General features: G+C 40.4%; 1 protein-coding gene and 1 pseudogene across 1 annotated transcript; one reads left to right on the plus strand and one right to left on the minus strand.

Moving 5' to 3' along the window:
- Positions 1-11,213: 11,213 nt before the first annotated feature.
- On the plus strand, positions 11,214-84,379 carry LOC134216052 (Bardet-Biedl syndrome 2 protein homolog; annotated as a pseudogene).
- LOC134215829 (uncharacterized) lies at positions 58,793-67,056 on the minus strand. Its single transcript, XM_062694938.1, has 4 exons — positions 66,908-67,056; positions 65,620-66,512; positions 59,166-59,725; positions 58,793-59,104 (listed from the first exon to the last, which is right to left on the minus strand). The coding sequence occupies exons 1-4, from the start codon at positions 67,054-67,056 to the stop codon at positions 58,793-58,795; spliced, it is 1,914 nt and encodes a 637-aa protein (XP_062550922.1).
- Positions 84,380-125,280: the final 40,901 nt, after the last annotated feature.

Raw genomic sequence — 125,280 nt, forward strand, 5'->3', positions numbered from 1 at the left:
CAGCAGAACTCTCGCAATCTATCTTCAGAACTAACTCTCTTCCATGTGTTGTTTGTACAATACCAACCAAGTAGGATAAGTATTTAGTATTCGCGAAGTCGAAGCAAATTCTGCTCTTCCCTCCTATGGGAAACTCCATTGCTATCTGTCAGAGTTTGAGTGAAACATGGCCGCCATCTCCTCCTCTCTGTTGCTCTACTGTAAAAACCCATAAAGAACTGTCATTGTTTGTGTGAAGAATTTTGCTTCGACTTCGCGAATTGTCTGGCTTCTACACACTTGCTTCACCAGCAACTGCGCTCGATGAAGTATGGTAGGAATCTGACGACCAACTGGGACAACCTCACATAGCCCTCAATATCTGAATATGTTTCGCTAATGAATTATTGACAGGTTTCTGGGCCCCTTGAAACGATCCTTCCAAGGCTTTTAAAAGAAGCAGAATAAAAAAGAAAGTTTATACAAAAAAAATCTTAAAAGAATGCTTCCGAGCCTCTTGAAAGAAAATTTCCAATCCTCTTAAAATGAGGCTTCCGGTTCATTTGAAAGGAGGCTTCCGAACCTCTTGAAAGGAGTCCTCCGAGCTGCTTGGAAGAAGGCTTCCGAGAAGCATAGGAGAGTGATTGCAATTCTCTTGCAACGAAGCAACTGAGCTTTTCAGAGAAAAATCTTCATGTCTCTCAAATGGAAGCTTCCGAATCTATAGACTCTAGATTTTAGTTAAGAATCATATTCTTAACGTATTATTCAACATTCTGTTTTGATCAGGTAGATTGCATAGAAGATTTTTAAAATTTGTCCATTCAAAGTTTTCCCCTTTTGATCTTTTGTACCACAGCCCTTCATCAATAATTGTACTGGTTGTGTGGAGCAGGATTCAATAGGCCATGATTTACTGATCGCCAGGCATAATATGTACAAAGCAATTAATACAAGATTAAAATTGTAATTCATTCGCCATTACGCATTTTTGTCCCAGGCAGCTGGCAGCGGTTCTCAACCTTTTTGATGAGTGGTACTCCTTGAGGCTTTGTCATTGCTTGAGGTACCCCTAAAGATTTTTTTTCTGGCAAACTTTAGCCGGAATCGTGGATTCAAAATGGACGACGAGTTCAGTACAATTCCATTTAATTCCACCACCTCGTAATACTTTTACATATACATATTTCGATCTCAACTGTAAGGTCGTCTTCAGTGTCTCGTACTTGTCTCGACTTCTCGAATCCAAAAATATATTTGAACTGTTCGTTATTCAGAGACTCTATTAAATTTTCAAATTTATTCTCAGGCTTCCACTAAAACTTCAAGAGTATTTGTATTTCGAAATTGTTGAAATTTAGAAATGATTTGTCGTTTTTTGTGATTTTTACAAGAAAGATTAAAAAACAAAAACTATGAATAATAAATATAAAAAAATGGGATACGATTGATCTTTTGAAATCCTCAGAAATAATTTGGGATACAACTTAAAATTTCTAGAATTAATTGAGCATTGGTTTTCATCGCATTTGTTTTATTTCCGAACTTTGATATTATGGAGTGGAATTTTTTATATATATATTTTAATATATATATTTTATATATTTTATATATTTTATATATTTTAAATATTTTAAGCTCTTTTTAGAGGAATGTATTCAACCGTCTAAGACGAGTTAAGTTATTCCATTTAATTCCACCAATTATTTCGATATCTTTGCAGATACGTATTTCGACCACAACTGTGTGGTCGTCTTCAGTGTCTCGTACTTGACTCAACTTGACTCCTATTTTCTCACTTTTCAAATGACCTATTCGTCCAAATGTCTTATTCGGCTAAATGTCCTATTCGGCCAAATGACCCTTTCGGCCAAATGACCATTTCGGTCGAACGACCCTTTCGGCCAAATGACCCTTTCTGCCAAACGACCATTTCGGTCGAACGGCCCTTTCGGCCAAATGACCCTTTCGTCCAAACGACCCTTTCGGTCAAATGACCCTTTCGGCCAAATGACCTTTCGGTCTAATGACAATGAATATCTCGCTTAACTTTTCAAGGTTCTAAGTAATATTTTTTCATGAATTAATTTGAGTACTGCAATCAAAAGCTTTCATGTTGTTCTGTTGATTGCGCTATTCAAATTAATTCATGAAAAAAATGTTACTTAGGACCTTTTGAAAAGTTAAGCGAGAATTCTCGGCTGGAAGTGCACGTGTTAGACAACATGTGGCGATGCGTCGTTTTGGTATCGTAGAGTAGTATATAACGCGCCCCCATCGCAACATTTCAGTTGACTATATGTACCTCATTTCACAGGCCGCGCATAAACAAAAATTGCATATTTTACGATTATGTATTTATTAATCGTCAAATTTGTACAAAACATATGATAAATGCACATAATCTAAATATATATTTGGATAAGATTGACAAGAAATCTATCGAGAGTTTAAATATTAGGGACAAAATTGCTACCTGTGCAGTGCACAGGTTGCACATGCGGACGCGACGCCTCTGGATATTTAATAAGAAGAATAGCATAGCATGGCATGGAATAGAACCCGTGCAGGAATTGTATAAAGAGATTTTCAGCCCAAGACCGGTTCATCTCTCGCTTTGCTTTCTTGATTGTTGGTAGTCGATAGAAACATCATAGACCATAGATAGTAGTGCTTTTTTTGTGAACGATTATTAATACGATTATTGTAATAACTATAATAAATATTCCCATACATCCTACAAAAAATAATGCAAATTGCTTTATTTCGTTTGTTGGCTCAACTAAAGTGCTATTTGCTAAGTACCTACTTTTTCATGCCAAATTCATATGAATGCTGGAATATTATTTTCAGTTATTATTATTATTTATTCAGACTAAGGCCGAAGTGGCCTGTGCGGTATATAAGAGTCTTCCATTCGGCTCGGTCCATGGCTACACGTCGCCAACCACGCAGTCTACGGAGGGTCCGCAAGTCATCTTCCACCTGATCGATCCACCTTGCCCGCTGCGCACCTCGCCTTCTTGTGCCTGTCGGATCGTTGTCGAGAACCATTTTCACCGGGTTACTGTCCGACATTCTGGCTACGTGCCCGGCCCATCGCAGTCGTCCGATTTTCGCGGTGTGAGCGATGGATGGTTCTCCCAACAGCTGATGCAATTCGTGGTTCATTCGCCTCCTCCACGTACCGTCCGCCATCTGCACCCCACCATAGATGGTACGCAGCACTTTCCTTTCGAAAACTCCAAGTGCGCGTTGGTCCTCCACGAGCATCGTCCAGGTTTCGTGTCCGTAGAGGACTACCGGTCTAATTAGCGTTTTGTAGATTGTCAGTTTGGTACGGCGGCGAACTCTATTCGATCGGAGCGTCTTGCGGAGTCCAAAGTACGTACGATTTCCAGCCACTATGCGTCTCCGAATTTCTCTGCTGGTGTCATTTTCGGCAGTCACCAGTGAGCCCAAGTACACAAATTCTTCTACCACCTCGATTTCGTCACCACCAATGCAAACTCGCGGTGGGTGGCTCACATTGTCTTCTCTTGAACCTCTGCCTATCATGTACTTCGTCTTCGACGTGTTGATGACAAGTCCGATCCGCTTAGCTTCCCTATTCAGTCTGATGTAGGCTTCCTCCATCTTCTCAAAGTTACGTGCCATAATATCTATGTCGTCGGCGAAACCAAATAGCTGGACGGACTTATTGAAAATTGTACCACTCGTGTTAATCCCTGCTCTTCGTATTACCCCTTCCAAAGCGATGTTGAATAGCAAACACGAAAGACCATCACCTTGCCGTAACCCTCTGCGGGTTTCGAAGGGACTCGAGAATGCCCCTGAAACTCGAACTACGCACATCACCCGATCCATCGTCGCTTTGATCAACCGTGTCAGTTTATCCGGAAAACCGTGTTCGTGCATTAGCTGCCATAGCTGGTCCCGATCGATTGTATCATATGCGGCTTTGAAGTCGATGAATAGATGATGTGTGGGCACGTTGTATTCGCGGCATTTCTGCAGTACTTGGCGAATGGCGAACACCTGGTCCGTGGTACCCGCCTGGTACTGCCCCACGAACTCCCTTGCAGTTGGTGCTAGTCGACGGCATAAAATTTGGGAGAGTACCTTGTAGGCGGCGTTCAGCAATGTGATTGCGCGGTAGTTGCTACAATCCAGCTTATCGCCCTTTTTGTAGATGGGACACACGACACCTTCCATCCACTCCTGCGGCAAAACTTCCTCCTCCCAAATCTTGGTAATGACCCAGTGCAGCGCTCTAGCCAGTGCCTCACCACCGTGTTTAAATAGCTCTCCTGGTAGTTGGTCAACCCCAGGGGCTTTGTTGTTCTTCAGCCGGCCAATCTCCTCCTGGATTTCCTGGAGATCCGGAGCCGGTAGAATTATGTCCTGCGCGCGTTCTCCCAGGTCTATCACCATACCGCCATCTTCGTCTGCCACATCGCCATTCAGGTGCTCTTCGTAGTGCTGCCGCCACCTTTGGATCACCTCACGCTCGTTCGTAAGAAGGTTCCCGTTTATGTCCTTACACATATCAGGCTGTGGCACGTGGCCCTTACGTGAACGGTTTAACTTCTCATAGAACTTTCGTGTGTTATTAGCGCGGTACAGTTGCTCCGTTTCTTCACGGTCTCGATCTTCCTGCTGGCGCTTTTTCCTCCGGAAAGTCGAGTTTTGTCTGTTCCGCGCCTGTTTATATCGTGCCTCGTTCGCCCTCGTGCGGTGTTGCAGCAATCTCGCCCATGCTGCATTCTTCTCTTCCACTAACTGCTCACATTCGCCGTCATACCAGTCGTTTCTCTGATCCGGGGGCACCGTCCCTAGTGCAGCGATTGCGGTGCTTCCAATGGCGGATCGAATATCTCTCCAGCCATCTTCAAGAGACGCTGCGCCTAGCTGCTCTTCCGTTGGAAGTGCCACTTCCAGCTGCTGCGCGTATTCTTGGGCTAGTCTACCGTCTTGTAGCCGCCCAATGTTAAGCCGCGGCGTCCGACTTCGACGCGTGTTGTACACCGTCGAGAGTTTTGAGCGCAGGCATACTGCAACGAGGTAGTGGTCGGATTCAATATTCGCACTGCGGTAAGTGCGGACATTCGTGATGTCGGAGAAGAATTTACCGTCGATTAGAACGTGATCGATTTGGTTTTCCGTTTCTTGGTTAGGTGATCTCCATGTGTTTTCAGTTAGTATACCCTCTAATATTGCGTGTATTGTCATAATAATATCCTGAAATAAAACAGTTTGGTTTGAACTAACAATCATATAAAAATATTGATTGAATTTATAATGAGTAATGATAATAATAATACATGGAATGGAAATGAGTTTTGAAAATAAAATCGATATTGATATTATAATTTTGAAATTATTTTAGTTTGTTGATGTATGTTTGTATGTATGTAGATAGCCACCATCTTGGCCCTTTGTCTTGCATGCTGATCCACCCTTTTTTTCCTAAGCAATGGAGGGGGAATCTGCTCAACAGACATCCTGGGTTGTCCAGGAAGTGCGGGGTTAGGGACCACCTCCAACAGCAAACGAGAGAGGCAGGACTACATTCCCGACCCGCTAAACCGTTTCCATTGCCGCCAAGCCCATAGTCCCTTCGGTACAACCAGAAAGTAATGCTTCAAAGAGGGGCCAGTGCACAACGCACCCTCGAGGTTAGCTGCGTGTCCTTGCAGCACCGAACATCGTAACTCGCTTTTTTAGAAGAACACCGTGGTATCGCGCCAGCGCATTGCCGGCTTTCCACTTGCCGACGCGGTGCCTACGCCTGCCCCAGTCTTGACGAGGACCCCTTTCCATCCTCGGGCTTGGAATCCGCCCGGTTGACCAACGCCGCGAAAGCGACGATACCATGTTGTTCTTCACGCGGCCACTTGTTCGATAAAAGGATCGAGTTTGACCACAGGGCACCAGTATGACCTATGAAGCCGACTCTGAACCCTTAGACCACCTCTTATTTGCGCCTGAACTAGCTATCCTTGAGTCCACGCGCCACCTTATGTGTAGCTCCGAGACGATTTGGACGATAGTCGATAAACGGCGTTCCAGCCAAATTCATCTTTACACATCCTCCAAACTAGGTTGTCCGGGGTAGTTTAGACTAGCAACCCTATAACCAGAGACCGGCGGAGTGAAAAACTGTCGAAATGGCAACGTATGAAAATGCATGAAATCGAGAAAATGATACTGGCAGCACTTGAACTTTTGCTTGCTTCTTATGGATGCAAAAAGTAAACAAGTCGAAATGGAACCGCTTTTGACGGTTCGATTGGAAACAAGATGGCGTCTTCGCCGATCTCTTATTGTAGTATTTCTAGTTTAGACCACATGTGGCAAGCATTTCCGCCGTTTCCTCTAAACCTGCGCACACCGGACACTCGGGCGAGGCCGAGCAAGCCAGCTACGTTACCTGCACTGTGATTTTGCAGCACGCTTAAACGCCGGGCACATCGAACCCCCCATGGGGTGCTTGCTGTTCGCAGCTTTGCTGGAACAAATTAAACAATTGGGAGAGTTCGTGCAGCATTGTGCCTTATGTCCCTCCAATCCGCAGCGTCGGCAGAGCTTACTTCTGTCAGGGCCTTTGCAGTCCCATTGCTTGTGCCTCGGTCCCAGGCACTTGAAGCAAACTTCGGGTTGCTCTTATATGCTCACAGGGCACATCGACCATCTCACCTTGACGCTCCCTAACTTGACTACCTTGGAGGCGTCCGCTGCAGATAGCCGAACCAATGCTACCTGCGTCCCTGCCGGACCTTTCCGTAGCCGAACGGCTGCCGCGGGCCTCTCCACTTCACACTGTCGCCTCAGTGCCGTGACGAGCTCTTCGACTTCGGTGATCTCGTCCAGGTCTTTAACCCTTAGATTCACCTCCGTCGTGAGTGCCCTCTCCTTGACCGTCTCGCCTAGGACTTCCTCCGCCAAGTTCTTGTAGGCGGCGCCCTTTTGCGAGACGCCCCGCTTCAGCTCGAGAATCATCTCGCCCATCCGGGTACGTCTTATTCGACGTACGTCGGCGCCGAGTTCACCGAGCTTGACGTCACTCCTCATCGACATCAAGACGTCCGAGTACTTAGCCTAGTCCGTCGTGATGATTAGGGCATCGCCCCTGGAGCGATTGGTGCCTACCCTAGATTTTCTTGCTACCTCATCTGCCTGGGCCTTCTTTTCGGCCCTTGACGTCTTCGGTTTCCTCTTGTTCTTGAGCAGGGTCCAAGAGGCGACATCCCCCTCTATTTCCTTGGTCTGGTGCGACTCAGCCTGCCGTAACCCTTTACCACCGTCTTTCCTGGGTGGACCTTGAAAGATCCCAAGGTCCTTCCTCCCCCGAGTTTGGGGGTACCTGGCCGGGTTTCAGCTTCCCAGCCCCACTACCCTTGTTCGGGGTAGTAACCCTCCGCGTTTTGGAGCGGCCCCAGGGAGCTCATCCCTTGGAGACTGTCTCCCCCGTTTTTGAGTCTGCTCCGTTGGAGCAGTTACCCCCGACGTGCCCGCGAATACTTGAGCCTCAGTCTGGGTAGACTTTGGCACCACCGTCTTCGCTGGTATGCCCTCGATCGATTCGAGTCCGCGAATCCTTGGACCTCAGTCTGGGTAGACCTCGACTCCACGGATTTCACGGGTTTACACTTGGCCGTCCAGACCGCCCTTTCCAGCTTCGCGTCCAACATCGACTTTCGAAGTTTCAGCAAGCTCCTCTTGAGGTCCTTACTGATATTATGCTTCGATGACGCAAAGTCGATGATGGCGTCCAGCTGTTCCGTCGCCACCTCGAAGGTCGAAAGCCCATCGCTATTGCGGGTCATCGCCCCCACAAGCCATCCCAAGTAACATTGAAAGTTTTATGACGCTCTTGAAGACCATTATTTACTCTACAAGAGTGTTATAAAACCAGCATAAAATTAAAATGTTACTAGGGATGGGCCATCCACAACCTCTACCGGCGTAGCAGGGGAGAAGGTTAAGTGTCCCACGCTGGCGCTGCGCACCGAGCTGCCGATTATTGCCTCTGGCCTCCTAGGCGGAGAGCTGAACAACCCACCTCTTGCGAATGGGTTATCGCCTACACTACTACCACTAATTGAAGAATTGACTTGGTTTTCCATTTTGGTCCCACGAGTTGCTCGGGAAAAGAGGTCCACCACGCCAGAACCCAGCATGACGCGGTAAGGGAAAATTACTGTGGAAGGTGCCCAGGTACCCCACAGGGTCCGTTAAAGGCCTAGCTCATTATTTCACCCCCCTGGCCATGCATCCCTCGGCACGGGTCGCTTAACGCCTTGGGATTGAGGGTTAGAGACGATGGTCCCTTTGGTCGCACCCCCTCACTCTAGCTGATGTCAGAAGGACAACAGTGCCCAGGCTGCACTACCAGCATAGTACAAAACCCTTAGCTGCCGGTCGATTGTCATCGGAAGACCCGTGGAAGCGTGAGATTGGAACTTGTGAGGACCAGAGCTGTGTAGGTCGCTCCTTCCCAGATGTCAACTCACCATTTCGCAGCCCATCCACCCATCTGTATGATCGATTTGTATTTAGCCTTGTAATTTAGCCTTCAATAATCAGGCAGTGATGAACTTTTTATATAAATAAATAATCACTTAAATAATGAAATAAAAAAAATCTATAAACAGCTATATAAAGGCTCGAAGGGTGATTGCGGTTTCGTAAGCAGACACATTTATGTAATTCTGCAGGGTAGAAAAATCGCTTTTCAGCGGAATATGCCTGTAGACTAACACAGATTCGCAATTTTTCTATGGTATTCCACGGCTTTTTTCTTTGAAGAATAGCGCGTCAATCCATTGTTTTGTATTCGCAAGCTATAGACGAATCCAAGTAAAAATAAGAAGACACACGACGGTGTTAACTCTGACAGATCCTACAGCACAGCATAGGAAGATCATTTCAAAACGCTTACAATAAATTCTAGACAAAATGTAATTAAAATATGATTGATGTATGGTACGGAAAAAGTTCCGCACTGTATGATAGATACATTTTTGGATAATATACTTAAAATTGAGATAAGCTTCTAAACATGTAATTCAGAACGTGTTCCGTATCGTACATTAATCAGATTTTAATCACATTTTGTCTAGAATTTATTATAAGCATTTTAAAATGATCTTCCTATGTGGATCTGTCAAAGTTAACACCGTCGTGTGTCTTCTTCTTATTTCTACTTGGATTCGTCTATAAATTAAAATGTTGGTTAAAATAAAATTGGTTCATCCGTGTATTACCATAATAATATTTCTTCTTCTTCTTTCTGGTAATATAAATAACTAATTAAAATGATAAACACGTTTGATTGTCACATTCAAGAATCTAAAGATAACATATGAGGGATAATCGAATGATAATAATTATAATAACAGTAAATATTATAAGCAATATAATAAGTAATACTAAATACCAGCTGAAATACCATTTAAAAAAATAATAGCAAGTGGCATGGAGAGTATAATTAGTGCCGTACAATAGGGTAAAACGACCTATTATGGAGGGGTTAAGCACCGTGTCAAAACAGAATTGATTACAAAAATTCTTCAAAAATTACCTGTTGGTCGATTTCCACATTGTAGTAGTTGAATAGGATGCTCGTTAATTATAGTTTCGTAAAAATTACGTTAATTCAAGCTCTATCTGGAATACGAATGTCGTAAGAGAGAATTCTCTTCGCCGGCTTTCCTCTTTTAAATTAAAGTGACAAGCAGATGATTTCGTTGCGGTTTTTCGCCTCAGAACGAAAGAAAACAATAAAAACTTGCATTCTGAGGTGATAAACCGCGATGAAATTCTCTGCTTGTCACTTTTATTTAAAAGAGGGGAAGTCGACGAAGAGAATCCTCTCTTGCGACATTCGCCCTTTTACCAGATAGAGCTTGAATTGTGCTTTACTTACGTTGTTTTGTTTTTATCACAATAAAAACAAACTACCGCAATAATAGGACGCAGTTGCCTATCGTTGCGATATTTTTTGAAGGTCAGTCCTATTGTTGCGGTATTGCGTGTAATTCTTATGGGGAGCGATACCGCAACAATAGGACCTTAGCACTATCGCAATAATAGGCTCGAAGGATTCAAATTTTTAACGAAAAATGTTGATTTTCCATCATTTTGAACGGAATTTTGTCAAACAAAAGCTGTTCTAGTCGTTAATCCGAAGAGTTTTAGCGCACCCACAATTGTTTTCAATGGTATTATATCCAGAATGGACTACTTTAACACTACCGCAACAATAGGGCATACCACAACGATAGGACGTTTTACCCTTAATAATAAATCTGAAATACATATCTCGATAATACAATGGTTTGCTGTTTTTTGTGATTATTTGTATTTTCTTAAATAAATTACTTTAGTTTCAAAAATAACTTTGTTCTTTTTTATCTCCAGTGAGCGGTAAACATTTTTGACGCGATGAAAAAATTTGGACGCGATGAAAAATTTGTGACTTTTCTCGACCACGACTTACTTTGATCTGATGTAAAATGGCATGTACATGGTCATTAGAGTGGGGCGCAGTTGGATGGAAAAACGCAAACTTCGTCCAATCAAGTGGGATCAAGATTTTTCTGAATCGTTTTGGGACCCCAATCAACTGTGCAAAATATGGGCTCGATTGGTTGCAACCTCGCATGCCGCATCGCATTTTAAATTTACATGGAGATTAGTACGGGAAAATTTACTTCTTCACATTTTTGATATTAGCGGCTTCAATTTATCATCAATCACGTGACTCAATACGTTAGCATATAGTCTGGAAGATGCCGAAAGACTTTGCCGAAGAAAGTACGTAGCTGGTCTACAAAAATGTTATTACGTTTCGAAAATTGATAATGCCACACAAGATACATACATATATAGGCCAATATTTCAGGCGTTCAACATTTGGCAATTTGCCGTGCCACATGAAAAACGTGTTTTTAAAATTCACAAAATAAAGAATTAAAAATAACGAGAAAGCCACACGCATTCCCGCTCTTCGGTGTTCTAATCCTATCGCATGCCATTGTGCCGTAGTGAAACGATTCTAGTCTGAATCCAAAAGTGCGCCGCCAGTACGCATGGCCAAAATCAGTTTCCATGGCGCGGAATGCAATGAAAACATTCGAATGAATATGCAAACACATTTGCATCAATTCCATAAGTTCGATTCTATCCGCGGCGGTACGTACATTGCGATGCAGTTTGTTGTGATTAAATAGGAAAAAAATTGCTCCTTCTGACCAAAATGGACATTTCCATAAAGCCGGTTTTTTCGTTTTCGCTCAACTATAAGGTGTTCGAAAAGTTGGTGACTTGCGGCAAGTACGATGGCATACATTCGTGTCTGACCGTGGTGACAAACGCCGATAAGGTAAGAGGCAACATTCCTGATGATGGCTGCGGTCTGGATATGTCTACAAGGTAGTACTTTATATGCACCGTGGTGATGTAGAACATTGGTATGACCACATTGATTTGAACCGACAGAGGTGATCAATCGTTCAACTATCGATGCGTTTCAATTACCTTTAGGTACACGCTGTTTGCCATGATGGCAAATATTTCTCGCTTAACTTTTCAAAAGGTCCTAAGTAACATTTTTTCATGAATTGTTAATCTTTTCAGTGATTTGTAACATTTTTTCATGAATTAATTTGAGTACTGCAATCAAAAGCTTTCATGTTGTTCTGTTGATTGCGCTATTCAAATTAATTCATGAAAAAAATGTTACTTAGGACCTTTTGAAAAGTTAGGCGAGAATTAATTTGAATAGCGCAATCAACAGGAAAACATGAAAGCTTTTGATTACAGTACTCAAATTAAATCATGAAAAAAATGTTACTTAGGTCCTTTTGAAAAGTTAAGCGAGATTTGTCTAAAGGCAGTAAATAAGTATTATAACGCTAGTGGCGCTGTAGTAATTTATGATGTTTTTCCAAATTAGACTTTAATAAGCTGTGTTTGCCTGTTTATGATGCATCATGTTGTAGGGAATGTTTCGTTTGGCCAACAACATCGGTTTGACATGTATAGTACCAGTACTTTGGTTGCTAGGCCGATGCAAACTAGATATTGGTCACGCGAATAGGAGCGACACTAGCAATCTTATACTTTTGCATCAACTACCTAACCACAACAATTAGACTGAACCAAATTTATGTTCATGTCGAATCAGCTTGCTTTGCCTGGAAGCTTTTGCAAACCTACCTAAAAGAATGATCCCTTATCCTTCGATTTTGTGCATCAGTTTTCGTTCCAAAGTGCTTTCGAATGTAAATAAGAATAACGCTACTATATACCTATATATGTAGTATCGTTGAACTCCAACTGCACTCACTCCAGTAAGAGCTTAAAATTTTTGCTATTTACTGGTATGAGTGGGTACCACCTATTTTCTTCCATAAATGTGTATCTTGGAGGCCACATTCCCTTTTTCTAACTAAAAAAAAAAAAAAATCCATTTACTTGTAATTTTCATAATTATCAACATTGTTTTTTTTTCTTAAATAGACAATTCTAATTTTACAATCCATATCCAATATCCATGCTTAATTACCATATTTGAAATCATTCCAATTCAACATTGAAATAAAATATTTTAATCCCGCATTCGATACGATTTTCTAATCCGATGCGATACTTTTACTTAGTCTCTGAGTAGATTGAAACGTGCGTGTATACCACGTTGTCTGAAAAAGTGGTACTTAAACCTTATTCTTCTTCTTATTGGCATTACATCCCCACACTGGGACAGAGCCGCCTCGCAGCTTAGTGTTCATTAAGCATTTCTACAGTTATTAACTACGAGGTTTCTAAGCCATGTTACCATTTTTGCATTCGTATATCATGAGGCTAGCACGATGATACTTTTATGCCTAGGAAGTCAAGACAATTTCCTGTCCGAAAATTGTCTAGACTGGCACCTGGAATCGAACCCAGCCACCCTCAGCATGGTCTTGCTTTGTAGCTGCGCATCTTACCGCACGGCTAAGGAGGGCCCCAAAACCATTTTGGTCAATTCGTTAAATCTTGGCAAGGGGTTTCTGGAGATATGCAAATTTTAATTTCGAGTATTCCGTGGATAACAGACTGGCCCAATTGTGTATGGTGAGAAAAAAGTTTTCGAAAAGTCGAATTCTAAGTAGCACAACCGCCCTGAAATGTGCCTTTGGGAGAGAAAATCAATCTCAGGGTCGGCACGCACTTGCTACGGGCGAACATACAACTAAACAAGCAACTTGAAACGCAAGCGGACCAACACAAGACCTTCAGGACCCTCTTCCAGAGAATTAAATCGACAACCACAGCAGAATAAGCTTAAACATCTATTTATTCTAAACTAGCAGACCCGACGAACTTTGTTTCGTCTAAAATTGATTTACTCTCTGCTTAGATCCCAAGTTGTGAAGAAATTTCTGTTTCATTTGTATGGGAGCCCCCCTTTCAGGAGGAGGGAGGGGTCTCTAACCATCTTAATAACCTTCCCCGGCCCAAAAAACCCCAGCATTCAAATTTTTACGCCGATCGGCTCAGTAGTTTCGGAGTCAATAAGGTTCAGACAGACAGAAATTCATTTTCATGTACATATAGATTTACAACATTAGGAAAACATAGCGTGGTAATCGGGAGAGATATAGAGAGAGGTGGTTAGCTGATAGGCGGTTACCTTTGCTGGAAACAGCTTTCCGTGTTGGATGCCAGGAGATCGTCTGGTCCACTCTTGGCGACTTCGTCTTTGTAACCAGTCGTTTCTAGATGTGTTAGATTTTCGCGGAATAAAGTGTAATAAATATATGTTATACAAAAACCAAGAAGAAATTTGAATATGCGCTAATTTGACATTTGAAAAACATCGGATGTTTGGGACATTTATGTGCTGGCATTTTAGGGTTCTTTAGATTCTTTAGATTAGGTAAATACAGTAGTTCATTGAATCTGATCCCGTCGGTAGGATTTGTTTGTTGATGGATTATATTATGGTTCTAGTTGAAAATCGAATTTCGAAGTTGCGAAAACCGATTTTATTCGCGTTCAACTAATAGTGCACCATTGCGCAACTAGTGCACATTGTTCGCAACCAGATGCGCAGTAATGAAACTTGCGACTAATAAGAGAAAAAATGATTTTCGTGAGTTCAACAATTTGGTTTTGAGCTGCACATATAATAACAAGTGTGCGATGGGTGAAAGATGATTAACTTCGGAACAAGGAGATATGAACCGGTTTTAGTAAGGATTTTTAAATTAAAGTGTGATTATCAATACACACAAAATAAAATTATTGATAATTTAATCTAATCTAATCTCACAAACAAAAAGTATTCGTCATGTTTTAATAGAGCTACTATAAAAACATGACGAACACTCATGTCCATCAGTATATGTATGTATTTGTGTATATGTATGTGTGTATAATGTAAATGTGTGTATGTGCGTTTGTGTGAGTGCGTGCGTGTTAAATTTACGGATTATCAAAACCTTACCTCTCCTCAATAAGTCTGACGCTGAACATGTTTGAGCATTTACATAGGCTTGATCGCAATATTAGCAAGGGTATTGCCCTTGATAACAATCGATCAGCCCTTGCAAGCACAAACTTGGGCACATCTTCCGGATCTGCAGCACTTTGTTATACACTACACATTTGTTTCGACCGCGGTCACTGCACTAGTTCTATTGTTTTACTTTTAGGTGAATCACCGCACAAAAGTAGAGCGCAAAAACCAACCGCACTGGAAGACGGTCGAAACGAGACTCCACAAAATAAAATTATTGATAAAATTAAAAATTAAAAGTAAAAGTTTAGGAGTGATTTTCAGTGAGACGTATGAAAATTTGAAATTTGCTTTTGAGAAGGAGTTGTTCCACAAATAACTATTTGCAGGTTACATTTTCGAAACTATGTGTTATGTTCAATGTTGTTGTGTTCCGAATTTTCTTCCTGATTGCAATAGTTGAATTTACAGAAAGCATGCAAACGCGATGCTCCTTGTATCTGAGTGTAGTGAAATCGAATGATACTGTGACATAAAATATCTGCAACACTGCGTGGAGTATATGTATTGTACTTTGAAGGAAATATTTCGATTAGATGAGCTTTGTTGATGGCCTGTGTTTCTGAAATTTGAAAGGGGTACTTTTTGAATGTTGTTGATCTTTCTGACGAAATGTTTAGGGTTGCGATTTCAGCGAGGAGCTCAATAAAGAGAGTTTTATTGTTTTAGTTAAGGATAGATCATAGTTCTGCGTGAAAAGACACCCGCGTTCAAGTGTTTCTTGCTTTGCGTTGGTGGGACGCCCGCAAGAAGAGTAGTGATATTGTGGATCGGAATGATCACAATTCTGCGTGGTGGGACGCCCGCATTCAATAGATTCTTCCTCTGCGTTGGTGGGACGCCCGCAAGAAGAATGGTGTTATTGTAGATCGGAATGGTCATAATTCTGCGTCGTGGGACGCCCGCATTCAATGTATTCTCCCTCTGCGTTGGTGGGACGCCCGCAAGAAGAGTAGTGATGTTGTGGATTGGAATGATCACAATTCTGTTTGGTGGGACGCCCGCATTCTGTAGATTCTTCCTCTGCGTTAGTAGGACGCCCGCAAGAAGAACGGTGTTATTGTGGATCGGAATGATCACAATACTGCATGGTGAGACGCCCGCATCCAATGTGTACTTCCTCTGCGATGGTGGGACGAACGCAAGAAGAATAATGTTATTGTGGATCGGAATGATCACAATTCTGCGTGGTGGGACGCCCGCATACAGTAGATTCTTTTTTGCGTTGGTGGGACGCCCGCAAGAATTATGTTTTTATCGTGGATTCGTGGTGCTCGAGGAGATTGATTGCATTGAGAAGGGATATCCGCCCATGGTTAAGAACAGTTTGTCGATACTGTTCCAGTTCGGTTTCTAGTATTTGTTGCTGGCTGTTTGACATTTATAGCTACACATTGAAATGTACGTGTGCTCAGGGAGAGTAAAGGTAGTATTAGTACTGATGATTTGTACCAGAAGCAAAAGATGGTTATTAAAAATGGTGTTTCCATTGCGAGTTGCCACTGCACAGGAGTGTCTTGAGAATTATTTTCCATATTTAGGCTGGGCAGCCATAGTGATGGTGTGTCCAGAGTGTTTTTCGATTATGAAGTTGGACGCTCGCTGTACAGTAATGCGCCGGAAGTGATCGTTTGATTCAATATGCCTTTTTGTGAGAGAGTAACCTCATCATTACTAGTATGTCGATGGAGTTGTTTTTCCTTTAAACATAGATGCCAGCCGTTTTTTAAAAGAAGAGGGGAGATGTGTGGCGTTAGACAGGCCTAAAAACATGAACAAGTCTAATATACTGTTCCTCAGTCACAGTCACAGTTCATCAGAGACACATTCGCAGTCAGTCAATCCCTCCTTCATCACGAGATGGGTCGCGTGTACAAGCCATGTAAACATGATGGGTGATTCATATGTGCGATGTTGAATTGCACACATGTACATATTGTTTTGAATTAATATCATATCAAAATTCTACATTTTATGAAATAATTTCAAATGAATCCCAGAAGATTTACGTAATCCTGAAGAGTCCATTTTTTTCCTCAAGAGTTCAAGAGTTGGAAAAAGCTACTGTAGCCGGAGATATTGGCAGTTGAATAATGCATTGATTTTTTAAGAACTAAAAAGTGTCTGGTTCTGATGCCTACATCTTGGTAACCATATGGCTTAGAGTACTGATATTCTGGGGTTTAATGCTCGAAAACATTAGCATTTAGTAGGTCAACCTCAATTACGAATCGGAGAAAGTCGATATTTTTATTTTTGGTCACCTGATTCCCCATTAGTGCTCCGGTGTGGTGACTCATCGGATTTTGGGTTCTAGTCAGCGGGCAAGCCCGCCGGACCTTACTAGCCGCTCATTTCTTAGGCTTTGGTCACCACTTCCGGGTGTGTGGCGTGGCAATTACGTCAGGCAAAACGACCACCAGCACGATGCTTGCAGAAACTAGCTAGCTGACAACGTCAGTTATTCGAGCCGCTTCCAGGGTACTGGTACTCCCCCGCAAAACGTGGCCAACTTGCTGCGACGGAGACAGGAAGTCCAATAACTTTAAACCAGTGCCCTTGGGGTCCGGGGCGGTACTGAATACACCGGGGTGACACGTGGCCCTCAGCGTAGGCTGGAAGTAGCCGATTCTTGACACTTTTTCACGATTGACGACAGTTTCCGTCAACCACTCCTCGGCACACGTAATTAGATTTTTCGTTTTAGCGTCCACACCGGGAATGTAGCCAAAATTTGGCGTCTATCGTTACATCTTCGTGTCTTCCCTTTTTCTCCCTAGTTGCTTCTTAACCGCACCAGAATCCAAAACTGCCTCCTCTTCTCTCATTTCTCCTTTTCTCCCTTCCTCTCTTATCTCTTGGTCCTTCGTTTTTCTCGATGCACATAATATCAACTTTTAAGATCTCATCTTACTTTCTATACGAGAAGTCACAATCTTTATTTTAAGTTAACGGTTTTTTATAGCAGAATAATTTATCTCAATCAGTTATTACAATTATCCATATGTATGTTTTTTTTGTTGCTGTTGTATAACAACTGTGTTTATATTGAATAAGTAGAAGTACATATATTAAATTTTAGAGAAAGAGAAATCAAGGAACTTTAATAGCTTTTATTACTTTTCAAAGCTGGAATTCAAAAATCAAATAAACTTGAATTCTCTTGCTAGCCTTAACTTACTACCCTGAACGCCCAGTGCAGGTTTTACTATTGTTCCAAGCCCTTGGTAACAAACTGGTGCATTTGATTTGAAGTTTGAATGGTGGTATTAGCCAAAATGCATAGGAAAATACACCTCCGTCACTGTTTCGTTCAGGAAATTGGTTCAGTTTGCCTAATTGAGCTCAGAATTGCTACAAAGACAATTGATTTGTCAAAGATCAATTCCACAGAACATTATACGTTTATTAAATGAACTTTCGTGCTGATTTCGGCAGAATTATAAGGAGTTGGGTTGTGCACTTTGGAATTCATTAATCGTCATGAAAAACGTGCGCATTCGACAACCTTTTGTTTCCTGGGCCAGTCTAGAGGATAATCGAATTTTGGACATACTCAAACTTCGGACGCTTCCGTCGAAATGTTTCATCAACCTGAATCGAGAGGATTCAAGGTTTGGGGTCGTACACTAATTAAGTAAGCAATTTTACTGGGACCTTCGAAAACACCACCCCCCCTCACCCCATGTAAGATTTTTTTCATACAAATGATTTTTTATGGCGCGTAAGAAAACGACGTTTACCGCGGGACAAGGAATTTTCGCACACGCAATTGAGGAAAACCTAACCAGCTTTGTCAATTCGTACACTTTTATTAGGCTTCATTCCTTCCTCACTTCACTTTCCTCCCACTTACGAACTAGCTAACCTCAACTGATTGGACCCCTTCTTCTTCCCCAACCACCTCTCTCCACTTCACTGCGTCCTTCCTCGTCTGATGCGTCTTTAACCGCAAGCTTCAGCCATGTCTGGCTACGTTCCGTGCTTTGGTTTGAGCCAAGGGCTCGTCGGCGGATAGCTGATAATCCAGTTGCGCCTCCTAGGCAACCGATGTGTCGACGGATCGGTCTTCGCCCAATAACGGTGCCGGAATGTACCCGTCGAGGGGGCTCTAGGACGGCGCAGGGCTTCACGGGAAACTGGGCACAAGCACGGCGTTGAAATTCACGGGAAAACAACGATGGAATCAACGGTAGAACAACGGGGTCCTGATATCCTGGTCTTATGGCTTTCAATATTGGTTGGTTTTCGAAAACTAATCACTCTACTTATCTTGTCTCTGTAGATTTCTTAACTCGTTCACGATTGCCGGGTAAGTGAACGAGCTATTGGTCATGCCCAAAGTTCATGACCCCCATCTCCGGTCATCGAAGCATGGCCGCTCTCAACTCCATATCCTGCGGCTCCTGGTAGTGGGCTGAAGAAGCTTTGTGGGTGGTTGGAGGCAGTTAATGAAGTTGCTCCTAATGGCTATCTACTTGTAAGCCAAGTAGGCCTACTGGGGGATAAACATTCGCTCCTCATACAAAAACTACCTATTATACATTTTACGCATATTCACTCAGAAAAATCTCAGTAATACGCATGATTAACAAAGCCGAACACTTACAGATATTTGAATTGAACAGAAGCCGGAAATTTTCATAAACTGCAAACATTTTACGCAATAACTCGCACATATTAAACACGGAGTGCAAAAATGAATAAACGTTGTGACTTAAAATGCGTTTTAACAAACTGTTTATAAATCAGAACGAACTTAAGCGTCCGAATTTTGCATTTGCACGGTATATGATAATTTCCATTCCGTTGCCAGAAAAAGTGGTACATGTACAGTTCGACTGGTTTGACCCATTAAAATAAGCTTATTTGCGCGAGACGAAGAAGAACATTGAACATTTTGAATTAGCGAAACCGATTAATTCCTTTGAAAACTAAACTCCATAATAAAGACAACATTGAGATTTTCAATCACTGAACAACGATATAGAAGTCAATAAATTGTATCGTTTAAATGTTAAATTTAATTGGTACCTAGTGTTACGATATTGATCTCTAAAGAAACATTATAGATTGCAACAACATTAAACAACTGACATCTTATTCCGTCCATTTAATCCTACTATCAGAGGGGTCCTCCTTAGCATAGTGGTAAGACGTTACAAAGCAAGACCATGCTGAGGGTGGCTGGGTTCGATTCTCGGTGCCGGTCTAGGCAATTTTGGATTGAAAATTGTCTCGATTTTCCTGGGCATGAAAGTATCATCATGTTAGCCTCATGATATATGAGCATGAGCATGATTGACCGCCCACGGTTGCTACTCCGTTATTGCCAGGTCAGCTGAAATTACACAGAGAACCAATAGATGATGTTTGGGACTAACATCTTCCTCAATGTGTAAAATCTGGTGACCCAAAATCAAGCAATACCAGCGCCGGCCGTGTCCGAATGCAGGTCAATTGGGGAATAGGTAGGAAAATGATGACGTGATACTCGCTTTGATGGAAGCCGACGAGTCATCTGCACTTCCACGAGAAATCACTGGGATGTTGGATATATGGGGTAGGAAGTGTAGCAGGGTTCGTTTTGGTAAACGATTTGCCGTGTGTAACGTGTAGTTTGATGAACACAATCGAACGCGCACTAGTTAATTGATTTATCGACCGCACTTAGCAGAACAACATATTTCGATGATCGCGCGATCACTCTGCGTTCTATTAGAAACACGATAGAACACGCACTATTTTTTATTTGTTAAATAATTTTATAACCCGCACAACACAGAGCCAAATATATCAATGATCGCGCGATCGTTCTGCTTATTAGAGGAAACCCGATCGGACGCGCACTAATGTTTCATTTGCTAATTAATTTATTCACCCACACAAAACACAACAAAATTATTCGAAGATCTGATGATCGTTCTGTATTTGTTAATTAAATTACTCATTCGCACAACGTAGAACAAAACATTTAGGTGATTTTGGGATCAATCTGCGCACCAGAAATTCCTACTATTACATTGATAGTTCAATATGTTTAAATATAATCACTGAAAAGAAAGACTGGCCTGCAATATTTTCAACATATAATTCACGGTATGAAAACGTACACTCAATTTTTATGCATCATAGAAAAGCAGTAAAATGCCAGTATGTTCAGAACTATTATCCTACCGTTTATCTGTCATTTCATGTTCTACTCTGTTTTTGAAAAAACAATTTGATATATTGGTTTGAAAGTGAAAATTTTTAAAGAATATTAATAAAAAAACTAGCATTTCTATCTAGGGAACAACTGCTCTGATTTTTTCTTGAATATCAGTTAATGAATGGATTTATAGAATTGCCTATGGAATTTACTACCGGTTTGTATAAAACACAGGAATTTTTGTGTTCAGGCGCTGTGAAGAGTATTTTAATTAGTCATTAATTGAGCGTTTTAGCATTTCAAAGCGTTTCATCAGATATTATGATAAGTGATGCTTTCCTGTATCGTAAAAATATGTAGCATCAAAAAGACAGTAGTCAAATCTTTGTTGTAATTTCTGGCCACCTGCTTTTTGAATTGACCTCATTTGATTCCCGTTTGAAAAATGTTTGAAAATGTGTTTACAGAGCCCGACGATTGCTCCAGATACTTTTTTTCAGGAAATATATCTCTGGTAGGCAGCATAAATCGAAACTAACTCCGACAATACGCTGTATTTTTCTCCTATCGTTAGAAGAGTTATAACACTACTCCACCAAATTCTATTCTCCGATGACGTATCTCGACCTTAACACAAACATGCTGTTCTTAGTGCCTTATATCTGACTTGAATTTAAACGAATCAAGTACGGCACAATGAAGACGGTTCCACTGTTGAGGTCGGAACACGCATCCGCATAGTCACTATCAAGTATATGCACTCAATCTCATCAACTTCACACGAATTATGAACATGAACATGAAATCGATTGGAACACAAATCAAACAATTATAAAAGCGAGATAGTGTCAATAACATATAGTGATAGTGAAAAATGAGAGATATGTCATTTTGTGAAATGTTTTTTTTCACAATCACAGGCAAAAAAATATGTAACTTCTTCCCCGGAACTATACAAAAAAGGCTAGATAGAAATCAGTAATATGATTATAGATACATAGACGACAACAAAGAAATACATCGATAATATGAATATATATATAAAGTAAAGGAAATGAAATTATACTTAATGATCTCCAAGGACAAACAGCAAGGGCCCGGGAATTGGAACTTGTTACAGATGTTTTGGGAAAAGTCCGCACACCAATGTGATTTCGAAGGCTTTCCCGGGCACGGTCCGCACGATGTCCAGAAAGGGCTCGATCAAACTCTGTCGCCATACATCACTCTTGGTTTTAACAGCACTTTGAACTCACTTCATCAAAACCTCCGTATGGGCATGACTTTTTCCAGACCTGTCTCCGATCCATTCTTGAAAACTGAATTGTTAGGTTTTGAAAACTTGATAGAAATGGCCGAATGTAAATTAGGGAAAAAAGTTGACAACAGAACCAATAATACGTCTGCTGCATTTCATGGCCTGCTCCAATCTCCATGTTAGCCTCATGATATATGAATGCAAAAACTGTACCTTGGCTTGACGAGGTTTCCATCACAGTTAATTACTGTAGAAGTGCTAAATGAACAGCTACGAGGCGGCAATGTCCTAGTGGGGGACGTAATGCCAATAAGAAGAAGAAGAAGCATCCAACTATCAGCCTAGGGTATAGTTACACCATCAAGCTGACTTTCAACATATTGATGTTGAACAGTTTAGAAAATGACATTTATCTAAAATTTGGTAGAGCTATCATACTTGAATGAGATAACATACTTAAATTTTAGACTTTTGTTAACTAGTACTAGTACTATTGGCCAATAACTTTCAACTAATAGCTTTGTAAATGCTGAACGTTTTTAAAATTCGTGAATTGATATTGACGTGTATTTGCTTAGAATTTAGTTCTATGTCGCGCGTGTTTGGCGATGAATGGGTTTCGTGTCACGCGGAAATGGCGCGGATTTGATTTTAGTCGCCGCGGAAAATATTACAGGGATATATTATTATCATTATGAAACATATGTAGTTTGATATCGGTGGTTTCATTGTTAAAAAGTCTTGTACAGCATCATCTCAGGTATCCTTTAGCATTATCGGAGGTATCCCCACATTGAGAGCCACTGTCGTCACATGGTGCGCAAAACGAATGATCGTTCTTTCCCCCATAGATACTGATCCACACACCACACAAACGGTACGGCTTACAAAACTCGAAGCTTTCCATATCGGAAATCAAGAATGACATCGCCATGCTGAACATGAACTTCCCTATCCGGGCCATCATCGCCGGAAAGCTGAAAAGGGACGACGATCGGGATATTTTGGTGATTGGAAGCTCTTCTCATCTTCTTGGTATGCTTCGCTCAATTGAATTGGGAAATCTCCATGAAAAACCAGAAGAAGCAATCAAATCGTGATTTTTTTCAACGTCCAGTTTGTTCTACGAATTATTTATTTGAAAAAAATCTCGGTTTTATTGCTTTTGCCTTTCCTGGAGTTTTTTCATTGCTTTTCAACTTATTTTTCTATGGACCAAATACCAAATGTATTATTTTTTCCACAGCCTATCACGTTGACGAAAACTACAATCTATTCCAGCGTGATTTTCCTGAAGGTGTTCGATCACTCCTGATCGGGTCGCTCGGTGGGTATGCAGGAAACACGTTGATCGTAGGAGGAAATGGTGAGTACGCATAAATACCTTTCCTAAAGGGCACGCCGCATGCAATTTTGAGAAAATCAGGCAATTGCCTGATCTGGCCAATTCCTTAACAAAGCCAGGTTCCCATGAACGAAGGTTCATGTATAGTAAATGTGTACACAAATTATTGTATTTCCATCTGTATGGCTTGGACTTGGACTCATGAAGTTGTCACGACATTGGTTTAGATAGAAGCTAGTCGACATTGAATTCAGAAACCGTTTCCTTAAGGCCACTTTGTCTAGCGAAAGGTTCCTTTTTACCGCCAGACACCGCTCCACCGTCAACTTGTTTTTATTTGAAAGGATCATTTCTGTTGGGGCTGCTGTCTAATCTCGCTGGTCTAGTCGCTTTATTGATCCCATGGTTATCTATGCGTACCTTGCGGGATGCAGGAAGGTCATGCGAGGGTTTCAAAATGTCGTGTTTAGAGCCAGCCATTGGATCTACAGGGTCGAAAACCGATGCAATAACTAACTCACATTCATGAATTCATTTTAGCAGCAACTCAACATAAGGCCATTCACATAAACGTGGTTTACAGTCGCTCAAAAGCCACACTGTAGAAAATCCTTTATCTTAATCGCGAGAGAAGGGGTGAAACTCAATTTTAGATCAGAGTTATCGGTAGTGGTGAACTTTTCTTGACACCTTAAAATGCCTTCAAGCTAAACCGTTACGTGCACTCTATGGTATACTAGCTGTATGTACCCGGCCTTGTCCGAGATTGCCAGTTTGATTTTCCGCAGCGTTTGGAATTGCCAATTTGATTTCGCTAAAGCCAGTTGCTAATCGATAACCCCCGTGTTTTGTTGTTGATTCTTCCTCAATTGATGGGAAGATAAAAGATTGGTTGAAGAACATCCAATGATTAAAAGATGGTAGATATCACCTTTAAGAACATTAATTCCGACAAATAAATTCTTGTTATATTCTAGGAAATTATATTACTGAGAAAAAATGTTCACCGAAACTGTCATATTCGGAGAAGTGTAATTTTCGAGAAATTGTATTTTTTAGGGAAATGTCATATTCGGGGAATTTTCATATTCGGGGAAATGTTACAATTATTTTTAAAGAAATTGTCATTTTTGGGGAAACGAACGTTATATTCGGGGCCCTCCTTAGCCGTACGGTAAGACGCGCGGCTACAAAGCAAGACCATGCTGAGAGTGGCTGGGTTCGATTCCCGGTGCCGGTCTGGGCAATTTTCAGATTGGAAATTGTCTCGACTTCTCTGGGCATAAAAGTATCATCGTGCTAGCCTCATGATAATACAAATGCAAAAATGGTAACCTGGCTTAGAAACCTCACAGTTTATAACTGTGGAAGTGCTTAATGGACACTAAGCTGCGAGGCGGCTCTGTCCCAGTGTGGGGATGTAATGCCAATAAGAAGAAGAAGAAGAAGAACGTTATATTCGGGGAAATGTCACGTTCGAGAAAATGACATTTTCGGGGAAATATCATATTTGCGGATTTTTTTGAGGAATGGTATATCCGAGGAATTTTTATTTTCGGGCGAAACGTCATTTCCGAAGAAATGTTTTCAAGGATATGATAATAATGTTACAAAAGATCGTTAACTAACGTTACATCCCGTAAATCCTCCCCCTTTTTCCAATGACTCTCTCAACCCCTTTGTTATCTTCCCCTGGAGATAGAGAATGTGTGTTGCAAATCTGGTTGAAATCTGACCTGGGGGTTAACAGTTATCCTGATTTTTTCGTATTTTAAAGAGTTCCTCTCCTACACCCCTTCCCCCTTTTTACAATGACCTTTCCTCCCCCTTTGTTATCTATCTAACTGGGAAAAGAAAATGTGTGTTTCAAATTTGGTTGAAATCGGACCTGGGGGTTCAAAGTTACAATGAAATGTTCGTTTTCTGAAGAAGATCTCTCCACCTTACCCTCCCCCTCTTCCCAATGACCATCTCATTCTCTTTGTTATCTTCTCCTTAGGATACAGAATATGTGTACCAAATTCGGTTGCAATTGGTTCTGAGGTTCAGAAGTTACACTGAATTTCCCGTTTTTTTTATCAATACCCCTTTCTTTCAACCCGTCCCCTATTTTCCAAATTAGCCTGCAATATGATCGGCTCCTTATAGTGAATATGTGTACAAAATTTGGTTGAAATCGGTCCTGGGGGTTGGGAGTTACACTGAATTGCTCTTTTTCCAAAGACATCACAAAGACATTCTGACATTCCAAAGACATTCCGTCCTTTCCCAATGACCATCCCTCCCCTTTTGTTATCTACTCCTTAGGATAAAGGATGTGTGTACAGAATTTGGTTGGAATCGGTCCAGGGGTTCAGTAGTTTCATCAAATTGCCCGTTTTATGAATAATACCCCCCCCCCTTTTCCCAAATTACCATCCATATGATCGTCTCTTCATAGTGAATATGTGTACAAAATTTGGTTGAAATCGGTCTGTTGAGTTGAAAGTTACACAGAATTGATCGTTTTCAAACCAAAACCCCTCCCACCCCCTTTGTTAACTTCCCCTAAGGATAGAGAATGTGTGTACCAAATTTGGTTGAAATCGGCCAAGTGGGTCAGAGGTAGTTAGCGATCATACACTCAAAAATATTGTAACGTTAAATGTACGTGAATGTGCACTTAAATTGGAAAATTATTCGAAATCATGATTGTATATGCGGCAGATATAAATCACAGAACAGCATATGCCTTCTATGTAATATTTGAATGTAGTTTACTTAACTGTCATGTTCAAACTACGTGAATCAGCATGCATCACAGCACTCAAAAATACGTGATTTTCCTGAGCGAAAATTTAAAGTGAAAAGATAACATGGCTGAACTGATTCTTCAACAGTTCTCGTTATTTGTGGAAGATTTTAAAGCGTAGGAAAACAATCAACTTATTGTTGAACTTTAATTAATTTATTTGTTGTTTGTAATAGGAACGTTTGTCTTTCTAATTAAGAGACCATGCACAAGAAGCCGGAATCGCGGAAGGCGAGAGTGGATAGCAGCTGAAACCCCATCAGCAGAAGTCGAGAACACATTCCTATATGAGTGACCAGCGGCCATTACAGGAAGCAACAGAAGAAATGTTGTACTCAGCAGCGAGCTTCATGGCAAAGTCAGTTGCAAATCCGGCTCGATTTAGGGAGCTATCGGAGCTGATGCGGCAGCATCGATTCTGGCCACATCAGACTAGTTGTCCAATTAAACCGACAGCTTTATTCATATCCGCTAAATCCGCATAAAAACAGCCACGTCAAGCCTCTCCTCTCAGACTTGATCGATCCGCATCGATACAATCGGTAGAACTCAGTTTGTACCACTCAATGTATGAACAGGCAAATTAGCATCAACCATTCGCCCCTAGCTAATCCATTGTTAAACATTTTTTCAATAAATATGTTCTTATTTTCTTTTAAACAAAAACTTGTGAATTTTCTTTACTTCTGAATATTTTAAAGGGATACATAATATCGTATAATAAAACATAATACATTTCATAATAATATCTGCACAAAAATCCATTATCCTTTATTTGAAAATACAATCAATCAAAGGGGATTGTAAGCCCCTGGCTGCTCAATGGGAAAATTGTGGTTTGGGAACCTCGAGCACGGGGTCGCTTATTTTGAAATGCAACGTCACAAACCCTTGCAACACTCCTTCGCCACTCACCTGTCAGAAGTTGGATTCTGTACATCAGTTGTCACTTTCGAGTTCTGAGGCTGAGTTCCTGCAACCAAAGTGGACAAGATCAAGAACTTATTTTCTTACAGCGGACCAGATAGCTTAAGGTCTGGATCCCTCGTTTAAGGTAAAAATCGCAAGATATTCAAAACTGTATACCATACATGGAAGTGAGTCTTCGAATAAGGCCAACTACCAATTACATTGCTTACATCCTATTTATTGACCCTCGCAGAGGAATAATCAAAAGAGAGGTGGAATGACATTTTTAGGTGTACTTGCGGTTTGATTACAGCTGTTCACGTTGGCTAGCTTTCGATGACGTCGTTGGAGGGCCCTCGTTTGGTCGATGTTCTTCGGCGGTAGTTCCATCCGGCGTTTGGGACCGATGAGTCCAGCAGCTCCCAATGCATTGGCTCCCTTGAGCGGCTTTGGATGTCCGACGTCCGACTGGTATGGCGATGGACGGATGATCACCAGGCGATCGGTTGATCCGGAATGGCCACGGGTGGTTTGTGGCTGGATGATTTTGGCACGGGACGGCTTGACTCCCTTGAGCTGCGTCGAGCGTCCGGCGGCTGGTCGGAATGGTGGCCACGTGTGGGTTGGCTGGAGGTATTCGATGCGAGAAGGACGACTTGGCTCCCTTGAGCGGCTTCGTGCGTCCGGCGGCTGGCCGGAATGGTGGCCTCGTGAGGGTTGGCTGGCTGAATTCGGTACGACGATTTGGCTCCGGATTATCGTTCCGGCCGGAAATGTCTCCGAGTCCACTAAGGTGGCCGAAGATGCGATACAGTGATTGATGGTCGTCTCTAAGCCGAGTCACGTGTCTGTCCGAGCTGTCAATATTACCAAGATGGCGTAAAAATAACCGTTCCTTCACGATTGCTGCCTTCTGATCCTCTATGCCACCCAAAATGGCGGTCTGTAGAGTACTGCGTAGAACGGAACCACTCCGAGCGGTCGAAATAAAAAGAAAAGGCCCAATGGACCTTTTCTTGTAGTTTGCCGTCTTTTTTTTATAACCTCTTAGTGGATTTCTTTTTCTCAAGGCCTATTATTTACAAGCCGTACTAATAACTTTTAGGGAACAACTTTTTTAATCTGTACTGTATACGTTTTTGTTTTAATTTTAACTAACACGACGCGCACTTTCACCATCAGTAGCTGCGGACAGAAAGAAAGTTCGCTCCAAAAATCGTGGCTATTTATCTTCGATAGGTAAAAAAAAACCTCCAACACGAAATTTGACAACTATCTAACTCTTCGGCTCAAAGTTTGGCCACACTTCCAAAAAAGATTTAGGTCAACTTCTGAGTCTTCGAGTTACCTCTACCTTAACCCATACCGCTGCAAATGAGTGTGAGTGTGAGTGCTTGGCACGAATGCACTTCAAAGTAAACGGACAGCTCTGCGCATTTTTTCTGACAACTAAGGATGCGGCCACCAGTGAGGCTGTCAGTTTGAATTAATAGGGTGGACCATGGAATTAGGTTCTCACTGGCAGGGGTGACGTTTAAGAAGGAAAGTTGTGGAGGAGCCACAAAATTACAAATTTGGGACCAACGGTTACAATTACCCCATCCTCCCAGTTCAAGAAGAATGCAATTCATTCTTCTTGACTAAGCAAGAGGTGTACGCATAGTGAACATTCAAATCAACATCAAATTTGTTTTATTCCAAAAACAAGATGTGTTGTATTAATATGTTTGGCAACACTGTGCCTCAGGAGTAACTCTTTCACTCATTTGGAAAGACAGCATACATAAGTCACTCACCAACACAAAAACTCATAATGTGTCAACGCTTAATCAAAACAAACAAATTTAACAGCAAGAAGGGCAGCGAATTTGGAAAGAAGTTTTCTTCTCCGGTAAGTAGCATTTTAATTTAATATGAATCTAGTTTGAATGAATTATTTCATTGTGTGTTCCATAAAGAATTTGTGCGCACATTCTACAGGTGCTTTGGTATTTTATCAGTTGAGGTACCATTCGTATTAGTTGTCATTCACAGCCTGTCATGAGGAACAAACAATGAAACGAGTCATTCTTGGATTTGGATCTGGGTTGAGTTCGTTTTTCGAGCGTGTTATGGTTTTCGATTGCATGACTGATATTTTTGTTTTCTTTTTTATTTACAGATATAACTGTATTCCCTCAGCTTCGGCCGCAGCTGTTTTCAGGAGAGTTTTATTTGATACGTATCATTTAAATGTTAAGTTGAAACGATTTTTTCTTTGTTTATGTTTTATTTTCAGAGATTTCCGGGCTTCAGATCTGCCGCTGAGAAAATCCCTATAGATTTCCGTTTTCGTCGGCCAGCTCATAAGCAGAAGAACCAACACGGGCAAGGATAGTGCATGGCAAGTAGCAAGGACCTAATTTGGCGTTGTAGCTGTTAGGAGCGGAGGATTGACGGAAGTTCCGTTTGAAAACTCTTTGACCAACCGAGAAAGTCGGTGCAAATGACTTATGCCTGAGATTGTAAGCTTGTGAATGCCTGTCAAACTGTTTCTTCAGATTTTTGTGCACCAAATCAAAAATAGACTGATCCATCTGCAGTTTTCTTTCAATCCGTTCACCATCCGAAAGTTCGTCGATGTCCCTGTCTAAACGGTGCTCATCTCCTCGGCTCACGATTTCGTGACCGAAAAGTATACGGTAAGGGCTAAATCCGGTAGCTCCATGAGGAGTAGTATTAATGGCATATTCGATTTCAGGAACACGAGTGTCCCATTGCCTTTGATCAGACCTCGCATATGTCCTAATACAGGCATTAATGGTACGATTCAAGCGTTCCACTGGGTTAGCCTGACTGTGGTGTCTAGGGTTCGTCCAGTGTTGGATATGGAATTTGTGCAAAAGATCCTTGAATTGGGTGGACAGAAAAGTGGACGCATTGTCCGACATAAGGTATTCTGGTGCGGAATACCTCCGGAACCAACTGGTTTCCAGGATTTCGCACACTAGGGGTGCCGTGATTTTTCGCACAGGCGTGAGAAGACAAAATTTGGAGAATACGTCCATTACTACGAATAGGTGTGAGTTTCCTGTTTTGCTTCTGGGTAATGACTGTATAAAGTCTATGGCGATCATTTGAAACGGCTTCGTAGCGATCCTGGGGGAACCAACCGCAGGATGTTGCGACTGGTTAGAGGGTTTACTTTCGTGACACACAGTGCATTTACGGATATGGGTACGAACATCGTTTGCAAGGTTGGGCCAATAGTACTTCTTCTTAATCCTGGCAATCGTTTTGTCCGTTCCGAGATGTAGAGCATCGTCGTGCTCCTCTACAAGGACATTTTCACGCATTTCGTTAGGGACACAGACCTTCCACTCGAAGTGGTAGTCCAGTGTGTCACTTTGGGTGGATACAAACTTTTCTAGAATTCCATTTTCTAAGCGGAAATCTTTATACTTTTCGGGATCGTCCGTGACTTTTTGGAGCAACTTTGTGTACCAGTCTGTTCTCTGCCTATTTAGTGACAGAACTTCTACGGATCGTGAGAGCGTATCAGGCACGACGTTGTCTACTCCTCGCCGATGCTTGATAAGCATATCATGCCGTTGGAGTTCTATACTCCACCGACAAAGCCTAGAGGAGGTACGCCAGCTACTGCGGAGGATGTAGGTAAGGGCCGAGGCATCGGTTATCACCGTGAACCTCGATCCCTCGACATAGCACCGGAACTTTTCCACAGATTTTAGAACGGCTAATGCCTCCTTTTCTGTGGCAAAGTACCTTTGTTCAGGACCGGTTAATTTTTGGGAATAATAGGCTATTGGCTGTTCTGTTCCTTCCACGTCTTGGGTCAAAACCCCGGCGATTGCCGTATCACTGGCGTCGCAGTGTATGCAAAAGGGTTTACTAAAGTCGGGGTTAGCGAGTATTGGGGCGCTAATAAGCAGCTCCTTGATTCTGGTAAACGCTATTTCGGCGTCCTCATTCCACCTGATGGACTTGGGCTTGTCCTTCAATAAATCCGTTAATGGGCGCACAACTTCACTAAAACTGGCAATGAAGCGCCGGTAATAGTTACACATTCCCAAGAAGCGCCGTAAAGCCCGAATGCTATGCGGACGTTCGATATTGATAATCGCTTCTACTCGGTCTGGATTTGGTTTCAGACCTTGATTAGTGAGGATGTAACCGAGGTACGGGAGCTCGGAGAGACAAAATTTGGATTTTTGAATATTGATGGACAAATTTGCCCTGTTTAGTCGTGCTGCAACTTCGGCTAGCAATCGGATGTGGTGGTCGAAAGTCTCACTTACGACGATTATATCGTCCAAGTAGACAAAAACGTGGGGTTCGAGCTCACCCGCCCCCAATACCCTGTCCATTAGCCGCGAAAGTGTCGCTGGGCTATTGACAAGCCCAAAGGGCATGCGAGTAAACTGAAATAACCCACGACCAAGTACCGAGAAGGCGGTGTACTTTTTTGATTTTGGGTGGAGGGAGATTTGTAGAAAGGCTTTAGACAAATCAATAGTGGAAATGAATTTGCATGGACCTACTCGGCTAAGGATTCTGTCCGCATGGGGTAACGGATATGAATCCCTGACCGTACGCTCGTTCAATTTACGAGCGTCTAAGCATAGGCGGACTGTATTATCTGGCTTGTCCACCGGAACAAGCCTCAGTGCCCAATTGCTATACGAACGTTCGATAATGCCAGCCTCGAGCATACTATCAAGTTCGTTATTGATCTGCTCCTGTCGTTTCGGAGACGTTGGGAACGGGTTAATGCGGACAGGAACCAATTGCTTAGCTTCGTCTGTCAATTCAATTCGATGACAGATCAGGGGAGTTGTTTCCAACTGACCTTCAACCGCTACTTTAAATTGATCTTTGACCAATTCTAGCGCGTGACTTTGTTCGTCAGTCAATGGCCGGTCTTCTTGGACATTTTGTATTTCTTCGACCGCCACGGATTGAACACTGGGAACAATCCCAAATGCCTTCCAGAAGTCAGTTCCTAGCAGGAGGCGTCTCCTCAAATCTGGAACTACTAATGCCTCAATTAATTTCGTTTGGCCATTAAAGGACACGGGGAGATTGACGAAACCAGTAACCTCAAGCTTTTGCCCACTGGCCGTTACCAGATCAACATTGGCCGGAAATAATTTTAATTTACAAGATTTAATAAGTTTCAAAGAACCAATGCCCAGAATGCTACGATGAGCTCCACTATCGAGCAATCCGGTAATGGGAATGTCGAAAACGGTTATTTTAACAAAGGGACGGTCGTCGTCCTCCAGATGGATAAAAGTTCTTCTAGATGAGCTACATCGGTGGTGGTATAGTCGTTATTTTGGACTCGGTGATAGCCGGACTGAAGAAGTTTAGTAGGTAACGTTTGAATTGAGGGTTTTTGTACGGATATTGGACTGACCTGCCCTCTCAGACAGTCTATTGTGCGTTTTTTGCACAGTATGGACAGTCTTTAGTGTCGACCCTGTGTAGCCCGCACCTAAAGCAAAATTTGTACCTAGGCTGGTTACATTCTTTGTGCGTATGGCCATGCCTTCTGCAATTGAAGCAAGTGCCAGCCTTTGGGGGAACATGGTTATTAACCCAAGCCTGAAATTCTATGGATTCTTCGGTTCTAGTAGTGTCTTTCGAGTTTCTAGGAGTATCACGTGACGGTTTACTCGACTGTTCTTCCTCTTCTGAGCCATCTCGCGGCGACCGGTAATAACTTTTAGATTTGTACGTTCTTTTCGATTCATCTATCGGTGGCTTTGCCTTCTTTTTAGGCTCACGGGCGAGTTCGTTCACCTGCGACTTATTTCGCGACACGTTTTGCTCGGGATTATTCGTGGTGTATTTATACCAGTAGGTAGCATCGAGCTGCCTACCAAACCGCTTAAGATCGACGAGGTTATTTATATTCGACGCGACCGCGTGACCTTTATAATCTGATCGGAGGTTTCGATTTACTATTTCGAATTTCTTGGCCTCAGACATCGGTTTCATGAGTGAATTAAAATCCTTTGCATCTCCGAAAGATAATCCGAGAATTTTCTTTCGGGCCCTGTTTTCGCGATATTGCCTTGATCTCGTTCACGTGATCGTGATCAGGACTCAGGAACTCGCGTTTCAGTTCCGTGACAAGTTCATTCCAGCTACCGAAATCTTCATTTTCTACCCCGGACATGAACCAAGATTTCGCTTGATCCTTGAAGAGGTATATCGCGGAGCGGAAGAGTTCCCTTTTTGAAACGTTTTCTGATTTCGCGTAAAACTCGACTTCTTTAATGAATTTCATTAAATTTTGGCCACTGTCTTTCCCATCATACTTGATGTTCCAGTCCGATATTGGCCTGCGTTTATGATAATCGCGGCGGCGGTGATCTTTTTTCTTTCTACCCACGGAATGATCTGACGACGTAGAAGATTTTTCGGATTCTGAATCTGTAACTGATTCAGATGTCTCAACCTGTAGAATAGGTTTTGACTGCTTCTGCAAAGGAAATTTCCGTAACATCTGTTCCGACTGATTCGTGTTCAAACTTCCGTCTGGACACGGCCATCCGAAAGGATATGGCGGGAAACCGAATGGATAATACGCGGCAAGACCTCCTAAGTCTTTGTTAGAGGGTTGCTTGTACGACTTTAAAACGCGGTGACTCGAAGACTTTATAGGACCTACTGCACCCAATTCTTCTTCTTCATTTTCAGAATCCCCATTCTCCTGTGGATGCTTCTCCTTAGAGTGGTGTGGTGTTCCTGTGGAATTTGGTTTCGATTGGTTCGTCTTGGGAATTGCTCCCAGTTTTAAATTTGAGACTGATTTAACAATTTCTTGTAACATCTCATTTCTGACCGAGTGTATCGGTGAGAATATTGAAAAGTAAGTATTCATTAATCCCCGGATCGCACTGATGAGTTTGTCAAAATCAGTTAAATCCTCGTCGTTCTCAGCGTGCTCCTGCGCTCGACGAATTCGGGCAAAGTAATGTACCAACCTGGTTTTAAGGCTGTCTTTTAACCCTTCGAAGCGGACTTCGTTGGTTAAATAAGCTCTTATCTTCTCTACATTAGTATCTATAATTTTAATTTCTTCGTCTACCGATATATTGCATCTAAGGAAGCTTGTATCTTCTGCACTAGAATCCTTTTTTAGGTGATCCCTGAGTCTCCTCTGAATCGCAGAACGAGACTCGGTATGATCGAATTGAACTGCTCTTACGGTTAATTCATATTCTATTTCGTGTTTCTCTAAATGATGTACCATCAAACGCTTATACTGCAACTCTAGATCCAAATCCATTTTGTTCGAACTCGCTATTTGGTTTGAAGAACCGACTGTTTAAAACAAGGAGTGTTTTCTCCCCCTCCGTTAGGGAAAATTTGAATGTTGACGAATGCCACTAAATTTTTTGCTGGGCGCCAATTTGTAAGCCCCTGGCTGCTCTATTGGAACATTGTGATTTTAGAACCTCGATCAAGGAGTCGCTTATTTTCAGTGGCAACGTCACAAACTCTTGCAACACTCCTTCGCCACTCACCTGTCAGAAGTTGGATTCTGTAAATTAGTTGTCACTTTCGAGTTCTGAGGCTAAGTTCCTGCAACCAAAGTGGACAAGATCAAGAACTTATTTTCTTACAGCGGACCAGATAGCTTAAGGTCTGGATCCCTCGTTTAAGGTAAAAATCGCAAGATATTCAAAACTGTATACCATACATGGAAGTGAGTCTTCGAATAAGGCCAACTACCAATTACATTGCTTACATCCTATTTATTGACCCTCGCAGAGGAATAATCAAAAGAGAGGTGGAATGACATTTTAGGTGTACTTGCGGTTTGATTACAGCTGTTCACGTTGGCTAGCTTTCGATGACGTCGTTGGAGGGCCCTCGTTTGGTCGATGTTCTTCGGCGGTAGTTCCATCCGGCGTTTGGGACCGATGAGTCCAGCAGCTCCCAATGCATTGGCTCCCTTGAGCGGCTTTGGATGTCCGACGTCCGACTGGTATGGCGATGGACGGATGATCACCAGGCGATCGGTTGATCCGGAATGGCCACGGGTGGTTTGTGGCTGGATGATTTTGGCACGGGACGGCTTGACTCCCTTGAGCTGCGTCGAGCGTCCGGCGGCTGGTCGGAATGGTGGCCACGTGTGGGTTGGCTGGAGGTATTCGATGCGAGAAGGACGACTTGGCTCCCTTGAGCGGCTTCGTGCGTCCGGCGGCTGGCCGGAATGGTGGCCTCGTGAGGGTTGGCTGGCTGAATTCGGTACGACGATTTGGCTCCGGATTATCGTTCCGGCCGGAAATGTCTCCGAGTCCACTAAGGTGGCCGAAGATGCGATACAGTGATTGATGGTCGTCTCTAAGCCGAGTCACGTGTCTGTCCGAGCTGTCAATATTACCAAGATGGCGTAAAAATAACCGTTCCTTCACGATTGCTGCCTTCTGATCCTCTATGCCACCCAAAATGGCGGTCTGTAGAGTACTGCGTAGAACGGAACCACTCCGAGCGGTCGAAATAAAAGAAAAGGCCCAATGGACCTTTTCTTGTAGTTTGCCGTCTTTTTTATAACCTCTTAGTGGATTTCTTTTTCTCAAGGCCTATTATTTACAAGCCGTACTAATAACTTTTAGGGAACAACTTTTTTAATCTGTACTGTATACGTTTTTGTTTTAATTTTAACTAACACGACGCGCACTTTCACCATCAGTAGCTGCGGACAGAAAAAAAGTTCGCTCCAAAAATCGTGGCTATTTATCTTCGATAGGTAAAAAAAAACCTCCAACACGAAATTTGACAACTATCTAACTCTTCGGCTCAAAGTTTGGCCACACTTCCAAAAAAGATTTAGGTCAACTTCTGAGTCTTCGAGTTACCTCTACCTTAACCCATACCGCTGCAAATGAGTGTGAGTGTGAGTGCTTGGCACGAATGCACTTCAAAGTAAACGGACAGCTCTGCGCATTTTTTTCTGACAACTAAGGATGCGGCCACCAGTGAGGCTGTCAGTTTGAATTAATAGGGTGGACCATGGAATTAGGTTCTCACTGGCAGGGGTGACGTTTAAGAAGGAAAGTTGTGGAGGAGCCACAAAATTACAAATTTGGGACCAACGGTTACAGGATTTTCACGTAAAATTTACCTAGACATACCATGGAATGGCTTGACGTTTGTCATGATTTGCTTTATATTATCATTCCGTAGCATTTACGTGAAAAGTGCTGTGGAAAAAATCCATGTAAGTTTTCACGTAAACCTTACGATAATATTTTTCAGAGTGTACGTACAAACATAGATTGGTTTATATATATATATATATATATATATATATATATATATATATATATATATATATATATATATATATATATATATATATATATATATATATATATATCAGAGACGTCGCGTCCGCATGTGCAACCTGTGCACTGCACATGTGGCAATTTTATCCCCAACATTTAAACTCTCGATAGATTTCTTTGTCTTTCTAATCCAAACATAGGGTAGAATACGGCATTGGCAGGGTGCGACAGTTGTTGGCATCCTCAACAATATTTGCGTTTTCCAGCAAACATACACTATTTATGAACATAATTTTGATTCAATCACACAATTTCAAGTCTAAGCTTTCATTTGAATAAGTTGTTTGTGTAAAAGTAGCAAGATTTGATGAGTTAATCATCGAAACAAATTTGCACCTACGAAATCCTTGCCATTATTGCATCGCCAAAGAAAGCAGCGCACGAAAAGCAAACTGTTACTTACTTTTTTGGATAGCCTGTTTCTCCTCTTTATTGCGTATGACATGACAAATTTAGTACGTAAACTACTTTTTACACTTTATCACCACTTGATTATCGCCACAAAGAGCAAATTTATGCAATATTTGCTCTATATTTCACTAAATAAAATCGGGACTATTCGTTTTCTTTGGCAGCAGCACACTTCGGAATAGAGCGAGAGAATGTGTTTGTGAGCATATCAAACACACGCTATAAAGATACCACGCACAATTCTATGTGATTTGATGTTAGCAAAAATACGAACAAAATATCCGGCGATGGCATTTATTTAAAAAAAGTGTTAAAATACAAATGCTTCTATTCAGATTTTTACGCAGTGATAACAACACCGTAGTATTTTAACCCGTATGTGCCTGACAGGACCGTTTTCCTTTTGCAACTTCAATACTTTCCAAGGTCATCAAAAAAATCATAACCATTCCTGTTCCTACATAGCGCATTTCTACCATAAATAATTGCCTACTTTTAGGGTATTATCTATTATTCAACTGTGAAACGTAGTGTTATAATGGGGTGGCTCCAGCGGCTGGATAGGATAGTGCTGCCCATTATTCAACATATGAAGACTCACGAGGTAGAATATATTGTTAATATATGTACTATACTACCAGAACCGACGAGCTTCGTTTCACCTAAAATTGATTAATTATAAATTTATTACATTATTTAAATTAAAAATTAAATATTATTTATTATAAATTTGTATGGAACTTCTATCAAATGCACATAATTCAAATATAGGGAAATTAATTATTAAATATTCGAAAATTATTATCGGTAAATTATTATAAATCGGTTAAATATTCGAAAGTTGCAAATTTGGATTCCATTGTTTTAGATTAATTTTCGATTAAAGCAGAAATTTGTACTTCATTTGTATGGGAGTCCCCCTTCCAGAAGAGGAGGGTTCTAATACCATCATAAGAATCTTCATTGTTCCCAACAACCTCTACATACAAATGTTTATGCCGTTTCCTAGTCTATAAGGGCAGACAGACAAAAAATCATTCTTATGTGTATAAATTTGGTTTTACAGTTTCGTGTCTTGTACACAACCACCATGATTTTTTTTTTATGAAACAAACATATCATGTAAAGACCGCGAAGAGCAAGTTGTATATTTGAAACTGGTTGATAGACTTTTGCTTACGCGTATAGACTCTAAGGCATTACGAAAAACAAAAGATGTAAATCTTGGCAGCGGACATAAAGCATATAAGTTTCCTTCTCCAAAATGGCCAACATTATTCAAATAGGTTGAAAATGGTAAAAGTTATGAAAATTTCAATATATGGGTACACGGGTACTCACACGTCTGCCATCCCCGTCTGTTTTTGTTGCCCGCATAAGTGTCAAATTCGTTTTACAATGTGTTTAAATGCTATTGCCTATCTGTCTACATGACATAAAATTGATGCCAAGGCTAAAAATTCATATTTTGTTTTAAGCCAGTTTTGATAAACAATAAAGTTTGTTCCTAAATTGAGTGAAGCGAGATGAGCGTGCAGCCGATTAATATGAATGAATTTTACTACTGGAGGATATAAACAAACAGCATTTGGCACCAATACATTACCAGTTTTCTACTTCCATTAGGGTCTCGCCGACATTTCTCACCAACACGAACGCAGGTTCGTGGTTGCAAACAATCCCATTTGATTTTGCCGTGACAGCTGCTCGTGGTTGCAAACAAACCGAGTAAAAGTGTGAGTGAAACGTGCGTGTACGTACACGATCGCTGAAAGCCTAATGTCTAGTTGCTGAAGGGAGCAAACTCATTGCTGATAATAGAAATTGCTATGCCAATAGAAGAATCGTTGACTTGTTACTTCATATTAAATTTACTGAGCTTGTGGTAAAAGTTGTTAAATTTAGTGAACACCAATCATCAAAGAAAGAGCATACAAATGTATACCAGTTGAACTGTACCTGTGTTTTAGTGTAATTGTTCATTATTTTTATCATTTAATTTAGCGATTGTCTTAGACTGCCAAGAATAGGTATTTTCCCTATATTTGAATTATGTGCATTTGATAGAAGTTCCATACAAATTTGACTATTAGATACATAAACGGAAAATATGCATAATTTTGTTGTACGCGGCATGTGATGTGAGGCAACAAAATGCTGCGATGGGGGCGCATTATATTTTTCTCTACGATACCGAACCGACCCACCGACACCACATGTTGTATCAACACGGAACTTTCAGCCGTGATCGCTTTGGCATGCATCATACACGCATTATTTTGCATGTGTGGAACATCTGCTCTCAGCGCAATCGGCGATGTATAGGTAGTCAAAGCGTTCTTCGCAAGAAGTGCACGGTTTGGTGCCTATCGAGAACCGCTTCAAACAGCGCATGCGCGATTCGGTCAAGAGAGCGCAATCGGAACAAAATCGAAAGAGAAGAGTAAAGCGCGCTCATTTCTGCTCCTTCAAAGCGTTCCATAACGAAAGTTTCGCGTTGAATAAACACCGCGAAGCAAGAACGCTTTTGATATTTGATATTGAATGGGATGGCCTGTTTACATATCCACTAATTCTGGCGACAATGTACTGTTCGATGATACTAGCGCGACATTAGCTCAATTTAAACAGAAATTGTCATCTGCTAATAAGCGTTTGAAATAAAGCCTGTTTACAAATACGCTTATTATATTCGAAATTGAAGTATCCGACAATATTAACATAATGTAAACAGGCATTTCTCGCGTGATTATTGAAAACATCGTAAGTCCAAATGAGAGACTCTCTTTCATTATGCTATCTTTTGCTAATATCTAGGCTAGTTTAAAATTTGTTGCAATATTTTCACATCAGCACACTAGACAAAGCTATTTTCTTCAGATCGGTGCAGATCTTATAATGAAAATCAGAATTACCGAAAATGAAACGGGTCAACTTTTTCAAAGAAATTTATTCCTGAAGGTTTTTTTTTCGATAAATCCAATATATTTGGTTAGGGAAGGGGTACGTCAAATGTCGATGGTCCACACAAATTTAGGAAATTTTATATGAGGTAATGTTCATGCTGATGGACGGAAAATTGTCACTGGACATCTGTCCAGTCCAGAATATTGATCAAAGAAATAAATTGTAAATAGAATAAGTATTAATTGAGAAGAGTTAAGGCTATGAACTTCATTGTTTATTGTGTAGACTTTATTTTTCTGATATGACATGCTAATTACAAATTATTATTAGTAACTTTGCATGATTGGTATAAGTCCAATTTCCTTTTTGCCTTTCTCGTATACTAAGTATACGGTAAAGGCTATATGATCGCTCCAAAAACAAACTTTTTATAGAAGGCCCGGAGACCCATAGTGTTATATACCAATCGACTCAGTTCGACGAATCGAAGTGATGTCTGTCTGTGTGTGTGTGTGTGTGTGTGTGTGTGTGTGTGTGTGTGTGTGTGTGTGTGTGTGTGTGTGTGTGTGTGTGTGTGTGTGTGTGTGTGTGTGTGTGTGTGTGTGTGTGTGTGTGTGCGCAAAACTACTCAACAAAATGTCACTCATTTTTCGGGCACTTATCCTCAACCGATTTGCTCGCAACAAGTTGCATTCGACGCTGAATCCTGTCCCATTGTTTCCTATTTGAAATTGGCCAGATCGAACTATGGGATCGAGAGTTATGGCCAAAATACAAATTCATTTGAAAAAATCGCGTAAAAAATGTCACTCATTTTTCGGGCACTTATCCTCAACCGATTTGCTCGCAACAAGTTGCATTCGACGCAGAATCCTGTCCCATTGTTTCCTATTTGAAATTGGCCAGATCGAACTATGGGATCGAGAGTTATGGCCAAAATACAAATTCATTTGAAAAAATCGCGTAAAAAATGTCACTCATTTTTCGGACACTTATCCTCAACCGATTTGCTCGCAACAAGTTGCATTCGACGCAGAATCCTGTCCCATTGTTTCCTATTTGAAATTGGCCAGATCAGACTATGGGGTCGAAAGTTATGGCCAAAATACAAAACCCTACGAAAAAATCGCGTAGAAAATGTCACTCATTTTTCGGGCACTTATCCTCAAGCGATTTGCTCGCAACAAGTTGCATTCGACGCAGAATCCTGTCCCATTGTTTTCTATTTGAAATTGGCCAGATCGGACTATGGGGTCGAAAATTTTGGCCTAAATACAAAATCCTACGAAAAAATCGCGTAAAAAATGTCACTCATTTTTCGGGCACTTATCCTCAACCGATTTGCTCGCAACAAGTTGCATTCGACGCAGAATCCTGTCCCATTGTTTCCTATTTAAAATTGGCCAGATCGGACTATGGGATCGAAAGTTATGGCCAAAATACAAAATCATACGAAAAAATCGCGTAAAAAATGTCACTCATTTTTCGGGCACTTATCCTCAACCGATTTGCTCGCAACAAGTTGCATTCGACGCAGAATCCTGTCCCATTATTTCCTATTTGAAATTGGCCAGATCGGACTATGGGATCGAGAGTTATGACCAAAATACCTTTTTTCATAAAAATCACAAAAAATGTGACCTATTTTTCGGACACCTAACCTTAATCGATTCACACGAAACAAGTTGCATTCGACGCAGAATCCTGTCCCATTGTTTCCTATTGAAAATTGGCTAGATTGAACTATGGGATCGGAAGTTATGGCCGAAACACCATTTTAGCCTTTTTATACGAAAAGGCTGTATGTTCGCTCTAAAAACCAAACTTTTACAGAAGGCCTGGAGACCCATAGTGTTATATACCAATCGATTCAGCTCGACGAACTGAGATGATGTCTCTGTCTCTCCCACTTCATACGGGAGTTTGGCAGAAAGACGGTCATGAGATTTATATCATAACAAATATTGCCCTCCGCTCGCGTGATGGGAATGACATTTTCGTTTTCTTTTTGTGTAGTCGGAGCTTCAGTTCAACTAACATCCAAAAGTGATATCCTTAAAATATATGACTGGGTGAAATAAAACAGGGTTATGTACGTCAAAAAGATTGGAAAAGGAAACAAAAATTTTGAAATTCTTATTAGCATATTGTAGATCAAGCTGAAAACCGAACCGAGGTCCCGCGAAATCGCATTTTCTCGCATTTCCGGATGTTGCAACTGCATCGCGAGTAGTGCGCAACTGTGCCATAGTCGGGCACCACTCGCGATGCAGTTGCGACATCCGGAAATGGGACAAAATATGATTTTCGGTTTTCAACTGGATCTACAATATCTTTGCCATAAATAATCTGATTTTCATAGAACGGACAAAGAAATTTGTCTTTTTTACTCCTAGCCACTAGCTCATCTTTTTTCAAGCACACACATTTTACGAAGATCGAGAAAGGCACCATCACCGCTAGGTGGATTAATCTGGGTTTTTCTATTTAAAACTTCGTCTCATTTTAAGAAATAACTCAAATTAGAATTGAAAGTGCCAGCTCAACAATTTATGAATAGATTATTTGTCACATTGGAAACGATTCTGATGATACTATTTTTTTTACGAACTATAAGCTTAGTTAAGTTTGAGTGAATTCAGAAAATAAGAATTTGCTAAGAACCAGTTAGATGCAACAAAATAAGCAAAACTTATTGAGAAACGCGCTGGAAAATGATTCGTTTATCATTTCTGGTACATTTTATGTGTTTTTCTCGGAATATTAAGAAAGTGCACAGGTTGAAGAATTCACCACGCGACGCCTCTGATATATATATATATATATATATATATATATATATATATATATATATATATATATATATATATATATATATATATATATATATATATATATATATATATATATATTGGAGTGGGGCGCAGTTGTATGGAAAAACGTAAACATCGTTTGATTAAGTGAGATCAAGGTTTTTCTGAATCGTTTTGGGACTCCAATCAACTGTGCAAAATATGGGCTCGTTTGGTTGCAACCTCGCATGCCTCATCGCGTTTTAAATTTACATGGAGATTAGTATGGGAAAATGTACTTTTTTACATTTTTGCTTTTAGCGGCTTCAATTTACCATCAATCACTTGACTCAATACGTTAGCATATAGTCTGGAAGATGCCGAGAGACGTTGCCGAAGAAGGTACGTAGCTGGAAGGTCTACCAAAAATGTTATTACGTTTCGAAAATTGATTGTTCAAACCATATGCAAGAAATCAATGTTTCTGCCAGCACTACCGGACAACCTATGGTTATCGACGAGCAAAACCCATCTCGCTTCTTGTCGGATTTTTTTCTTTGTGAAATAATTCCGGATAGCTCCCATTATATCTAAAGCCCTATAAGATCAATTATTTTGAAATAACACTCAATTAAATTATTGGTCTACGTAGTACGGCAGTGCTGGCAGAATAAACGATTTTTTGTATATCGTTTGAACACTCAATGTTCGAAGCGTTATAACTTTTTTCGTGGACGTTCCAGCAACGTGCCTTCTTCAGCAAAGTTTTTCGGCATCTTTTGGGTTATACTTTAACGCAATGTGCCACTTGGCTTACGATGAACTGAAACCTCTAGTAGTAGAAATGCAAAAATATACGTTCTCCCATACTAATTTCCATACAAACTTCAAACGCGATGCGGAAAGCGAGGAAGTAACCAATCGGTCCCAAATTCTGCACAGTTGTTCAGGACCAAGAATGGCTTCGAAAAACCATTGATTTGAAAAATGACCATGACGCCCAACTCTAATATATATAGATTGACAATTGGGGATAACATAGATTTATCCACTTGTAGTTTTTGTTTTTTTTGTGACGTCACATTATTTTACTTGCGGTTTTTGTATGTAGGTCTTTTGAGCTAGATCTATAAGATACTTAATTGATACTTGATGGGCTACAGCTCTTCGATAAGCCTAAGCCGAATGGAGTATCCTTCTCCACTGGACCCGATCCTGGGCCAATCGCTCTCGGTCACCCTGAACGTTGACCGCCCTAAGGTCCTCCTCAACAGCAAAAAGCCATCGTTTGCGCAGCCTTCCACGAAGCCTACGGCCTCTTCCGCGTTCTCTATCAAACATTATCTTCGCTTGACGTTCTTCCGGCATACGGACAACGTGTCCAGCCCACCGTAGTCTGCCGTGTTATAAAAGCTTCAATACTCAGCCCTATATACACCTGGTACAACCCGTGATTCATGTGATGCCGCCAGATACCGTTATCCTGTTTACCGCCGAGTATTTTCCGCGGCACCTCACGCTCAAACACTCCCAAAAGCTCTCCGATCAGCCTCTTTTAACGTCCATGTTTCATGGCCGTATAAGGCCACCAGAAGAATCAGAGTAGTATACCGCACGAATTGTGTCTTCGTTTGCAAACTACGGGAGTTAAGCTGGTTACGAAGTCCGCAATAAGCCCTACTTGCAGCTGCAATACACCTTTTCACCTCACGGGTAACATCATTATCGCACGTCACTAATATTCCAAGATACACAAATTTTTCTACCACTTCAAATTTTTCACCATCCAGCACCATTTCACTACCACCACCACTAATGTCCCAAGTTGATTACCAGCGACCATGTATTTCGTTTTGCTGGTATTGATCGTGAGTCTAATCCTCGCTGTCTCCCTCTTAAAAGGCACAAAGGCCTCTTCCACAACACGGCGATCAGTTCAGATAATAACGATATCGTCCGTAAAGCCCAGGAGCTTATGCGATCTTGTAATAATGGTACCGCTTCTTTGCACACCAGCTCTCCTAATCGCTCCCTCGAGCGCTATGAAAACCATGTTCTAGCATAATTTGCCATAATTCATTCCGAGTCACTGAATCGTACGCCGCCTTGAAATCAATAAACAGATGATGTGTCTGCAAGTTGTACTCCCGGAATGTATCAAGGATTTGTCTCAGGGTAAACATTTGATCCGTCGTTGATCGGCACTCACGAAAACCTGCCTGGTACTTGCCGACGAAGGACTCTTCAAGCGGTCTCAATCTGTTGAACGGAATACGGGACATAATTTAGTACGTCGAATTAAGGAGGGTTATTCCTCGGTAATTGGCGCACTCCAGTCTGTGTCCTTTCTTGAAGAGAGGGCAAATGAGGCCGTCCAACCAGCTAGCAGGCACTGCCACTGTTTGAGAAGTTCAGTCGGGAGCTGGTCTTTCCCGCAATCTTATTGTTGTTCAGCTCTTTAATAGCTTTTTTAACCTCATCTAGTGTAGGCGACTCCACAGCTTGTCCATGGCCGCTAATATTTATTCTATTCACCAATGCACAACAAAGTGTCGAAGTGTTGCTTCCACTTGGCAGACACTTGGGTTTTATCTGTCAGCAAATTCTCTTCTTGGTCGTTGCACATGATGGGAGATGGGGCTGTCTTTCTCCGCACGCCATTGACAGTCTCATAAAACCTCCGCATTTCATTCTGTTCAATTTTGTCCTGCGCCTCACTAATCACTAATTCTTCATACTCTTTTTTATTCCTGTGATGGGTTCGTTTTTCAGCTTTTCTTGCTTCCTTATTTGTTGTAGAAAACGTTGGTTGCACTTATCCGTTCGTCGAGCTTCTGGCGGTACTCAGCCGATACTCCTTCCACCGACAATCGATGGATATTGTAACGCATCATTCGCTGTGATCTTTCGTTCGATACAGTTGACAATCGTGATCGAAGATGTGCTATGTAGCTAATCAAAATTCGTCCATTTATCTGAAATAATCAGATTCCCAGGAACACCCGGATGTGGTCAATGTATACAAATGCTTTTAAAACTCAATCTGTTGAGCTAGGCTTTAAAAATCATGACGTTTGTACTTCACAATCTAGGGCTTGAAACGGAATTAAATAACCAGGTGGATGGAGCATCCGGAATCGCATCCTGACGATCAAATTGCACTCAGACTCTGATACCAGACATTAATGATTGCGTACAATTGCATCAACAGTGTGGGCACTCCCACTGGCTTTCAATAATATTACAAAAAATATCCGGTCTTGAGCCCTATAGATAATATTGATTTTTTAATGCAATTTTTCCATACGTGCTGCTACATTTATGTAACGGTGTAAAAAATACTTCACATTTTATTTATTTTCGGCGTAGCGCCAAATTAGAATTCGGAGTTTCTTCCGAAGTTTTGTCTATCAAACCAAACAATGCGTTGCAGTAAAAGCGTAGTAAATTTCTTCCGGATCTACAATATTTCGTTCAGTGAAAAAAGACGCCTGTTTCAGCTAAAGGCGTTGGACCACGCTACGGCTTTGGCCATATCAGTTTTGAAGTCCTTAAAGAACATTTTGTGAGGTACATTAAAGGGGTGGGAAACAATCTGAATAATTTAAAAAAATATCGTACAATAAATATTTCGTGCATACCGTTAAAAAATAATGAAAATGACTATAAAATTGTAACTATTTTGCAGCGATTATCAAAGGATTCAACAGCGAGGGCACTGAAATCCTGTGGTTGATTACCGCTGGAGGTGTGAATGCATTATTGCTAATGGACATTGACAAGGATGGGCAAAATGAGGTAAATAATAAAACCACTATGTTATGGTCTTACAATTAAATCCAGCACTTCATTCCTGTTGTATAGCTGATCGTGGGCACCGACGATGGCTGTATCAAAATGTACAAAAGGGAAGCTCTCCTGCACGAGTTCACCGAGGGCAACGAGATTCAAAACCTGATGGCAATCAGCCCCGGCCAGTTTTTGTACAGCGTCAAAAATGGAACCATCGGCGTGTTTGACGAGAGCGTTCGAATGTGGCGAATAAAGTCGAAGACCAGGGTCACGGCAATGGCTATGTACGACATATTAGGCTGCGAGAGCAAGCAAATCATCGTTGGCTGGAAGAGCGGCAAGATCGACGTTCGCGATGCCCAGAACGGGGACGTGCTGTTCAAAATGAAGCTGAACGATTTTGTGTGTGGGATCACGTGTAACGATTACCGCGGGATTGGGATCCTGGATCTGGTGGTCATTACGGCTGATGGCGAGAGTAAGAGACGCTTTTATTTTGTGGCGGTTGGGGTTTCATGTCAAATCGAATATCCGACTGTTGATTGACAAACAATTAATACGACCCATGTAGATTTCCTATATGAAATTCAATGAGTGCAAACAAAGTAATTGGGGTTGCACTTACAATCAGGGAAGCTTTTATTCATTTAGTCTGAGTTTAACTCGTGTACACCAAGTTCTTTTTTACAAGGTTGGGTTTTAGTCGAATAAGAACTTTAGCGTTAACGAAACTATGAGTTAACACCATGAAAAAATAACAAATAATCAAAGAAAATTCAGGTGGTACCGTAATCCGGGGGAACATTGATCAGCGGGGTAACACTGATCAGTTTCACCATTTACAAGAAATGAATAAAATATTATTTCCTGTTATCACAATTACTTATTGTGAGTTAGGTATCTTAATATTGACTAAATTTGCAGCTGAATGATATAGTCTTCGGATGAATTTGCATTTAATTTTCCCCAAAATTTGAACAATAAAATCAACATTAATTTTTGAACTCACAGCAAGCTGCCAAAAAAGCACTCAAAACAAGTATAATAACAAAAAAAAATAAGCTCGTACCTATGGTTATGTGATAAGCAATCTTATTGGGTTTGTTTCGAAATTTAAAACCAGATAATTCAGCTAGCGGTGATGATGTCTTTCTCGAAACAATCGATGCACTTCGCCTCAGCGTAAGAGATTCAACTATAATGGCCTACATTAAGGCGTTTGCATACGCTTTCTCTATGGACAAATGATTGATCAAAGTTACCCCAAATTGAAAAATCCAAAAACTCGACAAAAACATTTTTAGAACAAGTTTGAAATGATCAAATAATCAAGAACAACAGCCTTATACGCTCTACACGTAGCAGGACTCGTTTTAAAAATATGAAAAGAGCTATGTTTCGCTTACGGGGAAAATATTTACAAAACAATTTAAAAAAAATATCATTGTTCCCCCGGATTACGGTATTTAAAAAGTTGTAAAATATCAGGTTAATCGGGAAATTGAAGAAAACCAACCGCGTAAAAAATATTGGGTTTACCATCAACTAATTAGAGACATGAAATGGGTAGTACGGTCAACGGTGAACTGTATCTACCCTACAGTTTTGTTGAACTGTTTGTTGTTTGAATTCCATTAGATATCCAAGTAACCAAGTCAGCTTCACTGAGCTGCTTAGGCGAAAAACGTACTCTTAAAGGAACTTTTGGTTACTTGGGTAAGGAGCTAAGTCGCTAGCTACACTAACTTATACAATGATTGAAAATAATCATCATTTAGTATATTACAAGCGGTCGAACAATGTGCATAACAGATTTTGAGCAAGGTACTATTAGAGCAGTTGCTATCTAGCTATTTACAGCTCTTCCATTGCGGAGACGAGCCAGCCTTGGGCAGAAAATCTCCTTAATAAAGATTAATAAAAAAAGCTCTTCTAGATCGGCATGCCGTATTTAATCACGGGGAGGATGATTTTCTTGTTGATGAGTTGGTAAAGTAATTTCAACACGTTACATTTTGCCACTGCTTTGTCAACCTGTTGCCGTAAAATAAGCTTGCTGTCTAGGGAGAGACCTCATTGCCCCATTCCACTGTCTTGCCATTTAGAGGATTTTTACAAACCTCAGCCTGGGGGATTTTAAGTGAGGAAGCCTCCCAGCTGATGGGGTACTCTGAGAGCTCTGATCACTCTACCTTTGTAGATAAGAGAAGTGTCGTCTGCGAACAGAGACAGAATGTCGTATTCTGGGGATGCCAGGGATAATGTTGTGCGCACTGGAAATCGCTCCGCTGAGTGAGTCCCGACCGACAGATATGTAATTGTCGAAGTTTTTCAGCAGGTAGCTAGGACTATTGTAGCGTTGTAGTTTTACACCAGGCCATATTAATAAACATTGTCAAATACCTTATCGATATCGAGTAATGCCATGGTCTGTTTTAGAGACAGACTTGTTCCGTTTGAGGATGTTGTCAACTTGGGTTAGTTGATGCTTGGTGGATCGACCGCTGCGATTGTCGAAGAATGTGCGAACTGACAAAGTAACGACATCTTTCGGCAAACCTTCTCTGCAGGAGTTATCAAGTGATCCGTAAAGCCATTTTATTATTGAGTTAAAAAAACTTGGATTTTAGATTTTGATCACATTTCAGAACGGCTTGATAAAGTCTAGGAGAGCACGGATCTTATTGAAGAAATCACTATTTCTGAAGTCCACCATTCTAGCTAGGATAATTTTGTCCTGCGATTGCAAAGTGTCTGAGGCGCAAGCATCCCAATACGTTGGTATTTCCAACTGGAACTTGGCCTGTTTTTCAACGTGTTCTACTAGCATTTCCACAGTTATTAATTTAAAGCTCCTCTATGCCCGCCAATGCATGAGTATCTTGTGTCTTGTGTGGCAAGTACAATATATACACTATGCCCAGGGAGTCGAGAAAGTTTCCATCCAAAAACTTCCTAGACCGAACCCAGAATCGAGCTCGCCATCTCCGGATTGGCAATCCTACGCCTTTGCTCGCAAGGCTAATTGGAGACCCCTGGACTGAACCGTTTGCCCATGGCTGTGCAATATTATATATATATGAAGATAAAAGACTATATGAAATAAAAGAAGTGCCTGAGCTTCTTCCTCTACGTTGGTGAGACGTCCGCAAGAAGAATAGCTCATTTGTGACTCGGAATGATCAAAATTCATATGCGTTGGTGGGACCCCCCAAATCCCTTAATTGTGGACCAGAATGATTATAATTTTGTGCGGTTGGATGCCCGCATGCATTGAGATAAAAGCATTGTCTGAGTTTTTCCTCTGCGTTGATGGGATGCCCGCAAAAGAATACCGTAATTGTGAATCATAATGATCAAAGTTTTGCGCTTTGGGACGCCCATGCGTTGAAATAGAAAAGGGTCCTTTTTCGTCTGCGTTGGTGGAACACCTGAAAAAACAGTGTGAATTGGTGCAGAATGATCACAATTCAGCCTGGTGGAACATCCCCATGACATAAGTAAGACTAATTTTTGCTATTATATGTTTTACAAACACATAATCGTCAGTAACGAGTAATTATGTAGGGGAGCGGTTCGCCACTTCATCTCATAGCTCCTATTTCCATCCCATCAAAAAAAAAGCAATGAAAAGGAATTTGGTTTGTTTATTATTTTTGTGATTTTTTTCAGCAGTGAGCACGCATGTTGACAAAAAGAAGCGACAAATTTATTGCCGTATTTCTTTGTTTAGCGATGAGATGGATATATGTACAGTGAGATGGAGATCGGAACAGTTCCCCTATTCATAATTCAACATCCACTATTGCGGATTTCTGTCATAGGTAACTTCTGAGGCCAAATATAAGGACTTCCCTGCCTGACGTGGGTGTCAAGTTTCTGCTGAGACGACAGAATATGTAGGGGAAGTGGTTCGATTGCGGGCACCCTTTTGATTGTGGTCCAAAACTTTGGCCCTAGTTGATATTATGTCGACACTTATTCACCAATGGAAAGTCAGACTAACAATCTTACTACTAGCGAAGAAATTAGGTTGATTTTGGCGATTTGAAGAAACATTTTGACAATTTTGTAAATTTGACATTTTTGGACATTTCCGTTTGTGGTTGTGGGCATCCTTGAAATTTAAAGAAATAGATTACTCGGGTACTTATTCAAAAGGACGTATGTGATTTTGTAAACAAAGATTCAAACGTCGATTTATCCAAGCTGATAGCACTTCCACGCTAACCATCACCACAGACAGGTAGGGGAACCTTTCGGCTACCTGTTGATGGTGTTGGTTTGCGTGGGAGTGCCATCAGTTAGGACAAATCGACGTTTGAATCTTTGTTTACAAAATCACATACGTCCTTTTGAATAAGTATCCGAGATTAACTTATTTATTTTAATGGCCATGAGGCACTAAAAAAACTAAGATTAATTCACCTAGCGTCGATTATGCCTTGCTCGTCCATTAAGGAAGATTATGGAAGATAAAGTGACAATCACTTAAGAAAGGTCCAAAATAGCACTTTAGGTAAACGGGTTTTATATTTTCCATTGATTCACATTAATTGTATTCATTTATATTCACCACAGTAATTTTTCTTTCAATTCCTTGTTTTTTTCGTGAAAAAAACAATACATAAAAATAAATCTGACAATTATTGTATAAAATTTTGGCATATACAATTCTGTAAGCTTTTTATACAAATATTGTATTAAAATAATACAAATCTGTAAGATTTCAATACAACAATTGTATTAAAATCAACCAATATTGTTGCCAAATTATTATACAGTCTCTGCAAGGTTTTCTTTATTATTATAATTTTCTTATTTTAAATTAAGTGCAGCGCCGCGAATTCTTCGTCGAATGAAACTTATTACGCGTAAATCGGTTAACGCTTAGCTCCCTGTGCATATAAAATGGCTAGAGTTGCCTTAAACAAAAATAATGATAATTAAACTCATTTTCATATTTCAATCAATTCTATCTAAATCATTAAAATAAAAACAACTTATTTTTGAAGCCCTTTGGAGCTTGAACCATAGCAGAGATAACAGACAAACGAGAAGTTAACAATGGTTTCAAAATGAAAACATGTGACAATCTCGTGGAGGCGCTGCCATCGCAAAGTTTATTTGGAAGGCTCACCACTGTGAAGCGTTACGGAGCCGAAATCATGTTTTTCAATACAGTTTTTCATTATTCTCACACACTAATGTTAGTTTATGGGAACCGAAAAACTCGCGGTTTAGTCGAGGTTTGGGAATACAATGCAGAAAGAAAGGTGGGGAATTTAGGGTGCTTAATCAATTACATTGCTGATGTTCATACAGTTGACATCCTTGGCGATGGTTTACATATATAACGGGACGAACATTTTTGGTAGACAGCAACGAGAGGAAGACATACGAACGGGGTTTTAAGGCTGCCTTAAGGTAGCGTCACATTATTATCGAAGTTTCATGTACTTCTGATTTTTTTTCGCAGAAAGTTGGGCAAGCCAACCGTGGTGGAGGTTGGTACTCGGATTCTGATAGCTTTTCCGCAAACGTGACCTTTAAGTGGTCTTCTTGTGTAGGGGTTATCACGCCTATCTAGAGAGTAGGAGGTTGAGGGTTCGAGTCCCTCCAAGACACGTGGATTCTTTTTCGCAAATTTCATATCAATTTGTCCATTTCGAAACATGTGCTGTGCCAAGATAATTAAAAAAAAATGGTTTTCGTACGGCCGAGTTGCCGAATAATATGCAATTAATTGTAGGCAATGTCATTTGAAATAAGGCACGGGGTGTTTCAAAATATTTCATCTGCGATTTTCTGATAAAAGTGATTTTTATTGTTTTCTTCTCCAATATTCGGTATAAAAAGTCGATTGATAACTCAGTAATGGACGAATTATAGTAATTAACCCTTAAAATTAGAAATATACACATTTGTAGTTTTCCTGTGTAGAAAACCAAGATTTAAACGGATCTAAAACGGAAAAAAAATGTAATTCAAACGTTTCTCAAGTGTTTTTCTTTTGTTATTTTTTTTTTCGTAAGTTACAATTTTTTTTTCAGATTTTTTAAATTAATAAATACTGTACCGCTCATAAAAAAAAACCTACTCTTCCGCTCATTTTTGGTCGCAAATAAAAATACGCGCCGGATAGTCGCCTAAGAAAAACATATTTCCAGAAAAAAAGCTACTTCGATATTAAAAAAAAATTCCGCCACGTGGTGCATTCCGGCGGTGAATGCTTGGATAGCACGTACTATTTGTACTGCGGAGAAATTTTTCATATCTATGAGAGCCTTGGAAAATGATTACAAAAGTTGTCATTTTGTTGCAAGGCACAATAAATGACTTGCTCACTGAAGTGCGCCGTATTTTATAAGATTTACAACATTTTCTTTTTTGAACACATGATACAGCTCGTAACTCATGCGTATGTGCCACACGTTTTTTCTGGCCTCTCACTGAGTATTGTACGTAACACCTTCCAGTCGTAAAATTCGAAAGCTAAACTTAGTCCTGGAACTGATTACGTAAGCCGAAGGTAACCTTATCCGTAGTAGAAATGCTTCACAGGAAACGTCATAATCGGCCGCTCCAAGCATTTGCAAGGTAAACATTTTTTCAACACCTTCAAAAACAACCCATCGAGCACTACCACAGCACAATCAAAATAAAACTTATCTCTGTTTTTACACGCAACCATGTACATCGTCTTAGCAGAGCTGGAAAAGATCACAGAGAAATGTGTAGTGAATGTGAATGAATTGTTATGGATAGAAAAAGAATAGGAGGATATGTAAGAGATGTGATTGGATGTGCTGAGGAAATTGTTTACCTTGGAATGCTTGTGAAGTGGGACAATGATCCCTAGTAATATCGTTGTACTTATAATGGTTTCATAGCACACCTGAATAGTAAATCGCTACCTTCAAGAACATTATAAAGCCATAAATATTACTTGGGATATTTCCTTTAAAGTTGAAGGACGTATTGCTGCTGCAAAAATGGTCTTTTGAGACGTAAGAAACCAGTTTACTGCCCATAAAATCTTGAATAACCCCCGCAGATATGGACCGAAACAAATATGAGACAGTCGTGGGTGTTGCAGCAGCTTCGTAACATACATACAGAAATGAAATTCGTTTTAGCTCATTCGGTAGTCATTTCGGAAATGAAGCAATGAAATTATGAGAAGCTTTTGTGGTTTTCAAGTAAAATGTGATGTGTACCACAGAAACTATGAGTGTACCAAGAGGAAAATATTATGAATCTTTCAAAATATGGCAGACTGACAATGGGCTGGCTATCTAGTACGAATGTTGGAAGAAGATGAAGACTGGAAATAGTTAATAATTGCTGGAACAAGATTGTGATTCATGCATAAATAAAAAAATACGCAAAAAATGCTTCTAAAACGCGTAAAATACAAAAATTAATGATTTTTCAACGTTTTTGATCCGTTTCAAAATTGGCTTTCTATGAATAAATGTTACAAATATGCATATTTCTAATTTTGAGGGTAAACTACTATTCATCATCCATCCATCCATTGTTATCAATTGACTTTTTGTACCGAATATTGGTGAAGAAAACAATAAACATCACTTTTTTCAATAAATCGCCGATGAAATATTTTAAAAAACCCCGTGCCTTATTTCAAATGGCCTTGCCTAACTTTCTGTGAAAAAAAATCAGAGGTACATGAAACTTCGATAATAATCCATTTTTTTACACCGGGTAGCTTACACTTCGGGAATTTGGTCCACGGATTTTTCCCCATGCATTTTTACATATGCGATGTTTTCGGGATTAAGGCACAAAACATCAAAATCACGGCCCAATTTAAAATGCACGGGAACAAAATTCGGCGGTAATTTTCTCCGAGATCTGAGGCTACCTTAAAGGTCCCCGTGCATTTTAATTGGTGCCGGGAATTTGACACTACAGGGAAGAAGACGCTATAATCTGTGCTCGAGAATATTCATAAATTTTGAACCATTTAGACATGCTACATTTGGTTGTTTCATTTGAGTAATGTATAGGAAACTAACTAGGGCAGTAAATTAGTTTGGAACACTACCTTCTTTTCGACGGTAGTTAATGTGATAGGTTAAGGAGGAAGTTAAATTTTCAACCAACAATCACGTATTTCTAGTAAGTGTTTGTGCAGCCGCTCAGGGTTGCGCTACCACAGCTATAATCTTGTTGCAGACAAAAAGAGACAAACGAAGCACTGCCGATCGGAAACCTCTTTCCATTGTCCAATTGTGCCATGATCATTATGAAAATTTCCATAACAAAATACAAAAAGCAATAAAACTGTTTAAATTTTCCATGAACAATAAACGCCTTTGAAGAAGCATCTATGGGAAAAATGCTCAGTTTTTTTTGCTTTATGGAAATTTTGCATTATTTAGGGAAATTTTATATTTATTTTTCTATTGTAAATTTCCTATTTTTTTATGGGTAGTTTTTATTTTAGTCGTTTTTGCCCACCAATTTGAAAATCTTAATTTCTCAAAAAATAGTTGTTGAAAAAGTTAAGGTTACAGCTTTTCACAATTCTTTAATAATTGAATGGAAAACCCGATTGGTGAAACGAAGATTTCAAAATAAGTGGAGTATAATAACTAGAGTGAGGGCGATTTCTGGGTGCCTTACTCTATCGGACACCAAAGAAATAAAATACGTGTGCTTCGATCAACAGTCTCACAAAAGTAACCTCTTTATTCGTAGTTCTCTAGGTACATTACCAACGCTTACTTGTGTCAGTGTCTACTATAAACGTGTATTGAAGTTAACTACTTTTTAAATAATCGTTATCTGCTCATGATAATTTGATTCTATGACAAAAGGTCGAAAAACAATAGGTCGACAGATTAAAGGTCAAAATGACAAAAAGTTCGAAAAGGACAACCCAATCAGTACAACGAATTGGTGTCACATGGTTCATAATGTACAATTACTTAACGTTTCTGTTTCGTGTACGCCACATGCAGTGCGATATTCTTGGGTTGTTTGTTTTCAAATTCCACACACGTGTTGTATTGCAATGTCATTGAAACATTTATCGCAATTCGAACATTTTTGATATCTTAATGCAACGTTTTGGTGCTTTAGTGTATCTGAATGGAAACAAAGTGTTTTTTAGAAGATGTTGAAGGTGCTACTTAGGAAAAGGTCGAAACGAACAAAAGGTCGAAAGGGAAAATGGTTGAAAAGGAGAAAAGGTCTAAAGGGACAAAAGGTCGATCAAGACCAAGTGGATAACAATTTGTGTGTATTCTAAAGGAATTTGTGAAATTCATTTAAACTTCAATCCGAAGAAAAGCACTTATCTCATCAATTAAAGTTGAAGAATGAGCAATTTTCAAAGAAGGAGTAATAACTATGAAACATTTCTTTATTAAAGTGTTTTTTACATTTTTATATAGTTCATCATGAAACAATACTATGAATATCTAGATAGTTCTGTTAAAGATAGAAAGGATATAAATTTGAGAAATAAATTAAATTTGTATTATGCGAGATTTATTCTCTTCGTTTCAGTTTCTTTTCTTTTCGACTTTTTGTCTTTTTCGACCTTTTGTCCCTTTCGACCTTTTGTCTCTTTCGACATTTTGTCCCTTTCGTCATTTTGTCACGTTCGACCTTTTTTCATTTTGACCTTTTGTCCCGTTCGACGTTTTGTCCTTTCGACCGTTTGTCCCTTTCAACCTTTTGTACTTTTCGACCAATTGTCCCTTCGACCTTTTGACTTTCGACCGTTTGTCCAATCAGTGAGTGCAACTAATAGATCGAAGTGACATTTGGCAAACTCAAACATCCTTCTATTAGTTAGCACTTAGGGATGATTCAAATATGACGTCCACTACTTTTTGGGATTTCTAGACGCCCTCCCCACCACTGCACAATGGGGAAAGTTTTGCACTTTTCGGGCAAAATTCACTAGCTCAAAGGGCCGCTGGCCAAAAATTTTGACCAAGGACTTTTCTAAAACAAAATTTTCCCAGGAATCGAATGGAGGCGATTTCGAAATCCGCACGCCATTCCTTATAGGTGGTTTTGGCCATTTTTCCCCAAACTCCCCCCAAAACTGTGATATTATGAACGATTTGCAGGCGTTGTAAGCAGTTTACGACATATTTCTGATTGAATCGCAATGAATAGAATATTTTTGGATAATCCCGGTGCTATTTCATCTGGAGAGTATGGTTATTTTCGGGGAATGTATGGTAAAATGGTCTTATTTATCTACATAAAAATATCCTTATAGATTTGGAAACCACTGAACCAATCAGCGAGAAAATTTGCTTGCGGTTTTTTTTGGCGACGAAGTTTCTCATGGCGGTTTGAGACCCCTTCCCCTTTCAAATGGGGGGCTCCCATACAAATGTAACAGATTTATGCATAACTTATCAAGCAAATGAAATTAAATACGGCATGTGGAGGTTTTTCAAGTCAAGAAATGGTTCTGTGAAAATGTTCTGTGGTATGAGACCCCTCCCCTTCGGGATGGGGGGGGAGGGAGGGGAGGAGGGAGGGGCCCATACAAATGAAATACAAATTTCTTCATAACTCGGGAGCTAATTAAGAAAATTGGACAAAATTTGGCAAGTAAAAGTTCTTGAAGACAAGAAACATTTCTGTGGTCTTTTGAGACCCTTCCTCCTCTCTGGGGGGCTTCCATACAAATAAACCAGAATTTTCTGCATAACTCGGAAACTATTCAAGAAAATGGTACCAAATTTGGCATGCAGCGATTTTCGAAGACAAGAAATGTTTATTTGGTGGTTCGAGTCCCCAAATGTTTCTATGGTGGTTTAAGACAAATCCTCCCCTCTGGAAGCGCGATGGGCTCATAAACAAATGAAACACAGTTTCTACATAACTCAAAAACTAATCAAGTAAGTGGAACCAAATTTGGCACGTGGAGGTTTAAGTGGAGTTTTTAAGTGTTGGGTATAAGTGTTTCTATGGTGATTCAAACCCCATCCTATCTCTAGAAGGGGGGCTCCCATTTTGAATATTTAGATTACAGTGCATTCTCATCTGCTATGCAGGTCAACGTCTGCCGTGTAAGCTATATTTCGTTCGGTATTATACATACATCATAGAAAAATTTTGTTTGGTAATTTGAGTTTTGAAAAATGCCTGAATTTCTTTTTATGGGACCCATAGTGCTAAACACCAATTTAACTCAGCTAGGCGAACTGAGGTGATATATGTGTGTATGTATATGCGCAAAAAACTCACTCATTTTTATATAACACTTACCTTTATCTGATTCGTTCGCAAGAAATTGCATCCTACGGGGAGTCCTATTCTATTGCTTCCTATTAAAAGTTGTCCGGATTGGACGCATGAGCATGACCAGGATGACCGTACAATTCATAGTTGCTACTCCGTGATTGACTAGAACTTGCGAAATCGCCCAGGGAACCAATTGAATGGAGCTTGGGATTCAGCTATCATTCTTAATGTACAAATTTCGGAAATTCATTCTACTAAGTCAATAACGGCACCTGACACGTTCATACGGTCATCAAGGAAAGGAAGGATTATTAGTTCGTTTCTCGTTGTTACTAGAGACTGAGTATACCTCTGCACCTCCACGATTGTCTCAGGACGTCTACCACACCACCGCTACCCGTACACACCCTCACGTTTTTGTACCTGAATGAGGCATGCACGAGAATAGCAGCATTTCGCATACGGTCATGGCGCCTTCTGTGGGTTTAAAGTGTCCTCGTACTTTTGACAATAGGGAAGAGGATAAACGAAATGTCAAACCCAAGCCAGATGTCAAAGTAATACAGGGACGGATACACTTTAAATTCACGGAAGCCGCCATTACCGTGCGCAAAAAGCTTGATATAGCATCTCTCGCGCTTAATATCATAATGGCGTAAGCGCATTAATCGATTTTTTGTTTCGTTTATAACTAAACTGGACCAGAAATTATAGCCGTGATTGTTGCTTCTGGTGCAAGATGCAACCATCCTTTATTATGCTAAACATGCTACTGCTACTAAGTAACAGGCTATATAGAAATTCTATACCTAGAATCGTGTTTGATTTGCAAAGAGATTTAGCTATATGATGATTGAAATTATCTAATATGAAATAGGAAAGGGCCAGGTGATGTCCTGCTTATGAGGCAGAAGTAGTGGCACAAGGCCACCAAGCCCCTCTTCATAGGAAGTTGTCCAGATTGGACTGCGGGCTCAAACCAAAAAACAATTTTTATTGTACGAAGACACCCTTATTCGCTTAGAACGTTCAAGAAATCTTTTGCAATATAAGTCTTAACCGAGAAAATGTCATGGAACATGATCGATTTTATGAACCATCCTACTATATATTGTAGAAACTTGTTAGTTTATCGAATGTAGGGGGCTTAAAGAACCATAGTGTTATTTAAAAAGTATTTACACATATTTCGGATTTTAGTATTAAAAAGCCGCATTTGGGCCCTTGCGGACCACTAAAAAAGTATATTGAAGGATTTGATTTTATCTGCTCGTCGTTATTCGTCATTATCATCATCACTGTCTTCTATGGCACACATGTCCTCTATGAAGTCGTCTGTTTGTACATCACTGGGATCCAGGTAATAGCATTTCAAACGTTCTTGAAATTCTTCGTCGGTTGGTTGCCTTATTTGTTTACGCAACGAAGTCAGCGACATTTTAGGATCTGACCATGTTAATGAAGCTTTCATCATATCTTCAAGGTTGGTTTCTGGAGATGTTTTTCGAGAAAGATGTGGTCGTATAAATTTGTACCGCTTATGGCACCTTTCACCTGCTTGTTCATCCAAGAAGCTTAGAGGATATGGCTGCAGAAATAATAATTTTAATCAAATTTTATTCAAATTTGTAAAATATAAAAAAACTTACTACTCTCTGTATAAACTCGCTCAGATGCGTGTACTTGTGGATACACGGTGGGAGTTTTTTTGTGAAGGGAAATTCAGTATTGATTTGTAATTCAATACAATTGGTCAACGCAGATACCTTGTTGGGGTCAAGTCGTTTTGATGATAGAGCTAAACAGCTAATTATTCGAAGGTTCCACACAAGCTCGCTGTTGATACCGAGAATTTCGGCCAATTTTACCGGCTCCGATAACAGACGCCGTGCCATATTGCCGTTATTGGAGCTTCCACTACCTCCTGGCTTTGGACGGTTTACTTGGACTTTGAAATGTGATTCCAAGTCATTCGAAATCTGCCTCATCTTCGCCTTCACTTCTGGATTTGTCAAAGCTGGATTCCCACAAACAGCCTTCTTAGAAGAATGTCGGATCAGCCATTCAACGGTATTCAATCTAGAGTGGAATAGCGAAGGGCCTATTCGTGGATCCGCCCCTTGGACGCACAAAGGGCACGCATGTGTATCTCGGTTACCCACGATCGCATTGGCAGCCTTCCCATCGATTAGAGTGTATATTCCACATACTTTAACGCGAATAATTCATTCCCTGTTCTTCGTTAGAAGCGAGCAGTTCGTTTTTTTTTGCTCTCATCTCGCGTGAAGTTTTCCTAGCGTTTTTCTTCAGTAGAAGTTTTTACACTAGGTTTTTTAAACGCGTTTTGTGCCCTGTGACTGGGAAGCAGCACACCCTGGCCGAGACCTCCGGTGTGTCTGTTAAAGGCACTTCCGGCTACGACAACCTGCCGGATCGCAAGTCGCAACTTCCAAAAGCTGCATCACCATCAGCAGCAGAAAGTGCGGCAATCGTTTTGCTACAGAAGCCCCCGTCCCCATCGTAGCAGCCAGTACGACGACGAAGCCTGCCTGCAGAGGAGTCGCCATCGACACCGGTACGCTACCTACCTACACAAGGCTGTTATTGTCGGTAAATATCTCGCCTCTTGTTTTCGGTCTCTCGCATCTTGTGAATTGGTAGTTGAATTTAATGAGCGAAACTTTCCACCACAAAGCGAACATAGCGCCGAAACCGGCTCAACTCCCGCTGAAACTGTTTTGCACAAACCGGTCAACAACTCTAATTCTCCTGGGACTTTTAACCTGCCTTCGCCTGATCCTATGGATACTAACCAGGCAAGTGGATCAACACCCCCGGCGACCCCCCGCCTAAAAGCGTACCCGCCCGGATCTAAGGGCCCATTTCTGGTTTTCTTTCGGCCCAAAGGTAAACCGCTAAACAAATTGCGAATCGAAAAAGATCTGGCAAAATCGTTTCAGGGCATTATTGAAGTGAATGCCCCAAGCCGTAATAAGTTACGAGTCACTGTAAGTGATCGTGAACAGGCCAACAGAATTGCTGCCTTCGAGCTCTTTCGATTGGAATATCACGTATACATCGCAAGCAGTGAAGTCGAGATTGCAGGAGTGGTCACCGAGCCGTTTCTAACATGTGCTGCAGAAGATGGCACCAAAAAACCGTCTGATTCGTATCGTGTGACCTTTTCTGGGTCTGCCCTTCCTGACCACCTTGTTCTAGGGAAACTTCGATTACCAGTGCGCCTCTATATACCGACCGTAATGCACTGTAAAAAGTGCCAGCAGATTGGTCACCAGAGACCTACTGCTGCAATAAACCACGGTGTAGCAAATGCGGTGAGCAGCATGCCGAGGGTCTCTGCAGTAAACAGCCGAAGTGTACCTGCTGTGGCGAAGCTCCGCATGAACTCACTGCGTGTGCTCGGTATATAGAGAGGAAAAACATCAAATCCGCTCAATAAAACAGCGGTCAAGGCGATCCTATGCAGAAATGCTGAAGACGCTTGCCCCAGCCGCTGTTCCATCAACCCGTTCTATCGCCAGCTCAAATGTCTTCTCTTCCCTGCCCTTAGATGATCAAGGCTCAGACTCTGGGGACGGTGAAGAATATACTGTCATCGAAACAGGGACAAAAAGAAAGCGAGCAAGGTGCAGGCCAAAACGCCAGCACGCTTTTCAAGATGTTCCTGTCGTTGAACAGAGTACTCGACCCTCCCCTGGAAAATTAGCAAGTGGTGGGAAACCCCAAAAAGTTTCTCCTATGGGGTTCAAGTTTGCGGCTGGCAATTTCCCGCCACTTCCGGGAACATCTAAAACCCCAGCTGTTCCAGTTTTTTGCCCAGAAAGCTTACATCAGCAACAAAATCATCAGGCGGTTCAACATAACCATGTTGAGGTACCCGATAAAATGACTCTTTCTGGGATTGTGGATTTCATCTTCAATACTCTAGAAATCTCTCCCGCAGTGAGAAACATTATCAACATGATAATCTCACTGGTGAAACCCTTATTGAAGCAATTGATTTCAAAATGGCCTGTTCTTGATTCAATCTTATCCCTCGATGGCTAATTTAACCAACGAGGTCGGGGATAAGATCGTAGTCCTGCAGTGGAACTGTAGGAGTATTTTTAAAAACCTAGATCCGTTTAAGTTTTTAGTTCACAGCTCATGCTGTGACGCATTTGCTCTTAGTGAAACATGGCTTTCTCCAGACAAAGTTCTCTCTTTCCACGATTTCAACATTATTCGCCTAGATCGAGGAGATGGATATGGAGGGGTGCTCTTGGGGATCAACAAGCTCCACTCCTTTTACAGAATAGATCTTCCCTCGATGACAGGCACTGAGGTAGTCGCATGTCATGTCACCATACGAGGAAAAAGCCTCAGCATAGCTTCTGTGTATATACCGCCGAATGCTTCTATGCGACGCAGAGATCTTAACGAAATCTGCTCCGCTATGCCTGAGCCACGGTTGATTCTAGGAGACTTTAACTCACACGGTACGGCCTGGGGAACTTACCGATGACAACCGTTCTTCGTTGATTTACGACATGTGCGACTACTTCAATATGACATATTTAAATAACGGAGAAGCAACACGTGTGGCACCTTCAGGACTCGAAAGTAGAATTGACCTCTCAATCTGTTCGATTTCACTAACATTGGATTGTACGTGGAAAGTAATTCAAGATCCCCATGGTAGTGATCACTTGCCTATCGAAATCTCAATCACCAATGGATCGTATCAGTCTCGCCAGATTGACGTTGCGTACGACCTCACGAAACACATTGACTGGGGAAGATACACCGAGGCGATCATCGTCGGTGAGCATTCGATCGATATTCTTCCTCCGATGGAAGAATACCAGTTTCTCTCCGGGCTAATCCTAGACAGCGCAGTTCAATCACAGCGTCGATCTATACCGGGATCTCAAATACGTCGCCGTCCGCCTTCTCCTCTTTGGTGGGATGAAGAGTGTACTAAAGTCTATCGGGAAAAGTCCAACGCGTTCAAGGACTATCGAAAACGTGGTACTCGAGATAATTACGATCGTTATGCCTCTCTTGAACGTAAGTTTAAGAGTCTTGCGAATGCTAAGAAACGCGGTTATTGGCGCCATTTTGTTGATGGTCTTTCGCGCGAAACGTCGATGAAAACACTTTGGGCCGTCGGGAGAAGAATGCGTAACGCGTCATCGATTAACGAAGATAGGGAAAGTTCCCCTCGATGGATCTTCGCTTTCGCCAAAAAGTGTGTCCAGATTCCGTCAAAATTCAACGGTTCGCACGCGAAGCAACCTCCAGTCGACACGAGATGGACGCCCCATTTTCGATGAGTTGATTTCTCACTTGCTCTCCTTTCATGTAATAATACCGCTCCAGGAATGGATAGAATTAAATTCAACTTGCTTAAAACCTCCCAGACGTCGCGAAGAGGCGCATGCTGAATTTATTTAATCAATTCGTGGAAAGCAACATTGTTCCGGATGAATGGAGACAAGTGAGGGTGATCGCTATCAAAAAACCCGATAAACCCGCTTCGGATCATAACTCGTACCGTCCAATCGCGATGTTGTCGTGTATACGGAAGCTGTTAGAGAAGATGATTCTCAATCGGCTCGACCGATGGGTCGAATCAAATGGCTTTCTATCAGATACTCAATTTGGATTCCGCAGAGGCAAGGGAACGAACGACTGTCTTGCATTGCTTACTACAGAAATCCAACTGGCCTATTCTCAAAAAGAACAAATGGGTTCAGTTTTCTTGGATATTAAGGGGCTTTTGACTCAGTTTGCGTTGACGTCCTTTCAGACAAACTCCACGAGTGTGGGCTTTCACCAATACTAAACAACTATTTGTACAACTTGTTGTCTGAGAAACATATGAGTTTTTCTCATGGAAACTCAACAACTTCAAGAATTAGTTACATGGGTCTCCCCCAGGGCTCATGTTTAAGTCCCCTTCTTTACAATTTTATGTTAAAGACATCGATGGATGTCTTGTGGGAAATTGCTCGTTAAGACAGCTTGCGGATGACGCTGTTGTCTCCGTTACAGGAACAGGGGCGGGCGATCTGCAAGGACCATTGCAAGATACTCTGGACAATTTGTCTACTTGGGCTTTAAAGCTGGGTATCGAATTCTCTCCGGAGAAAACTGAGCTGATTGTCTTTTCTAGGAAGCATACGCCAGCAAAATTAAAGCTTCATCTTAGGGGTAAGATAATCTCTCAAGGCATTTCACATAAATACTTAGGGGTCTGGTTCGACTCGAAAGGCACCTGGGGAATGCACATTAGACATCTGTATCAGAAATGCCAACAAAGAATCAACTTCATGCGGACAGTTACCGGTACGTGGTGGGGAGCCCACCGGAAGATCTGATAAAGCTATATCGTACAACGATCTTGTCGGTTATCGAATACGGTAGTTTTTGTTTTCAAGCCGCCGCGAAAACTCATATATTGAAGCTCGAACGCATTCAATATCGTTGCCTCCGCATCGCGCTAGGCTGTATGAACTCGACTCATACAATGAGTTTAGAGGTACTCGCGGGAGTACTTCCTTTATCAGATCGCATCGCGGAAATATCGCTCAGATTCCTCATTCGGTGTGAGGTTTTAAATCCATTGGTAATTGAGAATTTTGAGAAGCTAATCGAACGAAACTTCCAATCAAAATTTATGGCACTGTACTACTGGTACATGAGCATGGAGATTGGCCCTTCTTCGAATGTTCCCCATCATGATTGCTTCTTAGACTCCTCCAGTTCTTCTGTAGCTTTTGATCTGACCATGAGAGAAGAGATCCATGGAATTCCAGATCCTCTCCGAATGGAGTGTATACCACCAATTTTCACAAGTAAATACAGCCATGTCAGTTGCGTCAAAAGTTTTTCACCGACGGGTCAAAATAAATGAATCCACTGGATTTGGTGTCTTCAACGAATTGCATAGCGCCGCTCGAAAACTTCAAAATCCTTGTTCCGTATATGTTGCAGAATTAGCAGCTATACACTACGCATTGGAGCGAATTGCCTCTCTTCCCTCTGATCAATACTTCATTTTTACGGATAGTCTCAGCTCAATAGAGGCTATACGTTCAATGAGGCCGGTACAGCACTCACCGTATTTCCTGAGCGAAATACGATCCATATTGAGTGCTCTATCGAATCGCTATTACACTATCACTTTGGTATGGGTCCCTTCACATTGCTCGATCCCGGGTAATGAGAGAGCGGACTCACTTGCCAAGGTGGGCGCTATGGAAGGTGATATATACGAGCGTCAAATCGCCTTTAACGATTTTTTTTTAAATTTCTCGTTTACAAGCCTTGCTCAGTTGGCAACGAAAATGGGATGAAGGAGATTTGGGTAGGTGGTTACATTCCATTCTCCCGCAGGTCTCGAAAAGACCTTGGTTCAAGGGGTTGGACCTTAGCCGAGACTTTATTAAGGTAATGTGTCGTCTAATGTCCAACCACTACTCACTAAACGCGCATTCCTATCGAGTAGGACTCGCAGACAGCAATCGATGCGGTTGTGGGGCAGGCTATCAGGACATCAATCACGTTGTCTGGAACTGCCCCGAATACGGTATTGCCAGGTCCGATTTATATGCATCCCTCCGGGCCCGAGGGAAATCAGAAAATGAGGACATTAGAGATGTGTTGGGAAAGCTTGATATTGACTACATGGCCCTTGTTCACAATTTTTTGAAGCGCATCAACGTCATTGTTTGATTCCCTCTCCCCCCATTCGTAGGGCCATGTCCACCTTGTATTCTCCCACTCCGCTCGGTAGAAACGTTTTGCTTGTATAATTGCAGTTTGTCCCTGTTCTGAACCACACCAATCATCATGGGAAGACTGCATCAACGCTACCTACGGACACCAATATAATCCCAAGCCCCAATCCCATCCAATTTTTTTTTGTATGTACTCCTTAACCTCGACCAAGCCGCGAGTTTTTCGGCTCCCCAAAACTAACATAAGAACATAAGAAGCAAAAAATGAAATTGTAATAAAATTTCAATTGACTTTCGGCTCCGTTATGCCTTCGAGCGCTTGAGCCTTCAAATAAACGCTAAGTGAAAAAAAAAACGCGAATAATTTTTCCGTGTGCATGGACTTCAATTGGGATTCGGTTAATATCTTCCAATTCCTCCATGAATTGGCTGAACATAGACCTTGTTAGTGCATCATTTTCTTTGACCCAATTCATAGATCTGACTCTACAGAAATAATCCGATTGTGGGCTTGGATTCTGCCAAAGAAGATTTCCGGCTTGTGTCACTATCATAAGGGTCATATAATGTTCAGATAATAGCGAATCATCTTTTCCGGTGATACTACCTTGATTATAGTGGGTAAATCCGGTCGCAGAATCCACTCCTCCTGTAACATGAACAACGAGGTCGAGCACACCAGAATCTGTCGCCTCCGAGATAACCTTTTCTGCTACTTCTTCAATATCACATATACGAACCACATCAAATCTAACCAGATTACGAACAGTAACGCTGGAGGATAGGTAGCCGCTGTCCCAGTTGGGCTTAGATATTGGAGGAATTATTGCATTTCTGCACTCAATAATTTTCACCCAGGGTTGAAGTAGTTTAACCCCAAGATGTTGCTTACTGAAAGCGGCAATTGCCTCATACTTTCGTTTGCTCAGCCCAAGCCTTGTTTTCAAAAGTAAACTGGCTTCTGTGGAGGATTCAGATTGAATTGAACGATTCTCGAAAGCTTGCAGAATTTCGTTTGCCGAAGATTCTTGACCCTTTCTCAACAAGGCAAGAAGTTTTGATAACGCTGGCAAACAACTTTGACGAGCAGCTTTTTCTGCCGACCAGATCAGTTGTTCTAGAGGATCGTCGTTGATCTGCAGTCTGCACCGTCTATGCTGCGAATTTTCGGAGAGTCGGTCAAAAGGCTTTGGTTTACGACCACGCTTTTTAGGAACATTTGGAGAGGCAGATGGTGGTTTTACATCCTTTCTTTGGGATTGATCCTCAGGATTTACGGGATGTAGATGCACTGCCTTAGCTGACGATGATGTTGAATTTGCCGATGGCGTCACCGATTTTGGATTAACAAACTAAATAAACCAAATATTTGTTTACTTTTAATCTATCCAAAATTTACAAAAAGTAGTTATAAAAGGTAGAAAGTACATCTTAATATAACTCGCCAACGAATTTACTAATTTGCAAGTTTCATAATTTATTAAATGTCTCTTAGACGCCGCAATGCACTTAGAAAGTGTGCAGAGAAGAAGCGCAAAATTCTAATCAGTTGAATTTTATATTTAACATTAAACTTTTTCGACTTCATGGAAAAAAACAAAACAACAAATCTATTCACACTTTCAAATTAAGCTTATAGCACATACCTCAACCGATGAATCCAACCATTTTGAATTGCGATCGTAGAAACGTTTTTCACTTTTAACTGATATCCATCGTCGAGTGAACTGCTTAATCCAATTTTCGTATTAAGTCCAATTATTTTGTACTTCCTTTGATCTTTCTCGAAACCCATTGAACTAAACGGTCATGGTTCTTATTTAATTTAAGAAAAGTTTTCGCGATATCTCTATTGGTTAACATGTTTCAAGCACTTTGAATGTAGATCGACTATTAACACGGAATGATTAATAGGAAATGTCAAAATTAACACGTTCTCGCATATCGTGCCTACTACGACTACTCACATATCGAGATATTATTGAGCATCTTTTATGCTTATAGTAACATGGTAAGGCTTTGTGCACAAATTGCGAAACGCAAAAAAAAACATAACATTTTGAACCCCCTTGAAAAATTCAGTAGCAAATGTCCAAACTCGCCCTTCGCCCTTTATTCATGGAACGCTCAATCCCCCTATTTCTCAATTGCTATAAAAACATTATAAAAATCAGTTATTATAGTTTTTATGTTTCAATAATTTTTTTCTGCAGCAAATTGAACTGCTGCAATTTGCGTATTCGCCCTATGATTTTCTTTTTGATTGTGTAAAAAACTCCATCTCTCCTATGTCACAATAAGTAGCGGTTACTCAACCTCTCTCTTTCTTTATGTGTTACATGGTTGGTGCACAAAGCCTGGGGTACTGAAACTTAATGTTAGAATAAAAGCATTTATACATAAATACGGAAGCCAACTGAAAATATTCCTAATTACTTTTAAGCGTCTTAGCGGAAAAATATACACAACTAATTATATTTGTTTGAAAATATCCTATTACGTGAATTTCTTTGTAACCAAGCAAAAGCCTTTGCCCCGTATTTCATGTTGCTTTTATGATTTTGAATAATTGTTGTAAATTGTTGTATATTCTTTGTATAGTACCCATCATGTATAAACATGGAAAAATACATGATTTCTTCGAAGTTACGCCATCTGCAATGAGTTCAGTAAGTAAATCTCACTTAAATTTGAAAAATAAGTTCGCCAAAACAAACATTTTTCGTGTAAACAGAATGCTATAAATTTATTGAAAATTATTAAATTCAGGCTTTTTTCGCAAAGGCTATTTGTGCGCACTAATAATAATCTATCCACTATAGTAATAATGTCCACGAAACAAAATTTATTTGTGTTCAAATTTTTCATGTAGTAAAAATTTGAATATGAATTGTTCAAAATTAAAAGATAAAAATCTCAGTTCGAATCTGAATAAATTGTATATTGCCTGATGAAATTGTTTTTGGATAAATTTTAATATATTCTTTGTTTTTAATGGTTCATTATATTATTCTACCTTCATCAATACATTTTACAGAAACATGTAACAAGAAAGTTGGGTTTTGGAGGGAACATATAGCCTTTTGGTACACTTAGTGTACTTGAAAGACTCAATTATATGACAAAAAATACGAATATTCTAGAGGAATAAGAAGAAATAAAAAAGTATACCTAAATAACACTCCCTCAAATATCATTAAACGCATTATTTTCAAATACATACTTTATATTAAACTGCGCGTTTGTAAGTTTGGAATTGGGAAATTTTAAAATAATAATATAAAACAAAGTATATTTTTTAAAAGACCATTCTACCCCATATTCCCCTAAACTAAACATGCTTTCCACATAAAATATGACTGGACCAACTCATCATATTCTTTTTATTCATATTCGATCAGAAATAATTCGTAAACTGCTTACAACGGATGCAAACCGTTCTTAATATCACAGTTTTGGGGGGAGTATGGGGGAAAATGGTCAAAATTTCCTAGAAAGAATGGCGTGCCGACTCCGAAATTACCCCCATTCGATTCTTGGGAAAATTTTGTTTTAGAAAAGTTCTTGATCACAAATTTTGGCCAGCGGCCCTTTGAGCTATTGAATTTTGCCCGAAAAGTGCAAAATTTTCCCCATTGTGCACTGTCACGCTTTCTTGTATACCTAGTACATATACTGTCACAAAATCTTAGACCCCCCCCCCTAAACCCTTTTTTTTACCTTGTTGGTTCCATAGTACATGAAAGATAATCAACAATAGACACCACGTGCAGAAAAAGGCGGCAAGCTTGGGGTTTAATTTTGGAGCGCAATATTAGTTTGATGATATGTCACATCAGGTTCGTAAGACGCCATAAATTACACCTAGTGCCACCGAACGACGTACTGCTACACTGCTACAGTCAGCATCCTAACATACTTTGATTTACACAGCTTTCTGAGTAATATTTGTCTGTGATGTCTGTCTGTGATGTCTGTTATCTGTCATCATTGGTGACTCACCATAGTCAATGTTCTACGATGTCATATCGTTCCACTTTGGACGCAAACCAATTGCAATGATTGATTTGTAATTTAGAACAAGTTTCGGTTTAAAAACCCTTTTAAATATAGTAATTGAATGTAACTAACTGGTTTTTTTTTATCCGATTTGATATGAATAAACCAACAATAATCCCATTTGATATGAATAAACTAACAATGAGGTACACAAATGATATCATTATTACAGTTCGAGGATACACTACTCCAAGCGTGAACCTACTGAACCTCCACAATGTCGCAGATGAAGAGATGAACAGTTTACTATCGCAAAAGCAGAAGCTCCTTCTAGAGCTCAAACATTACGAAAACAACATCAAATTCAACAAAGAAATTCTAGGAAATAATGACTCCCAACTGGTTCAGAGCGTACCCGACAACGTGGGCGTGATTCCGTCAAACACGCGACTACAAATCGGCATATCAACCAGTTATGACAGCAACGATATGAACATCGACATAACCGTATCGACGAACAATGCAACCACTATACGGGCGGTGCTAATCTTCGCCGATCAGCTGTTCAAGGAGGAAACTCTGATAGCTCATCTGACGAAGGATGTATCCAGGATTTTGATACCGCTGAAAACGCTGAAAGACAATGCACAGGACATTCACATAAAAGCATTCGTGGGGTATCCCACTAGCGTGCAGTTCCACGTGTTTGAGCTAACCCGGCAGTTACCGAAGTTTGCCATGTACACCATCCCGCATAGTTTGACCGGGTCACCAAAAAGTATTGGTAAGTAAAGCGTTTTTTTTGGGGAGCTCGGTATTGCTCGTTGAAGAATGACAGTCTCATCTTTATCTAATTTCGTTTTCTATATAAGGGATAGTGATGCTTTTATTGAATGGCTGTGGGTAGCTTACCGACTACACAGTAGAATATGAGATGCAGTACTAATACTGAGAGATAGTGGTGGATTTAATCAGAGCATTTAGTCATTTAGCATGCCTCGCATGGTTTCAGATTTTTGGTTCTCGGCGATTTAGCGCATAATTAACACATTTTAAAGTTGTTTTTTATACTTCACAATCCTCTTTGATCTGATCTTAAACACCTCTACATTCGTTTGCATTATACACAGATACAGTGGAGTTTAGACATGAATCCACTAATGTGTATTAAAAAAGAAAATTTTGGGCGCATCTGTTCACGAGTAGCGCAGTATGTGCGATTTTGTACGATATCGATATCTAATTATTTTAGAAACGTTCATCGGTGAAATAAAATATCGAGCCAGTGAGTCAGCTCTGTCACAGTTGGGGCGTAAAGTCAGACACAAAACCCATAATATTTTCACGGAGAAGTAATAATTGAACGGCGCCTTTGAAATGCTCTGAGGCAGGTAGTGTTTAGTGATGCTGTCTATCAGAAGAAAGGAGAAGTAATTAACCTAGATCTTAATATTGAGCAATGTCTCTTATTTTGGTATTCGAGCCTATGACGGGAATTAGAATGCAAACGAAAATTCCTGTTATAATCCTACTAAGTGGGAGAAATATTTCAACTTCAAGGAGAAAATGTCCAACCAGATGAAGAGAATGACCAAAAGTTACGTTCAACGTGTTGCTAGAGCAGACGTATGTTGGATGACCAACGCCAGACGCGAGAATTATTATCAATGACATTAACCTTCTGGGACTCGCATGGTCATGCAGTCTCGCCTGCGTTGTATACGATGAGTGTGATTTTTTTTATTAGGGTGTCCGTACTCTTAGTGTAGGTAGCACCAGTAGTGGAGGTAGTGGGGTTTTAATAAGATTTTTTATAATTAAATATACATTTTACGATGGTTTCAGTTGATGCGTCGTGCTTTAAATATTCGGTCAAATACAACTTATCCTAAGATTTTGCTCTAAAAATTATTGAAAACAATGATTTTCCTTAATAAAATTGACTCCCTTGCACCTATAGTGGTGCAACTGTACCAATAGTGGCGATTCTCATAAGAAATCAATGGATAGCACCACTATGGGAACCAAAATTATTTTTTACCGCCACTAAAGGAACATTGGTTCAAGCGATTTTCTGGTGGGAATTTCTGGTGGGAATTCTCATCGATTTGTTTTCGGCGAAAAATGACAAAACAAAACTTTGCCAGACTGTCCGGTTTCGGTCGATTTACTGGCCTTCGACCATCTTCTGCGGACAAATCTTCCAGTCACTTATTTTCTAACAGATAGCCATTACTACATACCTCCACTATTGGTACCGTTACCCTAAAAGCATTATATCTCTTTTTTTTATAATTCCTTTCGTAGGATTGAAAACAAGTCAATTCGATTTGTTTGGGGGAATATTTGTATTGTTATGTAGATTTTTTTCGCTTGTATATGATGTAGATTATTACTATCCAATTTACGATCACGTGCAAGTGCTAACGATAACCAAAATCGGATTCAATTGTGAGTTATCCGTGTGAAGATTTGCACATATATCATTTCATTTGCATGCTATTATTTATTACACATTTAAATTAAGACATGACCGTTTCGAACATCTTTTTTGTATGAATGTCACGTACTTGTACTCTCTAACTTGTCATCCGTTTACGGCGAAACCGCAGCTTACATCAACGGCCTCGCGGTGAAATCTACTCCCGGCGACAGTTATGTTGAATTTCGAATCACGGAACGGTTGAAGCGAATTTGCATATGGATCAATCAGGTGAGCCTCTTCTTTGCAAAAGCCAGTTTGACCGATCATCGTAAACCAAGCTCTCCGTCCTGTTCGTTTTGACGACCGTTTGTTTTTGTTTGTTGTACTGTTTTGCAGAACTTCCTGCTTCCTCGGACATCGAGTACATGACATCATCGGACTCAGACGCAACGGAGCTGAAGCTGAACCTAATCAGCCTGCGTACCGGCAAAAACGTGTGCCTACACTTTAACAATGACAGCAAAACCCGTTTTTACACCGAAGACATTGGACTGGCTGGTGACCTCATGCAGTCTTTGGTGCAGTTTCTCAATATCGAGAATATGAACGTAAGTAGAAGTGGTGGGCGCCTTCTCATTTTCCTCCTCCGATCAAGTCACGACGCGCAATGTACCATTTGTATGTGGATCTGCAGTTACTTGTATTTGCAATTTCTTTGCCTTCTGCAGTCTGTCGCTTGCTTTCCGGTGCTGTACGAAGAAATCAAGGAACTGTTCAACAAGCTACAGGGCCTCCAAGAGACAGAAAAGCAGATCAACTCGGAGATCATAGATAATGTGAATCAGATTAAAAGCCATCTCATTAGGGCGGAGGATGCCCGCTACTACAATGGGTAAGATTGGGTTTTATGGCAGTGTCCTCCGAGCTTATGAACTTCACTTTTTATTTATTACTGCCATTTCCTGTTTTATTCCATTTTTGCTTTTGTTCATCATTGTTTTGGTTCCTAGAAAAGCATAATGCCCCTGTGAGTTGCCAATTATAATCATGACTCTGACAATAAATGCAGTTGTAAAAAAACTCTTTTAACGATACCAGTAAATATTACGCACATGTGCTTAGAAAAGTATATGACAAATACTTTGAAGGCTGGTACATGCAGAGGTATTTTTTTGAATTTCGGACATGAGAACCATTTCTGGATTACACTAATCTTACTGGGTGGGCTTGATGTTTGGTTTAAAATTGAAGAGAAATTAGCATAAATTTGGGTAGGACTAAAATAGTAATTTTATCATTTAAGGACAGGAGAACGAAAAAGTCGAATTATGAATCACTGCCCAGTAATCCATACAACATATAACAAACTGCAAAATCGCTGTATATACTGTATGCTTCATATATGTACGATCAAAAGTAAATAGGGCATCATTCCTGCTGTTGAGAAACCATTCTACCAATAATCAAAAATAGACAAATAACGCTGGTCGACAGTGAAATAGGGTTCGGAATGCTCATGTGCTGTATTTGTAGTTCACGACCTCGACGGGCGACGACTGTTTGGGAAAATTCCGAGGATATTTGGTTACCAAATTGGGGGGTTCGTTGTTTTTCCTTGGCGTTGATGTCATTTGCATGTTTTGTCTCCTAAAACGTAAAATATTAGGTATATTATCTCTATTTTGTTATGTTTATATATCCATGAGTGTTTTGCGGGGGTGGGCGTTGGGTGTTGGTTGGTAGGAAAGGATATTAAAAATGTTCTTTACTATAAGCATACCAGCATATGGAGACGCATGGTGCATCAATTTCTTATAATGATTTAACTTTTTGTGCAAATGCCGACACATATGATAATAAAATCATCATACAACTATGCTAGCATTTGGATGGCAACTTGTATCACGAAAAACGTGAACTTAATTACATGTTAAGAAGTACATAGTTTTGGTTAACATTCCAAATACCACGATCAAGAAATCCTAAGACCTGTTTTCTACTGCATCAAAGATGTTAGGGAAGATCCATTAATTACGTAACGTATGTATCGTCACACTTCCTTCAGTGACTGAGATTTGTAGGATATTGATACCATTGCCTGTTCACAATCACTTCCTAGCAGTGAAAATGGTTAGCAACAGCGATCAAAGATAAAGTAAACAAAATACCTCTTTTCTCACCACGCAGCCCGCAGTGACAATCCATTCAGTTCATTCGCTGATGCGTGAAAGATACAACCCTATATAAATGTATGGACGAATACTGTTATTTGAAAGAAAAACATTTGGACATTTGAAGAAAAACAGAAGGACATTTGTGCCGAATGATCATCATTCATCACCCCATGGACAAACAGATATCTCCGTAAGCTGAAAAGATGTAAGCAGTCTGCCCTCCGGAAGTACAGACATAATCGTACTCCGCACTCCAAGCGTTGTTTTGTGTTGGCTAGCAACAAATATACTAGCTTTAACCGTTTATCATATGCAAGGTATATTGATCGTACGCAGAGGAGTCTGCGATTACATCCTAAAAAGTTTTGGTCCTTTGTCCAAACGAAACGCAAAGAAAACGGGCTACCTACAAGCATGCATTATGGTGACTTATCTGCAGACACGGCATCTGAAAAGTGCATACTATTTGCCCAGCATTTCAAGAAGGCTTTTACGAATGTAGTACTCGGCCCATCTCAAGTAGACGAAGCCCTCCGAGATACTCCGTTGGATCGTTTCGATTTTTGGAATATTTGAAATTTCCGAAGAACAAGTACTACAGGCACTCCGAAAGCTCAAGCACTCCACAACACCCGGACCGGATGGCATTCCATCGTCTCTGCTTAAAAAGTGCTCTGCTGCTTTACTGGTACCATTGGCGAAGTTATTCAACCGTTCCATTCAGAGGGCGACCTTTCCCATCGCGTGGAAAACGTCATTCCTATCTCCAATCAACAAAAAGGGAAACAGATGTGACGTTGTGAATTATAGGGGTATAACATCGTTAAGCGCCTGTTCGAAAGTTTTCGAAATAATCATGAATGCTCTCTTCGGTACCTGCAAGGCTTACATCTCTACTGCTCAACATGGGTTCTTTCCAAAACGGTCAGTGACTACTAACCTTGTCGAGTTCTCGTCTTTGTGCATCCGCTCAATGGATGCAGTTAAACAAGTCGACGTGGTATATACAGACTTTAAGTCAGCGTTTGATCGCGTGAATCACTGCATTCTCCTTCACAAACTTGGAAAACTCGGAATGTCGCCTGGACTTGTGAGTTGGTTAAAATCTTACCTATCAGACCGGTGTATGAAAGTGCGAATTGGTTCGGAGTATTCAGATTCCTTCCATATCGCTTCAGGAGTGCCACAGGGGAGTAATTTAGGACCATTTCTTTTTTCGTTATTCATCAACGATGCAGCGTTTGTATTGCCTCGCGGTATGCGAGTGTTTTATGCGGATGATGTAAAAATGTACATGGTCGTTACAAGCAGAGATGATTGTCTGGAATTGCAGGCTACCTTGGATTCTTTCGAGAGCTGGAGCAAACGGAATGGTTTGGAACTCTGCGTGGGAAAGTGCAACACCATTACTTTCTGTAGATTGCGGCGCCCGATTATATTCGACTACTCTCTGTCTGGCGAAGAACTTCAGCGTAAAACTGAAGTTAAAGATCTCGGTGTAATAATGGATAAGGAGCTGACATTTCGGTCTCACTATGAAGATGTGATCTCGAGGGCACACAAGCAGCTTGGTTTTATCTTCAAGATATCCAATGATTTTCGTGATCCTCTCTGCCTCAAATCACTCTATTGTGCTTTAATTCGTGCCATTTTGGAATCTGCCGTACTGGTGTGGTGTCCATACAACAAGAATTGGATTGAACGTATTGAGGCTGTTCAGGGAAAATTTGTTCGACTGGCACTCCGGAACCTTCCCTAGTGTGATCCTGTGCGTCTATCTCCATATGAACATCGATGCAACTTAATTGGCCTGGCATCGCTGGAAAGCAGGAGATCTGTAATGCAAGCCGCTTTTATCGGTAAAGTGCTGAGAGGTGAGATCCTTGAGACGGCGAAACTTCCTGCTGACGAACGCTCGCAACACCCGATATGGACAACATGACCCCATTAGGTTTATGGTATCCAGGTTCAACGAAAGGGAATTCCAGCAATTCGACTTTGTTACCTAGGCTAGGTTACCGTATACTGACCGTATAATGTTTTGTGTTATTTGTATAATGATCCTTCTGACAACATTATTGGCTTAACTGTTTGTTTGTTTTTAATGACGATGTATTTTGACTGATTCCATGATTTATGTTTGTACCGAATTTGTAATTTAATTTGTAATTTAATTGTAATGTAATAAATTGTAATTTAATTTGGTTTAGTTTTTACTTCATTAAGACATAGGTCAGATGAAGGTGATCAAGCAAATAAATAAAATAAATCAGCTGCAGTCCGCTGTTGACAAACCTGACTGAAAGGCATCATCATAGGCAAAGAGGAGCAGTAAAAAATACAAAACAAAAAAATGCATCCAGCAGGCATTGTTGATAAATTGCATCACTGGTTACGAAGCGCTTTCGGACGGGTGTCCAGCTCTAGAAGAACCTGTGAATCAACCCTGCATTGTTCGACATCATTCAGATATTTAGGTCACGTCTAAACAGATAACAATGAATCAACAATTTGACGCCACAATACACGGTTCAAGGCCACATCTATCCATCCTCGATTGCGCCCCACGCTCACCAAGTCGTTCTGTACCTGGTCAGCCTACCTTGCTCGCTGCGATCCACGCCTTCTTGTACCTGCCGGATTGGAAGCAAACACCATCTTTACAGGGTTGCATGCCACCATTCTGGCAGCGTGCCCTGCCCATCGTACCCTTACCGCTTTAGCATCCTTCTGGATACAGGATTAGCCGTAGAGTTGGGCGAGCTCGTTATTCATCCTTCGTCGCCACACACCGTTACAGTAATTATAATAATGGCTAACGGGTTTTGCTGAGTTCGTTACACAGTGACAGAGCAGTCGGAAATCGGACATAACCTCAATTATGCAGTTTCAAGCTGAAGCCAACTTTTTCATACTTATTAAGATGATTGTACAACTGCCTCGATGAACAAAACAAAAAGCGATGATTATATTCATTTCACACACTTTTATTGTTCCGCCATCGAAACAAGAGGACTTTTTTAAACATTGCGCAATGGGAAAAAGTTGTGCATAACGCGAATAAATTCAATATCGCGGTTCAGTATGGGCGGATTGCGCTTGAATTTTTAAACAAATCCTAAAACTTTCTGGGGAATCGTGCAAAGGTGGTTAAGTTCACTGCACGAAGCTGCAAGACCTCGTTTTACCCTAATGCCACTTATTTGTTATGCATTCCGGAAGACCTTTTTTGGTAAAAGTAAGAAAATAATAGAACGTGAGGTAAAATGAGCAGTATTTTAGCTTCTTTAGTCGTCCGGTTGAGAAAAATAGCTCCACTCGATTCCCTGGAAAATTCTAGATCAGACCAGTAGTGTGAGGGTATTAGTAAGCAATTTGAGGAAAATGAGAACGTGGGGAACGTAGGGTTATTTGTTTTTTTTTTTTAATTTAGGGAAGGAATTGGCAAGGGGTTGGTAAGTTGGGAGTAAAAGGGGAACGTTGTGGCCGTGCTGCATACGGTGGAGCCCTTCACATGCATGTGAAAGAGAGCTCACCGAAACATACCTTTGCTGTCGGAGAAAGGGTGGGTGTAGTCGATACCGGTTGTAGTTGAGGATGATGGGGAGGTTGTCTCGTCGATCCCAGGATGGGCTGACCACCGTCGTAGCGATTTCCTATGGTAACCTTCGGTAAGGGATTGTGTTGGCTTTCCTAGTTTCCTTGCGAGTAGCTCGGCCGTCGAAATGTGGCCCTTCGGAGTCCGTAGCTTCGCGGGGTGGGTATAGCGCCTTTTCCGATGACGTTCCTTGGCTCGTGAGAGGGGTGACAGCGCATCAGATTTTAGTCCAGCCTGTGAGCGGGGGTAGTCCCGCCGGACCTCACAGGAGCGCTTACCTCCAAAACTGTGGCTGCTACTCTCTCGCCACGTATGGCGCGGTAATGACTTGAGGCTCACCGGCCAGCAGCTCAAGGACTCGCCACCACCTACGTGTTCATGTCCCTTTTCGATAAGCGGCTTTCCTTTTCGGCTTGGGTCGTCGGCACTGAATGTAGCCTCACACCTCGGGAATTTGGTCCACGGATTTTTTCCTAATGCATTTTTACATATGCGATGTTTTCGAGATTTGGGTACGGAAAATCAACCCCATTTAAAATGCACGGGGTTTAAAATCCGGCGGAAAATTTTCCCGAGGTGTAAGGTAGCCTTTAACCCGGGACTTGAGCATCGAGAAACCCCAGCCCCCGTCGAGTGTTTTTCACCGCCTCTCGTGGCTTCGGTAAAGGCTACCTTACACCTCGGGAAAATTTTCCGCCGGATTTTGGTCCCCGTGCATTTTTAATGGGGCCGTGATTTTGATTTTCCGTGCCCAAATCCCGAAAACATCGCATTGTATTGGTTGTATGATGCTGGGTCATTAGGGGCTGTTAGGCCGAAGGTCATAAGGCCGAATGGTCATTAGGCCGAACGGTCGTTAGGCCGAATGGCCATTAGGCCGAATGAGAACTGGGGAGTGAGAAATGAGTTGTGTGAAGTGAGGAAGAAGGAAGAAGGAAGAAAGAATAAGAAAGAAGGAAGACGGGAGAAAGAAGGAAGAAAACGGAAGAAGGAAGAAAGAAAACGGAAGACAGAAGAAAAAAGCAGGAAGAAGAAAGAAGGAAGAAGAAGAAAGAAGAAGGAAGAAGAAAGAAGAAGGAAGAAGAGAGGTGAAAAAAGTGGAAAGAAGAAAAATGGAAGAAGGAAGAAGGAAGAAGGAGAAGGAAGAAGGAAGAAGGAAGAAGAAAGAAGGAATAATGAAAAAGGAAGAAGGAAGAAGGAAGAAGGAAGAAGGAAGAAGGAGGAAGGAGGAAGGAAGAAGGAAGAAGGAAGAAGGAAGAGGACAAAGGAAGAAGGAAGAAGGAAGAAGGAAGAACGAAGAAGGAAGAAGGAAGAAAGAGGAAGAAAGAAGGAAAAAGGAAGAAAGAGGAAGGAAGAAGGAAGGAAGAAGAAAGAGGAAAGAAGAAGGAAGAAAAAAAGAAGAAGGACGAAGGGAAGGAAAAAGGATGAAGGAAGATGGAAGAAGGAAGAAGGAAGAAGAAAGAAGAAAGAAGGAAAAAGGAAAAAAGTAAGAAGGAAGAAGGAGGAAGGAAGAAGGAAGGAGGAAGAAGGAAGAAGGAAAAAGGAAGGAGGAAGAAGGAAGAAGAAAGAAGAAAGAAGAAAGAAGAAAGAAGAAAGAAGGAAGAAGGAAGAAAGAAAAAGGAGGAAGGAAGAAGGAAGAAGGAAGAAGCAAAAAGGAAGAAGGAAGAAGGACGAAGGAAGAAAGATGAATGAAGGAAGAAGGAAGAAGGAAGAAGGAAGAAAGATGAATGAAGGAAGTGGAAGCAAGAAGGTTAAAAGAAGGAAGAAAGAAGATTGAAGGAAGAAGGAATGAGAATAAGGAAGAAGGAAGCAGTTAGAAGGGAGAAAAAAGCGAAGAAGGAAAAATGAAGAAGAAAGAAGGAATAATTGAGAAGAAAGAAGAGAAAAGGAAGAAGGAAGAAGAAAAACAGAAGCAAAAAGAAAAAAAGAAAAAAAAGAAAGAAAAAGAAAGAAGAATAAATAAGAAGGAGAGAAGAAAGGAAGAAGAAGGAAGAAAGAAGAAAGGAGAAAGAATAAGGAAACAAGAAGAAGAAAGTAGAAAGAAGAAGAGTGGGGAAAAGAAGAAAAAAAAGAAGGAAGAACCAAGAAAGAAGAAAAATGAAGGAAGAAAGAAGGAAGAGGAATACAGAAAGAAGGGAGAAGAAATAAATAGCATAGAAGAAGGAAATAGGAAGGATCAAAAAGGAAGAGTGAAAAAGAAAAAGGGAAAAAGAAGACAGATGGAAGAAGAAAGAAATAAAAAGGGAGAAGGAAGAAGGGGTAAGGTGAAGAAAGCATTTCTCATTTTTCAATTTTGCTTCTTTTTGCTAATTCGGCCTAATGGCCATTCGGCCTAATGACCGTTCGGCCTAATGACCATTCGGCCTAATGACCTTCGGCCTAATGGCCTGACACCGGTTGTATGACATTCACCAGAAAGTCATTTGCTAGAAGGCTTTTTACGAGAAAAAAAATTTGCCAGGATGGACCATTCCCCAGAAAGCCATTCGCCAGAATGAACTATTCCCCAGAATTGGTTATCTCCTATTTGCCATGCTCGCGTTTGTCCAGTATGTGCAATAATTTATAACGCCATGAACTTTTGTCTGAACCTAACGTCAAAATCATTTATTGTTGTTTTTTAGTTGTTTTCTAGTGACGAATATAAGACCGCACCGGTCGAAAATAGAATCGAAAAGATTTAATTCTTTCGATGAAAGTATACATAAGCCGGGTATAACCGCTTGTATGAAGGCAATGGCGGATAAAAAAAATAAAAAATAGGCACTTGCCCGGATTAAGGAAATGGTAGATGTGATCCTTCCTTTAAAAATAGACGTTTGCCAGGATTAAAGGAATGGTGGATATGATCCCTTATTTAAAAGAAGGCGCTTGCCCGGATTAAGGCAATGGTGAATGTGATTTCTTCTTTAAAAGCAGGCACTTACCCGAATTAAGGCAATGGTGGATGAAATCTTTTCATAAAAAATAGGCGCTTTCCAGGATTAATATAATGGAAGATGTGATTCCTTCTTTAAAAGTAAGCGCTTGCCCGGATTAAGGTAATGGTGGATATGATCCCTTTTTAAAAGAAGGCGCTTGACCGGATAAGGGCAATGGTAAATGTGAACCCTCCTTTAAGAGCGGGCGCTTGTCCGGATTAAGGCAATGGTGGATATGATCCCTTCTTCAAAAGTAGGCGTTTACCGGGATTAATGAAATGGAAGATGTCATTCCTTGTATAAAAGTAGGGGCTTGCCCGGATTAAAGCAATGCAATGGTGGATGTGATCCCTTCTTTGAAAATAATCGTTTTCCAGGATTTAAGCAATGGTGGATGTGGTCCCTTCCTTAAACGTAGGTAGGGTATGATCTCTTCTTTAGAAATAGACATTTAGATATAATTTCTTCAATATAAGCTAGACAGCTTCTAGCATAACTTAAAGTAATACTATCCTTTCACGGAAAGCGTTTGCTTGATATAAAGAAAGAAGTGATATCCTTTCGTTACGAGCATAAGTTTTCATTATTCAATCTTCGAAATGAAGTCTGCGCCTGGAATGCGGCAAAGAAATATGACATCAATTCGTAAACAGTTTCTTTGGTATTATAGGCAAATGTGAAAATAACCCCTTTTATGAAAATTAAGTATACCGAAGAACTTGTCATTACTAAATCATGCCAAATCCCCGTTATGCAAAACTACTTTCACTATTTTTTAACCACCAATAATAATAGGAATGGCCGGTTTTACTTTTCTGGGGAATGGTACATTCTGGGAAATTGCATTTTGGCAAATGGTCTATTCTGGGGATTGGCTTTCTGGCATTTGGTCCATCCTGGCAAATGGCTTTCTGGCAAAAATCATTCTGGCAAATGTCATACAATCATGCTCGAGTCAACTTTGAGAAAATACGGTGAGCTGGTTCGGGACGTCTGGACGTCCACTCCATAGACGTAGGACGTCAAAGGAGGGTGTTGCAACTTTCATCCTCAGGATTCATCTCGTTAGGAACTTTTGATCTTGGCAAACAATTCAACGGGAGGAAAAACCTCCAAATCCAACTGGCAAAAACTTCTATCTTAACTTCAGCATCCATTGGTTGTATTCACACCGCAATGGTTACGTTCCACCTCTGGTACTCGATCGGCAGCTCGGCGATTAACAAGCAGCACCATACAAACATCCTTTCGTCCAGCCTACACTTTAGCAAAAAAATCTACAATTTATACAAAAAAAAAACACGGGAGCAAAAAACAAATTCAATTGAGCGATGACTGCTCTGATCTTTCCCGTCGATTAAACCTTTTCTTCCTTTGACCTTTTGTTCCACAGCCCTTGAACCTAGTCCTTGCAGCCCTTGCTAGCATACTTGTACAATTATTTCATTAACAAATGTGATGGAATTTGCACAAAAAGTCACAATAAGTAGGTATAATAAGTGCACCATGCGTCTCCATAGGTTCTTATGCTTATATGATGATGCACACAATAATTTTGATAATACCTACCCTGGGATGGTGAAACAGATTCAAAAAAATAATTGTGTATGTCAAGCCGAGCCGAAAACAAAACTCTTAACAAGAAAACGCAAAACAATATTTGGTCTTTTCATAACTCGACAACGTTGATTGTTTTTTATTGCTGAAAAAATTACCTACCTATGTACTTGTTCGCTGACGACAGTTAAATATTTAATTTGATGTGTAGTGTCTAGAGGTCCCTCCCATTATACCTACCCATGTGCATCGAATCTGCGCCTTCTCCATTTGCTTTAGTTTTGATGTGAAGATATTTTTGTTAAATTTGTAATTTGCGATACATATGGTAACACTATGCTGAATGTGACGGTTAATAAGATCCTCAGCAAGGCCGTTACAAATACTTAATATAAATTATGCCCTACTGGTCTCTGAAAAATCAAGGGGCGGGGGGGTTGGTTTCAGTATGATAAAAAATAAATATTAAAATAAAAAATAAAAAATAAATCCTCGGATTTGTTAAAGAATGTATTGAAAATCCTTAAAATTTCAGGTTTTTTATTTCCTCCTTAAATTATTATTTTTAGGCAAAAAAAGGGAGGCATAATTTGTTTTTAATATTTGTATTGGACTTAAAACTGCGGCAGGTTTCATGAGGCAATGTAATGCTTACAAAAAAAGAGTTACATATTCATATTTAGCACAAGATTTTTAGCTTTTCTCTCATATATTCACCGTCAAGCAGATTTACTGAATCATAGTTATCTCCGCGTCAGATAAGTCATTGGTTTACTCATGTGATCGGTTTAGCTCTTAGTTAGCATTTTATTTTTGTTCACGGTCAATGAAAACGCACAACATCTGAGCTATGCGCAACAAGAAATATTCACATTGTATTTATTCATACTCTTCGCATCTTTAGGGATGACGTTATCAAATACCACAACGAGATGATGAACACGAACGAAGACCTCGTAAAAAACTACAAGATCCGATTGGTCAACACGAATGAAGTCCAGTTGGCACTGAAACGCATCCACAGCATACTGTACAGCGCATCCAAGCTGAGAGGTTAGTATAGAGAGTGGTACCGGCTAACGATCAATTGCGCTTTTTTTCCGCCGTCGCACTTGACGTTGAGCCTCACGAACTCAGTCCTACGAAGCGGTTCAAGTCGCCGCATTGAATTTTTAGCACATCGTTGTCGTCATCTTTTGTGGTTGGAGGTTTAGAGTTGAAATGGACTTTATTGGTATGGTGCTTATAGTGACGACCAACGACCGTTTCTGGGGTGCGGTTGATCATGAATTATTCACGATACTCAGTTGCGAAGTAATGGTTGTCGTTGTTGCCTTTTTCTTGGACATCTCTGACTGGACCGTTAAGTCGCGTTAAGTCCAATCATGGTTTATTTACTCGGAATGTCATGGTCGCTGTATGCCTGTATGCTGGTACTGCCATATTTTTTCTCTAATTTATTGATTTATTTAGCAACAACAAAACAAAGATGAAACAATAAATATGATAAGGATTATGTTTTCAGTCATACATTTGTACAGTGATCATTGCTTAATTTCTACTCAAATATGTCGCTAAATTGTTCACTTTTTTTATTTTGTTTAGCTTCAATTTCATACTTGTTATCCACATCCACAGAATTACAAAAATTCATAACTACAAACATTTCTTAAATTTATTTACATAGGATTTTCCCAACGGTAATATCCTATGCTACTTAAAGATTTTTTTAAAAACATTTTTTGGCACACTACACACGCTCTACTGAAACTATAGCAATCTATGTCTTCAGACCACGAGTTTAAAAAAATCTCCAATGGACTATGTTATTCGTATCTCAAATGCGTATAGTATTAGCAAAATGTTTTTAATTATTCCGAATCACCTCACTTATGTTTAATCCACCTACGCGCAACCCTCAGCCTTGGGCCGGAAGAACAAAAATTATTTCCCGGTTGTTGTTATTTCTCATCATTCTATACGTACACAACAAAAATATAACTCACAATATAACCTTGCAGCATCTAATAACTGCATACATATATATGTTCCTTCACCTATCGATTATTACGTTCTAACAATATGGTAACTATTGTCACTTCCAGTTGGAACGTTCGCCGCTTCAGTCATCAGCAAGTTCAAAGATGCCTTAAAAACGAACAACATCGAGGCCGTGGTGAAAATCATTGAGCTGGGCGAGATGTAGGTGCCCGTGTCGGACGGAGCTGAGTTTGGCAAACGTTTGCGTCTCGATTCTCACACAGGTATACGTTTGCGGAGGTGGCCAAACCGGTGCTGGGTTCCATCCGGCCGGCCCATGACGAGCCGAATGAGTAAACAACCATCGAGTGCGGTGTTGCGACATGGTACTTTGAATCTTTTAGGATCGCGCTTGGGATCGCGTGCTTTTAACCTGTGAATAATGTGCTTTAGCGATTGCGATATGGTAGATAAATATTTATTATTAATTAAACCTTGTGTTTTTATGTATTCCGAGAAAATGACCTGCAGGGTATTTGTTTGAATGACTTTCGGAAAGTCTAAAGAAAACTTGTTAAAAGTCAATAAATAATAATTGGTGCATTCGAATCCAGCGACCTCGGACCGGGATCATTTAATGGCATTACATTCCACAAATAGGACATTGGTGAAGCGCAACTTTATAGACATTTTTGTGATTAACTGTGAAGATGTTATGAGGCTATCAATATATACTCTCTAAAGCGACTTCAATAACAATACCGCCAATTATCGAAACAGAGATAATCCGTTAATTCCATACAAATGCACGATTTCAACGAGCACAAGATTTCTCAAATGCCTTTGTGCAACTTAGACAACGATCATAGGTTCTACCGCCTTTCGCATGGGTCACTTTAGGAGACCCGTATTATCTCTAAGTTTCAAGTTGTATGTACTTGATAATGTCGTTTGATATTATTCTTTGGTGAGGTTTACTTCAGCTTTTAGTACTACTATCTTTATTTTAAGTTTTAAAGAACATCCATTTTTGAACACATAACAACGTAGACTAGTACATATACAATATACATTTTTTGTAGACCTTCCAGCTACGTACCTTTTTCGGCAAAGTCTTTCGGCATCTTTCAGACTATATGCTAACGTATTGAGTCACGTGATTGATGATAAATATTGAAGCCGCTAATATCAAAAATGTGAAAAAGTAAGTTTTCCCATACTAATCTCCATGTAAATTTAAAACTCGATGCGGCATGTGAGGTCGCAACCAATCGAGCCCATTTTTTGCACAGTTGATTGGGATCCCAAAACGATTCAGAAAAACCTTGATCTCACTTGATCGGACGAAGTTTGCGTTTTTCCATACAACTGCGCCCCACTTTAATATACATATGGGTCATTCCATATGAAGTGACCGAGAAAAAAATGCAAACATGCAATCGACTTTCTTAGAATTGAATGAAATTTTGACCAATTGTTTATATATGGGTTATACCCCAAAAACCAAAATTTCGTGGTGATTGGACCTCCCCACGATTAATAAGACCATCCCCCTTTTCGGACAAATGTATGAAACTCATCATATTGTTTTGTACATATCTCTGGAACTGAGAGGTCTATAATAAATCTAAGGTAATCATTCGAAAGAAAATTTTTCAAGGAGCATGAGCATGAGCATGAGCATGATGACCGTACAATTCGTAGTTGCTACTCCGTGATTGATCAGAACAAGCAAAATTGCACAGAGAACCAACAGATGAAGCCGGGACTAGCTTGTCATCCTCAATGTGCACGTTTCGAGAGTTCAAAACTTATAAGAATCAATAACGGCGCCGGCCACGTCCTTACGGTCATCTGGGAGGGTAAGGAATGTGAGTGTGACATCCGTTGTTACTAGAGACCGAGTATACCTCTGCATCTCCACGGTTGTCACAGGAAGGAATTTTGTTAGTGGGTAGGGATGTATTGTTACATAAATCTGGATTCACCTTGGTAAGTGATGCGATCTATGTAACACTTGAATTACATTAAGTCTTCCGGCAGCCGGCTGCCGAAAGAATACAATAAAAATTATTGTATACTTGTGTATTTAAATTTAATCATTCGTTGATCAATTATGACTGTTTTACCTAGATAGTGAAGCTTATGTTGGATTAACTCAAAACTGGAACGGTTTATCCCGAATATTAGAATGGAATAGTGAAGTCTCAACTCTGTAACATTTTGCATAAGACACTCAATATTAATTAATCAGTAGACCTTGCTAGCTACGTATGAAATTTCACATGCCTTGTTTCAAAATTGAATGGAATTTACTGGTGTACTTTCATGATCGATTACCGAAGCACTCACTTTAGTTCCACGAAACTTTAGAGAAAGATATTCTATGTATATGTTTTAGTTTCAATCATTTTCTATTGCGCTTAACCCTTATGCGGCCGACGGGGTACCCGTGTTCCTTTTTCAAATTCAAGTGGTGATATTTCAATGAATTTTCATAGCTGAAAGCTGAAACTCGGTGACATCTAAGAACTCCATCAAATGTAGCATCTGTGAGAAAATCACGTTGATACAGTGAGGAGGGACGTGGGGAGGGGCATCTGATTTTTTTTACCACGTGGATGGCCGGCAGGGTACCCGTGTTCCACTAAATTGATATTTTCATAACTTTAACAATTTTCAACCGATTTAGATAATTTTGATAGTTTTGGAAACAGAAACTCATATACTTTAAGCCCATAGTCAAGGTTTACAGCTTTTGTCCATGGTTATACAAGAAATCTTTGAAGTAAGGCTTGAGAGTCTACACACGTAACCGAAGGACTATCAACCAGTTTCGAATATATTACATGCTCATTGCGCTTCTTAGAATAGTCGGTGTTCACAGTATATATTCTGGGTCTCCAAAAACCCCTGGAGTAAGGCCTAAGTCATCCAAAAAATCTCTGGAATAAGATCTTATGGTCTGCTAACGTAAACAAAGGTCTATCGTGTAAATTCAAAAACGAATTCACAGTATATGTTCCGGGTCATCCAATGACCTTTTCTTAAAACATGTTTGCATTCCAAGTAGTTCTTGTTGCTGTCATTGATTCCAAGTAGTCTACAAACTCCATACAGCCAAGGTCTTCGGATCAATCTCCATAATGGAGGCAGTCAACGAAGAATAAACCAGTTGCGTGACCCCTTTTTGGTATATGTTTGTATTCAAAGTAGTTCTTGTTGTTGTCGTGGGCTCCAGGTAGTCTACGAACTCCATAGAGTCAAGATCTGTGGATCAACCTCAGTAACGGAGGCAGTTATTGAAAAATAAACAAGCTGTGTGACCCCTTCTTGATATATATCTGTTTTTCATGTAGTTCTTGTTGTTGTCGTGAGTTCAAGGTAGTCTACGAACTCCATACAGTCAAGGTCTTCGGATCAATCTCCGTGATGGAGGCAGTTATCGAAGAATAAAGAAGATGCATGACCCCTTTTTGGTATATGCTTGTATTCAAAGTAGTTCTTGTTGTTGTCGTGGGCTCCAGGTAGTCTACGAACTCCATAGAGTCAAGATCTGTGGATCAACTTAAGTAACGGAGGCAGTTATTGAAGAATAAACAAGCTGTGTGACCCCTTCTTGATATATATCTGTTTTTCATGTAGTTCTTGTTGTTGTCGTTGGCTCCAGGTAGTCTACGAACTCCATAGAGTCAAGATCTGTGGATCAACCTCAGCAACGGAGGCAGTTATTGAAGAATAAACAAGTTGTGTGACTCCTTCTTGGTATTTGTTTGTATTCCAAGTAATTCTTGTTGTTGTCATTGGTTCCAGGTAGTCTACAAACTCCATAAATTCAAGGTATGTGGATCAACCTCCGTAATGGAGGCAGTTAATGAAGAATAAACAAGCTGTGTGACCCCTTCTTGGCATATGTTTGTATTCCAAGTAGTTCGGGTTGTTGTCGCGGGCTCTAGGTAATCTACGAACTTCATAGATTCAAGGTCGGTGGATCAACCTCCGTAATGGAGGCAGTTATTGAAGAATAAACATGTTTTGTGACCCCTTCTTGACATATGTTTGTTTTTCATGCAGTTCTTGTTGTTGTCGTGAGTTCCGGATAGTCTACGAACTCCATACACTCAAGATCTTCGGATCTATCTCCGTAACGGAGGCAGTTATCGAAGAATAAACATGTTGCGTGACCCCTTCTTGGTATATGTGAGTATTCCAAGTAGTTCTTGTTGTTGTCGAGGACTCCAGGTAGTCTACGAACTCCATAGAGTCAAGGTCGGTGGATAAACCTCCGTAACGGATGCAGTTATTGAAGAACAACTGGGAGGGACGGAAGGTAGCGGTTTTCCTCCAATACCTTTTCCGAACCTAATCTATCACATGTTGTGCATATGCATAATCGAGTTTCAGACATAGTAATTAATTTCCACTCCGGGTGGCCCAATACCCGGAACATAGGCAATTAACTTTGAATGTACTGAACTCGAAAGGCGATCTCTCTTCGCTTATGTGGTCGGGTTGGGATCTGACGACCAACTGGCACAATCTCACACAACCCTACTTCATCGAGCGCCGTTGGTGATGAAGCAAGTGTGTAGGAGCCAGATAATACTAAATACTCATCCTACTTGGTTGGCATTATACAAAAACATATATGAGAGAGTTAGTTCTGAGAATATATTACGAGAGTTCGGCTACATGCCCGGTGCTGTGAATTTGGTTTCATCAGTACCCGCTAAGATGCGGAGGACGACGAAGGTCCTTCGTAGCTTAGTAGGGAAAACACCTGTCTAGCGTACTGGTTTCGTGGGATCAAACCCCACCGAAGTTCTGTAGATCAATCTCCGTAATGGAGGCAGTTATCGAAGAATAAACAAGTTTTGTGACCCCATCTTGGTATATGTTTGTATTCCAAGTAGTTCTTGTTGTTGTCTTGAGCTCCAGGTAGTCTATGAAATAGAGTCAAGGTCGATGGATCAACCTCCTTAATGGAGGCACTTATTTGAAAATAAACAAATTGTGAGACCCCTTCTTGGTATATGTTTGTATTTTAAGTAGTTATTTTCATTATCGTGGGCTCCGTAATGAAGGCAAGGCAAAATACGTGAATGGAATCCGTATTTTTTTGTCGAAGAGACTTACAAACTTATTAACAGGTACTCATAAATGATTCATAATAAGCTACAGGCAGTGAAAGTTATTTCATGAAAATCTTTATTGTTTGCGGCAAATTGGGTCGAAAACGTGATAAAATCGAGTTAGGCAAAATCAGGGGTAGACAAAATCTGGGAGTGACAAAATGTTTACTTCAGTTATCGAATGCCGTTCGATAACTGCAACGCACTCTAGACGTCAAACGGTTGTCAATCGACGTCAAATGCAAGAGAAGTGCATCTAAATGTGCAGCGCAATGCAGCTGTCATTGAGTCTGTCATCGGTTTGAAGTTTAGCGGTTCGAGGCGGCGCACAACTGTATTTTTTTGTTGATTTAGCTTTGCTGCGTCGCAGCATGCGTGAAATAATAAAAATGACAGTTGTGCGTTGCTTCCGTATCGAGTGGTGTGCCCCCGAAAACGCGAGCACTTTGAAACTTGGATTCCGTAAGGAGTGACCTTAAAGACCCTCTAGATATTCGTGTAAGCCTAGAAGTCTTACTCCATAAATTTCTAGGATGACCATTAGCATATGCCATGAACGCCTTTTATTCATGGGCCCCAAAGACATGTACCAAATTTAAGACAGGCTGATATATCTCTGGTGTAGATCCTAATGCCTTACTTCAGGATTTTCTTTGATGACCATGAACATTTAAAATGGGTGCATTCTATTCTACGTACAATAAAAGGCATGTATAACTATTCAACCGGCCGAAAGAACTCTGGTTACGCGTGAAATTCTTGCTGATTGTTCAAGTGTTCTCTTGGATACCCATGAACATATGCAATGAAAACGGTATATTCAATGTACCACAAAGGGCATATGCCACTTTTGAAACAATCCGAAAGGTATCTGGTTACGTGTGAAGATCCTGAGGCCTATTCTAGCATTTTATTGGAAGACCATAAACATATGCAATGGACGTATTCTATTATATGTACCACAAAGGGCATGTACCACTTTTGAAACAAGCCAAAAGATCTCTGGGTACCCATGTAGATTTAAAGGCCTATTCCAGGGTTTTCTTGGATGACCATGAACCTATGTAATGGACGCAATATATTCTATGTACCACAAAGGGCATGTAACACTTTTGAAAAAATCTGAGAGACCTTTGGTTACGTGTGTAGATCTTAAGGCCTTTTCCAGGGTTTTCTTGGATGACCATGAACATATGCAATAAAGGCGTTCTATTCTATGTACCACAAAGGGCATGTACCAGTTTTGAAACAATCTAAAAGACCTCTGGTTACGCGTGTAGATCTTAAGGCCTTTTCCAGGATTTTCTTGGATGACCATCAACATATGCAATGAAAACGCTCTTTTCTATGTACCACAAAGGGCATGCACCACTTTTGAAACAATCCAAAAGATCTCTGGTTACGCGTGTAGACCTGAAGGCCTTTTCCAAGGTTTTCTTGGATGACCATGAACATATGCAATGAAGGCGCCAGAGGACTTATCCGAGAGATTTCTTCGATAGCGCAGAACATATGTAGTGATCACATTTGATTTCAAGATGCGCAAAGAGCATGTACCACTTTTGAGACAAGTCCATAGACCCTTGGTTACGAGTGTAGACCTTAAGGCCTTACTCCAGAGATTTTTTGGATGACTCGGAACATATACTGTGAACGCATTCTATGCTAAGTACCACGAAGAGCATGTACCGTATTTGAATTTGCATTATAGGCCTTTGGTAACGCGAGTAGATCTTTAGGCTTTACTCCAGAGTTTTCTCGGATGACTAAGACCTCATTTCAGGGATTTTTGCATTACCCGAAGCATATACTGTGAACACCTTCAATTCTAAGAAGCGCAAAGAGCTTGTAGCATATTTGAAACTGGTTGAATGGCCTTTGGTTACGCATGTAGACTCTTAAGCCTTACTTCAAAGATTTCTTGAATAACCATGGGCATAAGCTGTAAACCTTGACAATTAGCAAAAAGTATATGAGTTTCTGTTTCCAAAACTGTCAAAATTATCCAAATCGGTTGAAAATTGTTGAAGTTAGGAGAATTTCAATTTAGTGGAACACGGGTACCCTGTCGGCCATCCACGTGTGTTTTTTTTGTTGGCCGCATAAGGGTTAATGACAAGTAATTGTATTGTTATATATGTACCGGAACTCAAAATAATTTTTGTAAATCAAACGTTTGTAACTCTTACGTATTTTATTGCTGGATAGATAATTTGAAATGCGATTTTTAACCTTCAGTGTCAATCAAAGTCGCTTATCAAATAACAAAGCCATTGCGCGTCCGTATTTATTATTTTGCTATTACGTTTAATTGACCAGCTCACAAGGGAAAAGATCAAAATAATTTGAAAGTGTATGATTCTTGAAAAACTAAGTCGGTATGTGGGGGCCCCAAAATGTACAAAAAAGGTGGGTTTTGGTACATAAGATTTGTGGGGGCCCGGGGCCATGGCCCCCCCGGCCCCCCCATAAATCCGGCCCTGACCTGGTATATGTACTGTCACAACATCTTTAACCCACTCCTCCCCTGAACGACCCCAAAGTTCATCAGTAGTTCCCAATAAAGATTTTTGTTGATACAATTTTTATACAAATTCATAGATGAAGATGAATGAAAAGAAAATATATCATGGTAAATGATCAACCGATTATTGATTTTAATTCACAAAACAAAAGTTAACCTCTGTCATTAGTTCTTCGCTCATCCAAGCTAAATTATGAGCACTTGATCATTTATTTATGATTATTAAATTTTTTTTTCTCTACCTTGGTGTAAATGCTATTTAGCCTTATAGGTTTCTGTTACCATTTTCAATTTTTTGCCCCTCGTACGCGATCTCGATCACTCGATAATCCGTTCAATATCGAGTAAGGGAGAATTCACTAAAAAAGTTTAGAAGTTAGGATGTGTCCTAATATAGAAATAGAGATATATTGAAACCTAAAAAACCTAAAAAAATATTTATATAAAATTGAAAACTTGCGCAAACATTTCAAAATAAACTGGAGAAACATAGATAAAAATTATACTTAATAATCTGCACCGAGAAAACGTGCAAATGTCTCAATCGGCCCTTAGAAACAGCGGCAACCACGATCACGCTCGAATTCAGGCCACGACGAATAGGATTCACTAATATTTCACAGCCTTCAGATCATTCTTGATTTGCCCGCTCTATTTCCTTGAATTTCGTCGTATCCTGTAGAAATACATGATCGTGCGTTGGTGACTCGTCAGGATGTCCGGTCGACGGGGGTTGCAGCGGCAGCAATTTCGACCATCTTCAAGCCAAGCCATATCTCTTCATCTCATTCGAAAGAAAATTTTTCAAGGAATTTATAAATAAATAATTTGTTGATGTGCAGTGTTGCCAAATGAACAATTTTTAAGTTTCTGTGTGAAAAATGCATTTTTTTCCCAATGAGTATATTTTTATTTAGGAAATAACCTCACCAACGTGTTCTTTGACCATTTTTACATTGGAAACGCTTAAAACCCCGAGGTACTATGTTCCGATTTTGAGATACAGGGTTTTAAAAATGAAAAGTCCTTTTTTCACTGTGAACATTGTAGATTTTTTACTGATTTCCGAACATACACACATATACGCATTGACACATACATAACACACATACACAGCTCGATTGGTTGCTTCCCCACTTACAGCATCGCGTTTGAAATTTATATGGAGATTAGTATGGAAAAATGTATTTTTTGCATTTTTGCTCCTAGCGGCTTTATTTTATCGTTAATTCAATCATCTGACTCAATACTGAGAGATGCTGAAAAAGTTTGCTGAAGAATAAGCATTGCTGGAAATATTACAACGCTTTGAAGATTGATTGTTGAAATCATATGCAAGAAATCAATGTTTCTGCCAGCACTATCTGGTCAACTGTCTTTACTATGTCTGAAACTCGATTATGCATATGTACAACATGTGATAGATTTAGTTCGGAAAAGGTATTGGAGGGTAACCGCCGCTTCAGTGGGCTTTGATCCCACTGTCTTTGTTAGACGGAAAAACCATTTCTCTTTCAGGAATTTTCCATTAAAAATAAATCTGAATAACTACAATTTGTTCCTCAGCACTAAAAGATTAAAATTTTTGAAATAACACTCAGTTGAATTTTTGGTACACGTAGTTTGGCAGTTCTGGTAGAATAAACAATTTTGGTCGTCGTTCCAGCAAGGCTTCTTCTTCTGCAAAGATTTTCGGCATCCTTAGGGTCAACCACAGAGAACAGACGTTCATCTTCATTCGCGTGCTTGTGTAAAAGTTTGTACTGATCATTTTACAGTATGTCGTTATGCCCCCGTTGCGCGGTGCTAGTGTGCTTATAAATATGGCTAAAATTTGCCGTGTTTTACTTTTTAGCGCTAGTGTTCATTCCGAATTGCTCCTAAGCTCACTCGTAGGTGGCAGCACTACATTGTTTATGAAGTGTATGCCAACGCCATCACTTAGTGGAATTGAGTTTTTATGTCGGGCAGCCTGCGTTGGCGGCGCTGAGGTGCGATTTAAATCTTTACACACGTTTTTAACGAAATTTTGTTCGAGCATCCATGTCTGTTCTCTGTGGGTCAACTATTAAAAATTAAAACAATATGTCACATGGTTTACGAAAATCTGAATTCTCTAGGAGTAAAAAATGCAAAAAATATAGCAAAAGTATATTGGCCGTTAAACAGCTAATATTATCCATTTATTTTCAAAATACAGCAAATAAAATCATTATGATGTTTGTTATTGGTCTACTATTTGCATAATTTGATAATATACACATACAGTTGACAATTTTTGATTACATGGTGAGTGAGCGAGAGCTCATGGCTATCGTTAAATCACATTTGCGTGCTGTGAAGTGTGGGTTTGATAAAGTAGTAAGATAAAAACTTTTCGTGGATAATTCTGCTCTAGTGGATTATTCTGCTCTAGTGGAGTATTGACATTAAGGTCTTCTTCTCCCTTTTATATAGCTACAAAATACGTTTAAAAATTGCATCCAACGTTTTTCGCCATTTTCAACCGTCTTACCTCCCACCTGTCACAAATCACTAACCCTCTCCTTCTGTACGTACAAATACCATTTACATAATGATTTGCCTTTTCATACATTATTTTTCCACAATAACATAGTGAAAGACACTAAGTGCACCGAAAGGCTTTATGTTCGCTCCAAAAACATTTTTTTTATAGAAGGCGGGAGACCCATCGTGTTGTATACCAATCGACTTAGCTCAACGAATTGAGGTGACGTCTGTGTGTGTATGTGTATGTATGTGTGTGCGTAAAAAAGTCTCATCCACTATTTAGGGGCTTACCCTTAACCGATTTGTTCGCACCATGTTGCATTTTACGGGAAATTCTGGCCCATTGTTTCCTATTAAAACTTTATTGGTTGGGATTATGGGCTCGAAAGTTATGGTCAAAATACTATTTCCATAATGCACGAGAAAGGCACCATTACCGCTAGGTAAATTAATCAGGGTTTTTTAGATAACCATATCGTTTCTTTTGTCTTAATTGCCTGTCGTATGTCTTTCCTTTGTTGTTTTAAAGAAAATGTTTGTTTAACGGTGATGAAATTCTTGTTTCATTTCTATGTCCCGTAACAGTAATGAAACAAGAACTTCATCAATGTTTTCATCATCGTCATAAATTTAGTATTATTCGTTTCCTCTTTCCCTACTATGATACTGTATTCCCTAATCCAGATTGAAATACGAGTCTTTCGGTTCACCTAATCTAACGTTATTTTGTAAGAATAAAATAGTATAAAGATTTCGGCTCCGTAACGCTCAACGGCATATAAGCCGAGAGATTTCGAAATTAATAAATGTTATATAAAATTAAAAAAAAAATTCCATAGCAGGTGAAATAATATAGTATCCATGTGAGTAATAGTTTAATAATACGCTCTACAACAATACAGAAAAGCTATTCCTTCCAAAGTGACTACGTTGCCAAGTACATTATTTTCTATTCATAGGCTCAAGTTACATGTTTTACAATTTATTTGACGAAAACAATATCTTCGAATTCTTGACAATTCCATAAAAGGTAAAGGTTCAGTATGCATAACAAAATCTTATGTGATTGATAAGTTCCATATGAATCATATAATATTCAGAACTCCATAACTCGAGAACGGCTCATAGTACCTTGGGGTTTCGAGTGTTTCTTATACAAAATTTTCTGGAGAACACGATGCTGGTGTTATTTTCCAAATAAAAATATACTCATTGGCAGAAAAATACGATTTTATACTTAAAACGCAAAAACAATAGAGTTAGCAACACTTCTACTTAAAATTGATATTTTTCTCAAAAAGTTTGAAAAGTTCTCTACATAATGCATAAAAGAAGTTTTCTGTAGCTTAGAAACTGTCCGAGATATGAGTTGTTCAAAAATATGTTTTTTTCAAATCGTCAAAAACGGGGGGTGCTCCAATTTGCCGAGGGGTTGTCCAATCATCAAATAAATTAGGATTTTTACATATAATCGATAGATAAACAAATCCACGAAACTTGATTAAAATCGGTGAAAGTCGATTACAAGTGTTTCGGTCACTTGGTATGGAATGACCCATATACATGTTTATTTTTGTAATGCTATAGTAAGATTAAATAATAGGTTTTTTAGTAAAGTGATGTATAATTTTGATTTTGAATTTGTATTGCTGAATTTGTAATGTTTGTTCTTTGAAAATATTGTCGAATGTTATGCCGAGACATTGTTAAGGTGACTCGGGGCGGCCCTACACACCGTGTTACTTTTCCTATCTTTTGTCTCTTTCTAGCATTCTCACCACGTAATTTTGGAGCGGTGTATTTTTTATGTCAGATGTTTGATGTAACTGTAAATGTATCAGCATGTAGATGGCGAGTAAGCACGCGCTGGTGATAGTTTTTCAAAATCATATTTGTTATAAAAAATTAAGCATTTAATGATGAACATGATGACGGTTTGATGATTGTTTGTGCTTCCCGTGTCACCTTAAGTCAATAGTTTCGTAGTGTTGATTGTAAACAGCCATCATTCGGTTGAGAGGCCCAAATTTGGCGTCGTTTGTTCGGCAGTGGTTGGTTAAAAATAATGTTCTATGTCGAAGTAGCCAAGAAGGTATGTAAAAATTAAATTTCGATAAAATTTCAGTTGAATCAACACGTTGAGAAACTATATCGTTAACAAATGAAACCGTTGCACATTCTCGACGCTCTTTCAATGTTTGTATATTTATAAGCATGCAACGTGCTTCATAAGATGGAAGAGGAAATGACGTCCAACCTAATTTACGAAGAGCGTATAATAGAAATTGTTTTTGTACTGACTCTATTCTTTTTCATGTGTGGTTGTATAAGGCGACCATACAATGCTACAATATTCCAGTATAGATCGTACATATGAAATATATAGTGTTCTGATTGTGTAGGGATCCTGAAAGTTGAAGCAAAAACGCTTGATAAAGCCTAGCATATTATTAACTTTGTGGATGATTGTGTTATAGTGATCAACAAGAGTTTGTTTCGAATCTAAAATCACTCCCAAATCCCTAACTCTTTCGTGTCTTTCTACAGTATTGTTCCCTAGTACAAGTAGTGTATTGGGTGTTATTCTTTTTCTGTTGAATGATATTATGTTGCATTTCTTAACATTCAGTTGCAATAGGCTTTTTCAGCACCATGTATAGAACATGTGTATTTCATTCTGGAATATGATTATGTCGTCTTCATTTTTTATTTCCATAAATAGCTTTATGTCATCGGCATAAATTAAGATCTTTATATTTTTGAGAATGAAGGTAATGTCATTTACATATAATATAAATAAAAGAGGGCCAAGATGAGAGCCTTGTGGAACTCCTGAAGTGACTTGAATGGGATTGGATTTCTTTCCGTTAAATTTTATTATTTATTGGCGGTTTGTGAGATAAGATTCAAGCCATCTAAGGAGTCCTGGCTCAATTCCAATTTTTTGCAATTTGAAGAGTAACATTGGAATGTCAATGCGTTCAAACGCCTTGCTAAAGTCAGTGTATAGAGCTTCCACGTAGTTACCATTATCCATTGCATTAAGAGAATAATCAATGAATTCTATTAAATTTGTAGCGGTAGAGTGACCTTTGAAAAATCCATGCTGCTTATTCGTTTCTGTTTTTAAGTTGTGAAAATAATTTTTCATTGATAATGGATTCAAAAAGTTTGGGAATGCAAGAGATAATGGCTATTCCACGGTAATTACGAATGCCAGATTTTTTGCCTGATTTGAAGATAGGCACAAGATAGGAGCTTTTCCATACCCTGGGAAAATTTCCGGATTCCAATGACAATCTGAAGAGCCAAAACAGAGGTGCAGTCAGCTCTTCAGCCAGACTCTTAATAAATATCGGTGGAATACCGTCAGGACCAGGGCCTTTAGATGCATCTAAGTTTTTTAAAGCGTTTAGAATATCGTTCACCATGATCTGATTAACACCGATATCCCTAGCGAATTCTGGGATAGGCGCAAAAAAAATCAAGGTCGCGATCTTGTTCCGAAAAGGGGTGTACATTTCTTGGAAGAAATCTCCAAAAAGATTACAGATATCTTCCAAGCAATTACCGACGTGTTCGTCTAAATACATGATTGACGAAAAATTGTCTGATTTTAAATTTTATTTTACGTTATTGAAGAAGTTCTTTGGACATGACTTTATTTTGTTTTCTGTTTTCGTGTTGTGTTCTTCAAATGCTACATTAATTGCTAATTTTAATTGATCGCAGATGTCTAAATATTTTTCCAAATTTTCATTCGTCTTGTCTTGCTTGTAAGTTTTATGTAATTTTTGTTTGCGATTCTTAAAATTTTTTATTTGCCTATTGTACCAAATTGGATATTTTGAATTTCCGCTCCGTCGTTTTCTTCTTTTTGGAACCAATAATAATATCAAAAATAAGGTTATAAAAGACATCAACGGAAGATTCAATATTACCGTCATTCTCTAAAATTTGCTTCCAGTTAAATCTACTTAGGTTATGTCTTATGTTGCCATAGTTTGCTTTATTGTATTCATGGACTTCTTCAAAGTCACAGTCGCTGGGTTTTTTATATTCATGAACGAACACAGAGTATTCGATTGCCGTGTGGAATGTTTCGGTTTTCCATAAGGGATTCAATGATTTAGTCACACAGAAATCTTCTTGAATATTGGCTAGTAGGAGATCAAGGTAACAGTTCTGTTGATTTTTAATGTGATTGATTTGGTTAAGTTCTGTCAAATATAAACATAAGTGTTTCATTTTCCCCAGCGACTGGAAGTAGAATTTGTTCGTTCTCTGAATCCGGAATAAAGTTAATTAAAGTCTCCGTAAACATGTACTTTGACTTCAGGTGAAAGTTCCGATAAAATTTCTTCTGCTGTTTTTAAAAAGTTTTCATAAGATGTTGTTTGCGCATGTTCCGGTGGACAATATACAGAGGAGAAAACATGGGTTTCTCCTGCAATGTTAGACTTCACCCAAACATGCTCAAAGTTCTTATATTTTCTGGTAGTTATTATTGCAGAACCAAAATTGCTAGAGGTAGCGATTAGAACTCCACCGCCAGACTTTTTCTAAGAAAACGCGATCGTCCCTATTATGGCGGGGTACACGTACACACAGCAAGGTGCCAGGCCATTAGGCCGAATGAGAAGTAAGAAGCAAATCGTGCAAAATGAGAGGTTTTTCTTCTTGTTTCTTCCTTCTTCATTCTTATTTCTTCCTTCTTTCTTCTTCCCTATTTATTTCCCCTATTTTATTCTTCACTGTTTCTTATTTCTTCTTTGCTCTACTTTCTTCTTCTTTCTTTTTTCCTCTTTATTTTTTTTTCTTCTTCATTTTTCCTTCTTTCTTTTCTTTCTTCCTCCATCTTTCTTCTATCTCTTTTCTTTCTTCTTCTGCCTTCCGGCTTCCTTCTTCTATCTATCTTCTTCCTTCTTCTAGCTCTCTTCTTCCTTCTTCTATCTCTCTTCTTCCTTCTTCTATTTTCCTTATTTCTTCTTCCTTCTTCATTCTCATTCTTCTTTCTTCATTGTTTCTTCTTCCCTTTTCCTTACTTATTCCTTCTATATGCTTCCTTCTTACTTATTTCTTCTTCATTCGTCCTTCTTCTTCCATCCTTTTTCCGTTTTTCTTCTTCCTTCGTCATTATTCCTTCTTCCTTAATCTTTCTTCTTTCTTTTTTCTTCCTTTTTCCTTTTTCTTCTTCTTTATTCCTATTTTTTTCTTCTTTCTTCATTCTGCTTTCTTCTTTTTTCCTTCATCTTTCATACTTCTTCCTTCTTTTTTCTTCCTTGTTCCTTCTTCCTTATTTCTTTTTCCTTCCTTCTTCCTGCTTCCTTCTGATTTCTTCATTCTTCCTATTTCTTCTTCCTTCTTCCATCTTCTTCCTTCATTCCTCCTTCTTCATTGATTCTTCTTCCATCCTCCTTTTTTCATCTCCCTTCTTCCTACTTCCGTTTTCCTTCTTTCCTTCCTTTTTAATTCTTCCTACTTTCTTCTTTTTTCTTCCCTATTACTTATCCCTCATTCTTTCGTCATACTTCATTCTTCCTTATTCCTTATCCCTTATTATTTCTTCCATCGTTCTTCTTCCTTCTACCTTTTTCCTTCTTCCTCTTCCTTATTCCTTCTTCCTTCGTCCTTCGTCTTTTTTCCTTTTTTCTTCTTCTTTATTATTTATTCCTTCTTCGTTCTTCCTTCCTTCCTTTCATAGACGTGTACATTGTTCCACCCAACAAACGAATATAACATTTGATATTCAAATTAATTTGACTGATTTGAATTCCTAGGGAAATTTCAACGCCGAGGAACTCCAGAGTAGGAGTAGGATTTGTCGCCGGGGATCATCTAGTAGTTCGCGATTTACATAGAAGCTAAATGGCTCAACGAAAAAGTGTTACGCCCTGAAAAAGCGTTACGCCCTTTCTAAATGTTGGTCTAGATTTAGTCCAATAACATTTGTGTGATATTATTTGTGCCATTTAATAACAGTCGCTAGTTGGACAGCCATGTAATTACATGCATGTGTATTACCTAACGACATCACATTAACTTATAGCTTGGAAGAGGTTTTACAATGAGAAGTGATTTTTAGTTGAGCGTTATAGCTCAGGTAGCAAACACAATATAGTTATATTTCATTATTTAAAAATTATTCGATTATTATTATTTATAATTAATTTTTGACTTTGACTTCGGAAGCATCTATATTTTGACGTTGTATACGTAACGAGGAGTTTTACGTTTTATACGTTTTATTTGGACAAAATTAGTTTGCAATGAAATCTCTGGTACTTGACGCAAATTCTTTTTTTTTTCATATTGATTACTATAGTACTACAGTTGACAAGATTAACAATAGAAGCTTCTGTTTCCAATCTTATTCATTCGAATTACAAATGCGTTATTGTAAGCTTTTTCAATCAACTTGGAAGCACGTACCTACTTCAAGTGTTCTGAACAGCAATCATCGTCACGTGCAACGATTGAACAAATCTCTCTGCTTGTAGGGAAAGAGGCGCCAGTTATTAGATATGTATCGCGACCCGGCTCAGTGGTAGGTACATGGCTTCATTCGATCGCCTACGCTCGTTACTGGCTCAGCTTGAATCATGCAAGTTAATGAATAGCGCAGCTTATTTAGTCTACGCACTAAACTGTAAGCCAACTTTATAAAGCATCTTTCGATTTCAACTATATTTCCATTTCCATTCGTGTGGAAGCACATTCACAGTAGAGAGTGGTATCGAATTTAAAAAAGTCGTCAGTATACGCTACCATATTTGTATTGAAAAACAAGCCCACTCCTTTTCTGAAAAGAGACTGCGAGACAGCGAACTGTGCGATGATTTCATACATATTCCAAGTCCCACGAGAACTGGTTGCGTTAGCAAAGAGTTGTCATGTTCGTGGAAGTGGTTTTATTCGTATTTAGTTAAAACTGAAAACATTGATTTTGTTTAACTTCAAAATATTAAGCTTGAGGCTCAAAAGCAGTTTTCCGTAAGATTTACCCAGTTTCTTTGGCAGTTATTAAACGTTAACCAACTATCGACGTTTCATCGACTAAACGTCCTATAGATCAAATTTCATTTGACCATATGTCTTTTGACTGAATGGTGTAGATTCCTTAAATTTTGAAGGAAAATTGACTCGACTTGAAGAAAACAATTGTAGCTTACACTATTTACACTACGCTAGGTACCTAATCTAATCTTATTCGACTACTTTATTTACCTACCTATACATTTATTCATTTATGAGAAAACGCAATGAGAAAACAGAACTGTGCAATAAAAATCCTATTCGACTAAATGCTGATGTCATATTAGAAATTTGGAGACAGTACTCGTCGAGAGCAAATTCTTCCGCACGCGATGGCATATGAGCAAGTCAAACCACCTTCCTTTTGCCAGTGGAGATATATCAGCTTCCACACTGATATTCTTCCCTCCCCCTTCATACGGGAGCTTGGCAGAAGGAAGGTCGTGCGATATATGCCATCACAAATATTGCCCTCCGCTCGCTTTCAAATCGACTTCTATAAAAACATTCTTCATGCCTGCCGTATCCTAACGGAACTATCAATTCTATACTTTCGCCTCTAATGCTATCATGAACATGTACGTCCAAATTTGGAAGATGATATTAGCATTTCCATATCATCATTTATTTATATTTATTTATTTATTTGTCGTCAATCAAGCTTGTAGACCATATTGTTACATTGAGAGCATATAATACTAAACTACATTCATGTTTTAATTATAGATTACAATATTGTGTTATATAAGTAATTGTACAATTAGATGTTTCTACTGTCGACGATTACAAAAATACGGTTTTAATTTTGATTTGGACATTACTAAAGTCAATTGCATCGCAATGTTCATTATAAATAGCCATCATTTGGTTCAAGGGACAATACTTTGCGTAATTTGTTCGATGATAATCTGTTAAAAATATTTGTCGTTGACGTAACTGCCGCGATGGGATGTAAAAATTTATTTTCATTGGAATCGATTTTTTGTGTAACTAAATCTTGAGTAACTTGTGTAACTAAAAATGAGTTGGTCTGTGTTCGTATCCGCATAACGCGAAAACGGCTGGATGGATTTTCTTCATTCATTCTGCAGTTACGTTCATTATAGTTTCCGACGGGTTTATATGATATTTCCTCACGCGAAAATCACGGGAAAAGTTAAGTAAAAAGTGAAAAACTAAAATTATGATTGGTATGGAAATTTTGCATGGGCAGTTCAAAGCGCACATTTTCGCATAAAAATTGTTTCTAAACTGACTCAATATTTGCATACAACCCGTTTGGACTGCGCTTATGTTTTTTTCTTGTTATTCCAGCTTTACTGCGTCAAAAACGTGAGTACATCCGATTCTTTTTTTACACGGGGGATGCGTTTCGTGTAAAAAAAGTTTTCAGTTCAAAATTTGAAAATCCGTGTAAAAAAGTTTTATGATTTCTCGACGAATCATGCAAAATGGAGCAACTTTACAAAAATTTTGTATGGGATTTTTTTTACACGGCCGTGTAAAAAAAAATCCGTGTAAAAACAGAATCGGGTGTACTGTTAAATCTGTATATAGTTTAATATCTTCAGCATACATCGAAATTTTAATTTTTTTTTATAATGTAGGATAATTCGTGAATGAATATAATGAATAGTAGAGGACCTAGGTGCGAGCCCTGTGGGACTCCAGAGGTGACACGAACAGGAAAAGATTTTTTCCAATAAATTACACTACTAAATCGCGATCAGTCAAATATGATTCAACCCATTTACAGAGTTCTGGATGAAATCCCATCTTTTTTAATTTAATAAGAAGCAAAGATATGTCAACGCGATCGAATGCTTTACTGAAATCTGTGTATAGAGCCTCTATATGATTACCTTTATCCATTGCTTCAAACGAGTATTGAACAAATTCAAGGAGATTCGTGGTAGTCGAACGACCTTTGAAAAAACCGTGTTGAGTAGATGTGATTCTGTTTTTAATTTGAGAAAAGATTTTTTTATTTACAATTGCTTCAAAAAATTTTGGAATAGACAATAAAAACCACAGCTGAAGACAGATGTGTCTTCATTATACCGGTACGATCAACTTCTCTTGGGGTGCCAATAATATGAAATTTACGAATCGACCATTTTTGTGAATACTCCGGATCTTCCATAGGTCCACCCGGTGGCTACAATAATCCATGTGTGGGTCACAACATTAATTCCAAAATCAGGGTTCGACAACAAATGGTTCTAAAAAACCTCGGCGCGCTACGATGAAATTGAAGAATTCTCGCTTAACTTTTCAAAAGGTCCTAAGTAACATTTTTTTCATGATTTAATTTGAATAGCGCAATCAACAGAACAACATGAAAGCTATTGATTGCAGTATTCAAATTAATTCATAAAAAAAATGTTACTTAGGTCCTTTTGAAAAGTTAAGCTAGAATTGGCCATTTTTGCGCATGTTCCTGATCTCCTGCAGCCCATTTGGTGGCCACAATGGTCATCAATTCCATACGATAACAATATTCTATTTAAGGGTCTGTTCACAAATTACGTAACGCAAAAATCTGAGTTTTTGACCCCCTCCCTCCCCCTTGTAACAAAAAGTAACATTTTTCGCACCCCCTCCCTCCCCCATATAACGCGTAACTGAGAAAATTTTAAAATATATTTTTTTCTTTCTCTGAAGCATGTGAGTTTTGGTATTTATTGAAAACTGTTAGAATAGGTACGGCACATGATTAAAACCAAGGATATCAAGAATGCAGCTTGTAAAAACTAAAATAGAATTTGCGACCATTCAAATTTTTGTTTAGCGGGACTGTTCTGTCGATATACTTTAAGTGGTTGAACCAAAATTCGATTGGTTATAATGAAAGCTCTCTGGATTGCCTCTATTAACTTTGGCTTGGTTTGGAAAATCTAATTATGAAATACAATACAAATAAAAGCGTCGTTCCATAAAATATTATAATCTGCAGAAATCGTTAACATTCATCGTGAGACAAAAAAGCCTCGAAATTTAGCAACAATTATCCGAATAAAATTCGCTGTGTTTTAGGATTCCCAAAAAACATCAAAATAGCCTGCACTGATAAAAAGTCAAAACTACAAAGACTAGCATGGGACAATTATGCGTAGTATGGTACTAAACAGGAAAGGTTGGTACGTATTCATCGTCGTGATTAGCAATTACTTCAATCAGTGATTTAAAAAACCCTTTAAGATAAACTTTTATTCGCGTTATGCGTAACATTTGGTAGTACCCACCCCCTCCCCCACCTTTTAGTGTAACAAAGTATAACGCAAGTTAGACCTCCCCCCTCCCCCCAAAAGCGTTACGTAATTTGTGAACAGACCCTTACCAATATACCAATAGACTATTTTCACGGATTTTCCGGTTCATTGAGGGGACAAAATGGTCGACGAGTCAAAACACCAATTCCGTACTCAAGATTTGACAATAAATGATTAAAAAAAAAATCCGCAGCTCTACGATGAAATTTTCGAATTGACCTTTTAACGGATATTTCGGATTTTCCAGGGGACCACCCAGTGGCCCAAATTCCTTTAAAACTACACTCAAACACATGCACATACGTAGACACATCGAAACACACAAAAAAGCATCTTTATATTTCAATTAGTCTTATTTGTCTTATAATAAAATAATAAAATGAATAAGTCAATTTATTTTATTATTTTGATTTTTTTTGCTCCTGGATATTGGAAATGGAAACCAGAAGAGTTGAAAGCGACAGTGTTTCACAACAACACTACACACAATGCAACTTGGTTGTACAACATTTGACTCCGCTCACCAGAAGTCTGAGCAAAATCAATCGGTTTTGATTTCATTCGACGAACCGTCTGTCCAACAATTGTGCCCACAGACGGTCCGACTTTACTCCGACCAAAGCAAATTTTTTGGGAGAACAGTCAAAGTTGTACGACATGTCGTAGCGTGTGTGGAGCCCCTAAAGAATTGAAATTTTCGATGGTTCAACGTTGATAATCAACAGTTCCAATGTGCTTGAAAAATTGCTGGAGGGTCCTTCGAAAAATAAAGGCGCTATTACCGTTCCAAATCTTACATAATTTCGTGACGGTCCCCAGTTTTGAAGTTTTAATTTTACACCCTGTTTCAACTTTTCCCTTAGAAGTAGTTTACGTCAAAAGTTATTGCGAGAACAGAGAAAACTTCTAATTTTGCGGAGCAAAGAAGAAGAAACAGACTGAGTGTCGGAAACTTCAAATGACATGCACTGTGCGAAAAGTGTTGATATTGTTTTTTTGATATTAGGGTTTTTAGTGAAACAATGGTTCAATACAATAAGCATATATGAGTTAAAATGTTGGACTGATCCTCGTTTTATGACTGAATTCGATGCAAGCCCGCGCTTGTGATCTCGATACCTACGGCATCGTTACGGTTAAACTGTTTGCCGTCGCCAGGCTTGAGTTTTGAACGTTGAAGAAAATTTATCTCAGATCAGACGAGGTCGGTGGTCTGGTGGCTTCCGATTCTGCTTTATATGCAGAAGATTGTGGGTTCTCAACCACAGACACGTCCCTTTCCTACTTTCCTACCTATGTACGTGAAGAGACAGAGGAACTGTACCGCGCTTATAACGCACGAAAGTTCTATATGAGAAGTTGAATCGTTCACGTAAGGGCCACGTGCCACAGCCCGATATGTGTAGAGACATAAACGGGAATTTTCTTACAAACGAGCGTGAGGTGATCCAAAGGTGGCAGCAGCACTACGAAGAGCGCAGGACATGCGACTTCCGGCTCTGAATCTCCAGGAAATCCAGGAGGAGATCGGCCGGCTGAAAAACAACAAAGCCCCTGGAGTTGACCAACTACCAGGAGAGCTGTTCAAACACGGTGGTGAGGCACTGGCTAGAGCGCTGCACAGGGTGATTACCAAGGTTTGGGAGGATGAGGTTCTGCCGCAGGAGTAGATGGAAGGTGTCGTGTGCCCCATCTACAAAAAGGGCGATAAGCTGGATTGTAGCAACTACCGCACAATCACATTGCTGAACGCCCTACAAGGCACTTTCCCAAATTTTATGCCGCCGACTAACACCAATTGCAAGAGAGTTCGTGGGGGAGTACCAGGCGGGATTTATGGGTGAACGCTCAGGTGTTCGCTATACGTCAGGTATTGCAGAAATGCCGCGAATACAACGTGCCCACACATCATCTATTTATCGACTTCAAAGCCGCATATGATACAATCGATCGGGACCAGCTATGGCAGCCAATGCACGAAAACGGATTTCCGGATAAAATGATACGGTTGATCAAGGCGACGATAGATCGGGTAATGTGCGTAGTTCTAGTTTCAGGGGCATTCTCGAGTCCCTTCGAAACGCGTAGGTGATGGTCTTTCGTGTCTGCTATTCAACATCGCTTTGGAGGGAGTAATACGAAGGGCAGGGATTGACACGAGTGGTACGATTTTCACGAAGTCCGTCCAGTTATTTGGTTTTGCCGACGACATTGATATCATGGCACGTAACTTTGAGAGGATAGAGGAAGCCCACATCGGACTGAAAAGCGAAGCTAAACGGATTAGACTAGTCATCAACACGTCGAAGTCGAAGTACATGATAGGAAGAGGCTCAAGAGAGCTCTATGTAAGCCACCCACCACGAGTTTCTATCGGTGGTGACGAAATCGAGGTGGTTGAAGAAATCGTGTACTTGGGCTCACTGAGACGCATAGTGGATGGAAATCGTACGTACTTTGGACTCTGCAAGACGCTCCGATCGAATAGAGTTCGCCGCCGTACCAAACTGACTATCTACAAAACGCTTATTAGACCGGTAGTTCTGTACGAACACGAGACCTGGACGATGCTCGTGGAGGACCAACGCGCACTGGGAGTTTTCGAAAGGAAAGTGTTGCGTACCATCTATGGTGGGGTGAACCACGAGTTGCATAAGCTGGTGGGAGAACCATCCATCGTTCCCACCGCGAAAATCGGAAGACTGCGGTGGGGCGGGCACGTAGCCAGAATGTCAGACAGTAATCCGGTGAAAATGGTTCTCGACAACGATCCGACGGGAACAAGAAGGCGAGGTGCACAGCGGGCAAGGTGGATCGATCAGGCGGAGGACGATTTGCAGACCCTCCGCAGACTATGTGGTTGGCGAAGTGCAGCCATGGACCGAACTGAATGGAGAAGACTTTTATGTGCCGCACAGGCCACTCCGGCCTTAGTCTGGTAATAAATAATCTCAATCTTGGTGCGTTCTGTGTTTCACGTACTACTAAAACGATTCCTATAATTATACCTTTCATACTAACAATTTAAAAACCTTCAGTTGCACCTATATTTTAAAGAACCTAGGTGTCCAACTAATCATCCTTTGCCTTGCCCAGCATTCGCATAGTGATTAGTCCCAAATAAATATCGGATGGAAGTGATGCTACTCTCATACAATAGTCTAGGCATGTACCACATTCGGATTTGTGCTATTTAAGCAATGCTAATGCTGAAGAACACACCTCCCGTCGCTGTTATTTTTTATGGTTGAGCCCAATCGTGTGAAAAAATATTTAAACTTAAAGTGTATACATACTAACACACATACACACATGTACATACAGTTCGTCAAGCTTAGTCGATAGAAATGCAAGTGGTTCGTTTGCAAGTTCATCAGTTGATGCGATTTCGTTGGAACCTTTCCCATCTGGAGCTGGCTGATGATAACCTCGCGTGTTGAGCTTCATTTGTCGGCGGAACTTTTCTCACATAAGTTGAAGGGAGCTATCGCGTATTGACGCGAGAGTTATTGTTGGTTGGTTGATTACAATCGTTTTGCTTTGTTCAACCGAATGACCTTTGAATTATAGAATACAAGGTTGGTTCAGGACCTAACAAGGCAAAATATATCAGTTGTTCTATTTTTTAATCGTTCCATTTGCATTACTGTTCGTATCAGCCAATATGTCAATAAGTTAAGTTGTTTCAATTTTAATATATGGTTGTGGGTCATACACAACAATACATCAAAGTCGCATCATTCGTACGGATCAGCCGATCGTTCTAATTTTTTATATTAAAAAAAAAACTACAGAACAATCGGATCATTTGTAAGAACGTTTTGGGTAATCTTTATCCCAACTATACATATGCGAACAGTATTCTAAAGTGCGTATGAACGACCTCACCAAAAAGGTGCGAATATGATATTAGGGTCTTACTGACCTGATAGAACAACTCTAGTTTCCGGGTGAACACCGTAGGATCCAGGAGTGAATAACTAGCTTTGTGTCATAGAAGTTGGTGGTTGTGGGTTCAATCTCAACCACGTCCATTTCTATGCACTCCTCATGCACCGCATGTGCAATTGGAGTAACAACTTGCATCGAGCGCCAAATGAGGTCAAGAGGAGGTCAGGAACATGATACAGAATCAGATAAGCGTTGTGGAGCAAAATTGATTTTTTGAACCAACCTGTTGCATACACTTCGAACATGAATTATTTTCTACCATTTTACCAAAAGAAGGATAATTTTGGCTTAAAGGAGGAGGGGAGGACATTGTATGCAAAAGGAGGATATGCCCTCCCAGAGGAATCATCTGAAAAGCCTATTCCTGCATCACAATGCACAGTAGAATTCATTGACCCAAGTTAAAGTAAATAAATATACTTATGGTCGCAGATCCGAATCTAGCAAGTCAAAAATATTTGTGCGCAATAGTTTTAGATATAAGTACATGGTGTCTTTGGGAAATTTTGTTCATATTTTTACGATTTTTTTCGATGTAGTGAAATTAGGATGGTACCTATATTACCATACAGGTGAGTGTGCATCAAATTTCAACAGACCGCGGGCAAAATTCTTACCCGTGAATATAAGGCAGGTTCAAGGCATCGGCTAGTATGTCAGTTGTGCTAGAATCAGCAGTTAACTGGACTGCGATGTTGAACCCATTTAAGCTTGGTGTTCACATCGCGTCCGTTGTATGATTGTATGCACGAACAATTAAATGTCCGGTTATGATAGGAACAATCGATAGGTTCACCCTTTGGTTCCTAGTGTATGAATAAAATAAATAAAGATAGGTGAGAGACGAATACCCTCTGCTGGGTAAAGTCTCGTTAAACTGAAATAATAATAATAATAATAATAATAATAAGTAGGTGGGAGCTCAGGTGAAATACCCTGGGCGTCCATGAAAAACCACCATTTCGAGTAGGTGGGAGCTGAAGGCCCAATTCCTAAGCACCAATGAAAAACCACCCTCGGGCGAGCACTGGCGCTTGAACCTAGCTATTTAGCACTGTAAAGAATTAAATAACTTTACAGAACCCGTAGCTTCCGGGAATGAAAGCACACCCAAATATGGAGTTACGCTCAAGAACAATACCACCCATGCGATTGCCCGAGGAGGGAGCCCCTACTGGAGCTGGTCCTGGAACGGGGGCAGAGCGAGCGGCCAGCAGCTAGAGGAAGGAGAGGTGCAACAGCGACCCTCTAGTCATCGGGCTCAGCCCGTGCCGACAAGGCAAAACAGAAACGGCAGCAGAAGAAATCACCAAGGCAATGCTGCACCTGCTGATGTTGCTGTGGTTGATCGACGTCAATCACTCACGTTAGCGGGCCGCCGACGGCAACGGATCATGTGGACAAGGGAGATGAATCAGTACGTGATCCGTTGCTACTACGTTTGCACCAGGATGGAGACGGATATGTCCGGCAGACCGGCGATGCTGGAGATGTTCAATGGGATGTGCCGTCGGGTTTCACCCCAGCTTGACCAGAACAAATTGTACACACGCCAGAGAGCTATTATGTCACATAATATGCTGACTCCAGAAGACGTAGAGTACATCAAGCGGGAAGTGCAGAGGGAATTAGGAGAGGAGGAGGAGGCAAGATCGAGCGATACGTCGAGAAGGAGTTCTGTTGGGTTGGATGCATCAATCGCAAGTAACCGTCGCGATTCGATTGCACCCGCCGCTCCAGGACCAACAGTGGAATTGCAACGACAGCAATTGAAGGACGAACTAGCTAATCATATGGGCACAGCAGTTACACAGTTCCGTGGGACAGACCCCATGTCCCGACACCGGATACCCAAGTTGCAGTACTCCTATCGGTTGACGAGTACAGTGAGCATCCTTAACCAGGATATTTTGCCACAGTACTTAGAAACCGTGGAGAACCTTGAGGAGCTGCAATTTATCGTGTATTCGGCTGCAGTGGCTGTTGTAAGAACGTTGGGATTGCGAACGCGCCCACAAGGTGAGAGTGATGGACGCGCACGCCCCAAAGCACGAAAACCCGCGTGGATGCGACGTCTGGAGAACCGCATCGCCACACTGCGGTCAAAGGTTGGTCGATTAACACAGTACAAGCAGGGGAATCGATCAACCAGGCTAGTTCGGAATGTTGCTGAAATTGTGAAACCCACAGAACTCCGTGATCTCACCGAGGCGAACATAACTGAGATCCTCGACACCCATGTACAGCGGTTGAGTGCTCTTGCTAAACGACTGCGACGTTATGGAGAATGTTCGAAGAGGAAGGAGCAAAATCGAATGTTCAACATCAACGAAAGGGAGTTCTACAACCACATCCGAAACGACAAAGCCGACTTTGGCGAGGGCCTTCCGGAGATTGGAGAAGTCACGCAATTTTGGTCCAATCTATGGGAGAACCCCGTCATACACAACGGCGATGGGGTGTGGATGGCAGAAGAAGAGGAATATTGTGGTGGAATTGGAGACATGACCGCTATCAACGTGACCGCCCAAGACATACGTGAGGCTACTCGGTATACCAGGAATTGGGCTGCACCAGGACCCGATTTTGTGCATAATTTGTGGTAATAATCACAACGGTCCACGGGCGGATGGCGAAATGCTTCAACACGGTACTAGATAACCCCGGCAGCTACCGGAATTCATCACTAGGGGTGTCACTTATCTTCTGCCGAAGGATCGGAACACTTTGAACCCAGCCAAGTACAGACCAATAACGTGCCTTTCGAGTCTGTACAAAGTGCTGTCATCGGTAATAGCGAGGAGGGTGCAGAACCATTGCGACGTCAACAACCTGATGACCGAGGAACAAAAGGTTGTCGACGTAACACACGAGGCTGCAAGGATCAGGTCATCATTGATGCAGTCGTTGTTGGGCAGGCCACCCACAAGCAAAGAAACCTGAGCATGGCGTATATCGACTATAAAAGGCATACGACTCAGTACCTCACTCGTACCTTCTTAAGGTACTGCAGTTGTATAAGATAGACGGTAACGTCATCAGGCTAATGCAGCACGCTATGGGGATGTGGAGCACATCCCTACACATTACCGACGGAGAAAAGGTGTTACGGTCCAGGACTCTCAGCATCAGGAGGGGCATATTCCAAGGCGATACCTTTAGTCCTCTATGGTTTTGCCTTGCCATGAACCCTCTTAGCAGAGCACTCAACCAACACAACTATGGCTATCATTTGAAGGGTGGGGAAAGGAGTACAAACATTACCCACACCTTCTTTATGGACGACTTGAAGCTGTTTGCGGAATCTGTGGAGAAGCTGCACCAATTTCTGCGGCTTGTAACGGTATTCAGCAACGACATCCGGATGGAGTTTCGTATCGATAAATGTCGCTCTATACATCTACACCGGGGTCACCTGGTGGATGCCGACAGTTTCCGCGTCAACGAACAGGAGGAGATTCGAAACATGGTTGAAGGCGAAACGTACAAATTCCTAGGTTTCCTGCAACTGAAAGGAATTCGCCATACGACGATCAAGAAAGAGCTGCAGGAAAAGTTCTTGCATCGTGTCAACGGTATTTTGAAGAGCCTCTTGTCGGCCGGCAACAAGGTGAAGGCGATAAACACGTTTGCTGTGCCCTTGTTGACATACAGTTTCGGGGTGGTGAAGTGGACCAAGACTGACTTGGAGGCGTTAGAACGAGCAGTACGAGTGGCGTTCACTAAGCATCGCATGCGCCATCCAAAATCGTCCGTTGAGAGAGTCACCCTGCCACGTACAGTAGGAGGAAGAGGCGTCACCGATATACAAACACTATGTGTTTCCCAGATCCAGCAGTTGCGAAGATACTTCGTGGAAAGCCAGAACCGCCACGAAATCTATCGCGCTGTGTGTGAAGCTGACCACGGATTCAGTGCCCTGCATCTGGCGCAGGAGGACTATCAGCTGAATTGCGACATCAAATCTGTCGACGAGATGATCGCATCGTGGAAGCAGAAGGAGTTACATGGGACGCACCCCATCAACTGGAGCTGGAATATATCGACAAAGCGGCGTCGAATACGTGGCTGGTGCGGGTGAACTCTTCTCGGAAACAGAAGGATTCATGGTAGCCATCCAGGACCGGGTAATTGCGACGAAGAACTATCGGCACTATATATTGCACGAAAACGTGGAGGACCGCTGCAGGAAGTGCAATTCAGTAGGAGAGACGATCGAACATATCGTGTCCGGGTGTTCAGCCTTAGCTGATTCAGCCTATCTCGGTCGTCATAACGAAGTAGCCAAGATTGTGCACCAACAGCTTGCTTTAAAGCACAACTTGGTTAACCAGTTTGTCGCCTACTACAAATATGTGCCTGTCCCGGTTCTGGAAAATAGTTTCGTGAAGCTGTACTGGGATCGCGAGATCATAACGGATGTCCTCATTCGTGCCAATCGGCCCGATATTGTGGTCTACGACAAAAGGATGAAGCGGGTAACCCTCATCGACATTGCTGTACCGCTAGACCATAATGTCCAAACAACATTCTCCAACAAGATAACGAAGTACCACGACTTGGCGGAGGAGTTGAAGCAGATGTGGCACCTGGAGGACGTGCGTATAATTCCGGTTGTTATCTCAGCTACCGGAATCGTCCCGAAATCTCTTCTGAGATCCTTAGGAGAGCTGGAACTATCTCATAACCTCCATAGCATCCAAAAGACAGTGGTTCTTGGAACTTGCAGCATCGTAAGAAGATTCCTGAACCACCATAACTAATACATCCGGTGCAAACGTTTATTATAGGATTTTAAGTCAACCGGCGAATGAGATCCACAGAGCCTAATCCCCTTTGGCATTCAGATTGCCCGGGGTAGGTGAAAATTCCCAGCACGCTTGCTGAGGAAGTGCCAAAACTCTATAATAATAATAATAATAAAGATAGGCATATCGATTCAGCATTGGGAATCAAAAGGTGACCAATATGCTGAAGTGATAAATTTGTATTATAAAAGAAAAATCTGTTTGTAAATATAGACTACTAATCGGTGATCGGTCGAGTCCTCATTTCATCCCAAAGGGTTTTCCTTCGGCGTGAGGAAGTTTCAGTGTTGACATTCTACCTTGTGCTCTTTCATTAATTAGTTACTGTGTTGTACTTGTACTGCAGGTGCAATACCATCAGCTTAAGCTTTGGAATTACAATTGGTTTGTACCAAAGCAAATAATTTGCCAAAAGAAGTTTATTATCTTGAAGTCCCTGTAACGCGAGGGTTTCAAATATTAAAACTTCTGGTTTTATCTTCAACGGTCCGTACTGCAGAACGTTGACGACAAAACTAGCAAATGTCCTTCCAATCGACGTCGTGATATCGCTAACGCCTCCGTCAGCGATACAGGGATTTAGGGAAGAGGCCCCAAAACGACCAACCACCCCCCTACCCGGGCAAACGTCATTTGGGTATTCCATCGGAAAGGTGTCAAAATAACAAATAGAAAGGTTGGAAAAGCCGGAATTTTCCACATTTTGGCGGGCAATACGCCTTAGGAGGAATTACTTACAATGTATAAAGCGTCTCCGCCGAGTCACGCCAATATTTTTCGAAACCAGTAACATAGGTAATAAAAGAATTGGAACGCGATCGAACATGATTTGGATGTGCAGAACAATCTCTAGACCTTTTTGAACTTGTTCTGCTGTGTGCGGTCGAAAAATTTATTAATTGGTGAGCGATCGATTATCCCATTTTATTCCACTTTAACTAACTAACTTTAACAAATACGCAGTACGAACTCGCTAATAGTGGAACTCGAAATAGTGGATGTGCAGAACAGTCTCGAGACTCGCGTTATTTTGTTCTGCCGTGTGCGGTCAAAAAGTTAATTACAGTTGCCTTTCCACATCTCGATATTGAAGGGACCATCGAAAATTGAAATGGGTACTAGATGGAAAAAAGCTCGTTGCTAGGAAAAACCAGGGAAAACGGTAACTAACCAAATGGCGTTTCTTGTTTTTTATGTGTTTGTTATTGCCCCAAGGTTGTCTAGTAGCCTAAACATTTGATTATATCGACATAGAGAGTGAATCTTGAACAAAACATGATCCGAACACATCGAAATAGAGAGATACCGAGATAGGGAGGTTATCGAGATGTAGAAAGCAAAAATGTATGTAGTTCGTAGGGACCAAGAAAACTACGACATAGGGAAAGATATCGAAATATAGAACATCGAGATGTAGAGAGTCGACTGTAATTGGTGCGCGATCGGTGCAGAACAGACTCGCGTTATTTTGTTCTACTTTGTGTAGAAAAACTACATATTACACGCGGCAAAATGTTTACCAAAACGAACCTCGCTACCTCCCTACCCCATATATACCCAACATCCCAGTGATTACTCGTGGAAGTGAAGATGACTCGTCGGCCTCTATTAATGCGAGTATCACGTCAACAAATACCTACCTGCGTTCGGACATGGCCGGCGCCGGTATTACTTAAATTAAGGTCACCAGTTTTTACACATTGAAGGTGATATTAGTCCCGTGGGCAGTCATGCTCATTAAAGTGATTCAAATTTTGACTTTTTCGCTCCCCTATGCTTAAACGATTTTAGTTGTTTCATTAATCCTCCCTAACTCGTTTAGCGAATTAGCACGCACAATTTGAAGTTTGTATGAAAATTACTTTAAAAACAGTAACTTTTGTGGAAAACCGTTTTACAACGTTGCTCATTAGGCTCTAACAGTATATGAGTGCGTTGGCAACATAGGAAATTTAGCAGGTGAACAAATCGTCTTTGATGCTTGAAAGAAAATTTATTAAGCAACTACTAAATCGTGAGAAATTCAATTTAACACTTGAGAAAATAATATCTTCTTCTCCTTATTTTTCTTTTTATTGGCAGTGATCCTATAGCCTTTACGTATACTTAGTATACGTGATACGTATACTTAGAAATGACGAAATTATCACAAACTAAAAAAATCCCAACGTTATGCTTTAGACAGTCGGATTATTGACAAACATATCTCGGTAAAACAAGATATTTCACTAGCATAATATGAAGATGCCTAGCTTTGATTCATTCATGAGTCACTACAGCGGTTAACAAGTTCAACTCATTGGTCTAATGATCTATCGACCTAATCAATACGCAAGAGTTAAATTTATCGTTTGTTGTCATCTATTTTCGTAACACGCAGACAGAGTGCCACCGTTGCGTAGTGTAACAATTCTTGAGTGATGTTTGAACATAAATAGATACGCAACTTATCGCAATTATCGCTATGTGGCCACGTTGGTCAGTTTGTAAATATGTAATAAATTCAGATTGATATCTTTAGGCTGCTCAAGGTGGTCTCTTTCATCCATTTCGCACTTGACGCACATGTCAGCGACATTTGTACAAACATTTTTATGAACTTCTATTTTAGCGCGAGGAGAGGATTTACCGCTTTAAGCTGCACGGTATGCAGTTATCAGTGCAAAAATGATACCGAGCGTATTAGTAAACACCGATAAGATGGGGAAGTCTCGTCTCAGTGATAACGTACAGAAGCCACTTGCGCTCTGGGCTTCCGTTCCTCGATGTAGGGGACTGATTTAAGGGCCACTTTATAAGTTTCAAGGCCCGGACGAACATCAAGTATAATTGAACCGCCATTGATTTGTAATTGATCAAATTAATTTATTGGGTGATTGCAACAGTCAATATACATGGGTGTGTCCGAACTTGCAGCGGAAGAAACGTCACCAATGGGAAAAATAATAAATGAACATATCAAGTCATCGTATCATATATTAACCCAAATACCGTTAAGCAAATACCAATTCGCTTATCTGGAAGGTAAATAATCAGCAACCGCATTACATGCCGAACAGCCTAGATAGCCGTGTGGTGTCGGCAGCTGATTATCTGTCTAAGAATAACATTACGGATTGCCTTTTCCAGTGATGGTCCACCATACAGATGACCCCTAATTTTCGGTGTGATGCGGGTTTATGCTTATCGTGCCTACGAATGAATGGTTAGGGGGGGTCTAATAAGAACATAACAGCAAACGGAGCCTGTGAAGCACCAGGGCCCCCTTCACAGTATTTAGCCCTCGCTGCGCTAATCGGAGCTATGGCGTAGTTGCCTTTTTGCTTCTCCGAGATAATCGGCTACTCTTAATTCTTATTCAATCTCAACTTGAGGTTAAATAAAAGTGGGGTTATGAATATGTGTTTATATAGTTTTTCAACAAAACTGTCACCTATATGGATTCGCATTATGCGTTTTTTTACAATGTACTCTGTGGTTGTCACCTATATGGATTCGTATTATGCGTTTTTCACAGTGTACTCTGTGTCTCTTCTTTGACGTTTGGCTTCGGCTACTCTTGTTCAATCTCAACGTGAGGTTAAATAAGAGTGGTGTTATGAATATGTGTTTTACTTAGTTTTTGAACAAATTGTCACTTATATGGATTCGCATTATGCGTTTTCCAGAGTGTACTCTGTGTTTCGTCTTTGACGTTCGGCTTCGACTTTGCTTGTTTATGATAATGTTTTTGCCTTTCTCGTGTACTAAGTATACGTAAAGGCTATACGATCACTCCAAAACCAAACTTTTGATAGAAGGCTCGGAGACCCATAGTGTTATATACTAATCGACTCAGCTAGACGAACTGAGGTGATGTCTGTTTGTGTGTATGTATGTATGTGTGTGTGTACAAAATTTTGTGGACACACTTTTTGGAACTTAGCATTGGCCGAATTACTCACAACAAGTTCTATTCGACTGAGAATCCTGTCCCATTGTTTGCTATTGGAAATTGGCCAGATTGGACTATGGGATCGGAAGTTATGACAAAAATACTATTTTCTTTGCGCAAAACACGCCAAAAAGCACTCACTCATATTTTTTATATTTTTTTTTGTACGAGAAAGGCACCAACACCGCTAGGTGGATTAATCAGGGTTTTTTACTTAGTTTTTCAACAAATTGTCACCTATATGGATTCGCATTAGGCCGTTACAAATATTTAATTGACTTTTTGTCCTACTAGTCTTCGAAAGGTCAAGGGGGGGGATAATAAAAAATAAATATTAAAATGAAAAAAATCAAAAAACTCCTCGGATTTTTTAAAGAATGTTTTGAAAATCCTCAAAATTATCCGAATTTTATTTTGTTGCCCCCTCAAAATATCATCGAAAAAATCCGAGGGTGGGGGGGGAGATAAAATGGATTTTAAATATTTGTATCGGCCTTATGCGTTTTTCACAATGTACTTTGTGTTTCGTCTTCGACGTTCGGTTTCGACTATGAATATGTTTTTGTCTTACTTAGTTTTTCAACAAATTGTCACCTATACGGATTCGCATTATGCGTTTTTCACAGTGCACTCTGTGTTTCGTCTTTGGTGTTCGTCTATTGTTACGTCACTAGTGTTTTTGTAACACCTCTCTTTAGTCCCTAATTTAATGCGTGTGAGCCTACATAATTGCCCTTCCTATAAATGGTATAGCATTCACATTGTATGACTTATCCAGTATATTTTATGCTTCGCCTTTAATTGCGTTTTACTAAATGTATTGTATGTATGTATTATTGAATGTATCCTCCTTCTCCAGAAACCTGTTCCATTCTCCTTTCCAACTTCACTTCCTCTTCCTTTCCCTTTTTCACTTCCTTTTCCGTCAGGTAAATGATGAGAAAGGCCAGTGAAGGCAATGGCACAAATCTCTCAAATTGAGGGGAACGTGCCTCCTGAGCCGACGTTCTGATACATGCAGTTGTTACAAAATTGGATAAATCTTTTGAAGCACAAGAAATTTCACTTGCTGCTTTCTTGTCATTTTTTTTTCTTTATTTCTGTGAATTTTAAAATGAATTTAGATTTTTACTTGCCATGGTATCAAGGAACAACTGTGTAACCTGGGGCAGTGTTGGTAGAAACTCAAAATCTCAAAACTCATGGATGATTCAAATCAAGCGTGAGTTGAAACGCACCCAACTCAGCACCTAAAAACTCATGGATGAGTTAAATCATCCATTTGAATCATCGTAGGTTTTCGTTTGTTCTCCTTCGTTAAAAACAGTAAATTGACGTTTGTTGCATAAAATATTTGACACTCTTTTATGTATAAGCAATAAATTACCCCCAAATTGATTTCAAATGCTTTTTTAAACCAAAATGATTTTTTGGCAAATGAGTGAAATGATGCGTTTTAGCATGAAAAATTCAAGCGTGATGCATTTCTTTAAAATCGCAGACGATTTCGTTCGCACGGGAGCGCTCGTTGATTGAGATTTATGAGTGATTTTACCAACACTGACCTGGGGTTTCATTTTTGTATTTGCTGGCTCCACCGCAAGTATTGTTTTCCCCTCCACTAAACCCACTATGCTCCTCACTGTTTTGAACCAGTAAGGGTTGTCCCCTTGCCAGTAAAAAATGTGATTACCACTACTTTACACTAACACCACCAACGACAGGAATGCATTTACAGCGGTTTGAGTGCAAGGAAAAAATTTAAAAAAAACTTGCCTAAGGTAAACCGTGTGCCCACAGGGACCGCTAGGGGAGAATGGTTGCCAGGCTGATTCGGAACCATTAGGGTTCGGGTTTTGTCGGGTTGGTTGTGCCCTAGTTAAAATAGCTCAGCTATGGTATCAAGCGATCTATTCTGTCCTGGACGCCTGGTATTTCATATTAAAATATTATATGTGCAGCTCAAAACCGAATTTTTGAACTCACGACAATCACTTTTTCTCCTATAAGTCGCAAGTTTTATTACTGCGCATCTGGTGCACTGTATAGCGCATCTGGTTGCGAACAATGTGCAACAGTTGCGCAATGATGCGCTATAAGTTGAACGCGAATAAAATCGGTTGTCTTTGGATTGTTGTCTTTGGTTTATTGTTCTAAGTATTATTATTATTTTACCTTTTTTTTATTCATGTATTTATTTGGTAGGCACTCTGTGTTCTTAACCGCTACTGTGCCGTGATCTACTATGGTATTCTGCTGTACAGAACCCACACAGAATCTATTTTTAGATATCCATTTTTCGTTATTGTTGTCGTTGCCAGTTCGTCTTGTCGTGAGTCCATTGTGTCCGTTTGTCCATGTCGAGTATCCAATGATCGTTGCATTGTTCGGTTGCCATTTTAATCCGGGTAACGTTGGAGGAATGCCTTTGAGAAGAACAAGTTGTCAGTCGTCATCAGACAGCCGTGACTGTAAGGCGCGTACCCCAAACGCCACCGCATGGGCTGCGGATGCGGCGACTGACGAGGGTTTGGTCGGGCGGCTGGGAATCGAACCCACGACCATTCGCTTTTAAGGCGAACGTGTAGCCAACTACGCTACGGGACCTCCCTTATTATTTTATCTTAAAAAAGGCAATTGTGAATACATAGTAATAAAAGGCCACGTAGAGAAGAAATAGTAATCATGCGTAACCGTTCAAGAAAACGGTAAATTGTTTTTTAAGTAGTCCATGTGAACGGAAGAGAATGCCAGTGACATCTACAGGGTACTAATGGTAGGGGTAGGCCCAGAAAGCGGGCCTGTTTTGGTTCTTTTCGTTTTTCGCTGAATAGCAGCGCCGGTGCAAAGTGGTACGGTGTTGGAAGTGGCCAATTACCAGTGATTCTCAAATTCGCTGGATTCCGGAAACAACGCGTGTGTAGAGCAGCAGGGGGCAGCAAGTAGAACCCGCCGTGCGTCATACATCAATGTCCTGGGGTGCGAAGAACCAGTTGGCGGAAACTGCATTGTCGTCGCCGATAGTGAGACAATGTTAAATCGCAACTACCCTACCCAATGACGTCACTAAATCATTTATAAATATACTTCATTTTAGCATGCTTATACACTCAACCCTCTTTTTACGGCAGTTTTTTTTACGTCACTTCGTTTTACGGCCTCCTTTTTACGGCACGTGACGTAAAAAGAATTTGAAACATTATTGACATCCAAAAGTAAGCCTATAAGAAGGCACTCTTAGAAACCCAAAGAACAAAGTAGATGCTTTGTATACACATCATTTGCCTTCAACAATTGTTCCGTTCCAGGTCATCCAAGAATTTCCTGGAGTCTACACGCGTAACCGAGGACCAAAGGTCTACAAGCGTGGCGAAAGAGCTGTTATCTATTGTAAAAAATGGTCGCGGATTCATCCCAAATATGTCCTCCGAGTATTTGTCTTTCACTTGCGTCTCAAATGTAGGCATATGAGTTATTCTAAGATCTCCAAATTGCCCTTGAGTTTGAATCAAATGGTCTGCCGAATCAACCAAGGCTTTCATGATGTCCCCAGCCGCGGTATCCAATTATGTCCTCCGATCATTTGTCTTTCACTTGGGTCTCAAATCCAGACATATGAGATGTGGTAAGATTTCCAAATCTTCCAGGAGTTTGAATCAAATGGTCTGCCGAATCAACCGAGGCTTCCATGATGTCCCCAGCCGCGGTATCAACCCAATTATGTCCTCCGAGTATTTGTCTTTCACTTGCGTCTCAAATCCAGACATATAAGATGTAGTAAGATCTCCAAATCGTCCTGGAGTTTGAATCAAATGGTCTGCCGAATCAACCAAGGCTTCCATGATGTCCCCAGCCGCGGTATCAACCCAATAATGTCCTCCGAGTATTTGACTTTCACTTGCGTCTCAAATCCAGACATATAAGATGTAGTAAGATCTCCAAATCGTCCAAGAGTTTGAATCAAATGGTCTGCCGAATCAACCGAGGCTTCCATGATGTCCCCAGCCGCGGTATCAACCCAATAATGTCCTCCGAGTATTTGTCTTTCACTTGCGTCTCAAATCCAGACATATAAGATGTAGTAAGATCTCCAAATCGTCCTGGAGTTTGAATCAAATGGTCTGCCGGATCCACCAAGGCTTACATGATGTCCATAGCTGCGCTATCAACCCAATTATGTCCTCCTAGTAATTTTCTTTCACTTGCGTCTCAAATCCAGACATATGAGATGTAGTAAGATCTCCAAATCGTCCTGGAGTTTGAATCAAATGGTTTTCCGAATCAACCAAGGCTTTCATGATATCCCCAGCCGCGGTATCAACCCAATTATGTCCTCCGACTATTTGTCTTTTGCATGGGTCTCAAATTGTTACGGTTAATTTTATCTTACATGTTAGTGACAAATGTTCGAGTGAAATTGTGTAATGTTCCATTCCTGAATGTTCTGTGTTTGGGCCTGAAGATAGGCAATTAAAATTATAAATAGAGGAAGTCCCAGTCACAGACTTAATATTGCTGGTGCCACATGGCACAAATTAATTCAGGGTGCCCAAATAGGATCTGAATCCTACACAAAATAGAGCTATGTATACAACGGGCTGTTGTAGACAAAATGCAAAACGCAATGAAAACACATTTGCGGGATTTGACTGATGGACCAAAATCTTATAAGGAAACCTCGTCATATCTCGCAATGGGTAACAAATTGGACGTTTCTCTCGGGGCACAGAGAGATCGTCAATCATTTTAATTTGTTGAATGTGCTTATTGTTTATTTTGTATATTTGTAAAACTTTTAATTGTAATATGGCTCCCCGACGAAAACGTCGTAACTCAGGTGTTGAGGACAAGATTCTTCACTTACCTAGATGTAAGTTAAGTAATTTTAAGTTCTTTCACCCACCAATTGTGGTGCTCTCTTCCTGTGTTCTGGCATCAATGTGTGATGCGTCAGGAATTATTTTTCGTTTCGCTACCGCTACCGTTATGTTCTCTTTTTCTGTAACCTAATGCAATGCTCGAAGTTTCATCATTGTATGGAGTATTTGTTTGAGATTGCGTAATTTAAGTTAGATTAGGAAGTAATCGTCCTCCTCAACACCTTTCCTCCAATCAAATTGACGAAATTTTTGTGGATGCTTCTAGACCATCCACAAAATTTCGTTCAATGGTTGAAGGTTGTGTTACGGTTAATTTTATCTTACATGTTAGTGACAAATGTTCGAGTGAAATTGTGTAATGTTCCATTCCTGAATGTTCTGTGTTTGGGCCTGAAGATAGGCAATTAAAATTATAAATAGAGGAAGTCCCAGTCACAGACTTAATATTGCTGGTGCCACATGGCACAAATTAATTCAGGGTGCCCAAATAGGATCTGAATCCTACACAAAATAGAGCTATGTATACAACGGGCTGTTGTAGACAAAATGCAAAACGCAATGAAAACACATTTGCGGGATTTGACTGATGGACCAAAATCTTATAAGGAAACCTCGTCATATCTCGCAATGGGTAACAAATTGGACGTTTCTCTCGGGGCACAGAGAGATCGTCAATCATTTTAATTTGTTGAATGTGCTTATTGTTTATTTTGTATATTTGTAAAACTTTTAATTGTAATAAAATCCAGACATATGAGATGTAGTAAGATCTCCAAATCCTCCTGGAGTGGGAATCAAATGTTCTGAAGAATCAACCAAGGCTTCCATGATGTCCATAGCTCCGGTAATAACCCAATTATGTCCTCCGATTATTTTTTTTTCACTTGCGTCTTAAACTCAGACATATGAGATGTAGTAAGATCTCCAAATCGTCCTGGAGTTTGAATCAAATGGTCTGCCGATTCCACCAAGGCTTACATGATGTCCATAGCTACGCTAGTAATTTTCTTTCACTTGCGTCTCAAATCCAGACATATGAGATGTAGTAAGATCTCCAAATCGTCCTGGAGTTTGAATCAAATGGTCTGCCGAATCAACCCAGGCTTCCATGATGTCCATAGCTGCGGTATCAACCCAATTATGTCCTCCGAATAATTTTCTTTCACTTGCGTCTCAAATCCAGACATATGAGATGTAGTAAGAACTCCAAATCGTTCTGGAGTTTGAATCAAATGGTCTGCCGAATCAACCAAGGCTTCCATGATGTCCATAGCTGCGGTATAAACCCAATTATGTCCTCCGAGTATTTTTATTTCACTTGCGTCGGTATTTGAGACGTAAGTGAAAGACAAATAATAGGAGGACATAATTGGTTTTATATCGCGGCTGGGGGCACCATGAAAGCCTTGGTTGATTCATTACACCATTTGATTCAAACTCCAGGACAATTTGGAGATCTTACAACATCTCATATGTCTTGTTTTGAGACGCAAGTAAAAGGCAAATACTCAGAGAACATAATCGAGTTGATACCACGGCTTAGGACATCGTGAAGGTTGACAGCAAGGCTGGAGACATCGTGGAAGCCTTGGTTGATTCTGTAGACCATTTGATTCAAACTCCAGGACAATTTGCAAATCTTAAAACATCTCATATACCTGGACTTGAGAGGCAAGTGAATGACAAATACTCGGAGGGCATGATTGGGATGATACCGCAGCTGAGGACATCGTGCAAGCCTCAGTAGATTCGGTAGACCATTTGATTCTATCTCCAGAACAATTTGGAGATCTTGAAAAATTTCATATGCCTGGATTTGAGACGTAAGTGAAAGACAAATAATCGGAGGACATGGAATGAGTTGATCTACCCGGCTGGGGAAGCACCATGGGCTTTGATGAATTAGATTTTGATTCAAACTCCAGGACATTTTGGAGATCTGGAGGAGATTTGGAGGTGAAAGACAAATACTCGGAAGGCATGATTGGGATGATACCGCGGCTGAGGACATCATGCAAGCCTCAGTAGATTCGGTAGACCATTTGATTCAAACTCCAGGACGATTTGGAGATCTTACAACTTCATACATGCAAGAATTGAAGACGGATGTGAAAGACAAATAATCGGAGGACATAATTGGGTTGACACCGAGACTGGGGACATCATGGAAGCCTTGGTTGATTCGGTGGACCATTTGATTCAAACTTCAGGACAATTTGGAGATCTTACAACACCTCATATGTCTTGTTTTGAGACGCAAGTGAATGACAAATCCTCGGAGGACATAATTGAGTTGATACCACGACTTGGGACATCATGAAGGCTTTGGTTGATTCGGTAGACCATTTGATTCAAACTCCAGGACGATTTGGAGATCTTACAACTTCATACATGCAAGAATTGAAAACGGATGTGAAAGACAAATAATCAGAGGACAAAATTAGGTTGAAACCGAGACTGGAGACATCATGGAAGCCTTGGTTGATTTGGTGGACCATTTGATTCAAACTTCAGGACAATTTGGAGATCTTACAACAACTCATATGTCTTGTTTTTAGACGCAAATGAAAGACAAATCCTCGGAGGACATAATTGAGTTGATACCACGACTTGGGTTATCATGAAGGCTTTGGTTGATTCGGTAGACCATTTGATTCAAACTCCAGGACAATTTCGAGATCTTATAACATCTCCTGGATTCGGAGAGATCTTACCTCATGTAAGACGCAAGTGAATGTATTTGAAAGTATCCTCTTTATCAATAAATTAAGTGAAATACTAGAAAATTTAGCAAAAATTCTTTTTACGTCACATTCGATTTACGTCCCCCCAATAAGTGACGTAAAAAGAGGGTTGAGTGTATAGAGTACTTTAATTAAGAGCTAAGCCTTGAACAGTCTCGTTCACGAATTTTGTTGCTTTTCGCCTCGTTTACGGATTCATAAGGGAGTCACCAATCCTCGCTTGTTGGGGTGTCGAGAGAGAGGGATTGCACGCCGGTGGGCACGTGTCGCGTTACACACGTGCGTGTAAAACTCCTGCTGTGGGTAAATTCCGTTGTGGGTGTGTAGTGTGAAGGTAGGTAAACGACCCTGTATTTGTCTCCCCATCCTAGCTTCGGGGTAGCTAGCGGGTAACAACTGGCAGGGGAGAAGGCTGAAATCAGCGACTCTCAGGTCCAACCTTCCGGAACTTTCAGCAAGCCAATGAAAAAAATACAGTACTGCCGTAATCTGGCAAGGTGACGTAGGGTAAGACGGTATAATGCGCCCCACCTGTCCAAAACGCCCCCCTTTGATTTCTAGAAAACTATAACCA

Source organism: Armigeres subalbatus, chromosome 2 (genome assembly GCF_024139115.2).
Source record: "Armigeres subalbatus isolate Guangzhou_Male chromosome 2, GZ_Asu_2, whole genome shotgun sequence".
Taxonomy (NCBI): domain Eukaryota; kingdom Metazoa; phylum Arthropoda; class Insecta; order Diptera; family Culicidae; genus Armigeres; species Armigeres subalbatus.

What these genes read in the sequence shown, in the direction of transcription:
- LOC134215829 (XM_062694938.1), bottom strand. Translation starts at nt 67,056, where the DNA reads ATGGGTTTCGAGAAAGATCAAAGGAAGTACAAAATAATTGGACTTAAT. An exon ending in GGTTGGATTCATCGGTTGAG is followed by an intron (nt 66,513 to 66,907) that starts GTATGTGCTATA and finishes TCAATCCCAAAG; the next exon opens with AAAGGATGTAAAACCACCAT. An exon ending in GCGAGTTTATACAGAGAGTA is followed by an intron (nt 59,105 to 59,165) that starts GTAAGTTTTTTT and finishes TTATTTCTGCAG; the next exon opens with CCATATCCTCTAAGCTTCTT.